The sequence below is a fragment of the Equus caballus genome, chromosome 5 (assembly GCF_041296265.1).
Source record: "Equus caballus isolate H_3958 breed thoroughbred chromosome 5, TB-T2T, whole genome shotgun sequence".
NCBI lineage: Eukaryota > Metazoa > Chordata > Mammalia > Perissodactyla > Equidae > Equus > Equus caballus.
This window is the reverse complement of record NC_091688.1, coordinates 74,118,223-74,262,401: the sequence shown is the minus strand read 5'-3', so window position 1 is coordinate 74,262,401 and position 144,179 is coordinate 74,118,223. Positions and strand designations below refer to the sequence as shown.

General features: G+C 35.7%; 1 protein-coding gene across 10 annotated transcripts; it reads left to right on the top strand.

The window, feature by feature from the left end:
* The first annotated feature begins 58,314 nt into the window (after positions 1-58,314).
* PTBP2 (polypyrimidine tract binding protein 2) lies at positions 58,315-142,595 on the top strand. Of its 10 annotated transcripts, none has more exons than XM_023641578.2 (14): positions 58,315-58,423; positions 60,061-60,091; positions 86,795-86,870; positions 101,754-101,926; positions 102,890-103,033; positions 111,760-111,924; positions 112,011-112,121; positions 116,097-116,292; positions 131,491-131,630; positions 133,076-133,109; positions 133,527-133,619; positions 140,429-140,645; positions 140,746-140,823; positions 141,019-142,595. In XM_023641578.2, exons 1-14 carry the CDS (start codon positions 58,416-58,418, stop codon positions 141,146-141,148), a joined length of 1,596 nt encoding a protein of 531 aa, XP_023497346.1. In that variant the 5' UTR covers positions 58,315-58,415; the 3' UTR covers positions 141,149-142,595. The 10 variants fall into 10 exon arrangements, with proteins under 10 accessions (XP_023497346.1, XP_023497345.1, XP_023497344.1 ...); XM_023641577.2 differs by having other exon boundaries at positions 141,016-142,595; XM_023641576.2 differs by having other exon boundaries at positions 131,476-131,630.
* Positions 142,596-144,179: the final 1,584 nt, after the last annotated feature.

Sequence of the window (144,179 nt, the reverse complement as noted above, 5' to 3'; positions counted from 1 at the left end):
AATGAGTATGCATTAGAGAATATATAAATCAACTGAATGACATTGTTTAATATGATACCTAATTTAACATATACTTTTAATAGACTCTTTAGATTCATTCAGTTTTCCAGATGTTTAAGATTATTTACTTTTAGAATCAATTCTATATCGCCACATCTACCTGAGCTTTGCATGTAATAATTTGCTGGCAGTTACATTCAATATTTGCACTTGGTTTGAAAATAAACAGTGAAGATTTCTTCACAAGAAGTGAATATCATATACTAGTTTTTTTGTTTGTTTTTGTTTTGTTTTTTTTTTGAGGAAGATTAGCCCTGAGCTAACTACCGCCAATCCTCCTCTTTTTGCTGAGGAACACTGGCCCTGAGCTAACATCCATGCCCATCTTCCTCTACTTTTTACGTGGGATGCCTGCCACAGCATGGCTTTTGCCAAGCGGTGCCATGTCCGCACCCAAGATCCAAACCAGCGACCCCTTGCCGCTGAGAATCGGAACATGCAAACTTAACCACTGCGCCACCAGGCCGCCCACTAGTTTTTAAATAAGTAGTGTGAACCTGAAGTGCTGAAAGAAGTCAATTAAATCTAGTCCCTATCTTTTAAACTTTTAAAAAATTTCTTAGGAAGAACAACACGGCCATTCAGTATAATAGTATATACATTGAATGTCTTTTTAAGCCTGTTTGTATGGTGAACAGACTTAGAAAAGATACAGTCTCCCTACAGGGCAGAGGGCAGGTTTGTTTACTGTCCAGTGTCATAAAGATAATGCCTCCCTCCAGGGTGAAGGTCTGTCAGGTTTGGTTTCGTTTTATTGGGAAAGATTCGGGTCCCCTGAGCTCAAGGTTCTTCATCTGTAACACAATCCCACCGTATGCACAGAATCTACCTGGGTCTTTCATATCACGAGTGGAACCAAGGCAAATGTAAACCTCACGTTAATTTCTGTGAGTAACAAAGTCCTTTGTCTCTGACCCAGGAGTCTTGTGTCTCTATCTATGAATCTGTAGGAGGCTCACTTGCAAGCAGGGTCTTGACAATCTATAGCTTGCTGTTTAAACAGGCATCACACAATCAAGGATCAGCTCTTGCTTCACTAAACTTTTCACTATTCCTCGGATGTCACCATTCTTCTATCTACTAGGAGCTTCTGCACATGCTTTTCTTTCCCCTAGAATGCCCTGCTCCATGCAGTTGGTCAGAAATATATATTGAGAGACTGCCAGGTGGCAGCTGGTGTGCTAAATGTGGAAAAGACAATTTCTACTCTCACGGAGAATATAATCTGGAGGATCATCTGGTTTAGCAAACTCTGCTTTGCCCTTCAAGACCTAGCTCAAATTTGATGTCTTTGGAGAAGCCTTTTCCTTCTTTTCTAGGTGTACTGGGTTGTTCTCTCCTCCATGCTTCCACATGATATTTGTCCCATACCACAGCTTGACTCTCTGTCACAAGGCAGGGACCTTGTCCCACTTATTTTTTATCCTTACTACCTATTACAGTGCCTGGCACATTGGTACTTAACAAATGTTTAAGGTAGAAAGGAAAAAGGGATGAACAAAAAAAGCATGTAGATGCTATACACTGTTTAGTCTGCTCTCACACTAAGGAAAAGATTAGGATGAGGCTTTGACTCATATTTTATTTCATTTGTTTTTACCCTGTGTCCTAAATGGGCCGGAGGCAAGGTTCCATCCCAGCACAAGTCCTTACTTTTTACCCGGAGAGTTACAGATAACCTTTGATTCAGAGATATGGCCTTGTCCAATGGAAAGGACATGTGCTTTAACAGACGCTGATTAAAGGCTGGGTTAGCTGTACAGGTGCCCTGGGACTCCAGAATAAGGGACACTAAGACATCAATAAAAATGTAAAGAGGTGGAGAAAATTGTTTTTCCCAGGATTCCTCTCTGGAAAAATACTATAAAAGGTTGGGAAGAATCCTTTCATGTGCTGAGGGGGTGCGGGAGTAGTAAAGCAGCTGATGACAATTACCAGCTTTCTCAGAAAATGGAACCTATAAACTGCAAGGCTCTGGTTTCCACAAGGGGGATGTAGATTTAAAGCCAAAAGAAGAAAAGCTGGATGCTGCTATTAGGGGTCTTTCTTATTCATTTCCCTTCCCACCCCCTGCCCCCCACCAATCTCAGCATCTCTGCTAAAAAAATGTCGAAGAAACAGTTAAAATTTTTGAGTTTGATGGTGTGAGTGGAGAGGAACAGAGTGGCCTTGTGCTTTGGAGTGACACAAACCTCAGTTCAAATCTTAATTTTGGCAAAGGGGCTTACCTTCTCCAGGCAGGATCACCTACATAATTTGCAGAGTCCAGAGCAAGATAAAAATATGGAGGCTGTTGTTCAAAAATTATTAAGAATTTCAAGACGGTAAGAGTAAAGCATTAAACCAAGCATGGGCCCTTCTAAGTGTGGGGCTCCATCCACTGCAGAGTTCTCACGCCCTGTCTGTAGGTTTCAAATGCCTTATGTATAGATTGTTGATAAAAATTACTCCTTCGCAGAGTTCTTGTAAGGGTTACGTGAGTTACCAGGTGAAAAGTGCGTGGCCTATTGTAAACATTTAGTAATTATGGGTCCTCTTCTTTCCCCTCTCTTCTCCTCCCCTCCTCCCTCTTTCCCCACACCCTTCATTATAATGGGATAATATGTTTAAATACACCTATGCTGTTGGTTAGATTAACTGTCAAAGAAACAAAATAATGTACATGTAGATAATGTTAGAGATAATTTTCTATAATAACAAAGATAGTACAGGAAGATTGAAATCCATGAATTATCTCAAATTACCTCCTAAGCCATAACGTAAAACTTCTCTCCATCAATTACTTTTTAATGAGAATTAATAGGAATCAATTTTTCTGGTGCCATATTTCACAATTACACACTGTAGTGCTGGAATTAGAATAAAGATCTTTCCTTAGTTCAATTCCATATACATTAGAGCACTCTGCTTTAGTTATCTTAAAATTCACTGCACATTCACAAAAGAATTGTATCTCTTGTGTGTATATTTTTAACAAAGCATAAATCAGAAGAATTAGTTTTATTTTGTTTATTTTTTTATAGTCAGTCTGGACAAGAGCAGAGATACACTGCATACCAAGTGTTCTGAATATAAAACTTAATTATTTTATATGAAATTCCCTCTTGAAAATATTGAGAAAATGCCAAAGCGTCTGTTATGTAAATTAAATATCAGCCTTGGGCAACTATGAGTTATGGGTCATTCACATTATACAGTAAAATGTTTTACTTTCTCTTAACTAGCACAAATTCCCTCTAGACCTAAAGTAAAAGTCACTCACAATCACATACTTAAATACAGAAAATGCAAATGACAGTGCTTCTCAAACCCAGTCATGACACCAAAGAATACATATTTTACAATCATTGAAAATTATATTTTCACATAAATTTTCTAATATGTTTGTTTGCATTGTCAAAAGAGTTGATACTTTTCTTTTAAAATGCTTATGCCTAGAAAAGTTAAGGGTAAAATGGAATGAAGTTTTAACAGAGAAGGAAAATATCCAATGTATCTTATAAGCATGTCCACCATTCAGCTTATAACATGGTTCATATACCTAAAGATTCACTCTTTTATCTTCATAAAACTTAACAGAAACATTATATACATGGAGAGAGAGACATATGTGTATCTATATGCATACGCATATATATATTTAAGTAATACATGTGTATCCAAGAAGCAGAGATCCTTGATCTTTCTCTATTGTTTATTGAAATTTAAATAGCCCCAAAAGACAGGTAATCTTTTGTTTCCCTCTGGTGTAATTATATAATAAAGCCTCCTTTGCTAACTTCACCACAAGCAGGAGTTAAGTGGTAAGAGCTTCCCCAAACCCTACGAATATAAAGCCCATCAGTCTGTGTAATTTACAATGAGGAGAATATTTCCTATTCTGCCCGTCTCTGAGGGCTGTGATGAGGATCAGTGGAGATAAACTGTAAGAAAGCTTTCTTCAAGCTCTAAAGCTTTTTATAAGTGTGTGAGAATACAGTCAAAGAGTGACTGTCATTTCTAAGTATTGTCAAACACCACTTATTAAATGCATGATTGCTTGTAACAGTGCGTTAGGTGGAAAGCGCTAAACTAAACCAACATTGTGTTTGCAAGTTATGATGATACAGTTTACTTCAGAAACTGTGAACTTCCTGTGGAATGTAACAGTCCTTTCCCCAAATACCCAAAGGAATGTTTGTTACTTATATTAATGGCCGAAAAACCTATTTACCTTGTTTTACTTATAATACAGAGCTGGTACTGTAGCTTTTGTCATGGACTAGTTAATTTAATATTTTTTTATTCAAAAAAATTCCTGCTATGTTGGGGCTGGCCTGGTGGAGTAGTGGTTGGGTTCATGCCCTCCACTTCGGTGGCCCAGGGTTTGCGGGTTCAGATCCCAGGTGTGGACCTACACACAGCTCATCAGGCCATGCTGTGACAGCATCCTACATACAAATTAGAGGAAGATTGGCACAGATGTTAGCTCAGTGACGTTCTTCCTCAAGCAAAAAGAGGAAGATTAGCAACAGATGTTCGCTCAGGGCCAATCTTCCTCACCAAAAAAGAAAATTTTCACTGCTATGCAACAAATAGCATAGCAATTTTTCCCAAATGTTTCTAAATGCCTATGTTGTCCTTTTAGAGAAACAATTTACAAATAAATTTTTATATACTTTGTATTTGGTTTTAAACTCTTGAACTAGAAAGCTTAGAAATTTAAAAATTCTTAACTATGTCCTAAGACTGCACCAAAGTTTTGTCATAAATGTTCAATGTTAAATACTGTAATGAAAGTGCTTTAAGAAATATATATATAGTCATTATCTTGCTACTTAAATGTACTTCCCACCTAATTTGTTTTATTACTTCAAACAGTGAAAACATTGCATTTTAGAATATTTTCAATTTTCTTCTCTACTAGACTGAGTGTCTTGTCATGTATGTGACTGAAGTGGTCTAAATGTAGAGAAAAATTGCAGCCATTTTTTTGCTACTTCTGACTGTCATATTTGCTTAGCATTTTTCCATGTAAATATGTATTGATCAGGAAGCACATTCTCAAAAACGTTCACCCATAAATAGGGATCTAACTCCATTAAGAAATTAGAAAGAATAGATACTTTACAGCAAAATTCACTGTGATATAATTTTATATACGTAGGTAATTATCTCTGAGTTTGGTAACAAATAAATTAGGATATTCAGGTAAATAAAACTACCTTCTGAAGTTCATGTATCTGAAACAGCAAAAAAAGACACTGAGAACTTCATCTCCTCCTGAGTTTTACTCTCTACTTTTCTAGAATGAGAAGATTTCTGAAGGACATTTCAGTCTTTAAAGTCCCTAATGGAATGACTCTACTTGGGCTTGGCCAGTGGATTTTGACAACTCAAACAGAAAATTCTGCTTTAGAAAATCACTCCTGGACTTCCTGCTTTAAAACCTCAAGTCTCTGGATTGGTCATCTGCTGACCACAATACTAATCACCATGAAACATGTTAATTTTTGAATGACAAGCAAATGATGTAGAGGAAGGAGAAATAGAAGAGGATTTAATGTGTGAGAAGTGTCTGCTATATACTAAGTATCATATTAAGTGACTTACATTGAGTATTTTATTTAAAGAGAATGAGCTCCCAAAATAATTGAGATAGAACACACACTACCAAGGATTTATTTCAAAGCTAAATATGAATACAGACATACGTGACAGTGCTACCTAGTGAGTTCTTACCCAAGAAATTATAAATAATAAAGAATTATGTCTACAGTAATCAAGACAACGTGGTATTGGAGGTAGAATAAACACATAGATCAATGGAACAGAATAGAGAATCCAGAAATAGAGGTGTATAAGCCTGGTCAACTGATTTTTGACAAAAGTACAAAAGCAGTTCAACGGAAAAAAGAATATCTTTTCAGTAAATGTTTTTGGAACAATTGGACATAAACAGGAAAAAAAAAAGAATCTTAACCTAACCCTCACTTTTTTTTTCAGCTTTTTCTTCCCTAATCCCCCCAGTACATAGTTGTATATTTTAGTTGTGGGTCCTTCTAGTTGAGGCATGTGAGATGCCACCTCAGCATAGCCCAACAAGTGGCAGCATGTCTGCGCCCAGGATCCAAACCAGCGAAACCCTGGTCCGCCAAAACTGAGCATGTGAACTCAACCACTCGGCACAGGGCCGGCCCCTAACCCTCACTTTTTATAAAACTATTAACTCAAAATGGGTCATAGATCTAAATGTAAAATGAAAAACTATAAAACTTCTAGCAGAAAACATAGGAGAAAATATTTATAACCTAGGGTTACACCAAGAGTTCTGAGACATGACACCAAAAGCAAGGAGAAAAATCAATAAACTAGACTCCTCAAAAATTTAAAACCTTTTCTCTGTGAAAGACCCTATTTAGAAGATGAAAAAACAAAGCACTGACTGGGGAAAAATGTTTGTAAATTACGTACCTGATAAAGGAGTTGTAAGCTGAATACATAAAGAACTCTCTAAACTCAACAGTAAAAAAACCAAACAATTCAATTAGGAAATGGGCAAAGGACTTGAACAGACAATTCACTGTAGAGGATATGCAGATAGAAAATAAACACCTGAAAAGATAATCAATATGACTAGCCATTAGGGAAACACAAATTGAAGCCACAATGAGCTACCATTACACACCTGTCAGAATGACTAAAATGAAAAATACTGACAATATCAAGTGCTAGCAAAGATGTAGAGCAACTAGATTTCTCATATATCACTGGAGGGAATGTAAAATGGTACAACTACTCTGGAAAACAGTTGGGCAGTTTCTTATAAAGTTAAACATTCACATACAACCCAGCAACTGCACTTTGGGTATTTATCCTAGAGAAACGAAAACTTAGGTCCACACAAGAACCTGTATGCAAATATTCATAGCAGCTTTATTTATAATAGCCAAACTGAAAACAACCCAACTGTCCTTCTACGGGTGAATAGATAAACTGTCCCTACAATGGAATAAAAAGGAACAAACTACTGATAAATGCAACAACATAGATGGATCTCAAGGGCATTATGCTGAGTGAAAAAAGCCAGTCTCAAAAGGTCACATACTGTAGGATTCCATTTATGTAACACTCAATGACAAAATGATAGTGATGAAGAACAGATGAGTGTTGGTCATAAGTTAAGACTGGGAAGAGGGTATGATGGTAAAGGGTTAGCATGAAGAATGTTCTTTGGGGTGACAGACAGTTGCGTGTCCTCGTTGTAGAGGTGGTTATATAAATCTATACATGTGATAAAATTTCATAGAACTATATACACACGCAAATGTAAAGAAAAGGGTGCATGTAAAAGCGGGTGAAATCTGAGCAAGTTCTGTAATTTAGTTTCTAGTATTACAGCAATGACACTTTTCTTGTTAGATAATTTACTACGGTTATTTAAGATGTTTTTGGAGAAAGCTGGGTAAAGGATGCACAGGAAATCTTTGACTATATTTGCAACTTCCTGTGAGTCTTAAATTATTTCAAAATAAAAAATTTTTAAAAAGTAATGTATGATGCAACTGGGATGCAAATTTACTTCCACTTGCAACTTCAAGTCTGTATGAATATCTATGCTGGTTTAAAAAAAAGGAGAAAACCCTTGACACATCTAAAATATTCCAATCCATACTATAGCAGACATGAAAAGAATGTAGATTTCTGAGAGATATCTCTAGTAATAAAGTCTTCTAGAAATAAGGTTTACAAAAATGGGGGAAAAAATCATGATTTATGGGCCTGGCAAGGGCTTTGGAAGTGAAAGAAGGACGGAATGGGGAGATTTGAAGGTAATACCAGAAGCTACCACTGGAGATAAATCCGGGGGAAACAGACACAAGAAAGTTAGAGATATCAGGAAAAATTCAGTGATGAGCTGGATTAAACACTGAGTTTCACTGAGTGAGCTTAAAGCCAAAGATCATAATTTGACTTCAAATTGCTATTTCTGTTATTTGCTGTCCAAGTCAATAATCGAACCACTTTGGAATTTAAAGCTCTGGTCTAAAAAAAAAAAAAAAAAGCATGGAAATTCTTCTCTTTTGCATAGAGTGACAAAGTTTTAAGTTATGCCATCATTCTTCTCTAAAATGTTCTCTCAAAATTCTAGGAGTCTTGGCAATTGGAAGTAGTCCGTGATTGTTGTCGTGTCTTCATTCATGTGAAGCTTTACAAACTGTCTCAGCATCTTGGAAATATAACTGGCCTTGGCTCGTGATTTCGAATGATTCTCCTATCTAAAAGGAGTAAACTTCTCCAAAAGTTACAATAGGGAAGAAGGTTACAATGTCTCTAGATAACTTTATTCTGAAGAAGATTTGCTAACATTTTACATCTTTCCTCTAAATTGAAGCAATCTAACTAAGGCAATGACATCAGAAAATTGGATATATGTGATATGGAAGACCCCGATCAGTTCTTGGCTGAATATTCAATGCACCAGATTACAGACATTGATGCAGCCACCATTGCAGCAAATGGACTGCAACTCCATATTTTGAATTATTGAAGCAGTGGCTTGAGACTATTCAGTAGATCAGATGTATTGCCTTCCTTCATAAGATTGATGAGAATTCAGCTCTGCTCGCCACACTTCAGTGCAGGGGACTGGAGGGCATTTAGCATGCTGAGAAAGGTCAAAGTAAGACTGTATCAATTTCTGAACCTAAAAATTCCAAACTCCTTGCTACCCATTAAAATGAATGAAGAAAAGCTATGTTTTGATGCGTAGCATCCCAAAGACTTGCTTGAGGCATAAAGGAGCAAAACTACCATGGCTTAAATCGCGAACTGCTCGTTGGCCATCTTCCAGAGGAGATATAAAACAGCACAGCGCTGTGTGCCGTCTTCTTCCTGAAACATTATTGTCTCAAAAGTTATACGCAGCTTAAACAATACAGATTCCAACATAGAAAATACGTTACTATATTTGGGGCTTCTTTTTGACAGATATTCCAGAAACAAAACAGCAAAGTAATTTAGCTACTCAAATTGGTGATGAAATGGATTTTCCATACAAAAGGGTGGAGTCAGATTTTACTCTAGACGAAAGTCTAAAAGTTGAGGAAAAGGACTAATTATGCAGACTATTAAGTTTTTGGGAAAACATTTGCACTAGTGACCAAGTATACTTAACTCTTGCATTTAACTCTTTGGTTAAACCACAACAGTTCCAAATTGTATGACATGGTGTAGTATGTGAGAAATACACTTGGTCAAGCATGTTAAATGACTGTTCTTCAAGCTGAAATAGTGGGAATTTAATAAGATGGAGATTTTTTCCTTGCTTATGTGCTTCTTATTAGCATGTCAGATTGGTCAGGACTAGAATTTTACCACTCTCTTTCCCGCAGTTTTTTTCCCTCCTCTGACTCCCTCTAGCATCAGAGATCACAAAGAGCTTGACACGTTTATTGAATAATTTGGCTTCTGGAAGAAGGAAATATGGTAAGTAATGTGCTTGTACACATGCATACACTCACACACATACACACACATTTTCTTCCCTTTGAGTTTCTGTCTGAAATTGTTTCTACTATCCTCAGCCAAGTTAAATAATAAGGCTCAAAATAAAATCTCCCTTTGAGACCTCATGATTGTCAATCTCCTGGAGAAAGGAAAAGCAGTATTTATTATCAGTAATTTAGAAGCCGTTTAATAAATGTTTAAGGAATAAAGAATTGAAGAGGCAAAGTGATGAGCAAGGAGGCCACAGAAATACCTACAGAGCAGAGAAAGTGACAGAAATGTGTGAAACTGGAGTAAGACAATGCTTAGTGGTGGGTCCTGTTGGAATGAGGGAACACATCCCCTGATTCGCAGGGCTGCCACCTTACATGCAAGTGGCGTTCCCTAGAGTCGTGCAACATGGCAGCCCTGTTTTAAGACACTTATATTCTTTTTTTAAAATATAATATGCTGGTCAAACAAATCTGCAAATGATTGGCATGGATAACTATTTTTGAATCCCTGGTTTATAGACTTCTCATCTAGGGATGTAGGAATTATATAATAAGTGACAAAAACAAAGCTAATATCTTTGTGTGCCTACTGCCTGGCATACGTCCTTCCGGAATGAGAAAAGAGGAAAGAGTTGTTGAAATACCTCACCCCTTTTCCTAAGAATCTAAAATTCGTACCTTCTCTCTTGTGACATAGTTTCCTGACATTGTCAACTTGCTTGAGGTGTTCCTCTTTGTCTCGGATATGCTTTGTGGAGTCAGTCCAGGCCAAAGGGCTTTGAACACTGAGATACCCTTCAAAACTGCAAGGCACGTACACATACAAAACAACGTAAGTTTGCCAGCTCCTCCAAAGCAGGGATATACTCGAGGTTCATTTCTACTTCTTTCATTCTTCCTGTCCTCTAGCCCTTTCCTAGTAGTTCCTATCTCTTTCTTTCTTTTTTTTTTTCCCAAAGCCCTACTCCCTAAAACAAAGATGTTCTGGGCAGTCCATCTCTAATTCTCTTTATTTACTTTTCCCCAGGAGCAATTAGAAGGAAACAATCATTTTGCTTGACTAACTAATATAGTTCAAGTTCTTGCTTTCTCTTCTACGTGTTATCTATCGCATTACTACAATGAAACCTTTCTCTTCCACCCCAATATTAGTTCAAGTAAGTAATGGTCTACATATGGAATTTAAAACATAGTTGAGCATATTTCAAAGGCCAAAATCCGCTGGAAAAATATTAGCTACATTCTACCAAATTCTGACTTGTCAAGTACATATTGAATTTGAGAAGTATTGGTCATTCTGGTTTCTTTGCAGACTTTTTAAAAACCTGATCTTATATACATTGCCCACCATTGCTGCTAGGTGATTATCCTAGGCTCATCTTCAGTCTGATCTAGTTCCCTTGCATGACTTAAGGATTTCATTCCATTTTGCCTTAGTAATCTCCACGGGGGATACCCTACCATATATTGCCTGGCAATTTCACGTAACATTCCTGGCAATTTTCTCTTCTCTTCACTATACTATGGCTGTCTGAAACACAGAACATGCATAGCCTGACCTGCGCATTTTGTAACACTCTTATGATCAGATTAATAAGAAAAGATAATTAGTACATAAATATTCTATGATAGATGACACATAAAAGTTGCAAAATTCCAACCTTTGGGACATGCTATGCTTCATTCATAATGGCTGAAGAAATGAAGAGTTCTGATGCAGCTTTTCCGCTTACCTCTCTTGCGTGCCTTCTGATGTAGTACTCCTGAGTCTTCGCTGTCTGGCTCCTTGTATGTGAGCATCACCTTCAGTCTTTCCAGAACCATAAGCAACCTTTCTGGTCTTTTATTCTCAGTTCTGTGCTTCTTGCTCTGGATTATTATGATATCCACAAGGAATAATTCCTCTAAGGAAGGGCTGAAGTAAAACTCATTTCCTTTCTAAGAACAAATGTGTCAGTGTCCTTTCTATTTTGTATTGCTATTATCCTGGCTGCTCACTGTGGTGGCATGCTTCAACAGGAAGAGCTCAGCTTCTAGGCTTTAGGCCCTCAGGAGACTCTCTCCTCCATTTGAGTGCAGCAGAGCAAAAAACCATCCACTGGCTGTTTAATTCTGGACCAAAACACATTCAGCTAAAATGAAAAGGAAATATTACCAACAGTGGCTTAAGCAAACAGGACATAACCATAAATTTAGAGGCAGAAAGTCTGCTGCAACTCTTCTACAATGCCATAAAAAACTAAGGCTCACTGAGGCTATCTTTCTGCTCTGTGTACTAAGCATGTAGTTTTTGTCCTCATATTTACAAAATGGCTACTGTACCTCCATACATCACATCTGTGTTCCGGGCAGGAAGAAAGCAGAGGGTTCATATACAGTCTTCTCACAGGGTTTCTCCTCTGGTCTTCCCTTCCTAAAAAGTCTGTGTTTATATTATCATTCACCACAACTGTGTCTTATGGCCAATCCAGCCTACAACCCTGGCTAGGCAATCAAGTGTTTTCACTTTCCAGCCCCTAGAGTAGAAGGCACGAATTTTACAAACTTACTACTCTTTCCGTTGAAGATTAAATCAGATAATTTTTCTTAAAGTTTAAAGAAATTGTATTCCTAAAATGTATATATTGCTATGTATATCTATTACATTTTATTACGGTTTTAGCTAGGGTGCTTAAGGCACTGCATAAGTAACTCTCAAATGATAAGCATTTTGCAAAATAATTTCCTACAGATTATACTGCAGGACCAAAGTGAAATAAATAGGGGAAGATGACAGGAAGGGGACAAAAGGAAAGCACATTAAGAAATGGAAGACAGAGGAGAGAAAGCTGAATTAAAAATGATGACAGTAAGTTAGCAACCATCCTAGGTGCTTGCTTCTCAAAATGAAAAGTCAACTTATACTCAATCTTATCCTCCCAGGGTGCTGATGAGGGTGCTGTAGGAGAGAAAATATCCAGATGCTTCAGCGCCTCCAAGAAACATTTATGTAATAATTTTCAAATATAGAAAAGTATTATTGATTTTCTTATGCTACATAAGAATATTAGACCACAGGCTAAAAAAAATGTTTTCTCTGAGGAATTCAAAACAACGAATAGACTTTAAAATGTACTCAGAAGAAATTTTCAAATAATATACCATATACAGAAATTAGAGTGAATCAAAGGTTCTTTGCTCATTCTCTCTTTTTGCCTCTATGTCCCTTTTTTATATTCTCTTTCCCTTGTTCTCCTTTTCCCTACGTACATACATAAACACACACATACAAATTAATCTGAATAATATTGTATTTCTCTATAGTGTTTTAACAAAATACATACACATTTTAATAACAAATGTGTGTATTTGTAAATAAAAGTAAAATATTAGTGAGGCTGGCCCAGTGGCATAGTGGTTAAGTTTGCGTGCTCCCACTTGGTGGCTTGGGATTTGTGGGTTTTGATCCGGAACACAGACCTACACACCACTCGTCAAGCCATGCTATGGTGGTGTCCCACATACAAAATAGAGGAAGATTGACACAGATGTTAGCTCAGGGCCAATCTTCCTCACCAAAAAAAAAGTAAGATATTAGAACATTAGAGCGTATGGTTTAATTTAAGGGAACAAATGTTTTCAAATTATACTCTTTAGTTCTTACTTTTTTTTTTCTTAAAGATTGGCATCTGAGGGGCTGGCCCCGTGGCCGAGCGGTTAAGTTCCCGCGCACTCCGCTGCAGGCGGCCCAGTGTTTCGTTAGTTCGAATCCTGGGCGCGGACATGGCACTGCTCATCAGACCACGCTGAGGCAGCGTCCCACATGCCACAACTAGAAGAACCCACAATGAAGAATACACAACTATGTACCAGGGGGCTTTGGGGAGAAAAAGGAAAAAAAAAAAAAGAAAAAAAAAGATTGGCATCTGAGCTAAAAGCTGTTACCAATCTTCTTTTTTTTTTTCCTGCTTTACGTCCCCAAACCTCCCCTGTACATAGTTGTATATTTTAGTTGCAGGTCCTTCTAGTTGTGGCACGTGGGACGCTGCCTCAACGTGGCCTGATGAGTGGTGCCATGTCCATGCCCAGAATCCAAACCAGTGAAACCCTGGGCCACCACAGCAGAGTACGTGAACTTAACCACTCAGCTACGGGCCAGCCCCAAGTTCTTACTTTTTTTTAAAATGAGACAAGGTAGGATGGCAATAACATGTTCCATTGCCTAGTCTTCTCCTTTACCCCAGCTTATACCCTGATGCATAGAAATGCAGGTACAATTTGCCACACACGTTACACAGCCTTTAAAAAATTGCAAAAATGTTACTTCCACTTAAGGTTTATGTCTCCAACATCTTAGTACTATAATAACAGTTTTCATTTTCAGTAATACTTCAAAATCCACTTCTAATATTTGTACACATACCATGATTCTACAATTGTGAATATGTTTGTCACGATATGTTGTAACATATTGTAATTAATACATTTAGTAGAAATCTCATGAATACTATCTAATGTTTTATCACAGTAAGGTAAATGGTCGCATTTTAAATTCATTAATTCACTTGATGTAATCTTTTGAGCACCTGTTACGTGCAGATATTATGATTGCCTCTTCTCTCCTCTGTAGCCTATGGTGCAAAAACTGGAGACTAAGCATGGGGTCTGTCTTATTCTCCGTTTAATTGCTAGAATCTAACTTCGTGTCTGGTACATAGTAAGTGTTGAATAAACATTTATTGAATGTATGAATTGAGGTTCATCTCAAAAGCCTGTTTCTGTTCTCTGGTCCACTTCTTAGTCATTGTGAATCTAAACCTTTCTTTCCAAAAGAGTAATCCTTTTCCTTGTGGCACAATTTCAGGCTTGAATGAAGGTTCCATTTGTTTTCCAGCTATCTACACGTGTGCCAAACCACTTGAGGCAGTCCTTGAATAAATTCTTAAGGCGTCTCTCTTGCTCTTCCCATTCACCATTCCCTGAATTCAGGTCACTAGCCAGAGACTTCTTGTGTATCTTCTCAGGGGCGTTCTGTTGTGAAAATCAAGCACTTTTAAATACAAGCATCATTGAATCACCCAAAAGACCGCTCAACCAAAATTATCCTCCCCACAGAAGGCAATACTTCAATGAGTGTCCTTTTATGAATGTCCTTTTTAGGCTCTTTTTATTAAAAAGTCTAAATACCACTGCTGAGTGCAACATTAAATTTTAATAATTTTAAAATAAATAAGTTTATCAAATTGATTTCCTCTCTCAGAGAAAATATCCAGGACATGTTGTGACTACTGGGAGTTTCCACATAGCTCTCAGGGATTCTAGATCCATCTTGCACATTTAACAGTAAGCCACAATATTTTATGTAAACTGTTTTGTAAGGTTAATGGCCATAGAAAATCAGGCTAGTGATTGTTTTCTTTCTAAGAAAAAAATTTTTGTGTATTAAAACACATTTACTGGATTATTAAGTTTACAATTATGACATATCAAGACTGTGTGAGTTTCTGCTGCATATTGTATATACTTTATTGTGACTTTGTGAATCATTTCAGAGAATTATCATGGAGTAAAATATTTCAAATGTATTACAAATGTCTAACTCCATATTTAGAACCAACTGCCAACCCACCATGACCTAGAGCCTCATTTTATGCCTAATTATGAAGCAGCTAGAGTATGAATTATCTGTCATCAAAAAACATTCCAGGTCAATGAACTTCTAAATAGTTCCTGGAGCTTCCTGCTTCCTCATGCAGTTTGTGGGAACCCATAGTTTTAAATACCTATAAATGTTCTCAGAAGCTATGAATTCTAATCCTGTTCTATCCCTAAATTGCTTTGTCATCCTATGGTGCTTTTCTTCCCCAAGTTTTCTTCCCATTATCAAATGAATATTAACATAATACTTTTTTCATAAGGACATTGTGAGATTTAATTAATTAATGTATGTAGAACATTCTAGGACACTCAGAGGAGAGAGATTGTCTAACTATAGAGTATAATACTAAAGTTTCTAAACTGACTTAATTAGACAACAATGTACATTTTCTATATGGATGTTTTGGCACTATATTCTCTGTGCCAATATTATAAGCTAAAATAATTATAGTGGCCTTACTTTTCAAAAAAAGACATCTTTTTCTTTAGAATAGCGAATGCCGCTGTTCTTTTAGCTATGGTTAAAATGATAGCCTTGAGTAATTTTCTATTAGGAACCAAAAGTCACATATAACAAATTCAATGAGAGTGAAGACAATGACTGCCACAGTTGGTGTGGGCTATGGATATTTATAATGACATGCTGACACTATTAGTGATGCATTAGTTCTGAGAGTGGGCTTACCATGGTTCTACATAGAGAGCCAAATCTGAATTTAAAGCAAAACTTGACGAAATTGTGTCTGTGTAGCAAAAGGAAACAATTTTAAGGGTTGGGGAAAACTCTAAATGTCACAATGACAACCCTAAATTTTCTTTAGTTTGTTCCACCGAATTGAAAGCAATAACAACCCATCATCCACCTATTATGCATTAAGTCCCATAACTTGTCAGCTGCTAAAATAATTGTCCAACCACTTAAATATTTCCAATATATGCCAGCAAGCGATGACAGTGTCAAATGCCCCCAAAGTATAGAATTTATCATCTTAGAATCCACTTCCTTTTCCTACTGAATCCCTTGTGCATATATATTTAAAACCCTACTTCTAATAAGAGAATTATTTAAACTCACAGTGCCTGTCATCTGTTATTCTCAAAGTACTTTACTAATAATCAATAACCTGTGAAATTTGTCTCTGCTCTGGTTATTACTACTTCTGTTTCAGCAGCATGTCCCTGACGTTGGTTGCCTCTGTTGCTGCCAAGATGTCTGACTGGAGGAATTAGAGGCGGAACTGGAGACCAGGGCCAGATTGCAAGGTAGGTGGCTGGTGGTTCTGCTGCTTTCTTGTGCTGTACATGTCAAAAAGCTTCCAGCTATGGTTCCACACAGGGATCAGTTTCAAAGTCTGACTCCCTAGCAAAACAGCAGCACAGTGAAGCCCAGCACAGCAGTGGCAGGCCCGGGACGAAAACATTGCCCTAATCCACACCTGTTCTTAAACCTGCACTTGACTCACTGCTCCTTGCTCCAGTGTTTACTGGTCTCCCAAGAAGCCAACAGAAGACCAGAATGACCACTCTCTTTTCCTGAGATGGAAATCATAATAATCTTCAAGCATTGGCATTAGGAGTACTATGTCTTGCTTGTCTGTTTTCTACTTTTTTTAGGATAACTCTGTGTAAAAATAAAGTTTAAAGGATAATAAATGTCTAAGGAGAAGCATGGGATGGTCAAATGATCCCTATAAAACAACTTAATAAAGATTTGTCATTTCAAATATTATATAATACACATCCTCTTGAGTTTTTCGTTGTTGTTAAACCTCTGATCCTGAGCACCTAAAAATTATGAGTTCATTATTACTATCTATTTATTAGTATTTGTGGATAATGTCTGAATAACACTATCGACACTAAATTTGTTTTAATTAATGTCTAAGCTGCTTGGGTGTTTCTTGCAGACTTTCATTAACCATTTGTGCAGAGAAGAAAATACGAATCTTGTATGGAGATGGAAATTCTTCAGATTTGTGAACATGTCAAGCATTATAAGCATATTCAGAGGCTCCAAAATTAACATTAGTCCTGGAGTGCAGTTGTTTTTTTTAATCAAAATGTGAAAGATCCTGGAGTAATTGATATTTTTCAAATTAGCAAATAAAGCTTCTGACCTCACATTTTTTATATCATTTCTTTCCCAAATTCCAAACATTTAAAGTAAAAAGATCCATATCAGCACTAAAAGTGGTTAAGAATGCTGTTTGCAGACTGGACATTTTGATAAATTTCAGGACAAAACATGGATGAGATCATATTCAGGGCACTGACCACATAGCACCTTTGTAAAAATTAGGAAAGGGTTCCTTCTGAGGAGATCGAGCCCTGAAAGATTCATATCTCTCTAAATGTTGAAGAGCCCCAAGATTCAGTTCTTAATCTCTCCTCCATCTACCCCTACTCTTTAGAAAGTTCTCCTGTCTTTAAATATCATCTTAACACTGATAAGCAAATTTATATTTTCACCTCCGTGTGCCTGCCTTAGCTCTTGATTCATGTATCTATTGTCCACTCAGCATATCTACCTCTATATATAATTGGTCTGTCACTGTTAACATGGTTAAAAAATATCTCTTGATTCCCCTATCCTCACCCAAGCCTGATCTTTCCTAAGTCTTTGCCATTTCAATTAATGGCACTACCCTTGACGCATATATTTAGCCCCAATTCTAGAAATCATCCTCAATTCTTTTCCCATCTTCTGCCGCACCCCTGAAGCATGTTCTGTTGGCTCTATATTTACAATAAATCCTAATTCAAACCAGTCTCACAACCTAACTGTGACTAACTAATACAAGCCACAGTCATCTCTCATCTTGACTCCTTCTGTGGCCCCCTAAAGCTTCTCTTGGCCTCTATTCTTGCTCCCTTTCCAGTCCATTCTTCACACAGCAGAGTGATCTTTTTACATTGCACAGTCCAGACACCTGCAACAGTTCCCCACCACAGTTGAAATAAAATCCAAATTTATCAGCATGGTAAACACTCCCCTACATGTCTGGCCACTCTCCGGTTCTCAGACCTCGTCTCAAACACTCTACCTCTCGTTCTCTGCCCTCCTAACATTGGTGTTTTGGTTCTTTCTCAAAAATGCCAGGCTTGTTTCCACCTTAGGGTCGTTACACTGCTCTGGTCATCCATGCACTCACGCTACGCATGTTTACTGAGCACCTGTCATGTGATTGTTGTTTTATGCAAAGGGGAAACAGTGGTGACTACAGAACCTGCTTTCAGGGAGTTTACATTCTAGTGCCTAAAAGAATGTCCTGTCATCTCTCATCAGGACCTGAAATAGCCTCTTAATCTTTCTCTCTGATTCTATTCTTGCTCCCTCTAAATTCCATTCTTCACACAGCACTCAGACTATGGCATGCTACATAGAGAGGCTTTTTCTGAAAATTCTTTATAAAATAGTGCTCCTCTCTCCACCCCGGGTACCTACCACTTAGCATTCTCCTTTATTTTCTTCTCGGCCCTTACAGCTATCTAAAGCGGTATAATGGACTTGTTTACTTACTTTTTTTCTTACCTGTCTCCCTCAATAGACCATAAGCTTCATAGTGGCAGAGATTTTGTTTTTAATCCCTGTATCCCCAACTTCTTCGACTGCACTTGACACATAGTATAGACACAATAAATACTTGTAAAGTGAATACACTAAGAAGGATGTCACAATGTACAACATACACAAGAGAGAGCTTAAACTGTGTGGAGGTCATTCCTCCTGGAAATGCATATAAAATGTTCCAAACTTGGAGTTATCAAGTATGTGGAGCAGAAGGAGCCATGGAAGGAAGCAAGGTTATTTACTAAAAAACTGTTTATAAAATACCGTACCTGGGACAGTGAACCCTCACCTTTTAAATGCCCCAAACAGAATGATTTGCATAGCATTTGTCCCAAAACTAAAATCAGAGTCATCCTGTAAAGAAAGTGAACACTTCTCTTAGAAATATCCAGAACTGTTAAGGTAGCTGTTAATACTGTACATAGACGAGAGCAGAGACTGGAGGAAATGTGGACCTTTAGGACAAAGAGGGAAAAGAGACAGGGAAGGCAACTCTGCCTGAGGAAGCTACCCCAAGGGAAACCGGCCTCTTCATTCCCGCACTCATGTCTCTAGACTGCCTGTTCCTCCGCCCCCATTCCACTAAATTGAAGCTTGTTCATCTGCAGGCCCTGATGGCTTACACAGAGGCAGAAATCACTGATTCAGTTCAAGAAAGAAAATGTTTGGATATAGAGCTGCACAATTGTAATTAGGTAACATGTGCCGGGCAGTGTTATACGTGCTTTAAATGTGTTAATTTATTTAATTCTTACAACTACTCCATGCAGTAGGTACAATTATTCTTCTTCCCATTTTACATATGATGTACGGAAATGATGAAGTGACCAGCTCAAGCCTTCACAGCTTTTAAGTAGTTTAATAGGAGCTCTAAACTGGAAAGTCTTGCTCCATGGTCAACATACTTAACCTTTACTGTCTTTATAGAAGAAACCCATGTCATTGCCCTGTGTTAATCAACTCAGTTCTCCATTCATTAATAGAAATGAAAACTAAGGAAAACAAGACACTTGAGGTAAATGTACAACACCAAAAAGAGGAACCAAAGGTACAAACAGAACAATTAACACTGTGGGAAGCAAAATTAATTCAGGATGCTAGTAAAATTCTAATAGTATCCTTAAAAAGACTCAAGGAGCTCTTGTATCTGTAAAATATGATCAGAATGTTCCAAAAGAAGAGCAATCAGAAAACAAGTTCTTGGAAATGTAAATATTGTTGCTGAAATTTTTTTTAAAAAAATAGTAGATCTGAAGAATAAAGTGAACACCATGTAAGACCAACCAATGATATAAAAGATAAAGGTAAAGAAATTTCAGGAAACATAATGCAAAAAGATAAGTATGTTAAAAATACGATAAAAGTAGTTTAAAAACACGAAAACTTGATCCAGGAGGTGCAACATCGAACTATTATGAGCTCAGGAAAGAAAATAAGAGAGCAAGAGTGAGAGTGACAGCAAGAGCAGGAGAGAGAGGGAAGAAAGGAGGAAGGAAGGGAGGGAGGAAAAAAAGGAAATGAAAGAAAGAATGAAGGAAAACAGAAGATATATTACTAATGGAAGAAATGGTATAATTAAGTAATAGTAGAATAAATAGAGGCATGAGTCTATATTGAAAGGACTTGAGTTTTAGTGGGAGAAATATTTTTGAAAGACATGTGGAGGAAAACTCATGAAATATAAAAACTGCAAAGATTAAGAGAAAATACTAAAATTTTGAAGACAGAAAAAGTAGGTGACCTACAAAGAAGTGGGAATCGGAATTACATCAGTAACTCTGAATATTAGAAGACAGTAGAGAAGGGCCTGACAAAGTCTAAAATGGGAAACCATAATTCTAAATCTAACCTAGGACTGGATGCATGTAAGAACTCAAAAAGTTTACCTGTCACATATCTTTTTATAAAACTATTGAAAAACATATTCCACAAAACAAAAAAGAAATCTTGTAAAGAGTTAGAAATGTGCTTTCAGGAGGTATGGAAGTAATACAGAATATAAAAGTAAGAAAATTATAAGATGACATGTAGGCAGTAAGACTAGAAACTACTGATGCAAATTAATACAGAAGTCAAGAGAACGCCATGCAGCATCACTTCAAGAAGATAGTAGGTTCCTTTCAACAAAAATACAACTACAAAACATGAATTTCTTCTGTCAATAAGGAAAAAAAAGGCAATTAGAAACTCAGGAAAACACAAAAAGCTGTACAAGAAAGCGATGGTTCTAGAAAGAGAATAAAAAATGTAGCATGATTTTCAGTAATTTATGTTCTGTAAGAAAAAAAACCCGTTTGACTTAATCTTAAAACATTCAGTTTTGAGCAGCACAATTTTAATTACCTATCATTATATTTTCTTCTCTACAGATAAATCACATAATTTGGATGTTAGTGAATGATGTTTTATCATAACTATAAATAATGTTTTTAGTTTATAATTTTTATATTCAACTTATTGTCAAAGATTACAAAAGCTTTGATTGTAGTTATAGAATGATTTAAGTTAAATAACCCCTTAGAAGGTGAAAGAAATTTTAAAAGTGGAAGAAATTAGAAGATGGCCTGAGGAGAGGTGGAGGGACATGTAAGGGAGCTAACTTCTCATGTTATATAAAGGAAACTCAACAGATTCTGCCTAAAGTTGTTAAATTAAGATATAGAACTTTAAATATTTAAAATTATAATAATAGCCTTTGGAGTAATTAAAATCATAAATGGAGTGATGGAGGAAGAAAGAGGGAGAATTAGAAGATAATATCACCGTGGTCACTTTCTACTTGCAACACTGATTCAGCCAATTCGGTCTAAATCAAAAAGTCCTGGCACATGCATATCCCTTAGAGATATAATGGAAACCTCTAGAAGAACCAATTTTTATCATTTTTTTTATAAGATGTAAATAGAAGAAAATTATGAAATTCAGGGTATCAAGGTGACACCCTGGCTAAAATATTGCCCAGAGAAGCTTATTAGTTTTCACATCATCTGGCTGAAAAATAATAAACTGTTATTGCAAAATAAAGGTGTATATTTTTAAAAGAATGAGATATGTGAGCTGTGTAAATTAATTTTCAATGTGAATTCTGATCATTCCTTAGTTCAACTAAAGGACAAGGAATTTAAGATAAACAAAGATAAATAAATAAAATGTATTATATATTTAAACAAACACATTAGTTTTTGCTGCTTAACAAACAACCAAAATATCTCAGTGGAATTCAACAATAAGCTTGTATTATTATTCTTATTATTATTATTATTGCTATTATTATTATTTTGCTTACCAGTCTGCAGGTCAGATAGGACAGCTTCTTCAGCTTTTAGATCTTGCTGCAGTGGTTCAGCTCCATAGTTCTATCCAGGGACCCAGGCTGACTGGGGCAGCAGCTTTCTGATGAATGCTTTTCTCATGGTAAAGCCTGGAAGTTTCCACAAGGGTGAATGAAAACACGTGCTGCCTCTTAAGGCCTAGGTTCAAATTTTACACACTCACGTCTACCTTCATTCCACTGGGCAAAGCATATCACACGCCCCATCTCAACATCCATGGGGCAGAGGATATACTTCCCATGGAGGTCTAAATATTTGCTGAACAATAATCTAAGCTCCCACATACACATACATGAAAGAATTTCTTTCCATTGAGTACTGCTGACTTTATTCAGAAATAGGTTTTAGGAAATTATTATTCCTACCACAGACTTTACCTATATTTGTTTCTCAAATATAAAAAGGCCAGTGAAACACTTACATGTCAAGCTGCCAATCACACTAAGATAATAGAGTAATATATAACCAAGCCATTATTTATCATCTCACTATAAGCAGACATTAAAGCAAACTGCATGGTAAATTATTCTCAAAAAGGGAACATCATTTGTTCATTGTCTCAGCATACACATTTATGTGTACATTATATTAATTCTAGAAACACAGCAGTCATCATTTGTGTGAGTGAGAATATTATAGCATTTGATAGGAAATGCTCAGTTGGCTCTGTTGAATACTGGTGTCATTTGGAATACTAGAAATAAATTAGCACATCGGACACAACATAGTCTGGTGAAGGTTGGCTAAGGGTCATAGCAGTTCTCAACACGAATTTCTTAGTTTGTGTTTGAAAGCTCTTTAAACAGAAGAAATACCACTTTGGGCCAAAAAAAAAAAATTTACCATACAACTTATCTTGTTTTCTCTGATCTCTACTAAAAGGAGAATAGTTAGTCTTTTAAGATAAACTTTGATTTGAATTTCACAAATCAAGCATGGCTAATCACTAAGATTTTTAAAATATTATTTAGACATTGCTAAAAAGAACACTGATTTGGGGACTTAGAGACATATGATACTATCTCTTGGATTTGGTTGATTGGCCATCACATCCAACAATCTGAATTCACTTTAGAAGCACTTCGATCAACTTAGCAAGTAGAACTCCAAGCAGAGACAACAGGCTAAATGGGAAGTAGACCATCTTTGTCTGGGTGTTTCTCTGTTTCTCCTTTTTACCTCTTTTCTCCATTTCCAGTCCAGGAAATAAAGTCCTCATGCAAAACTGGTTGAATAGCTATCGTGGTTTTGTTCTGCCTTCCTGGCCCTCCCAAGCCCCTTAAATTTCCAAACTGTTAAGTTGAGATCTATATGTATTTTAATGATTAATACTAGTATACATATCTGTATTGGATAGAACAATAGTCTTACAAAGGCTTGCACGATCCTCAAACTTTAGAGAATCTATTAAAGAAGAAGTCAAAAAATTTCAACTGAATTGAATAATTCAACAAAATCTTTTCCCTGGGGGGGTATATATATATTGCTTTAATATACATATATTTAATATATTTAATACATTTATATACATTAATATATAATATAATACATTAATATAACATTAATATATTTTAATACATATATTTTAATATATTTAATATATATTGCTTTAATACACATATATGTTATATTATATATATTATACTTTATTTATGTATATATACACACATATATACATATATATCCCAATAAATTTGTGCAGTACACTAATTTCAAGATGTTCCTATGTAAAAACATCTCACTAAACCCACGTTAAATACACCCCTGACTTATACTTTAACAACAAATCAGTAATTTGGAGCAGTAATGTCAGTAGCACAAAAAAAGATTGTCCAAGAAATATATCCAAGAGTGATTAACTTTATAAACTTGTTTTTGAAGGTGGGATTCAATAGAGACATCCACTCTCTCTTTCACTAAGTCATCTTTCCGGTGTTTTTGAGTTAAACTGTTGCCTGTAATGGTCTTTCAGGTCTCCACCAGTCAAATCTCTCATTCTTCTAATTGCAATCTTTTCAATGAGTAATTTGGACTCTTCACTGATCCAAATTGGCCCATGTCTTCCACAGCCAGGCCAAATTGGTGATATTTGGTCTATCAGTAGGGAAAGTGGAATGCTTAGAAAGAATGATGACACATAGTAGGTACTCACTAAATCTTTGTTGAATAATTCAATGAATGAATTACATAAACTAGGAACTGAAATACAAACGTGACTCATTTCTCTTTATTTCACAAAATTTCAACTCAAAAACATTGGAAAACTCGCTTTGTGAAAGAGAAAGTGGTATCTATATTCAACTCCTTCTGCCTGAATGCTCAAAAGATTTAAATACAGGTTTATCAGATGAATTTGTCCTTGGATATATTTCTCGAACAATCTTTTTTTTCCCCACTATCACCGCTGCCTTAAATTATTGATTTGTCCTTAAAGTATAAGTCAGGAATACATTTAAAGTAGGCTTAGTGAAAGACATTTGTGCAGGCACGCCATGAAACACTGTTTATGGTTATGTAAATGAATACATTTATTTTTGAAATAGTCTGTGAAGGAGTTTTGCTGATGTGGTCATGAAAATGTGCTGCTCAGGTCTCCTGCTACGGAGAGCAAAAATCACCGTGAAGGCTCCAGCTGTCAATGTCCCTCTAAATCTACCCCATCCCTGGACTGATCACACGGAGGCCATGCTTCCAGAGAAAGACAGAACATGGTGAAGGGGACAGGCTTAGTCTTGCAAGACACAGCATTCCTTCAGTGAGTGACTTTGGCTAAAGGACTTTCTGTTGGCCTGACCAAAACTTTCTTAGAACTGAGCTTTAGGCTAAGACCCTTCCTACTGATTCTTCCTTCCTTCCTCCTCTCTCTCGCGGGTGTCAAAACTACGTGGCAGTCTGAGGCTCTGTCCTCTTTATCTTTTACAGATATTTCCCCCAATAAATCTCCTGCACTTCCAATCCCACTGTACCAACTGTTTCTCAGACCACTGAAACAAACACAGCTGAATAATTCAATTTTGTCGAAATCTTACTGATTTTTTTTTTCTCTTTAAAATCTTCTCTAGGGTTTGAGAATCCTGCAGGCCTTTGTAGAACCCTTACTCTGTGCAGTACCAAAACGTGTACTGGAATTAACCATTAATATACATATAGGTCTCAAGAGTTTGGAGCTTTTGTTTACAATGGGAAGGGCAGCAGGGCAAGGCAAGCCCAAAATAGCTATTCAACTAAATTTGCATGAGTATTTTAGGCCCCCCCCCTGCTGGAAATGGAGGAAGGAGATAAAAAAGAGAAACATGGTCTACTTCTCATTAGGCCCCTTGTTGTCCCTGCTTAGAGTTTCACTTGCTAATTCCTTTGAAATGATTCCAAAGTAAATTCAGGTTGTTGAACACAATGGCCAATCAACCAAATCTAAGTGATATTGCCATTATGTCTCTGAGCCCACTGATTATTATTTTTTTAGCAGAGTTTAAAGTCATTTAGAAAAATCTTAACAGTTGGCCATGTTTGATTTGTTAAATTCAAAGCAAAGTTTAGCTCAAAAGATTTTATAAAGCTACTCTATTTTAGTAGAGGTCAAAGAAAATTAGACTAGTCAAGGTATGACTTTTTTTTTGGTCAAAGAAGTAGTATTGCTTATGTCTAAGGAGCTCTCAAATATATGCTAATATGTTATTTTAATTTAAAAAACTACAATTTTATTCAATATAAACTTCACTAGGTTGGCAGTAACACTTCGAATGCGCTTTGTCTATCCAATATAACAATTCATTTTTTTCAGGATTTACATTAAATTGTAATTTATGTAATTTAAAAACAATTCATTGAATTGTTTGATTGTCATTTTCTTATTATAAACATGAAAATAATCTTGAAAGAATGCCTGGAAGAGGAGACTAATAAGTTGTGCAACCTGTAAAAACATTAAAACCTAACACAAAAACTACAGTGTATAAATACTTGAATGGGTTGACAAAACAGACTGTCGACGAAAATAATCCATAACCAATCTATAAATGAAAATTTGGGTGAGTTTATTCTGAGCTTAAATTTTAGGATTATAACCCGGGAGAGTCTTTCCACAAAGGAACAGAGCACTGCAAAGAAGTGGGGGTACATAGGGTGGTTATATACTCTCAAACAGGGTGTTTCACATGATTGAAATGTCCCTCCCACAATAGTCACAAGATTGCCCTGTCGGCACAGCATTTGATGGACACAGCAGGTAGTGGGTCGGCTATCTTGGTGGGCGTAGCAGGAGGGAAGTCTATTGTCTCGAGCTGGGTGGTCACACGTGAGCGCAGCAATCAGTTTCTAGCCTAAGGAAAGATACTTAATCCTTAAGGAGACGCCAACGTTGGGGGGAGGGAAGTTGCACATTTATCTCAAGGGCCTTTTGCTCTTGCCATAGGGAATCTCTAAAGCAGATATACAATGCATGCTCAACGGCCTCGGTCAGGCCCTTTTGGAAAGACAAGGTCAGACCGAATTAGGTTTACACCAAAATGGCTTCCTCGTATATTCCAATATATCCTATTACTTGCCATTTTTATTTGACACAGACAAAACATTATTTGAAGTCATTGCAATTGTATACCGGCAAAAAAGCAAGACTATCAAAGAAAAGCTCTCTAGTATGAACTATCAAGGGACACTACTGAGACATCTGCATGACATTTAGAAAAAGAATAAAATGGTGCTAAGAATTTTGAAAGAAGATGTGACTAAATGGAGAGGCCACCTAGTGTTGCTTGGAGTGTGTGTGGGGTTTGCTGAACTGAGAAGGAAGCCACTACAAAGACCCTCCAAGTAACAAATTCCTAGGTCCCAGCCACATCGCAGTTTCTACTTCATAAGTACAAGGCTGGGTTCCCTTGTCCCAAAAGGAGTGTTCTTTGGGGGATAGGTAATCATGACAATATCATATCGTGCCCACCCAGTGCCTCTGCTTGGTCATGTATGAGTGGAGATGGGTCAAAATGGAACCATAGCAGGTGAGGGGGAATTATGCCACAGGCCAGGCACAGCCCCCTCCAAAGGCTACTGGCAAAGACAAACCCCAGGCCTGAATCAGAAGATCTATCATTTACTAATATATTTTCCTGATTATAAATTGGCACTCTCCCACAAAACCACTGCTGAGAAAATTTAAACTCCTCAGGGGTGGGTGTTTTGCAGATTTTGTTCACTGTGGTATCCCAAGCACCGAGAATAGTGCCTGGAGCAGAGTAGCCATTCAGAAAATAACCGTGCAGTGAAGGAATAGGTCTCCCTCCCCAGGAGACTGTAAAACCTGACAAATAAAAATGGCAAGTAATAGGATATATTGGAGTATATGAGGAAGCCATTCTGTGTAAACCTAATTTGGCCTGACCTTGTCTTTCCAAAAGGGCCTGACCGAGGCCGTTGAGCATGCATTGTAGATCTGCTTTAGAGATTCCCTATGGAAGAGCAAAGGCCCTTGAGATAAATGTGCAACTTCCCTCCCCCTCCCAACGTTGGCATTTCTTTAAGGATTAAGCATCTTTCCTTAGGCTAGAAACTGATTGCTGCGCTCACCTGTGACCACCCAGCTCGAGACAATAGACTTGCCTCCTGCTACACCCTCCGAGAGAACAGACCCACTACCTGCTGTCTCCATCAAGCGCTGTGCCGACAGGGCAATCTTGTGACTATTGTGGGAGGGAGATTTCAATCATATGTGAAATGTCCTGTATGGGGGTATGTAACCACTCTGTACACCTCACTTCTTTGGTGCCCTGTCTTCCTTCGGGAAGAAAGGCCCCTGGCCATGGTCCTCAGATTTCAGCTCAGAATAAACTCACCCAAATTTTCATTTATACATTGGTTATGGATTATTTTCGTCGACAGACCCTTGGAAGTAAGAACTGTGTTTAATTGGACTTTGTACATCCAGCATCCAGTTCACTAACTGCAACGTCTTTGGCATCAGTGAATCCTTGTTGAATTAATTAATTGATTATTTGGAAGAAGAACGAATAGAAAAAAATATTTTCCTGCCAATCCAGAGGTAGTACATTGAAAGCTATCTTTGGGCCACATGTGTATGTGACTTTTGTTTATCAGGTGTCCTGCAAACTCCTTTAGTCAGCTGTGAGGTTTAAGGACAAGAATGAGAATGGAACTCATTTTTCTATGGAATCCACAAAGAAGCTGAGGCATTTTCAGGACTGAGTGTGACCCAGGAGGGCATTTCCCAGACCTCAAGCATTCACCTGTCACTTTCTGAATCACTGCTCCCTCTGCACCTCAGCTGCACTGTATGTTTTTCAATTATTTATTATGAAAGAATTTTAGATCTACAGAAGAATTGTAAAGCTAGTACAGAGTTCCCATATACCCTTCACCCAGTTACCCCTAGTGTAGACCTCTTACATAACCATAGTACATTCGTTAACCACAAAATTAACATGAGCACAACAATATTAACTGGGCTACAGACTGTATTTGGATTTCACTGCTTTTTCCACTAATGTCCTTTTGCTATTCCAGGATCCAATCCAAAATATCATGCGGCATTTAACCAAAATGTCTCCTTAGTCCCCTCTAACCTGTGACAGTTTCTCAGTCTTTCCTTGTTTTTCATGATCTTGACTGACAGACGCTTTTGAAGATTTGTGGTCAGGTATCATATAGATCATCCCTTAATTTGGATATGTCTATTGTGTCATGATTAGACTAAAGCCATAGACTTTGGGGAAGAACATCACAGAGGCAAAGTGTATTTGTCCATTAATTTTTCATATTCCAAATGATATTGCTATCTTACAAGGCAATGTGAGCATTTTGCATCACATGCAACGCATATCAAAACTGACGCCAATTTTTGGTTGTTCTAAGCCTAGAAATCCTGGTAGATAGTTATTTTGTTTATCAGAACAATTTAATACATATTCTAGACATACAAAGGTAGGCTGGAAGCCTGGTCTGGAGTGTGGGTCAAGGCATAATTAAACAGTTGGGAAAACACCTGCTCCTGTTTTGGTCTGTCTAGTTACTAATCCCAGTAGCTGCTGAGAAGAGGAAACAAGAAAAAGACTATCTGGTGGGCTTATACCCAAGTTTCTCATATTGATGTCATGGGGGATGATACATGGTGTAATACTAATCACACAGTAACTTAATAAACATTTGTTGAATAAATAAATAAATGATTAAATGACCAGGCCACAAAAGCACATCTGATACCAATAACAGAATATTGGACTTTGGGGACAATGGATCTGACCCAATATGTCTGGTAATTTTTCTCTTCAGATGTCATAGTAACCTGCAAAATTACTTTATAACAGAGAGTTGAAGAGAAACTGCTGGTAAGATCTCATTAAGGTTTATATTAAGTATAAGAGCTAGAAATTAAGTGGAATCACACATAGTAAGTTTCTTGTTGCTTTTCTTTTGAAACAAAAGGAAGATTCTAGAAAAAAATGTTTTTGTTTCTTTTATTTTAATTAGATTTACGTCTCTAACAGCCTTAAGTCAAAACACTTACATTTTTTATAACATTAAAATGAAGTGTATCGTGGACTGTGCTGAGGTGAATTTTCTTTCTCTTACCAAATTTAACTGTAGTATATATTATTGGCAGTATTTTATTGTCATTATTTTTAAGCGTTTTATTTGGAGGAATCTGAAAATGCACATATCACTGAAAAGGAAATTTTTCTACTTCTGAAATAGTTCCTCCTTAAAGAATTTCCCTGGCTTAAAAAAAAATTGGACAAGGTTTTCTATTTGAAAAAACTCATACGATTGAAGAGATTTCACCTTCAAAGAGTTTTACTCCAGAGGGAGCCCCCTTTGAGAATTTTAAGCATTGCATGGGAAATGTATTCTTTGAAGATTTTCATGTTAAAAAACAGTTGTATGACTTGGGTATCCTCTTTGAAGTTTTTTTAAAAACAGTATTTAAAGGATTTCCCCCTTTGAATATTTTCATGTTACTGAGTACTGCTTTTCTGAAGAATGTTATTCCCTATTCAAGTGGTTTGCTTTTCTTTTCATTTCTCCCCATTATTAACATACCTTTAATTATTTTGTTCTAATAAGGGGGATTAAAGATGCTACTATACAAGGGCTCCTCCTACATACTATAAAACTGGGATTGGATTTCCCAGCCTTACTCTGCATCCAATCGGATTCAGAAGTACTATAAAAATTCCTGCTTCATATAAGTAACCAACATAGAAATGTGACCTAGCATAGGAGGTTTTATAAGAATTGGCAGTGTCTGGATTTGATTATCGATGATAGAGAATACCTCAATGAATGATTTCATCATCATATTCCTAAATCAGATACAGCTAAAGAAAAGACAAAGAAATCTTTTGGGGGGCCAGCCTGGTGGCATAGTGGTTAAGTTGGCATGGTCTGCTTCAGCAGCCCAGGGTTTGCAGGTTTGGATCCCGGGCATGGACCTACACACCACTCATCAAGCCATGCTGTGGCGGCGTCCCACATACAAAATAGAGGAAGATTGCCACAGATGTTAGCTCAGGACCAATCTTCCTCAAGCAAAAAGAAGAAGATTGGCAACAGATGTTAGCTCAGGGTCAATCTTCCTCACCACAAAGAAAAAAGAAATCTTTGGGGGTGGAATAGATGAGGCATATCATGACTAATTTCAGGTTCTTTCATTCAACTAACTCTAGTGAACTCTACTATGCTCTAGGAGTCAAGGAGGAGACAGAATAAGTAAGATATCAGTCAACTCTCAAGAAGTTTACAATCTTACAAGGACGCATAAAATGCACACAAATAGCTGTAACAGAACATTTTGTGTTAATAAGTGCATCAGTAGTATAAACTTCTTATCAGAGTTTAGAGAAAGGAAAGGCTGTTTCTGATTAGAGGGATAAAACTCTTGGAACAGAAGGGGCCATTTTAGATAAGTCTTAAAGCAATATTTTCAATTGGAGAATAGTAACCCACAATTGGGTCAAGAAATCAATTTGATGGGATGAGACTGGCATTTTCTCTCAATGAAACAGAATGCTAGAGAATAGAATACAATACAACAAAAAGGAAAATACGAATTTACATTATATAAAGTAAGGGAAATGTAGTTTTATGAAAATTTGGTCCCATTTTATTTTTATGTATATATATACGTGTGTGTTGGGTTGCAACGCAAAATACATTTCTTACAGTAGGTCTCAGTAAAACAAGACAAACAAAACAAAAACCATTTCAAAGCAACTACATTAAAAGAAAAAAGATTTCAAGGAGGAAAATGAGCTAGGAGAATGGACATATCTTTGGCAGGGGTCAAAAGACAGGAACATTCTGAAGGACAAAATAACCCACTATCTGGAGGACAGTTCACCAGAGGAGAAAGATAAGGCTGGAAAAGTAAAATGAGGTGAGGAAAGGAGTGAATTTCGGAGGACTTGAAATCCAAGCCAAAGACCTCAGGTATTATTCTAAACTAGAGGAGAGCCACTGAAAAATTTTGGACAAGAAATAAAAATATCAGAGTATGTACTAAGAAGATTAACCCATCCGTGATAGATTGCAGGAAGTAGAATTTATGAGTAGAGGAGAGATTAGTGGTACATTGCAATACTGACTGAACGAAGGTGGTGGTTATGACTTTAAAAATAAGATGTATATATACGTGCACACACACATGAAAAGTAAATTTTAAAATACTAACATAGGGTAGAGCATCATTACTATAGTCTCAGATAGAAATATGTTTTTCTCATAAAGAAGTAAGGTTAAAAAAACCTTTCTCTGTAATAGTGTTCTCTCAGATAAGGAGAATTAAAAAATTGGGAACCGGCCCAGTGGCGCTGTGGTTAAGTTCGCACGTTATGCTTCCCGGCGGCCCAGGGTTCGCCGGTTTGGATCCGGGGTACGGACATGGCACTGCTTGGCAAAAGCCATGCTGCGGTAGGCGTCCCACATATAAAAAATAGAGTAAGATGGGCATGGATGTTAGCTCAGGGCCAGGCTTCTTCAGCAAAAAGAGGAAGATTGGCAGTAGTTAGCTCAGGGCTAATCTTCCTCCAAAAAAAAAATTATACTGTAACGACACTATGCCAATAACACATACAAACATTAAAAAATTGGGAATGAATTCATAGGCCTTTTCCTGCTTTCTTATTATTTGCATTAGGTTTTCTTTTTCCTAATCATTTAAAAATTATAACTCAGAGACTTCTCTTGAAGTTATATCACTCAGTGTTTAGTGACTGAGACATAAAGGTAGAATTCATATTGCTAATACATCTAAGAATGATCATAACTTAAGAAAAACTCCCAAAGGCCAAAAACCATATCTTACACCTCATTGTATATCAGTCCCCAGCACAGTGTTAGATGCATAGTAGATAATTTTGCTATATTTGGCAACTAAAACTATAGGATTCCCAGTGAAATTTGAATTTCATATAAAGGATGAATAATTTTTTTCAGTATAAATATGACCCCTCTCAGGTAAACAACAAATAATTTTCTAGTATAAGTGTGCCCCAAATATTGCATGGTACATATTTACACTAAAAAAAATTATTCATTGTCTTTCTGAAATTCAAATTTCCCTGAGTGTTCTCAATTTTATCTGTCTACCCTATTGGTAGGTGTTACTAATCTACTGAAGGAGCTAAGTGAATGAGCGAAGGCTTATATGTGGGGTATTTTGATCGTGGTGAAATGTACATAACATAAGATTTATCATTTCAACTACTTTTAAGTGTGCAGTTCAGTGGCTTCTAGTACATTCACATTGTTGTGCAACCGTCTCCATGATCCACCTCCAGACTTTTCCATCATCCCCAACTGAAACTCTGTACCCGTTAAACTATAACTCCCCACGTCCCCTCTTCCCTCAGCTCCTGGTAATCACTGTTCTACTGTCTATCTCTGTGAATTTGTCTGTTCTAGATCTCTCATATAAGTGGAATCATAGTATTCGTCCTTCTGTGTCTGGCTTATTTCACTTAGCATAACGTTTTCAAGGTTCACCCACGTTGTATCATGTATCAGAATTTCCTTCCTTTTGAAGCCTGATTATATTTGTTCTTACTAGAGGTCTGATTAGAGTGCTGGCATAAAGACAACCGTGTAATCCTCATATAGCCTTTCAAGGCTTGCCCTAAGTCTGACACTTAGCAGGCCAGACTTGAGATTCTTCCTGTTGCCCATATACAGCCCAATAGCTTTCTATTCCTTGCAAGAAGCAGAACGGGGGGGTCAGAGGACAACCCCATCTGCAATAGAATCATTCAACAAACTCCTTCCCTTCTTCTGTCGCTGAGTGCCACTGCCTCCAGCAATCTCAGCTTTCCCATTTTCTGGGCGCTGGAGCTTATCAACCCAGTCCTCCCAGAGCCAGCCACCTGTGTTGTCTAGCTTGGCTGAATTTCCTGAACTCTGGCACATTGTCTGAAAGCCCTCTTCCCAACTGCTCCACGTGCTGGGGTGAGAGCCCCTGACACCTTGCTCCGTAAGCACTTACAGTAAATATTTCCTAGCATAAGTTGAATTCTTCTATATTATTTTGAAAAATTACCATCACTGACCATTTTGAAAGGATGTTTGGTGACTATACATTTAATTGCATGGTAAAACTTTTAAAAATCTTTTGAAATTGTTCATATGATAATATTTTGATTTAGCTGAGACTTTAATTTTCAGCTCTATTAAAGCACTTTTGTACCATTCTCCATGTATATGAGATGGTTGCTAAGGAACTATTCAGTGTAAATATCAAGCAATTCATGTTTGGGCTTCAAAGGGCAAAGAGCTAAATTTGAGGGATCAGAGGAAGATAATTGTGGTTTTCTCTCTTTCTTTTTTTTTCCACTTGAAAATGCAGAGAGATATTCTAAAGTCTCCATTTATTCCTGTGCAAGATGAATCAACCACGGCACCCCTTGCCTTGTCTATCAGGATACTTGTTGCATCTTGTGGTGATTATTTAACAGCCCTCCTCTGGGCTAGGCTATGTGCTACGTGAGGACTGCCTTAGATTCCCTCTTGTTCCCTTCTCAATTCTCTGGGCCTAATACAAATCTAGGCCTATTGTAGGCTCTCAATAAATATTTGTTGTTTAAGTGAATAAAGGGATAAACTGGCTAAACAAATGTAGTAGCTTCTTTGCTTTTTCTCAACTTTGCATGTATTTCTCTTCCTTCTATAAGCAACAACCAGGTGTACAGGCAATCTAATGCTGACCAATGGCTGTGACCCATCCTCCTGACCCTCCCCCTGACGGTGCTCAGCTCAAGAGAGGAAATATGATCCAAACTTGGCCAAATCATAATCAACTTTGGATTCTTGTTGGAACTTCTAGAAAAAGAGAAGCCCTCTTTCCTCTGGGGTTGCTAAGCTAAGAGATTGTAAGCCTAGAGCTTCAAGGGACCTCCCTATGAATAAAGATGACAAAGAGGAGAGCAGAACTGACAAAGAGAAAGGCTGATGCTTCCTGATATCCCTGAATCTAACTCTGCCTGAGCTTTTCCATCTCTGTATTTTTCAGTTTCATGAGTCAATGAATTTCCTTTCACTGTTTAAGAATTGAGTTTTCTGTCACTTGCAAATAAGAGTCTTGCCTGAAGTAGCAACTTTCAAAGTAGATGACCCATTTGAAAAACCATAATAATTATGAGCAGGATTTCTCATTGTTGAGGTAATTTTAACTAACTCTCAAATTTGCCTGTTTCTTTTTGCTAACTGTATAGTAGACATTGTTAGTTTCCTCTCCAGCAAATATTCCACAGCGTCACACTGTGAATTAGCCAAGCATTTTGAGTAGAATCCATGTCACTTCCTGCTCCTGTTAATCTAGCACATGCAATCCCCCAGCTCACAGTGATGAGTTTGAGGAAAGGCCTTAGTTGATTCAAACAGAGTAAAAACCAAAACTTTCATTCATTCATTGTGGACAGAAAACATCTCTCCTTTCTGAATGATGTGGTGTGCAGATATATGACTTGGAAAAATTGCTGTAGCCATTTTGCTACCAAGAGGAAACCCAGTCTGAGGACAGAGTTAACTCATGGAGGAGGATGAAGCTGTGAAAATCAGAAAGAAGAAGAGTCTTATCTCGAGTCAATTCTACTCTAACTTTGGGCTTTTTAGTTCATGAACCAGTATGTTCTCTTTCTTTTTGAAGCCAATTGAGTTAGGTTTTCCGCTACATGGGTTTAAAAGTATTCCATTACAATGTCTTAATTAATCAGTCAACTGATAAGAAAACTCACTGCAAAATGCTTTATTGTGCTAAAATACTTCTTAGGAGGAGCCAAAAGCAACACATGTGAAAGCAACTAGCATAGATCGTGGCATAGTGGGAGTACAAAAATGTTGATTAAATTGGTAAGAATTTTTTTTACAATAGCAATCACTTTAGTAAATTATGCTAGATTATGCTAAGGATTTAACATGTACTTTTTCATTTGTTTCTTATAGTTATAGTCTATTATTAATCCTGATTTTACAGAAGAGAAAACTAAGGATTCAAGAAGTAATTAGCCCAAGAGGTTCTGATTCCAGAGCACTTATATTTAATTTTTAAGCTGTTACATGCCATTTACCAAATGTTTTCATGTTCTGTGGCTTGGTTAAGTAACACTAACTCATATTTTAACTATGAGAGCTTTGAAGGCCAGAGAGGACACATTAATTGACCAGGGTCATACAGTATGTCTGACAAAAGGTCCAGATATTTTCACAAGCAGGTGTTCCTTCCACTTTCCCAAAGTCTTGAGATCACTGAGGAGAAGGAAGTAAAGGGGAGGAATGCACTGTCAAGAAGTCCCTGAGGAGGGTGGTAGGGGAATGTTACCAGTTTAGTCCATCTTGCTTTCTTGCTCCTCCCCGCTGAAAACCCTGGCAAATCATAAAGAAGTGGCTCTGGATGATTGAGGAAGAGGAAGAGAGAGCTGGAAAGTGGAGCGAAGAGGTGTATGAGTGTTAATAAGATAATAAATAATTAATAGGCCTTGATCCTAACGTACACTCGGGAACACCTTCAGTTAGCTCTCGAGGTTATGGTGTGCTTTCCGTCCACTTGGGTATAGTGGACATTGGTTTTTGCTCCCATTCTAATTTCGTCTAGCATTAGTTACTGATTGTCTTTTATGGTTTTACCCACATTGCTAACACTCATTCTGTTAGCTACAAAAGTGAATGTATTAAATATCACTGGAACACAGAAATGGATGTCCAAACTGTGGTAGACAAAATAATGTCCCCCACCCAAAGACGTCCACATCCTAATCCCTGAAACCTGTGAATATGTTACCTTACATGACAAAAAGGACTTTGCACATTTGATTATGTTCATGATCTTTAGATAAGAAGATTACCCTAGATTAAGAAGTTGGGCCCAATGTAGTCACAAAGGTCTATATAAGAGGAAGACAGGAAGATCAGAGAAATAAAGAGATGTGGATGGAAGTAGGGGTTGCAGTGATGTGATCCGAAGGTGGAGGAAGAAGGAAGACACCACAAGCCAAGAAAAGCAGGTAGCCTCTAGAAGCTGGAAATAGGAAGGAAATGGATTCTCCTCTGAAGGCTGCAGAAGGAACACAGCCCTGCCCACAATTTGATTTTAGCCCTACAAGACTCGTTTTGGACTTCCGACCTCCAGAACTGTAATATAATAAATTTGTGTTGTTTTAAGCCACTAAGTTTGTAGTAATTTGTGTAGCAGCAATAGAAAACTAATACACCAACTAATTATAACAGACATTGGCCATAAACAACTAGCACAGAAGTAACAGTATATACTGGCTGAATAAAGTCCTGTCTAGGGGACAACCATCCTGTTTTAGGAATGTGATTTAGGCCTCAGCCAAAGAATACATCAAATTCCACTGACCATAATGATTAGTTCAGGGATGGACACATAACCCAAACCATCCGATCCGAGGGAATCTCCAAACTTCTGTAGGACCTACTGAAAAAGAGACTTATCTTTTTCCATTGGACATGAAGTTGGAGGAATATAGGTCAGAATCATCTTTACACACTTAATGAAAGTCCTATCTGAGAATAGGACCAACATAGAAGAATCAGAGCTGAGAGTTAAAGAAAGAAAAAGCAGATCTTAATGTAGAGTTTAAAGTTCCTGTGCTCAAAGTTGTCAACTATGCTATATCAGTTATCTGCTGCTATGTAAAAACAACCCCAAAACTCAGTGGCTTGAAACAATAAGCATTTATTATTGCTCATGAGCCTATGGATCAGCTGGGTAGGTCTGCTGATCTGGTCAGACCAGTTGATTTTGACTAGGCTTACTTATATGTCTGCAATCACCCGTGGACTAACTGGTCTAGGATGACTTCATTTATACCTGGTGGTTAGTTTGCTGTAGGCTGGGGCACAGAGGACTACAAGTTGTCTTTCATTATCCAGCAGGCTACCCCACCCTTGTTCACGTGGCAATGACAGCATTTCAAAAGAGGCAGCAGAAGTGTACAAGGACCCTTTACTCTTGCATAAGGGCCATCACTTCTGCCAAATTTTATTAGCCAAAGCAAGTCACAAGGGAAGCCCAGATTCAAGTGGGAGGAAATAGACTGTGTCTTGATGGCAAGAGCTGCCAAGTCACCTTGGAAAGGGTGTAGACAAAAGGAAGGATGAAGAATTGGGGATAGTTTTTAAATCAGTCTAATACATGGGCTTAAACTGAGTTACTCTTAGATGTCTCAGTTATATGAAGTAATAAATTCACTTTTTAATCAAGCTTATTTAAGTCTAGTTTCTTATCTCTCCTATCTATCAGAGTTCTAACTGATACAATAATTGCCTGACCTTTGCAGCCAGATTTCAAGCTCCTAAAGGATAAGGGTCATATACACATTTATGTCCCTCAAAGTTATTCTTGCTAGGTGCTTGAAAATTTTACTGTTTTACCCCACTGTAACTGAGGAAGTATCATACTAAGACTGACCAATAGTAGCCATTAGTCTTATGTGTCTATTGAGCACTGAAATGTAGCTAATTTGTACAACAAATTGACTTTTAATAGTATTTCATTTTAATTAATTTATATTTAAATAGCCACATGTGTCTAGTGGGTAGTCTAACAGATAGCACTGCTCTAGAGGGATAACCTCATCTACGCCCCAGGCTAGCTGAATGACTGTGGGCAAGTCACGTGAGCCTTCTAGCCTCAGGTCCCTTATCTACTTAATGAGGTGATTAGACAAAATATTTTCTAAAAATCCTCTTAACTTTAATATTCTGTGATTCTACGTAATTCATAAATTTTTGTTGAAAGTATGAAAAGTTCTGTAGGCAGTTTAATATTTTGTGAGGATGTACAAATGATGTGAAAGACTTTTTTTCTTTTTTAAAGTAGCATTTATTGTTCTTTTTCCTGCATTAAAAGTAGTGTGTGAGCACTGGGGGAAATTGACAATACAGGAAAGAGGAAAATAAAAGTCACCTACAACTAGGATGACAACATAATTTATTGTTCAAACTGGGACACTTTTGAGAGTGAGCAGGGCACTAATGACAATGACAGTGGGACAATAGGTGGAATCCAGAACTGTCCCAGACACACTAGGGTATATGGTCACTGAACATAACCCACGATGTGCCTTAATATAAGCTGACAGTATCACTTGAGGCCAACGTAATGAAGCCCAGGCATATGTGGTTTCTGGTGTCTGTCATACTACAGGGATAGATTTTACAGTATATAAAGAAACAGAATGATGACATAGCTTTCAGTTAATTCTTCAAAAATAATTGTTTCCTCTGGCGGGAGCTTTGAAAGTTAGTGAATAACAATGAATTAAAGATCAGGACATCAGGAAAGCACCTCTACTGAATATTGCAGATTAAAAACAGATCCATGTGTTTTAACAGCCAGTCAAATAGAGGGTAGGATTTGCATCTTCTATTACTAGAAATAGCAGTCTCTTGTAAAAATATTTATTATCACTTTAATTCTAAGAAAACAGAAAAAAGTAATCTTTCATTTACATGAATGATAATTTGCTTACAAAATGAAAAATTAGTTGAAGTGTGACTTAATCATGGTGCTTTATACTTTTTCATTACAACATTGGAAAACAATCTTACTTTGAAAATAAAACAGACCTTAAAAAGATCAAGTATCATCATTTTTATGTAGCATTTCAACCAATATTAACAACTTTCTTTTCTTTTCCTTCTGAACTTACCTGTGTCTTTATATCTAAAGTGTTTTTTTAATGGTGGACTGTATATAGATGGTTCTGCTTTTTATCCAGACTGATAATATTTGCCTTTTAATTGGACTGTTTAGACCATTAATATTTGATGTAACTATTGATATAATTGGGTTTAAGTATACCACCTTAATTTTCGTTTCCTATTTTTCCCATCTGTTTCTTCATTTCCTTTTTCTTTTCTTGCCTTCTTTTGGATTAACTGAATATTTTTATGACACCATTATATAGTCACTACTTTTAGGCTGTAACTCTTTGTTATAACTTTATAGTGGTGGCTGTAGCTTTTACAATATGTATCTTTGACTAATCACAATCTGCCTTAAAATAATATTATGCCACTTCACATATAATATAAAACCCTTACATTATCCTTCTGTTTATCCCCTTCCATCTCACATGTTATTATTGTCATACATTTTCTTCTACATATGCTATTTATATTTTTTCGTTACCTTGGGAAACAATTTTGCTTTGAAAATAAAAAAGACCTGAAAAGATCAGGTTTTATAATTTTACATAGCATTTCAACCAATATTAACTACTTTCTTTTCTTTTAGCCCACAATAAATTAATAATATTTGTTTTAAGGTCAATTATCTTTTGAAGAAATTAAAAAATGAAAAAACATATTTAAATATACACACATATTTAGCTTTTCCAGAACTCTTCATTCCTTTTTTAAGATTCAATTTCCCATCTAGTATAATTTTTGTTTTGTCTGAAGAACATTTTTCCTATAGTATAGATCTGCTGATAAATTTTCTTAGCTTTTGTTTGTCTGAAAAAGAATTTCTTTTTCCCTAATTTTTGAAAGATGTTTTCTCTGGATATAGAATTCTACTTTGAGAGGAATTTTTTTTTTTTTTTTTTTTAAAGATTGGCACCTAGGCTAACAACTGTTGCCAATCTTCCTTTTTCTTTTTTAAGGATTGGCACCTGGGCTAACAACTGTTGCCAATCTTTTCTTTTTTTTTTCTGTTTTTTTTTTTTTATTTCCCAAACCCCCCATCCCCACCCCAGTACATAGTTGTATATCTTAGTTGCAGGTCTTTCTAGTTGTGGGATGTGGGACGCCGCCTCAACATGGCCTGACAAGCGGTGCCATGTCCGCACCCAGGATCTGAACCCTGGGCCGCCACAGTGGAGCGGGCGAATTTAACCACTCGGCCACGGAGCCAGCCCCAAGAGAGGAATGTTTTTTAACACTTAAAATATCTTGTTTCCTAGTTTCTGGATTGAAGGCTTTTCTGGTGAGAAGTCTGTGATTTTTCTTCATTTCTACTGGCTGCTTTTAAGATTTCCTCTATCACTGATTTTCAGCAACTTGATTATGATGTGGCTTCATGTGGTTTTCTTGTGTGTTTATCATGTTTGGTGTTTGTTGAATTCTTGGATCTGTGAGTTTATAGCTTTTACCAAATTTGGAAAAAATTTCCCTTATTTCTTTCAAGTATTTCCAGCCTTCTCCTCCAACTCCAGAATTTCAATTACATATGTTTTAGACTATTTAATATTGTACCATGGGTCATTGAGGCTTTGTTCATTTTCTTCAGCCTTTTTTTCTTCTTGTATATCAGTTTGGATAATTTCTCATGGTTTCTATGTCTTCAAGTCCATTGATCTTTTCTTCTACAGTGTCTAAAAGTTCTATTAAGTCCATCCACCAAGGTTTTCATTTCAAATACTGTCTTTTTCAGCTCCAGAAGTTCCATGTGATTTTTAAATTTCTTAGTTAAATGTATTATATAATAATAATTTTATATATAATATTTTTATGTTTTTTATTTCAGTCCTCATTATATTTGTTTTTCTTGAAATCTTTAAGCATATTTATAACAGCTGTTTTAAAGTATCTGCTAAAACCTATTATCTCTATAACTTCTGGGTATATTTCTATTGACCAATATCTCTCTTGAACATAAGTCTCATTTTTCTACCTGTTTGCATGTGTTGTAATTTTGTATTGAGTTCTGAACATTGCAAATTTTATGTTGTTGTGTGTCTATATTTTGTTGTCTTTTAAAAAGTGGTGAGGGGCCAGCCCAGTGGCGTAATGGTTAAGTTCACACACTCTGCCTTGGCAGCCCAGGGTTTGTGGGTTCTGATCCCAGGCATGGACCTACACAGCACTTGTCCAAGCCATGCTATGGTGGTGTCCCACATATAAAACAGAGGAAGATTGGGGATCGGCCATGTGGCTGAGTGGTTAAGTTCACACACTCTGTTTAGATGGCCCAAGATTTCACTGGTTCAGATCCTGGGTGTGGACCTAGCACTGCTCATGAAGCCATGCTGAGGTGGTATGCCACATAGCAGAACTAGAAGGACCTACAACTAGAATATACAACTATGTACGAGGGGGCTTTGGGGAGAAAAAGAACAAGAAAAAGAAAAGATTGGCAACAGATGTTAGCTCAGGGCCAATCTTAAAAAAAAATAGAGGAAGATTGGCACAGATGTTAGCTCAGTGGCAGTCTTCCTCATGCAAAAAGAGGAAGATTGGCAACAGTTGTTATTTCAGGGCCAATCTGAAATAACAATAAATAAATAAATAAATAAATAAATAAATAAATAAAAAGTGTTGAATTCTGTTTGGTAGGCATTTAAGTTACTTTTGATCAGTTTGACTCTTTCATGATTTGTTCTGTAGCTTGATCAGGGATGGTCAAGAGCAATCTTAACACGCAGGCTAGTTTAGCCCTACTGTTAAGGTGTGAACATTCTGGGATCTCTATTGAGCGTCTAGGGAGTTCAAGGAGGGCTCTCTACTTTGGCTCTGTATAAGCTCTGTATGAGCAATGGGCATTGCTCAGTTTACAGCTCCTCAATCATTCTTTGACCAGCCTGATGGAGTTTTACCCTATGCATGTGCAGCTCAGTATCACCAATAGACTCTAGGGTAACTGTTGCAGATTTCTGGAGCTCTTTCTCTGCTCTCTTTCCTCTCCAGTTCTCAGCACCTCAAATTTCAGGTGATTTAGCCTCTCCTAAATCTGATATCTGTCACCTCAACTTAGTAAGACTATCATATTCTCTGTTACTTAACTCTCGCCTTGGCATATTCCAGAAAGTGACTACAGGCACAAAGCTGGAGAGATCAGGGCTCATTCACCTCATTTTTCCCCTGTTTCTTGCACTGGTTGTTGTCCTATGTATGAAAATGTTTGTTTCTTTATATTTCTTCAAGTTTTCTACTATTTTTTATTTTCACAGAGGGCAAGTCATGTCCCAGTTACTCTTTAATGGCTAAAGACTCTAATAAGCCCAGCTCAGATCCTTATATGTGATTGATTTAGCTTGACTATTTGCTAGTGAAGTTTCTATTTTTCCCTGGATGCGTTGCTGCTGTATTAGCTGAGAGCCCTGATTTCACCATAGAGAAGTATGATCAGTTTGATTTACTCCTGAGAGCTGGAGACAGAACATAGCATCCTTAGAAGAAGGAAAAAAGAGATATCAGCCATATCCCTGTGGCCATTATTTCTGCTGTAGCTCAAGGACCTTGTCCCCGCTACAGCTCGGCCAGAGGCCCAGCCTGGTGAATGTTATTGCTACCAGCGACTCACTTAGGATCTCATTTCATTGACCATTATTTCTTAACCCAGGTGGTATTAATTTCATTAATATTCTTTAAAATGTTTATGAACATTTGTGTATTGTCTGTATGAAATATTTCACAATAAAAATTAAGAGTTTTGTTTACAGTAAGCTTAAGACTTTGGAATTATGAAATCCACATTTTGTATTTTAGCTATGGTGAGGTAAACATATTCTTGTGGATACATTTTACCAAAAACAAACAAGCAAGCAGACAAACAAACCAAGAAATAAAAACCCATTTGCCAATGAACCATCAATTCTAAAGTCAAGGCAGGAAGGCCCCCACTATAGATTTTCAAGGACAGGATTCAAACTGATCCTGCCTTGTCTCCCGCCTGCCTAGCATATGCCTCACACATAGGAAGCATTCAATACATAAACTCTATTCTGAGTCATCCCTCTCAAGGATGCATGTTACCTTTTATAAGAGGAACAGGAGAAAAAAAGAGTGACTGGATAGCTGACCTTTCACTGCCTTTGAATAAACAACTCAAAGCACAGCTCAGCACTGTCATTTTCATATAACAAGGGCGTGACATTTTCAAACATCAGAGTACTAGGATAGCACATGTAAATTTTCTAAGAGAGACTGGATAGCCAGAAACACATGTGCATTCAGTAACTATTGTAAATTCCTGTGGCTGGGCTACAAGTAAAGTCACATTATACCAACCCTGTACCAAAAACCATAGGCATCTGTTCTTAAAGATAAGTGCTGACTCTCAGTTCTCCTTTGGCTGGTTCAGGACATTGCCTGGAAAAAGCTTGTCAGGTTGGTCACTCTAGTGGCTAATGCTGGATTAATGAATAATCAGGCTAACTTTGTGCTCAGGATGCCAGCAAAGCTGCGACACCGCAGTTTGTTTTTCAATGAAAGGCTTCCAAATGGTTACTACAGAAAATATGTTGAGCAGGATTTAGTATTTTGGATTTTGGATTTTATTGGGAGCTGGAAAGATGGGTAGGAGAGGAAGAAAGTTTTCCTCCACCCTCTTGGGGTCTCTGGCTGGGTCTGAAAATTAAACTGACCAAGGCAGATTAACAGGAGAAAAGCATACAAATTTTACTGAATTTTTACATGTACGTGAGAGCCTTCACAAGAGAATAAAGACCTGAAGTAACCAGAACAGGAAGCTGTTACATCTTTTATACAAAGAAACAATAAATTTGTGAAGAATTGACAAGACAGAGGGGTTTGGGCTAGGGTCAGTAAGTGGTGAAGAAGTAACTAGGAAGATAAGGGTGAGTTTAACAAGGTTTGTTTGTACAGATTTCTTGACCCCCAGTTCCCCGTCTCTGGTGATAAGAATGTCGTCCTTCCTCCTGGTACAAGAAGAGCATATTTCACATGAGAGTTTTATGATCTGTTTCAGGAAAGAAGGGTGAGGGGGAGGGAGAGAGGTCGGCGTGAGCTCCTTGCTTCTGCTTTTTCTTAAAATCCTTCAATTGAAGATATTCAATATGCCAAGTTCTCATATTTTGGGGTAGCATGTTCTGAACCCCATAAGATGAAAACCATACTTTTGTTAGTAATTTTCTCTACAAAAATTGCTCTATGGCCTATGTAAGTGGATATTTTCGGCAGATGTAATGGTGTTGGATCCTAAAAAAAGAGGTACCGAACAAGTTGGGACAGTCTCTGAGGAAGGGGCAAATGCCCAAGTTTATTTGACAATGATAAAGGGCAGAAAATATTTCACAATTTCGCCTTACTCATTCAGCTATCAAGGCTTAAGCAACTCAAACTCTTACAGTTAACGATATGCTGACTAATAAAAATCCTGAGGGGACTGATTTAATGAATAGATAAGAATTATTCATAAATTAATCATAACTAGCATATCAATTGTATGCGAATTAACTACTTCTGAAGTACTCGAGGGTGTCGACGGTGCTTGGAAACAATTTATAGGCTGCTATTCTAAACATTCTGCTTATACTTACACAATTAAATAGTACTGTTTGGAAGCAAGAAAATCTTTGGCAAAAGATGAGCTTTATTCACGTCATGTCTAGCTCAACCTCAGAAGTTCTAAAGTATGCAAAATCTGAATATTGTGGAGTTTTTTAAAAGGTTTTATTGTGGCTTTTTTCTCTCTTTTTTCCCCTTTTTTAGCGATATTGGGAAGAAGATCTAGAGATGTGCATACACTTGACATGAGTAAAAAATGGTCCAAAGACATATTTTATAAGTTCATAAAACCTTATCTTAAATTATACTCTAATTAGTCACTTTCATTCCAAAGTACGCATAACATTGCAGTGACCAGGCTGGTGTCTTCTATTTAGCTATATCCACATGTCCAATGAGATGTAGGGAAGAGAAAATCTCTTCCTCTCCCTATTTTAGGTTCTCCAACTGAGGCCTGTAAATTAGACTGACAAAAGACAGATTAACAAGAGAAAAACAGGGGCTGGCCTGTGGCGGAGTGGTTAAGTTTGTGAGCTCTGCTTCAGTGTCCCGGGGTTTTGCAGGTTCAGATCCTGGGCACAGACATGACACCACTCATCAGGCCATGCTGAGGTGGCATCCCACATGCCACAACTAGAAGGACCCACAACTAAAAATACACAACTATGTACCAGGGGGCTTTGGGGAGAAAAAGGAAAAGTAAAAGCTTGAAAAAAAAACCCAAAAAATCGAACAGAAGTTTATTAACATGTATGTCTCACATATACATGGGAGAAACTCAGGGATTAGTAACTCAAAGGAATGGCTAGACACTGTATTTACATAGCATCTTAATAAAGGAATAAGAAGTAACAAGACAAATGAAAAGGACCTCGAGTTTCTAGGGCTCAAATTACAGAAAGGCAAATATCTGGGAAATTGATGGTAGATAAAGACTAGTTAGCAAAATTTGTTATGGAGATTCCTTTGGGACAGTCTCAAGGCTGATAAGGATCTAGAGTTGTCGCTAGTGATTCACTTTTGTCCTTCCTAGTAGAAAAAGGAAGAACATCTTTGCAAATTTGTGCCTTGCTTTTAGACAAATAGGGGAAGAGCAGAGAACTTTTCTTCTGCTTCTTCATAATTGTCTTCAGTGTAAAATCATCCTTATGCCAAAGTGACATATTTTGGGTGGCAAATTCTTCTACCCTTCAAGGACATGATTTTGCTTGTTGTGGCAAAACCTAACAAACTTGTGTGTATCCATAGAAAATATGAGAAAGGGATAGCTTTTGATGAGATATAAATAAGCTATGTTTCTTGTTAATATCAAAAGAAAGTATTAGTCCATTGCACTAACCCAGGTAAAATCAAGATAATTATTATCATGTTATTAGTATTAACATTACTGGGACAATATCCTATCAGCTTATTACAAAAGCTTCAAACCAAGGATAGTTTCTAGGCTATACTAAGTGTCCTGAAAGAACGACTAACAAATATCTTGGAGCTTAAATATCCTTTATGTTTCAATATTAAAGAAAAACTATAAATTCATTATATTCACTTTTTTTCCCCTCTTTGGAGATATCAGGAGTCTCAAGTGACCAACAGTTTTATGAAATAGTTTTGTGACTTCAAAAAAGTTAAAATTCCAAATGTCTACCTTGAATCTCTATCCAAATATCCTGTAGGGACCTCATGTCCTTCTGCTGCTTAAAACCTTCCAACCACTTCCTATTGCATGGCCTTTAGGATAAGGTTGAAACTCGTTAGCATGGTATATACAGACCTTTCAGGATCAGTTTTCCTCTTTACTCTCCATTCCTTACCCTAGAATCCTCAACACCATTGTTACCTCTCTGTATACAAGTTCGAGGCACTTCACTCTCTCTCTTGACTCCCTGTTTTGTACATGCTGTTCCTCTATCTGTAATGTCCCTCCCTGACTCATCTACTGGCAGCTTGACAGCTGAAGCTTCAAGCACTCAGGAAAATTGGTCATACACTGCCAACCCTTTCCAATTCAAATTCCAAAAAAACTGTGTAGGAGACCTCCTTTGTGCTTCCCCTGGTTATACTGGTGCTACACTGAATTACAATCATTGATTTTCTCCTCTTTTCTCTCTACCAGAAGTCCAATTACTTGAGATGAGGACAGTTGAAGGTTTTTGTTTTTGTTTTGTTTTCATCTTTATGACTCCAGTGCTTCACACAGAGACTGAGACATGATAGATTTTCAACAAATATATGTTAAATAACTTAACAGTCAAAAATTTTGAACAGCCACAGTCAATATACTTCCATATCTTTAACATCCTGGATTATTACATCTGTGGTCTCATATTGTTTTCTTTATCTTCCTTTAAATCTCTGCTTAAGTGTTACTTTATCAGAATGGCCTTCTCTCATCTCCCTATTGAAACATAACACTCAATTCTCACTCTATTACCCTCTTTCTACCCCACCTTGCTATTTTTCTATTTGGCAGTTATCACCTCTTGACATATATATATATATATTTTCCTGTCTCTCCCTCTGGAATATAAGTTCCTTGAGAGCACAGTCTTTGTTTTGTTCTCTACTGTATTCCTCTTCCCCAAAATAGTGTCTAAAATATAGAAGGTGTAAAATTCATTCACTTAAATATTTATTGAGTGCCAGGCACTGCTCTAAGTGCTTGGGATACATTGATGAACAAAGTAAGTTCTTTGTGAGTGGCCGAGGTGAGGAAGTGGTGAGGGAGGAAGAAAGACAATAAAAAATAAACACAATAAATAAAGAAATTATTTACTGTATTGGAAGATGTTCTGAAAAATGAAAGTAGAGTGAAGAGGATCAGGTGTGCTAAGGGGGCAATTTCCATGATTAAATAGGGTGGTCAAGTAAATATTTATGAATAAATAAATGTTTATTGAATTGTATTCACATAATACATATTTATTTAATGAAGGAATGAATATCTCCCATTCCATATAATCAGCTATTTTATATATTTTAAACTTAGATTTGTTAAATAACTTCAGCTCACTAACAACAACAGCATGAATGGAAATTTTTAGAATGGAAACTTATCTTTATTTGGACTGGATATTTCATCTAATGTACAAATGTTTTGGAAGTCTATATTCTTTTTTTTTTTTTTTTTGAGGAAGATTAGCCCTGAGCTAACTACTGCCAGTCCTCCACTTTTTGCTGAGGAAGCCTGGCCCTGAGCTAACATCCGTGCCCATCTTCCTCTACTTTATATGTGGGACGCCTACCACAGCATGGTGTGCCAAGTGGTGCCATGTCCACACCTGGGATCCGAACTGGCAAATCCCAGGCCTCCAAGAAGCAGAACGTGCGCACTTAACCACTGCGCCACTGGGCCGGCCCCTAGAAGTCTATATTCTTTAATAAGATAATCTGATCCTAGAATCTGTGAGTTGGAAGTAAATCTGTACACCTCCTAGTCATGTCATTTCATGTCCTTTTTTAGTGAAAAGAAGCTGTATGATGCATCCCACTCAGTTTAGGCAGCTGGAGGAAGAGCCAACCCTCCTGAACAACTGATCTGGTGCTCTTTCCATTCTATCAGACTGGTTCAAATCCAAACTTTTGTTTCTGAGTTGACCTACTAGCCTTATATAAACAAAACACATTTTTTTGTCTGTAGGTAAAGTCAATTTATTTTCCAGTATTTCAGTCTTCCAAGCTATAAAACAGAATAAGAAAGAAAAGATTTGCCATCTGCTATGCAGGCATATCACTAGAAATAATAATGTTCCTAAGTGAACTTTCTTCTAACTTTCCCATTTAGCTCATTTGTCTTAGATATCTAATTACTTATTCATATATTCAAACATTTTTATTGAGTGCCAATTCTGGTCCAGGCACTGTGCTAAGCACTTAGAATATAGAGATGATTACCACTTGATTTAATGAAGTCTATTCATTAATTAATTCTATAATTATTTATTGACTATTACTTTGTTCCAGGCATTGTTCTAGGTATTCAGAGGGCAGCAAAGAACAAAAATGCAAATTCATTGCTCCCCTGTAGCTTGCATTTTGAAACATGAGAAAAATAATAATCTACTAAACATATAGATATGTATAATGTTAGGCCATTTTATTCCTAAGAAGAAAAATAAAGTAAGGAAGAGAATAGAGTTACTATTTTAAATGGAACTGTCCGAGAAGGCCTCTCTGAGAGGATCATTTCTGAGTGAGACTTCAATGAAGTAAGGGAGAAAACCACACAAAGATGTGAGAGAAGAGCATTCAAGGCAGAAAGCCCAGACCTGAGGCGGCTAGTTCTAGAAATAGCAAGGTGGCCTATATCAGTGGTGTGCTGGAGCCAGCTTGTACTCACCCTTGGGAGCCAACTATGCTCACCTCTTCATAATCCCATGTTTAGTCATATTTGTAGCTTGAAATTGGCCATGTTGGGAGTATTTACGTCATGCAAATTAGCAAACACAACAAAACAGCTTTTCTCTGAGAGAGCAAGTTGTTAAATGTTTACCAGCACATCGCTGCCTCTGTTCCCATGCACTGAGGGAGGGGGGCCGTTTATGACTTGCAGGAGACCGGTTCTCATGGTGGAGACCTGGCCAAAAGGTTATGCTTGTTTCCTTATATATCCTTCCTCTCACCCCAACACTTGAAGTGGAGCTAGTAACCTTAGTAGTTACAACTCCTTATAATTAGCAAAGGCTGTCCATGAAAAAGCTTTTCTTCCCCACCTTTGCACTTATGTGCCACACCTGCTTTTTAAAAAATGTTTGGTCTGTAACACCTGTTTTATCGTGTTCACGGTATCACCAACAACTAAACCAGAAAGAAGAAAAAAGCTAAGTAGAGGACATGAACAGAAAATACTAATACCCCCAAAAGCGAGTAGGACGTAATAATGGCTTTAAAGTACCTAAATAGAAAAATATGGTACATTTGTGAAGTTCCGAAATACTAAACATTTTAAAACTGTTACCACAATTTTTTTAGAACTTTATGTCAAGTATTAATGTGATAGTGATGATGGTAAACCAACCAATGCATTGCAAGAAATGTCATATCACTCATTTTTTCAATTAATTGACAGTGTATGCCATTCCAATTAATGTGTAGAGAGAATTTTATTTTTTACTCTTTTTGTATAAAGGATAGGAGATTTTGTTCATTAACTCAGATCCTATAAATACAGATAAACAGTGGTTAAAAGTAAAATAAAATGTTTATTGATTGTGACTCTTTGGTTGCAAGCAGCTGAAATAACTTGACCAGTTTAAAGAAAAGGAAGAGAGAGGGATAGACTCGAGGGTAAGAATACCATTGGGCCTTCGGAAAGACTGGAACTAGGAGCTGAAAATCCTAATAGATGGCCAGGCAGTATAGTCTGTCTCACTTAGTTTTGCTCTCTCTTTGCATCAGCTCCATTCTTTTATTGCTTCTGCAGTCCAGTTATCTCCACTCCTTGGTTCACACAGTAGTATACGGTTGTCCATTACTTCTGAGCTAAGATGCTACCTTTCTAATCACGTAAGAAGACCAACTGAGAATCTTTTCTCCTATCTCTAAATTTCTAGATGGTAAGCTCTGCATTCCTGGTCTAATCAACTATGGCCAAAGGGACTGAGGTGTCACAATACAAATACGCCTGCTGAAAGCCCATCCATGTGAAGAGAGTCAAGGAATGAGGAAAGAGATAGTTCATAGAGAAAGAGGATTTGTTTATAGGCCAAGCAAATATCCTATAAGTGCCCACATCAAAATACTTCATACCAGATTCTAGAACAGAAAGGAACTCAAAAAATCACCAATTTCAATCCCCTGCCCAGTGCAGTTATCTCTCCTATCCTGTCTCTAATGGATGCATTCAGCCTTTGCTTGAACACTCACAATAATAGAGAGCTGACTAAAGCATGAGACAGCTCATTCCAGTGTAAGGCAGTTTTATTGTTAGAAGGTTCATTCTTATGCTGAGCTGAAATTTGCCTCTCTATAACTTTAATCCATTCTACTTTGTGGAACAATAAATAATATGCCTAATTCCTTTTTTTTATATGACAGCTCTTTATTTATTTGAAGATGACTAACATGTTCTTTACTGGTTTTTCCCCAGGGTAAACATCTCCAAATCTTTCAGAGATTCTTTCTCTAATATGGATCCCTCATCCTTCACTATTTTAATGATTAGTTTTCTCTCAATTGCCTAAAAAAGATATTTCTACTCCAAATGCATAGAGCAGTAAGGGAATCACCTTGGCTCACATCATTGGCAAGCCTAGAATCAGTCTTCAGAAAGTGGGTGATTCAGCAGCACAGTTACTCATTCATCCTTCAACAAATGCTCAGGGAACATCTATGATGTGCCAGGCATTCGTACTAGGCACTTGAGAGCTCAGGGGAAAGCAACTGCCATTCTGGAGCTTATGTTTCAATGGAGGGTAGACAAATGCAAAAAAATGAACAACTTATATGGTATGTTAGAAATATGGTAAGTGCTTTTAACAAAAAGAGTAGAACAAGAAAGGGGGATTGAGATTGATAGGGAAGGGCAGCAGGTGGCTGTATTTAATAGTGTGATCAGGGTACCTCTCATTGAGAAGGAGAGATTTCAATAAAGACTTAAAGATGAGGGAGTTATCTGGCAGAGACGGGAGAGCGGGGTGGGAGTTTGAGGGGACATGGGAGAAGGGCAGGGGATACTTGAGGGAAGAGCAGAAAAACAGCTTAAGTGAAGGCCCTAAGGTGAGACAGTGCCTAGAATGTTCTAGGAACAGCAAAGAAGGCCAGTACCTTGGCAAAGAATGAGTGAACGGGAGAATAGTCAGGGATGAGGACAGAGAGAGGACAGAGGACCAGATATGTAGGATTTGTCAGCCTTTGCAAGGACCTTGGCTTTTACTCAGAATGAAATCAGGTTCCATTTCAGGTTCTGAAGACTTTATGTCTTTCTATAGGCTTTATGTTTAGGTAGGCTCCCTTTGAGATTTTAGTGTGGCTGCCAGCATTGATAAGAGCTACATGCATCCACATTTGTGTCCATCAAGAGGGACATGCCAATTACTGCCATCAAATTTCATGCTGATTGACCCACCCCGAACCAACCCCTGGGTTCAAGGGAATGCCATGCTCTGACTGGCCTTAGGTCTGAATTACCTGAAACTATCACTGTGGAAGGGGGATGATTACTTTGATTGGCTTACCCCTGGAGCTAGGAAGGAGGGTCTAACTCCTCCAAATTGCATGGCTACTCCGCAAGGGGAAAATAGAATGGACCCTCGAGCTGCCAACTGTAATGCCCTCCATAATTATCCTGGTATAACCATTGTTTTTGTAACATTTATTCTACTCAGCCTAATCTGTGGGCAAAATTTGAGCAGAATACAATGGGACTATTACAGCCTTAATTGACTATTTTCATTTCATTAACACATCCTAAGATTGTAATTGCTTTGGGTCAACACTTCATTATTTCTTTATAGGGTCTATCATCAAACTACGTATCCCCTAATATGTAGAGTATGTATGCAGCTGATTTTTTTTAAACCTAAATAAGAGACTTTACATTTATATTCCTGTTGCATTTCTTTCAGTATCATTTTGAATGCTGATTCTATATTCTTAATATAAGTTATCTGTCATTTACAAATTTGGTAAACATACTTCATTGTAAATATTAAATAAGAACAAAATCATATTCCCTTTCCTTTTCTTAAAAGGATACTTTATTTCTATAATAGAAAATGGTTGCAAGGGGTGAGGGGATTATAGACTGAGGTTACAGTGCTCCACAGAGACATCCATTGCGAAATAATTAAGAGACTTAACCAAATCTGAACCATTTTCAGCTCTCATTTCTCCGTTTCTCATTGCCCATGTTAAGGCGTAAATGTATTCAAACTACTTCGACAACTTTAGGAATATTAAAAAACTTTTTAAGAGGCTGATGGTTTCCATTTGTTATTTGGTTCCTTTGTGAAGCTATCCAAGAAGAATTTTGTTTACAAGAGTTACTTATTCCAGGAATGAGCTTAAAACCTGTATTTTAATTTGGGAATCACTTGTCAGTTATTATTGATGTGGCTATTTGCATAAAGCCACATAAACTATGATGTGGATTTTATAATGTATTTATAATATTTCATAGTTTATAATATTATAAAGCAAAATGATTTTGTTTCCTTTGTATTTAGCATATTTTCATCTTTTACTTTTCTGTGTATTTTTCTTTACTTTTCTCATTCTCTCCCCTAGTTTAGTTCTTCACGCATAATCATTCTAAAAACTCGCTGATCCACTCAAACCATTGTGTTCTGTTCCAATAATAATCTTTATTATATTCACAATATAGGAAGGACAGCCAGCTATGCTGAGCTTTTTTCAGTGAACATGTAGATAAGCAGTCACTTTTGCTGAATACAAAAGAGGCAATGTTTGTGCTAAGACAGTCCTTTGCTCACTGCCATCTAATCCTTTCTTCCTTAAATGTAAAATTTATTTTTATCCAAGTAACACATGCACATAGCATAAAAAGCAAATAGTTCTGGAAGGTTTATCACAAAATAAACAAAACCCAAAACTATGCTCTTCTGTCTCACCCTGTTCTAATCCCCAAGTACCCTAGAAACAACCACTTTCAACTCTTCCCCCTGATTCTCCTGGTATTTACCTCCACGCTTCTGAATAATATGCTCATCTGCTATTTTCTCACCTATCAATTCTAGACATTAACTATTGACTTCAAACTTTGTAATATGAGAATTTATATTCCCACCACACACACACGTATGCACATGTCCATACTTCTCTTCCATCCTCCCATGAAATTGTTTCACAATCTTAATTTTATTATATTCAGTGCTTACATTATCATGAAGAGGTAACTATTTTTACAACTGATCCACAGAGCGTACTATGATTATGTTTCCTTACAACTTTTTATTTATCTTGGAGTTAATTTTTAAAAATTTTTCCATAACTCTTTCATTAATTGTTTGCCATAAGCTTGCCAACAGCACTATAAAACTCTGCTCAATATATTTAGTCTTTAAGTTCCATGAGTATCCCTGGAGCCCTCTGGTCTCACATTGCGTTGGAACCCAAGGACTGCTGTACAGCTGGATAGCTGTTGTATCGGGCCTTCTTTCATGAACATCTAATTTACTTCTCTTCTCATGTGCTGGAACTCTGGTTCCCTGAATCCCATTGGGATTTCCCTTATTGGGAAATACGTCTTCCAGAAGATTTCACAGAAAAAAATGCATGGGAAACAAACTTTTTGACATTTAGTGTATCTACAAGTATCTTTATTCTACATTCACACATTATTGATAGTTTGGAAAGGAATCCTTTTTCTCAGTACTCAGGAAGCTTTGTGTTATGTCTCCCCAGGGGGTGGGGGATGAGGTGGGCATTGACAGGTGAAAAAGAGAGTACAGTTTTACCCTGAATTTCTCTTATTATAAGTGTGGCTGAGCATATTTGTTTTTACTTTTTTTTTTTTTTTTTTAAAGATTTTATTTTTTCCTTTTTTCTCCCCGAAGCCCCCCGGTACATAGTTGTATATTCTTCGTTGTGGGTCCTTCTAGTTTTGACATGTGGGACGCTGCCTCAGCGTGGTTTGATGAGCAGTGCCATGTCCGCGCCCAGGATTCGAACCAACGAAACACTGGGTCGCTGGCAGTGGAGCGCGCGGACTAAACCACTCGGCCATGGGGCCAGCCCCTATTTGTTTTTACTTTTCTATAATGTTTGTTCATAATCTATTCATATGATTTATCCATTTTATCTATTTGGTTGCTGGCCTTTGACTTTTTGTTTGTAGGAACTCCTTATATATTAAAGAAATCAGCCCTTTTTTTTTATGATAGGAATTGCTAATATTTTCCCACAAGGACTCAAGGACCTGGAGGGCAATTTGATAGCATCTTTGAAGATTAAAAATGCATTTTACCCAGGAATTTAATTTGTTGTATTTATCCAGCAGATATATTCACACATGTGGAAAATGCCTTAGAAACAAAGATATTCACTGCAGATTTGTTTGTAAATAGCAAGATTGGAGGCAACCTAAAAGTCCATCAATGAGAGCTAGTTAAATAAATCATGATTTACTTATTTGGTGGAATATTATGCAGTCATAAAGAATGAGGCAGTTCTAAATGTACTGGTAAGGAAAAACCTCTGATATGTTTTTTAAGCAAAAAAATAAGTTGCAGAACAGTGTGTGCTATAGTAACTACTTTGAAAAAAGAAAACTATGTGTGCAATCAATTTATGCATTAGAACATATCTGGAAGGATACGCAATAAATTAGTAGGATAGGTTGCCTCTGGAAAATGGGACTCAGTAGCTGGGGAGCAGGAGTAGAAAGTATCTGCTTCTCCTGTTTGTGATAGTGTTATTGATATGTACTTTACATACTGTGAAATTCAGCAGTATTGTGCATAATTCAAGGAATTTTAATATATTTAGTATATTGTACAGCCATCACCACAATCTAGTTTTAAAACATTTCCATCATCCTAAAAAGAAACGTTGTGTCCCTTTACAGTTATTTTCCATTCTCACTCCCAGCCCTAGGCAACCACTAATCTACTTTGTGTCTCTATTTGTCCTTTTGGGCATTTTGTCTATGCTTTTATGCCTTTTGAATTTGTTTTCTTTATTTTGAATTTAAATCACCTGTCCTAAAATACCTACCAAAAAAACCCCTCTAATTGATCCTATTATGCTTCCCCCCTTTCATAAGAAGAAACTGCAGCATGAAAAAGTTAAACAAAGTCTTTAGTACTATCAGCAGATGAGAGGTGGGGCTAGGAATAAATCAGAACATTATGAACAAGATCTTATTTCCTATTTTTATTGCATCAATATTAAACCTCATTTGGGCTTAGCATACACTGAAATTTAGATTTAATCATTGTTCACATAATGTAAACCTCTGTAAAAGGTCAAACATTTGCCATTCAGAAAGGAAAGAACAAATCATTATACTGAAAAAAGATATGGGTATGAAAATAATACTGTACAGGCACTTCATTTTTTATTGCCTTATTTTGTTAGGAATCCATAAACACTAATATAATCTTGTCATATATTACAAAGGTTGGCCATCTGCTAACATTGAGATTAATAATCTACCCCATGATTACCCCATAAAATCATACAAATTTAGATTTGGATGGGGTTTTAGAAATTTATCTATGACATTTTCCCAGATTTATTCCACTAGATACCAGTCAATCTAATTACTTTAGTGACATGTTTAACCTTTGTGAAAATCTCAATATAGATTTATTTATATGAATATTGCTGGTTGCTAAAAATCCAAGAGCCAAATTTGTGACGTTTCTTTTCAAATGAATAATAATTAATAACAAAAATAATAAAGATGACAATAGCATCCTTTATTAAGTATTTATTGTAGCCTGTCACCGAGCTAGGGAGGTGCTGCACATACGTCACGGCATTTAGATCTCCTAATCATCTAGGATGAAGGCCCTATTTTAAATTCCATTTTCACTTTCAGTAAAGGAAATCCCATTATTTTCAGTAGAGGAAACTTTTTCCTTGAGAGGTTAATGAACATGCCTAATGTCACCCAGCCACTAAATGAAAGAGCTCAAACTTGAACCCAGTCTCCAATCATGTTTTTGTGATATACGTTGTTACACTAGCCTTTTTCCTGATTCCATGTTATATTTTGTCTTTTTGTTTTATTCTTTCTTATTTCACTTTATTTCTTTCATCTAGTACTTTATGTGTCTTGTAAACAATCTTAAATCTTTTCTAGAAAGTGATGGATTTAAATAAAACAAGCATACTGACTACTGTTTGTTTCTAATCTTGTACTTTATTAGGAGAAAAAAAATAAAGAAAACGTGTTTTTGTGAATACTATAATTTCTTTTGCCACCTAAGGACAGTTTTCCCTCACGGAACAGTTTGTCTTTGCCAAGATAAAGCAAGAGCCAATCAATCAATATTGATTGAGTCCATGCTGGGAATACAGAGAATTATGTTAGAGTTCCTGCCCTTTGGGAGCTTACATATTTAATTGTTGAGTGAAAATACATGTACAAACCCACAAATACTTGAAAAGTGATTATTAATGGCTCTGGTAATGGGTCCTTTATGTATCATAAGTCAATGGTTAAGCTGAAGGGAGGGTGTTGTAGGAAACGGATTTCTTTTTTTCAAGGGTTGCCAATCTCTGAGGCAAATCAAGAATGTTTAATGTTTGAGTGCTTTGAAAAGTTCTATAACAAAATATTTGGACCAGATGCTCTTTCAGTTTTTGTCCAACTACAAAAATTATATAATTTTATTAATTATACCGAAGGTACCAGTTAGTACACTGAAATTCCAATTAGTACAGGGGTAAGAGGTTTGCCTGAAGGAGATATAGGAAAACCCAGAGCCGGCATTGAGGGTAACAGGAGAGACAGAGGAAATTTTTCTCATTTCTCAGGATTAGAAGTGCATTTGTGTGTGTGTTGTGGTTGGGGGTGTTGGGTGGAGCAGAGGAAAAGTTGCTGGCAAAGCAGTCACTCCCTGAGCAAATTTTCCAAAAATGGGTGCCTTCTCAGACTTTGTTGAGCCTCTCATAAAAACGCTTTAAAGGAAATGTCCTATATGCTATTAAAATTATAATGGAGACCATGAGACATACAGAAAAGGGAGTCAATTTGTGTAGCCCATTTTAACGTTTCTTCCATCGCTAGCCACTGGGGAAGACTGAGCCACCACTTCCATCTCCACCTCCCCTTTCAAGCTCCCAAACCCTAGATCACAACTATCGGTGTTCTGTACCACCTCTTCAACACATCTCAACCTGTGTGCTTTCCCATCCAGCTACGGTGACTATTTCCTACAGGCGCTCACTGATCCTCAACTGAGGCGAGAATTTCCTCCACTTGGCATAGAACGACAAATATCTGGAAGCAAAAGCCTGTTTCAGTCTGATGACATCTACTTGCTTTGAAAAGTATTGTTTTTACTAAGTAGCGTTCTTCTTTAACGGGGTCAAGTTTTTTGATTTTTGTTTTAAAGGATGAAAAGGGTCGCAAATAACAGATGGCACAGGAGGAAAGCCATAAAGTAGTTTTTCCTTGGCCCCCATAGGTCGGGAGCAGCCAAGCAGGGACTCGGTTTGGAGGGAAAAGTGGAAGCTGCCTGGGGGCAGTCCTGCAGTCCCGGGGCGCCCCTCCTGAGATCCAAGGCACTGGCTGCGGAGGGTTGGGAGGAGTCCGACCACACCACTCCCGGAGGACAACGGGGACCACTTCTTCGAGGAGCATCCACGAGGAAGCCAGGGCGCCATGCTTCCCAGCGGCAGGCCCGGGCCCGGGCGCGGAGAGCGGAGGGCGGAGGGCGGAGGGCCCCGGGCGCGCGGCGGCGCGGAGGCGGAGGCGGCAGCGGCAGCGGCGGCGGCGCCCACTCCCCCTCGTCCCCGCGCCCGGCCGCTCGCCTCCCGCCGCCCGGCGCCGGCGCGCTCGGCTCTTTCCGCCGCCGCCGCGGCCGCGCGCTGCCCTGTGCGCTCCGGCACCTTCGGCAATTTCCGTCGGGCCCCGGCCGCCATTTTCTCGCCGCTTGTGTGTCTCGCTGGCTGCGTGGCTCGGTTCTTGTGAGCGAAGCTTTGTCCGGTTCGGCAATGGACGGGTAGGTCCTGGGCCCGGCGAGGAGGCGTGCGAGAGGGGAGCTGGAGCCTCCTTCGGCCCGGGCCGGGGTCGGGCAGGACCCCTCGGCGGCCCCTCCCGGGGCTGGGCTGCCGTTACCCAACCCCCGCCCCATCGCACACACCCCTCCCTCCGCTTCCCCTGGCGGGCGCTGGTCGGGAAGATGAGGAGAAAGCGGGCTCGGAGGCAGGGGAGGCCCGGGGGCGATGGCGGGGGCCGGGGAGGGACCCCCGAACGTCTGGCCCGGCCCTGCCTCCTCAAGGAGCCATTTCGCTCTGTAACCTGGGACCCGAACCCGGGGGGAGCGGCGCCTGGGGAGCGGGGGTAGGGACGAGAGGGAGGCCTGGGTGGGCCTCCCGGGGGAGAGCCGCGGCCCGGGGCCCCCGGCCGGGGAGTCGTCCTCGGCCTCGCGCGGCCCGCCGGGCGGGGGGATGCCGGTGGCGGGAGCCCCCGCGAGAGCTGAGTGGGAGCCGCGGGGAGGCGTGCGGCGGCGGCGGCGGGGAGGGCAGATGTCATACTCCTTTGTTTTCGCTGGAGTCTGGGAGTGGGGGCGGGAGGCGGAAAAAATGCCTTTTTGTGGGGCCTAAGAACATTGGAGGCTTGGCAAGAGGGCCCAGAAATTAAATCATCTCAGAAACGGAGTGTTTGTGGTCGGCATCAGTCACATGGGCAGAGGCCAACAGCCATGGCAGAGCCCAGAGCAGACAGTCAACACAAGGCCATCTTTTTAGCTACTTTGACCAGTTTCTGGAAAAACGAAAACAGCTACCCAAAACCAGAACCGTGTTGCATCCCTGAGAGCCCGAGTGGAAATAGAATGCTGAGTGAGGTGAGGCGAGGGCTTAGGAAAATGGTATGGTCCGGGGTCTCCCTCGTGCTCAACGCTCCACATCTGAAAGGACTAAATAATTTAACTCATTGTTAGGAAGGAGGCACCCTTTAGGCCGAAAGTGCAGCTGTATTAAGCCCATTTGGCAGGGGGCTATAAACACAGTATCATTTAAAAAGTACATGTATTAGAATCGGTGACAGTGTTTGAAGAGTCAAGTAAATGAGAGTTTATTTTGACTAAGCGTCTGAAGTTTGGTGTTTTTAAAAGACATTGAGTGAAGACCATGTAAAAGTTACCAGTAACAGAACTTAAATCATCCTAGTGCTTATCTAGAGTTTATTTTCTAGAAAACAGATCATAGATCTAGAGAAGTTCAGTATTCCCCAAATCAACATGAAAATTGATGGCAAAACTTGCACTGGAATTCATGTTCCGAGATTCTATCAAGGTGACTAAAGAGTTGATTCAAATTTTAAATTACTAATCTAAGTGTACCACTTTTGTAAAAGTGACATTGTAGTGTTTGGGGTTTTGTTCTTTTTGCTATTTAAAGTGTTAAAAAATACCATACCATAAGTTTAGTGAATTTCATCTCACGTTTGAAAATTTCAAGAAAACTAAGTTGATAATAGTGCAAAGAAGTGTCACTGACCATCTGTGTATTTGTTTTGCATCTGCATTGTGAGTGGAAGGTTTATGAATGATGAACGACTCTTAAAAAGTTGAGTCAAACAGTGACCATTAGAAGAATAACAAGGAGTTGAAACTAACTGTTTTTTTCTTTACAGAATTGTCACTGAGGTTGCAGTTGGCGTGAAGGTAGGACAAGATTGAAACTAATGAAAACTGGATTACTGCATCTGCTATTATCATTAATGGAAATTTTCACTTAGCGTTTGAAAACTATAATATAGCTAACAAAACCTAAATGTAAAGTGTTTTATTTAATTTTAAAAATTGGATTATAAAAATAGTTTCACTAGACAACCACCATAAGTTTTTCTGGAAAGGCAGTCTGTGAGAACATTTTAAACTTGGTATGAATGGTACTCAGGGAATTGGAAATGCTTTCAGACATGACTTCTTGTGAATATAAAATGATATCCCAGTTTTCTGAAGCGGAAATTATGGCCTTAAGTGGCCAGATAAAGTGATTTGACCTAAATTATGTAATTTTGTTAACCTAAGAATATTTTTTTCTCTTCTCTCTTAGGAGGACTAAAATATTTTTTTGTTAGTAATAAGCCACATTGGAAATAGTTACCTGACTCTTAAAAAGAAAAGATGTGTTTAGGCAATCAGCTTCAAAAGAGTCACAAGTTAAGAGCTGGCTTTTCTTGCTGTTAAAGGGAAACAGGCCTTATGGTAGAGGTTCTTTGGGATCTTTCCTCACAGACTTTTTGGTCAGGAAAACTACTCATTCTTTAAACCTTAGTTCTAATGCTTAGGCCTCTTGTGTCCTTTAATCCTTGCACATTTTAACATCATCATGTCTTATAATTTTTGTTTGCAAGCCTGTCTACCCTGTTAGGGCATGGTCCTTGTCTTACATCTTTTGAATTTTCCAAGTCTGCACAACATTTTCCAAAGCCTAGTACTCAGATACTTGGTGGATGCAATGACGTTTCCCCCCTTCAAGTGTGAGTAGTCATGAGAGGCTGTGTGCTTAGCTCAGTGATGCTGACTGGTCACAATACTTTTTGGAATTCTTGAAATTTTATCCTAAACAGTGTGAGATTCTTTAGAGTACTTTTGCGTTTTCTTGCTTATTTTCCGTTCTCTACCCTATAGTGAATTAGATACTTGTCCATGATTTAACATGTAGGCTTATTTGTTGAGTTCATGTTATGTAGATTGGGGGAGAAATAATGAGCTTTTTTTGGGGAAGGTATATTTCTTTCTATTTGGCACTGATAGTTTCTAAGTTGAGATAGTTGTAGGATTAGAAATCAGGAATAGGTCAAGAGTGCAAGATGTAGATATTGTAGTTACCATCCAAACAGATATCCTCTGGAAGCGAATTTTGTAAAAGAATAGGTGATAGAAGTCTGAGTTATGCTATTAGTGGATGGGGAGAGAAGAAACTCAGGTAAGACTGAGAATGAGTAGGCATAGAGAAATGAGGAGACTCGGAATCAGATGTCTAGATATGGTTTATTGATTACACTAGTTTTCTATGTTAGTACTAGTTTGAGGAGAAAGCATTAGGAAATGATATAAAAATAATTGCTAACTATTTTTTATCCCTTGTTTAATATAAAAGTTTGAGTAACTCAAGTTATGCTCTATATGATTTTCTAGGATACGATTAAGAGTTTTTATTTTGGTGTCAGACCTATGTACAAGTAATTAAGCTTTCATAAAATTTTTTCTTTTTGTAAAAGTAATACATGCACATGGTTAAAAAATTCAAAGTTGGAAGTATTTCTCCCTGATGCCCAGTCTTATTCCTTAGGTATATGTAGTTATGTTAAAATTTTTCTGGTGGGTTTTTTCCCTGAAATTATTAGTTTATATATTACCACACATATAAACATCCTTATTTATTTACACAAATGGATTCATACCATGTGTCCTGGCCCATATCTTGCCCTTTCTGGAAAGAAAAACTTTATTGAGATATAATTTGACATAAACTGCACGTATTTAAAGTATACAATGATTTGACATATGTATACACCTATGAAATCATCATCACAATCAAGGTAATGAACCTACATCACCTCCAAAAGTATTATTTTGCTCCTTTGTAGTCCTTCCCATCTGCCTTTCTTTGCCCGAGCAACTGCTATTTCTGCTTTCTGTCACTATAGATTAGTTTGCATTTTTTTTTAATTTTGAATAAATGGAATTAACGTGTACCCTTTTTTTTGGTCTGGCTTATTGCACTTGGCATAATTATTTTGAGGTTCACCCATGTTGTGTATCAGTAGTCTCTTCCTTTTTATTGCTTATTAATATTATATTGTGCAGATATATAGCAGTTTGTTTATCCATTCAACTCTTGATGGATATTTGGGTTATTTCCAGTTTTTGGCTATTATAAATCTGTTGTGAACATTCCTGTACAAGTCTTTGTATGAACATATGCTTTCATTTCTCTTGGGGGAATACCTATGATTGAAATGGCTGGCTCATATGGTAGGCATATGTTTAACTTTTTAAGAAACGGCCAACTATTTTCCGTAGTGGTTGTACTATTTTACGTTGCCACCAGCAGTGTATGAGATTTCCAGTCCTTCCACATCCTCTCCAATGCCTGTCGTCTGTCTTTGATTCTCGACATTCTCGTGGGTGTGAAGTGGTAATCTTCTGGTTTTAATTTGCATTTCTGTAATGTGTATGATGTTGAACATCCTTTCATGTGCTTTCTGCCAGCTGAATATCGTCTTTGGTGAAGTGTCTGTTTCAATCTCTTGCCTACTTTTTTAATTGGGTTATTTCTTTATTATTGACTTTTGAGAAGTCTTCATTCTGGTTACGAGTCTTTTATCAGATACATGGTTTACAAATATTATTTTCTGCCACTTAATATTTTCATTCTCTCAACAGTGTCTTGAAGAACAGCAGTTTTCAATTCTGACGAACTTCAGTTTACCAATTTTTATCTCGTATGGATCATGCTTTTAGTGTCGTATCTAAGCCATCTTTGTCTAACCCAAGGTCACAAAGATTTCTCCGTTGTTTTCTAATAGAAGTTTTATAGTTTAGGTTTTGCATTAAAGTCTTTTTGAGTTAATTTTTTGAATATGGTGCAAAGTCTGAATCAACGTTTTTTGGTGTTGAATATGGACATCCACTTTTTCCAACACCATTCGTTGAACAGGCTGTCCTTTCTCCCTTGAATTGGCTTTGCACCTTTGTCAAAAATCACTTATCTATGTATGTATGATTCTATCTGTACTGGAGTCGTTCCATTGGCTGTCTATTAGATGCCAAAAACATACTGTCTTAACTGCTGTGACTTTATGTGAAGTCTTAAAATCAAGTAGTCATGATCCTCCAACTTTGTGCTTTTTCAAAGTTGTTTTGACTCCGGGTCCTTTACGTTTTCATATGAGCCAGTTTCTACAAAAAATGCCTGCTGAGATTTTATTTTAATTAACTTGAGTCTATAAAACAATTTGGAAAAGATTGACATCTTAATAGTGTTGAGTTTTTCCATCCATGAACACAATTTATTTCTCCCTTAGATCATCTTTAATCTCTTTCAGCAGTGTTTTTCGTTTTCACTATACAGGTTTTGTACATTTTTTGGTCAGATTTATCTCTATTTCATGTTTTTTTGGATGCTATTTTAAAAAATTCAATTTCCAGTTGTTAGTGTATAGAAATACAAATGATTTTTGTATATTGCTCTTTTATTCTGCACTCTTGCCAAACTCACTTAATAGATCTAATAGCTGTTTTGTAGACGTCATCAGATTTTCTACATAGACCATTTATGTATCTTCTCTTCTATCTGGATACCGTTTTTTTCTTGTTCTTGCCTATGGCATCTAGTACAATGATGAATAGAAGTGATGAGAACAGGTGACTTTACTTTGTTCCTGGTAGTAGGGTAAACAACCTAAATGATATTCTTTCTTAAATGTTGGGTACAATTCACCAGTGAAGCTGTGTAGACTGGTGTGTTTTTGCTTTGTTTCATTTTATTTAATGGGTAGAACTATTTAGGTTTTGTTTCTTCCTGAGTGAGCTTTGGTAATTTGTGTCGTCCGTAGACTTAGTCCATTTTTCCAAATTATTGAATGTATTTACATGGAGTTGTAAATGATAATACCTTTTTATACTGTTATACTTTTGGTATTTGTAGAGTCTGCAGTGATTTCACCTCTCATTCCTGATGCTGGTAATTTGTTTCTTCTCTTTTTTTTCCTTGTCAGTCTGGCTGGAGGTTTATTGATTTTATTAATATTCTCCAAAACTCAGCTTTTAGTTTCATTGGATTTTCTCTGTTGTTTTCTGTTTCCTATTTTAATGATTTCTGCTGTTTTAATTTTCTTGTGCTTTGTATTTTGTTTACTCTTTTTCTCCTTTGTTACATTGAAGCTGATGTCATTGACACGATACCTTTTCTAATATACAAGTTTAGTGCTATATAGTTCCCTTTAAATACTGCTTTCATGGCATCTCTCAAATTTTGACATGTGTACTTTTCATTCTGTTCAAAATACATTCTAATAGTTTTATCTCTTTGACCCATGGGCTGTCGAGAAGCATGTTATTTAATTACCAAATAATTTAAGTTTTCTATATATCTTTCTGTTATTCTAATTTAATTCCATTGAAGCTAGAGAAAATAGTTTGTAAGACTTGAATCTTTGAAAATTTGTTGAGACTTATTTTATGGTCCAAATGTCATATATCCTCTTAGTTTTATGTGCGCTTGATAGGGGTGTGTATTCTGCTGCTGTTCGGTGGTATGTTCTGTAAATGTCAGGTCAAGTTTATTGATAATGTTCAAGTCATATCTGTCCTTCCTGATTTTCTGTCTATTGTTTTATCCCTTTTTGAGAGAAGAATATTGAAATCTCCTCCTATACTTGTGCATTTGTCTGTTTCTGCTTAAAGTTCTACCAGTTTTTGCTTTATGTTTTTTGAAGTATGATGAGCACATAAGTGTTTAGGATTACTGTGTCCTCTTGATTATTATGCAGTTACCATTTTTATCCCTGGTAATATTCTTTGCTTTAACATCTAGTTTTTCTAATAGTTATTAATACAGCCATCTCAGCTTTCTTTTGAATAGAGTTCACATTGTATATCTTTTTCCATTCTTTCAGTTTCAACCTGTTTGTGTCCTCAGATTTAAAATATGTTTCTTATAGACAGCATGCAGTTGGAACTTGATTTCTTTCTTTCTTTGAGGAAGAGTTGCCCTAAGCTAACATCTGCACCAGTCTTCCTCTACTTTGTGTGTGGGGTGCTCACAGCATGGCTGTTGAGTGGGGTATGTCCACACGTGGTATCTGAACCCGTGAACCCGGGCCACTGAAGCAGTGTCCAGAACTTTAACCACTAGGCCATGCGGCCAGCCCCTGAACTTAATTTTTAAATCCAAACGTACACCCTCTTTTGATTAACACCATGTACAGTTAATGTTATTACTAATGTGGTTAGTTTTACAACTACCACTTTGCTGTTTGTATATTCCTTGTGTTCTTCCCTCTTTTCTCTTCTTCTGCTTTCTTTTGGATTGTTTTTTTTTTTTTTTTCCATTTTATCTCTTGTTAGCTGATTAGCTTATAACTCGTTGTTTTGTTATGCTAGTGGCTGTCTTATGATTTATAGCATACATCTCTAATGTATCACAGTCTTCCCTCAAGGAGTATTTGCCACTTCACATATACTATGTGAATATTAGAAGGTTTCTCTTCCTTGGCGTTTGTACTATTGTTATCATACATTTTACTTCTACATATGTTATAAATTCTATTCTGCATTATTTTTGTTTGTTTAAGCAGCTAATTATCTTTTAAAAAGATTTAAATAACAACAAAACTAACTTCTGCATTACCTGTGACATTGTTAGGTGCATGCATTGAATACTAGGGTGGCGGAATTCACTGCGGATTTCCGAAGTTCTCTCTGTGCAACTCTCTTCTCTGGTACTCTGCCGTAGAAACTCTAGTTGCTTTGGTCTCCTTGGACCCTTGGCTTTCTCATCACAGAATGTTTTTGAAGTTCGGTGTGGTTTCCCCTTCTGAGCTGTGTCATGGCCTGAAATTTCTCTCAAAGGAGTAAGCTGGGGCAATCATGGACTCTCATTTGCTTTCTGAGTCTTAGTGATCATTGTCCATTGTTGTCTGATGTCCAGTGGTCTTGAAAGCAATATTTTATATATTTTGTGTGATTTGTTAGTTGTTTCAAGAGGGAATACTGGTCCATCTTAGATTATCTTGGCTGGAAGTAGAAATCCACCTTTTTTATTTTTTTAAAAATTGCATAGTAAGATCTCTGCAGTTACAGATCTCTCTCATTCTTTGTTGTATGAACGCACCACAGTGTAGTTCCTACATTGGTGGACATTTTGATTTGATTCCAGTTTGCAAGTAAAAAGTGTGGAAGTATTTAAAATATAAGTAAAAATGCTGTGTCAAATGAATTTTACAGTTAAAAAGTTTATGAAAACCACAGTGCCAAAAGGATTCCTCACAACTGTGTATGAGAGTGCCTGTTTTTCCACACCTTTAGAAATTCTGGGTTTTATAAAAATTTAGACTATTAGGTAATTTTAGGTTAAAAAAAGTTTTATAATTTTGAAATGGATGAGATTTTCAAAATTTGACTTTATATTTCTTTTCCTGTGGACTGCCTCTTTGTATCCGTGACCTATTTTAAGGATCTTTATCTTGTTTATTACGACTCTATAAAAATTGATTTCATATGCATCGTAAGTACTTTTTCTTACAGTTTATTATTCCTGATTTTCTTCGTATAGTTTTGGGCATAAAGATATATTTGAATTATTAAGTAGTATGCTCTTATTTATTTTTGTCTATTTGATACTTAAACGTTTTTAGTTTCAGTTTCTTGATCTTTAAAATTGGGATTATAATAGTTTTGAATAAAAAATGTGATTATGCATAAAAAGTATTTTCCGCAAACTAGGTCCTCAGTTAATGTTAACTGATTTATGCTACATATAGAATATCCAGATTTTATAGCTTTGGGATATGTTGACATTTCATTTTTCATTACCCTTATGAATTGCTGTGGTTATTCGGTTCTCATTGTTTTAGACTCCTTTATTTTTGGTTAGCTTAGTGAGATGATAAAACAAGAAAGGAAATTGGTGTATTTTTAATAAGAGGTGTGTTGTGTTTCTTTAGAATGGTTTCTATGTTCTTTGTAATTTGTAATTTCAAGGGCTTTATTTCTCTACTCTTAACCATTTGCCACTGCGAAATCTTTGCAACATAATGCAGCAATTCCTTGGAAAGACAGAAAGTATGCAATGGTCGCAGAATAATACAAGATGGTACTCGATATGGTAAAACGTTAACTTTTTGGATGCCTATTTTAAGTATGGTGAAATTTGTAGCAGTACTGTTTTTAGTAAGTTAACTAAATGAAGCCCTTATAACTGGACAATTAATAAAGGACCTGTTTGTTAACATAAGTTGTTGGCTTTTCCAAGTTGGATTTTACTGGTATTTTGAAAGCACTGTTTGTAAGTTGCTGAATGCACAGTTTGAGTTGTGTTGTGGTTATTGAATTCACCATCATTGGCTTTCTTAGATAATTGCAGTGAAATAATGCTGAACATTACTTTTTTTGTAATAGCTGAACATAACCGGTTGTTTATAATAGGTATGCTATTAAAAACTTTGGGTTTTTAGGTTTTGATTTTTCTTAAAATGCTACATATCCTTGTTAGGATATTTATATAAGAATTTCAAATTACAGATAGATTTATAGTGTATCTACTAAATGACAGTGCTCTGTTAGAAACTGGTGATTCAAAGGCACTGAGACAATATATGCTCCTTGAGGGCAGAGACCTTACTTGTTTTATTGCTCCTCCATCAGTAGTACATGTTAAACAGTATATACTCAGTAAATATTTAATCGTTCTTTAAGAGTCTCTGGCTTCAATACACTCAGAATCTCATGAGCCATTTACCAGTAAAAAGATAAACACCAGTTTTATTGTACCACATTCTCCCTTTTTGCTGGAGATCCAAAAGAGTTATGTCTTCTAGGACCTTGTCTAGTTGAAGAGATAAGTTAGAAGGTTTAAGCAAGTTCCACATGGCTACAGTAGGAGAGAGAAATTTGGGTTGGTAGCATCAGAGTAGATTTCATGAAATTAGTGGATTGTGACCTGTGCTTTGTAAATAGGTTGGGAGAGGAGATGAATACTATATGTTGAGGGAATGACGTGGCCAAAGTTGTGTTGATAGCTGGCACCAGTTCACAGCCATTGAAACAGTAAGCTGAATAATTTGGCTTTTATGGTGTATGGTTTGTATATGTGTATATTGGAAAGGATGCAGGTAGATTGTAGGAGGGCTCAAGTACAGGTTATGAAATTTGTGCTTCATCTGGTGGGCGCTATTCTATAAACCTGTAAATCTCCATGTATAAGTAGCTCATGTTTCTGCTGTCTTTAGAATATGGAGACTGAGTTCCAAAAAGATTGGGTTTGGGACTATGCGGAACACTATGAATTAGAAGCATGAGTCTCTATAATTAACTTTTTTAATCTCTTATTTCGTCTCGGTTGCTAAACTGTAATAGCTTTCTTAATTTAGTTTTAGACATACTGCATTAGGAGCTAAGGTGGTTAAGTAATATTTTTACTTTAGAAGTAATAAAGTATCACAGAAAGTTATGAAAGACGTGTTTTGAGCAGTGATTGTTTTTATAACTATGGTGGTGAATTTTGAACATAGAACAAAGACATTATTTTTATCATGAACCATTATTTGTCACTCAGTCCCAACAGTCATCAACACACAACCCATTGCTAAAACTTACAATATCCATACTCTGCTTTTCTTCTCCTGTGTTATTTTGAGACAAATTCCAGATGTATCATTTCATCTGTAAGTGTTTTGGTGTGTCTCTTGAAAAAATAAGGACTCTTGGGGTGGCCTTGTGGTGTAGTGGTTAAGTTTGCATGCTCTGCTTTGGCAGCCCAGGGTTTACATGTTCAGATCCCTGGTGCAGACCTACACACCACTCATCAAGCCATGCTGTGGCAGTGTCCCACATACAAAATAGAAGATTGGCACAGACGTTAGATCTTCCTCACCAAAAAAAAAAAAAACCAAAACAGAGAGAAAGATAAGGCTTCTCTTTCTCTCTTTTTTTTTTTAGCAAAAGAAACAAAACTATAACTGCAATATTATTAGGACACCAAAAAGCTAACAGTTGCTTAATGTTATCAAGTGCCAAATTTGCACTAAAATTTCTAATTGTCCTATAAAAGTCATAGTATTATTACAGGGCTTTTTTTAGTGGGGGATGGATCAGGATCAGATAGGATCAACACATTTGATTAATATGCCTTTTAAATTTCTTTTAATCTACCTACAAGTTATCCTTCCATCCCTGTGCTTGCACAAAATAATCTCTGAGCTTTTTTTTAACGAATTTTTAAATGGGCTTAATAATTAAGACCTATGTCAAGTTATTTTCAAGATAAGATTATATGTAAAAGAGTTAGCACAGAATGGCACATAAGTGCTCAAATGATGATGATTGTTATTGTAGTTTTAAATCTGTAAATCTGATTCGGAAGGAACACTTTAATCGAGGTAAAATATTACAAATTAATTTTTATGAGTGTGGAGTCAGGTTAAAAATAGCTAGTCAGATAGCACTAAAGGAGAATTTGTGAATAGTAAAATAAAATTTACTCAAATTTAACACAGAGCAACAAAGGGCTTAAGGGACATGGAGGAAAGGAGGTGAAATTCTAACAAACATCTGATTAGAGTTTCAGGAAGAGAAATTAAAGATTGTAGAGAAGCAAAATTTGAAAAGCTAAAAAGTGATAATTTTTCAAAATTGGTGAGCTACATGAATTCTTAGATGTAGGACACACAAGAAAACTTAGACATGTCAACATGAAAGAGCAGAACACCAAAGACTCAAAGAAGATCTTTAAAGCAGCCAGAGGAAAATCAGATTCCCTAAGAAGAACTAAGAAATAGAAAGACACAGTGTGCTTCTTCAGCAACATGGGAATCCAGAAGATAGTGGGAGAGTATCTGCAAAGTGTTGAGTGAAAATAACTATCCATTTATTATTGCATAATCAGCTAAATTATCACTTAAGGAGGAGAACAAAATAATGGCATTTTCAGAAACACTCCCTTTTTCCCCCAAAAAGGCAATTGAGGAAATTTATCAACAGACCCACTGAAGGAATTTCTAGAGGTTGTACTTCAAGAAGAAGGCCAGTGACTCCAGAAAGGAGGTCTGAGGTAGAAGTAACGTTAAGCAAGAAATTGGTAAGCCTGTGGGTAAATTTAATTACTGACTGTATAAGAAAATAATAGCAGTGATGGTTTGATTTGAGGTTTAATAAATAGAACTAAAAATATTAAATCATAACAACATGTGAGGGAGTAGTAGAGTAAATGAAGTTTAAGTTCTGATGACCTAGTATTGTTTTGAGGTCTCTTGTCCATTATGGAGCCACTAGTTGTATGTGGTTATTGAGCACTTGACACATGGCTAGTCTAAATTGATCTGTTCCAATTGTAAAATACACGTGGATTTCTAAGACTTCATGGAAAAAAAGAAGGTAATTTTTATTACATGTTGAAATGATAATATTTTCAGTTAAATAAAATATATCATTTGTATCACCTTTTCTTTTTACTTTTTAAAATATGGCTACTAGAGCTATTAGAAAATTTGTAGGATTGTGTGTGTTGCTCACATTCCATTTCTTTCGGACAGTGTCAGTCTTGAGGGTGGAAATTTAAAGTCCAAAGTGAATGAGATAAGTTTACATTTTAAATTGTAAGGGTGAGCACAGTAAAAATAGGGATAAAGTGTATAATTTCTAAAATAATTGGGGGTGGGAAGATGTATAATCCAAAAGAAGTCAGGAAAAAGAAAAGTAAAAGAGAATAGGAAACAAAATGAGCTCATTTTAATAGTATTAAGAGTAGCTCTATGGAGGATTCCTTTGAGCCTTTAAAAGTTAGAATTTTCGAGGGTAGGGAGTTGTGGCTCATTCTAACCCTATTTACCTCCCAAAGTCTGTATCTCCAAATACCATCATGTTGTGGTTCACCGTATGAATTTGAGGGCTCATAAACATTTAGTCCATAACACCCTGCATATACTTCTCCCACTTCCACCCCAGGTAACCACTATCCTGAATTTGGTGTTTGCCATTCCTATGAATTTCTTTATACCTTTGCTGCATGTATTGTTCGTATATTTTCTTCCCTAGACAATATATGTTTTGTTTTACATGTTTAAACTATATATATGTGCTGTCATGCTGTGTGTATTCTCTAGCTTGCTCTTTTTGTTCAATAATATTTTGGTTTTTTTAACCTAAGTTTATATGTGGCTCTAATTCATTTATTTTCATTGCCATATAGTATATGATTATATGAATATACCGTTACCCTGTTGACAAATATTGAGGTTGTTTCTAATTTTTTCCTGTTACAAATAGCTGCTCTGAGCATTCTTGTGCATATACCAATAGATGTGAATATTCGAGTTTCTCTAGAAGTGGAATTGCTAGATTATACGGTGTGTCTGTTTTCAAGTTGATTGGATATTGACTTGTTGCTTTCCTAAGTGGTTAGGCTAGTTTATACTCCATTAGCAGTGAATGAGAATATCTGTTTCTGCACATCCTTTCTAATAATTGGCATTGTTGAACCTTTTAATTGTTGTCATTCTTATGTACATGTGAATGGTACATTAGATTGTTTTAATTTGAATTCCATAAGTATTAGTATTTTCTTAGTTTATTGGCCATTCTTGTTTCTTGTCTGTTAAATGCTAGTTCATATAGTCTGTCCATTTTCTTTCTTTCTTTCTTTTTTTTTGCTGAGGAAGATTAGTCCTGAGCTAACATCTGTTGCCAATCTTCCGTCTTTTTTTTCTTGTGGAAGATTAGCCCTGAGCTAGCATTTGTGCCATTCTTCCTCCACTTTTTATATGTGGGTTATCACCACAGCATGGCTGAACGCTGGTGTAGGTCCATACCCAAGATCTGAACCTGCGAACCCGGGCTGCCAAAGTGGAATGTGCCGAACTTAACCTCTATGCCACAGGGCTGGCCCCTGTCCATTTTCTTTTTAATGTAGTTTTTATCTTTTTCTTAGCGATTCCTAGGAGTTTTTGTATATTATGGACACTAAAGCTTTGTTATATGTATTACAGATAACTCCTTCCTGTCTGTGGCTTCTTTTTTTTACATTGATGAATAGAAATTGGAAAGTTTTTTTATTTAAAGGTTGGCAACTGAGCAACAACTGTTGCCAGTCTTCTTTTTTTTCCCCTTCGTCTCCCCAAAGCCATCCAGTACATAGTTGTATATTCTAGATGTGAGTGCCTCTGGTTGTGCTATGTGGGATGCCGCCTCAACATGGCCTGATGAGTGGTGCTACTTCCGCACCCAGGATCCAAACCAGTGAAATCCTGGGCTGCCCAAGTGGAGTGTGCCAACTTAACCACTCAGCCACGCGGCCAGCCCAGAAGTTGGAAATTTTAACATCACATTTATGTTTTAGTCTGAAGAAATCTTTTTTTTAACTCAGGTTCTTACATACAACCTTTGGGATTTTAATTTGAAAGTTTAAAAATTTTGATTTTTCACGTTTAGGGCCTCAACCTACCTGGAATTTAATTTTTGTGTAGTGTATGGTAAAGATTTAATGATCGTTCCCTTATGGTTAATAAATTTAGTACCAACTCAGTTGAATAGCTCATGTGTTTTTCCACTGATGTGCAGTGTCAGCTGTCAGATTTCTGTTATATGCATGGAACTGTTTTGAGCTATCTCTTCTCTTTCATTATTTATCTATTCCTGTACCAGTACCACAGTGTCTTAATTTAGTGTAGCATTACAGTAAATCTTGGAATCTCGTAGAGTGAATTTCATAACTTTGTTCTTCAAAATTGTCTTGGCATTTTCTTTAACATAGGTATTTTAAGATCAGTTGGCTAAGTTCCATGAAAACTGTTTGGGTTTAAATTGCACTAAATTTGTCTGTTAATTGAGGAAGTGTTGTATTTGCATTATCAATAAATAAGATGACAATGCTTGAGCTCAAAGACAGAGAAGTATAACATTTCTTTGAAGAATTTTCCCCCTTCTTCCTCATGATGTTCTAATTATGAAAGACATGCTTAACATAGAAAACTTAATGCTTTAGGCAGAGGAAAATAAAATAAACCACCAGTAATTTTACCAAAGTTAATCAACATTGTATGTACTTCCTATCATTTTCCACTATGTTACAAGAATTTTAAGCAGCTTATGTGTAAGGAATAAGGAGAGGGGGATACTTCTTTGACAAATACTTCATTTTCTTCCAAAGTTATTGTTTATTCACTACTTTCCTAGAAAATTATCTGTTTACTGGGTTTCATATTTCTCAGCAGTTTTGAATTCTCTCCTTTGTTTCCTCCTGTACTAATATTAAACATCTGTATTTTCTTTCTCTTGTCAGAGACATTATTTTATTGGTCTTTTCAGAGAACCAACTTTTGTATTTTTTTGTTTTGTTTCGTAATTCACTAATTTCTATTTTTATCTTTCTGCTTCACGCTAGATTTGTTTTAGTGTTATTTTTTGTCCACTTTAAAGTAGATCCTGAACTTGTTTATTTTCCTGTTTAAAAATGCAGTCAAGATTAAGAAAGATCAGTTGATACTTTGGCATTAAGTTTTGACTTTTAGAGTTCTTTCTCTTTGTTGAGATATAATTGCTATATAAAATTGTAATGTTTCAGGTGTACAACATAATAATTTGATATATGTGTGTATTGTGAAACAATTACCAGAACAAGTTTAGTTAACATCCATCCCCGCACATAGCTACAATTTTTTTTGGACTTGTGATGAGAAGTTTTAAAATTTACTCTCTCAGCAACTTTCAGATATACAGTATTGTTAACTGTAGTCACCATTCTGTACATTACATCCCCAGGACTCAGATATTTTATAACTGCAAGTTTGTACCTTTTGATCACCTTCACCCATTTTGCCCATCCTCCACTCGCACCTTTGGCAACCATCAGTCTGTTCTCTGCATCTAAGAGTTCAGTTTTGTTTGCTTGTCTGTCTTTTGTGAGGAAGATTGGCCCTGAGCTAACATCTGTTGCCAATCTTCATCTTTTTGCTTGAGGAGGATTGTCACTGAGCTAACGTCTGTCCCAGTCTTCCCTTATTTTTACGTGGGATGCCACCACAGTGTGGCTTGGTGAGCAGTGCTAGGTCCGTGCCCAGGATTCAGACCTATGAACCCTGGGCTCCCAAAGCAGAGTCTGCAAACTTAACCACTATGCCACCAGACTGGTCTGGTTTTTTATTTTTTAGTTCAACATATAAGTGACATCTTACAGTATTTGTCTTTCTCTGTTTTATTTTGCATAGTATAATGCCCTCAAGACCCATCCATGTTGTCACAAATGACAAGATTTTCCTTTTTTATGGCTGAATAATATTCCACTATATGTATATACCACAATTTCTTGATCCATTCACCTACTGATGGACACTTATATTGTTTGCATGTCTTGGTTGTTGTAAATAATGCTGCACTGAACATGGAGGTGCAGATATCTTTTCAATACAGTGATGTTATTTCCTTCAGATAAATACCCAGAAGTGAGATTGCTGGATCATGTAATAGTACTTTTAAAAGTTTTTGAAGAACCTGTATACTATTTTCCATAGTGGCTACATCAGTTTGTATTCCCATCAACAGTGCCCAAGGGTTCCTTTTTCTATTTCCTTGCCAACATTTGTTACCTCTTGTCTTTTTGGTAATAGCCATTCTAACAGGTGTGAGGTGATACCTCATTGTGCTTTTGATTTGCATTACTCTGATGATTAGTGATGTTTGAGCATCTTTTCACATACCTGTTGGCCTTGTGTGTGTCTTTGGAAAGACATCTGTTCAGATCCTCTGCCCATTTTTTAATTGAATTCTTTTTTCTGAGTTGTATGTGTTCTTTATATGTTTTAGATATTAACCTCTTGTCAGATATATGGTTTGCAATTATTTTCTCCTGGTCTGTCATTTGCCTTCCTTTTAGTGTCGAATACAAAAAATGGTTGCCAAGACCAATGTCAGGGTGCTTTTTTCCTATGTCTTCTTGAAGAGTTTTATGGTTTCAGGTCTTATGTTCAATTTTGAGTTACTTTGTGTGTGTGGTGTAAGACAGTAGTCTAGTCTCATTCTTTTGCATGTGGCTGTCCATTTTTCCTAACAGCATTTATTGAAGAGAATATCTTTCCCCATTGTATATTCTTGGCTCCTTTGTCATAAATTAATTGACCAGATATACATGAGTTTATTTCTGGGCTCTCCATGCTATTCTCTTGACCTTTGTGGGTTTTTATGGCAGTACCGTATTGTTTTGATTACTGTAGTTTTGTGATACAACTTGAATCAGGAAGTGTGATGCCTCCAGCTTTGTTCTTCTTTCTCAAGATTGCTTTGGTTGTTCGGGGTCCTTGGGGTTCCATACAAATCTCAGCATTTTTTTTTCTATTTCTGTGAAAAATGCCATTGGAATTTTGATAGGGATTGCATGGAATCTACAGATTGCATTGGGAAGAATGAACATTTTGACAATATTAATTCTTCCAGCCCATAGGCATGGAATATCTTTCTGTTTATGTGTGTTGTCTTCAATTTCTTTCATCAGTGTCTTGCATCTTTTTATTTTTTTAAACTTCCTTATAAAAGTTTCAAGATACACAGAAGTAGTGTGAATGGTATAATACTCTTCTTTTTCCTTCCTGTTGGAGAATATTAAAGCACATCTCAAAGATCATTTCATATTACCAAATACTTGTGTGTGTTTCTAACATATACTCTCTTAAAGATGCCATTGATACAATTATTATACCTAATAAAATTTAAAATAATTTATTAATATCCTCTAATCTCCTAGTGGTAGTCAAAATTTTCTAGTTGCCTCAAAAATATCTTTCACGTTTCTTTTCCTTTCAAATCAAGAACCAAGGAAAGTCAGAATGTTGAATTGGTTGATACCTTTTATATCTGTAATCAGTTTATCTTCCCACTCACCTTTTTTTCTTTGTTAGAGAAACTGGGTCATCTATTCTGTACAATTTTCCAGTTTCTTGATTTGCTGATTATACCTCCATGTTGTTGTTTTATATGTACCTCATATCTTGTTTCCTGTAAACTTAACAGTTAGATGAAGCTTGATCAGATTCAGGTTTAATTTTTAGCAAGAATATTTTTTTAGATATTCTCTGTAATTCCTGTTGTATCACATCAGGAAGAACATGTTTAGTTACCTCTTTGTGATGTTAGCATTTATCAATAGGTTTAGTTGTTGTCAGCTTGACGCATCTGGTGTAGAGTTCTCCATCATCCTTGTAGCTAATGATTGCATAATTTCATTAAGTATTGCAAAAATGATGATATTCTCCCCTCTTCCCCGCTCCCCTCCATATGTTTGTTAGAATTCTTCTAAGAACTTTTTCCATCAAATAATTTGGTCATACTGAAATACCCTTTTTATAAGAAAAGCAGGATAAGATTTTGACTTAAAAAAAAAATTTCCCGTTGAGTTGGTACTCTAGCAAACTCCGGTGTAACCAGTGTCCCTCTTTATTCTTGTTAGTGTCTTTGTGAAGGCAGGGATTTTTACGTTTATTTTCCAGTCTTATTGCAATGGTTCTTCTTTTCAAAATTCTTGAATTGTTTTATCCTGGGCCAGCAGGAGCTCATGACACAAGTAGCTTTGATATTTACTTGCTTTGAAGAATCATTTCCTGCTTCAGACTTTTCATTAGCCATTTCTTTAAAAAGTGCTGGTTTCTTTGGGTGGGAAGTGGTCCTTAGAGACCACAATAATGTGGGTGCAAAGGTGCTAATTGTGTTCAGGTTGTCTTTGCTTCAAGGCCCTTTCAGTGGACAGAGCTAACAAATGTATAGAAATACATTGTAAGCCTGTGTATTTCCAATTCATATTTAATTATACAACTTATTTGTGTGTCTTGTACATTGAAAAAATCTTGCTTGCTAATGTTAACATTATTGCATGTATATACTAGGTTTTTAAAAAGTATTACACTAACATTGTAATTGTTGAATATAGTTTTAAGATTTCTTTGCGGTTATTTTTATCCTTAAAATGTATTCCACGAAGAGTTTATAGTATAGTTACAGAATTTTAAAGTTTATTGAGAGAATTCTATTTGTAGTTCTCCCACTAAGCTGATAGTTAGGTTTATTTAATTTTGGTTTGATTTTCACTTTTGGCTAAATTTTCCAAAGCCAAAACTGTAAAAAAAAAAAAAAAAAAAAAGCCACGTTGATAGAAGTATAGTTGTCTACTCTCCTTTGCTTTTTCTCTCCCCTTAGTGTTTTCACTAATTTTTGGTTTCTTCTTTTATTTAATGTAAGCAAATGTGAATTTCTTCCTACATCCTCCCTCCTACTACCTTAGAGAAAAAGTGGCACAGTATACACAGGGTTTTATATCTTGCCTTTTCTGCTTAATGATAAATATATCCTGGAGATCACTCCATTGCCATATATGGAAAATTTTCTCATTTCTTTGTCCTGCTGTATAGAAAGTACGAGTGTGCTTCTCTTCCCCATAGCCTGCCCAGCAGAGTATACTGTTAAATGATTGGGGCTTTGCCACTCTGATGGGTGAGATGGCATCTAAGTCTAGTATTAATTTGAATGTGTTTTTAATGTGAGCAAGATTAAACAGCTTTTCACTTGAAGGATAATTTCCATTTCATGTACTGAGAACTAATCTTTTGCCTGTTTTTTTAAAGAGTAACTTGTCTTTCTAAATTTTCATAATGGTCTGTATTTCAAGTTTAGATTCTCTTTTTGACCCAAGTCATTTAGGAACTATTTCAAAAGTTCTTCTAATGAAAGTAAAATAGTTGAGTTTCGGTCTGTTTTTTTATTTTCTCTCTTCTTTTCATTAAAATGTCTTACTGCGTCTGACCAAATATTATGGTCTATACAGTTTTTTCTTTATGGAATTTATTGAGGTATTCATTACATAGTATGTGATCTACTTTTGTGACTTGTAGATATTTAAACACAGTGGGTAAATTGTATATAACTGAAATATGCAAGTGCGGAATTTAAAAAACCATGGTACACCAATGTACTAGAATGCTATGAAGCTGTTGATAAATGAAGTAGATTAGTATGTACTGAATTAAAAAATCTTTAAACGTTGTTATTAAATGAAAAGGGGACAATGCTAAGCAGCACATAGAGCATGATCCTGTTTTGTATCAATATTAAAATCATGTAGATGTATGTAAATTTGGGAAAGACTATTAAATTTAAGGATAATAAATTTTGGACTGAGGGAGGTCTTTCTCTTTGCATTTTCTGTCTTTTTGGATTTGAGTTTTATAAATTAATATTTGGAATTGATAATTATTGTTGAACGTTACCAATACTGTTGCATATGTCTATACGTTCCTTTTTAACCCCCTCTTACTCTGCCATGAGTAGTGACTGCCATGAATTATTTATGTCTTATTCTTTCATATATATGATTTTGTCCTGTCAAGCTGCTCCATGAGGTTATTCACTGGGCCAAGTTTCTTTTATCTTGTTGCTTCATTATTCCCTAAGCTTTTGTTCTTCTCTGCCTGGTCTGATGATGTATAATTGTACTCTCTCCCCCTCCCCCCCAAATTATTCTCTCCTGAGATTTGTCTGTTTTGTTAAAAAAAAAATCAACTTTTGGTTTTCTTGGTCTTCTTCAGTTTATCATTGTTATCTGTAGTCTGTATTTTTATTGGTTGTATGAACTAGTGCTTTCACAGCTTCTTGTAGGTAGGTAGCATGCACTCCACCTGTTCAGCTTCTTGGCAACACCTCTTTGTTCAAGGAGACCAGAGTGAGTACCTTCCTTCCTCTCCAAGAATCTAGTTTTCCTCAGGAACTTCATATTTGCATCCTTGCCCCGTGACTTTTGTTATGGTTCCCTCTTCTCCATAGGAGAAAGTCTTTGTGCTGCTCTCAGTCCTGAAACCTAGCAGAGCCTGGGAGTGTTGTCACCCGCAGCCTTCAGTTTTTGCTTGCCGTCCTGGTAGTTCCAGCAGCTCTTCCATCTGGGGATGATAGGTGGTAGTTGGATGGGATTATGATGATAAACAGAATGTCCAATAACCAAGAGGAAAAAAAAAAGAAATTTATGTCACTGGAATGAATGCAAAATGTCGTTTAAACTGTACTTTTGTACTTATATTTGTCTGTGCTGATTTCTTTCTGTAATTGGTATGTAGATTGTATCTTCCTATATTAGCATTTTCCTAATTGTTTTTTGGGATGCTAGTTTCTCATGAAGTGGTCATTGTTACTATAGCAGAGGAAAAATGGTCTGTGGTCATATTTAACAAGGGGCATCGATGCTTATCTTGACACTCAGTTTCTTTCTTTGATTGAATATAAGATCAATTGACGTCTATCTTAGATGAATTAAATTTAAAAAACACTTATTCTTATAAGAGATTGTTATTCTGAGTTTAAGTACTACTAATGTGTTTCATCAGCCATTACTGTAGAATACCCTTCAATCACTATGCTGTTGAGTCATTCGATTTTATATCCCAAGTTAAGCAACTGTGCCAGGGTATTTCAAATAAAATGTTCTATGAGATAACATGGAAATGTTAACGTTATCAGTACTGTCGAAGCACTTCTTTTGCCTATAATAGTGGTTAAGCTTTGTACTCACTGGAAAAGCAAACATAGTTGCCTTTTTATTAAAAAAAGTGATACATTTATAAATATCTCAAAATTGCAAATAATTTGATATTAATTCTTCTGACTCAGTTATGAAAGCTGTTAAATTTTCTTAGCAGGTGTAAAATTATTTGAGGGAGAAGAAAGACCACAAGTACAAAATTTGAAAGAAACCAAAAACTAAAAATACTTTGTGATTCATGAAGATGCATTGCAGGAAGGAGAAAGAGCATGTCCTGTCACCACACATCAAAATTACAGGCTTTCTTTTTTACTTAATAGACTTAGGTTCCACACCCTTCATCTCCAGAATTACTTATGAATCCACTGGGTTGGAAGGATTTTGACTCACAAGTAAGCAAACATCTAAAGAGTAAACTGGTAATATGTATTTGAACAGAGGTCAAATATACTCTTGAAAACTAGAAGAAGGCAATGTTTTTTGAGAAGAAGGGTAGTTGTTAATAATCAGCATTCATTTATTTATTTATTCAACAATTATGTGTGGACCCTGTGCTTGGTTGACACTTGGAAATATTATAGTGGTATAGTGACTACTGATGTGGGCCAGATACTTTACCTGGTAAGCACTATCCATGTATTACCACATTTAATCTCAAGGACTGTGATGTGGACGTTATCCCTGTTGTATATATGAGGAAGTTAAGGCTTTGAATAGTTAATTTACCAGTTACATACCTAGTAGGTGGAAGCTGGACTATAGAGCCCTTTTGTTTCTTTTTAAAATTATTTTATTGAGGTCATATTGGCTTATAACATTGTGTAATTTTGGGTGTACATTATTATATATCAGTTTCTGTATGTACTCCATCGTGCTTACCACTAATAGTCTAGTTTTTATCCGTCACCATACATATGTGCCCCTTTACAACCCTTTCGCCCGCACTCCCACTCCCTTCTCTGGTAACCACTATCTGTTCTCTTTATCTATGTGTTTATCTTCCACATATGAGTGAAATCATGTGGTGGTTGTCTTTCTCTGTCTGGCTTATTTTGCTTGACATAATAACCCTCACAGTCCATCCATGTTGCTGCAAATGGGATGAGTGTCTTTTTTTTATGGCTTAGTCGTTGTCCGTTGTGTGTATACACTGTATCTTCTTTATGCATTTATCAGTTGATGGGCTCTTGGGTTGCTTCCATGTCTTCGCTGTTGTGAATGATGAACATATGGGTGCATAAATTTCCTTGTATTATTGATTTCATGTTCTTTGGAAAAATACCCAGTGATAGGGTAGCTGGATCATATAGTATTTTTATTTTTAATTTGTTGAGAAATCTCCATACTGTTTTCCATAGTGGTTGTACCAGTTTGCGGAACCACCAGCAGTGTACCAAGGATTCCCTCTTTGCATCTTCTCCAACATTTGTTGTTTTTTGTCCTGTTAATTGTAGCCATTCTGACAGGTGTAAGGTGATATAGCTCATTGTAGTTTTTATTTGCATTTCCCTAATAGTTAGTGATGTTGCACATCTTTTCATGTGCCTCTTGGCCATCTGTATATCTTTGGAAAAATGTTCATATCCTCAGTCCACTTTTTGACTGGGTTGTTTGTTTTTTTGTTGTTAAATTGTATGAGTTCTTTATATATTTTGGAAATTAACCCCGTGTCAGATACATGATTTGCAAATATTTTCTCCTAGTAGGTGGGTTGTCTTTTTGTTTTGTTCATGGTTTCATCTGCCATGCCGAAGCTTTTTAGTCTGATGTAGTCCCATTTGTGTATTTGTTTCTTTTGTTTCCTTTTCCTGAGTAGACATGGTATTCGAAAAGATGTACTGCCTGTATTTTCTTCTAGGAGTTTTGTGGTTTCAGGTCTTGAAGTCAAGTCTGTAATCCATTTTGAGTTAATTTTTGTGTTTGGTGTATGATAATGGTCTACTTTCATTCTTTTGCATGTTGCTGTCCAGTTTTCCCAACACCATTTATTGAAGAGACTTCCCTTTCTCCATTGTATGTTCTTGGCTCCGTTGTCGAAGATTTGCTGTCCCTAGATATGTGATTTTATTTCTGGGCTTTCAGTACTGTTCCATTGATATACGTGTCTGTTTTTGTGCCAGTACCATGCTGTTTTGATGACTGTAGCTTTGTAGTATATTTTGAAGTCAGGGATTGTTTTGCCTCCAGCTTTGTTGTTTTTTTCTTAAGTTTGCTTTGGCTATTAGGGGTCTTTTGTTGTTCCTTATAAATTTTAGGATTCTTTGTTCTATTTCTGTGAAGAATGTCATTGCGATTCTGATTGGGATTCCATTGAATCTGTAGATTGCTTTAGGTAATAGGGATGTTTTAACTATGTTTATTCTTCTAATTCTTGAACATGGAATATCTTTCTATTTGTTTATTTCTTTGATTTCTTTCAATAACGTGTTGTAGTTTTCATTGTGTAGGTGTTTCACCTCCTGGGTGAAATGTATTCCAAGATATTTTATTCTTTTTGTTGCAGTTCTCTTTTTCCTAGTTCATTATTAGTGTGTAGAAATGCAACGGATTTTTATGTTGATTTTGTACCCTGCAACTCTGTTGTAGTTGTTGATTATTTCTCATAGTTTTCTGGTAGATTCTTTAGGGTTTTTTATATATAGAATCATAGCTTCTGCCAACAGCAAGAGTTTTACTTTGTCCTTTCCAATTTGAATACCTTTAAATATTTCTTTTTCTTGCCTAATTGCTCTGCAGAGCACTTTTTCTTAATGCCATATTGCATACTTATCATAAAAACAGAGAAAACTTGGGCCAGCCCCAGTATAGCCTAGTGCTTAAGTTCAGCTTGCTCCACTTCAGTGGCCTGGGTTTGGTTCCCAGGCGCTGACCCACACTGCTCTGTTAGCGGCCATGCTGTACTGGCAACCCACACACTGAAAAATAGAGGAATATTGGCACAGATGTTAGCTCAGGGTGAATCTTCCTCAGCAAAAAACAAAAAACAAAAACAAAGAAAACTAGGTTAATTCATCACATGAACAGACTAGAAAAAAGGAAAAATCACATGATCATATCAGTAGATGCAGAAAAAGTATTTGACAGAATCCAACACCCATTCATGATAAAAACTTTCAGTAACCTAGGAGTAGAGGGGAACTTCTTCAACTTGATAAAGGGCATCTACAAAAAAACTATAGTACTGTCGTACTTAATGGTGAAAAACTCAATGCTTTCTCCCTAAGATCAGGTACAAGACAAGTATGTCCCCTCTCACCACCACTTTTCAACATTCTACTGGAATTCTTGCTAATGTGGTAAGGAAAGAAAAGAAAATAAAAAGATACACAGATTGTGAAAGAAGACATGAAATTCTCGTTGTTTGCAGATGACATGATAGTCTATGTTTGAAATTCAAAAGAATCAACAAAATCTCTTTGAACTAATAAGCAATTATTGCAGGATTGCAGGATACAAGGTTAATATACAAGTCAATTGCATTCCTGTATACAAATGAACAAGTGCAATTTGAAATTAAAAACACAATACCATTTACATTAGCCCCCCAAAAATGAAATACTTAGTATAAATCTAACAAAATATAAATAAGATCTATGTGAGGAAAATGACAAAACTCTGATGAACGAAACCAAAGGGCTAAATAAATAGAGTTGTTCCATGTTTGTGGATAGGAAGACTCAGTATTATCACGATGTTATTAATTCCCATCTCGATTTATAGATTCAGTGCAATCCTAATCACAATTCCAGCAAGTTATTTTATGGATATCAGCAAACATTCTGAAGTTTATATGGAGAGGCAAAAGACTCAGTATCCAACACAGTATTGAAAGAGAACAAAATTGGAGCACTGACACTACCCGACTTGGACTTACTATGAAGTTAGAGTTATCAAGACAATGTGGTTTTAGTGAAAGAATAGACAAATAGATCAATGGAATAGAATAGAAAGCCCAGAAATAGGGAGCCCGGAGTAGAGCTCCCCATAAGTGTAGTCAACTTATCTCTGACAAAGGAGCAAAGGCAATGCAATGGAGGAAAGATAGCCTCTTTAACAAATGCTGCTGGAACAACTGGACATCTACTGGAACAACTGGAATTGAGACACAGATGTTACACCCTTCACAAAAATTAACTCAAAATGTATCATAGACCTAAATGTAAAATGCAAAACTAGTAGACGATAACATAGGAGAAAACCTAGATGTCCTTGGATGTGATGATGCCTTTTTAGATACAACACCAAACATACAATCCATGAAAGAAATAATTGATAAACTGGACGTCATTAAAATTAAAATCTTCTACTCTGTGAAAGACTATCAAGAAAATCAGAAAGCAAGCCACAGACTGGTAAAAAATATTTGCAAAAGATACATCTGGGGGCTGGCCCAGTGGCACAACAGTTAAGTGCGCATGTTCTACTTTGGTGGCCTGGGGTTTGCCAGTTTGGATCCCCGGTGCGGACATGGCACTGCTTGTCAAGCCATGCTGTGGTAGGCATCCCACATATAAAATGGGGGAAGACGGGCACAGATATTAGCTCAGGGCCAGTCTTCCTCAGCAAAAAGAGGAGGATGGGCAGTGGATGTTAGCTCAGGGCTAATCTTCCTCAAAAAAAAAAAGAGATAAATCTGATAAAGGACTGTTACCCAAAATATGCAAAGAACTCTTAAAACTCAACAATAAGAAAAATCTGATTAAAAAAATGAACCAAAAACCTTAACAGACACCTAACCAAAGAAGATATACAGATGACAAATAAGCATATGAAAAGATGCTTCACATCATATGTCATCAAGGAAATACAGATTAAAACAACGAGATAACTACTATACACCTATCAGAATAGCCAAAATCTGGAACACTGACAACCATAAGTGCTGATGAGGATGTGGAGTAACAGAAACCCTCATACATTGCTGGTGGGAATACAAAATGGTATCGTCACTTTGGAAGACAATTTGGCAGTTCTTACAAAACTAAACATACGCTTAGCATACGATCCAGCAATCGCATTCCTTGGTATTTACCGAAATGGGTTGAAAACTTACGTTCACACAAAAACCTGCACACAGATGTTTATAGCAGCTTTTATTCATAATTGCCAAAACTTGGAAACAACCAAGAGGTCACAAGGTGAAGCTTTTTCAGTAGGTGAATGGATGATTAAACTGTAGTACACCCAGACAATGGAATATTTTTCAGCAGTAACTCAAAATGAGCTATTGAGCCATGAGAAAGGACCTTAAATCCATATTAAGTGAAAGAAGTCACTCTGAGAAGGCTACATACTGTATGATTCCAACTATATAATGTTCTGGAAAAGGCAAAACTGGACACAGTAAAAAGATCAGTGGTTGGTAGGAGTAGGTTGGAGGGAGGGATGAATAGGCAGAGCACAGAGGATGTATAGGGTAGTGAAAATACTCGATATATTATAATGATGGATATGTGTCATCGTACGTTTGTCTAAACCCACTGAATGTACAACATCAAGAGTGAACTTCTTAGGTAAACTGTGGATTTTGGGTGCTTATGATGTGTCAGTATAGGTTCATCCTTTGTAATAAATGTACCACTCTTTTGGGCAGTGTGGTAATGAGGAAGGCTATGCGTTTGTGGGGGTAGAGTGTATGAGAAATTCCTTTTCCTCCTCAATTTTATTGTAAACCTGTAACTGCTCTAAAAAAATAAAACTAGGAAACATTTTTATTGTTGATAGTAAACCAATGATGCATATCAGTGGTACTTAAACTTTAGCATGCATCAGAAGCACCTGGAGGGGTTGTTAAAACTCAGGTTGCTGGACTCTACCCTCAGGGTTTTATTCAGTAGATCTGAGTGGGTCTGAGAACATCTTTTGCTAACAAGTTTCCAAATCTAATGCTGGTCTAGGCACCACACTTTGAGAATCCCTAAAGTATCAAATCTGTTCGTCATGTCCTTTTAAAAGTATGCCATACTGAATCTTCCATGCCTTGATAACAGATTAGGTATGATGCAAGTATGGTATTAATGTGGCTCAATGCTATGTTTTTATTTTTCTCATGCTTGTATTTCTCTTGAGCATTTGATGCTAGTGAGTAGAAAGCTTTTAAAACAATTTGGGAGATGAGCTACAAATATTTGTTTACCTTTTTGATCTTTGTTATAATACAGCTTATTATAAATTTAACAACAAATTAGCATAAGGTTTATGGTTAATTTGGATTGTCTTGAACTTCCTGAGATGCTTTGATAAATTGTCTCCTTTATATTATACATTTTTTCATTTTGATGGTTGCATTCAACTTCTTTATTCTGATTGGTTTTTAAATCAACTACTGTTAATTTACCTATTTTAAATATTAATATCCATGTATGTAAATATACACATACTTAAAATAGGCAAAACAGTTGATTTAGCTATTTTCAATATTAGTCTATTCACACATTTTTGTAAACATACACTTTTTAAAAATAGGTAAAACAACACTGACTGGTTTGAACAATTGTGCAGTTCCCAGAACATATTAATTTATAACCCTTTCTCTGAGGGATTTAAAGACATGATTTAATCTCTTTTTATACTGGCAGGAAGAAATTTCTCATTCCATAGATTTTGCTTTTGCTTTCAGTGTTGTAGCCACTGAAGTATATACCTAATTGTTAATTTTAATGGTGATCATGAAGACTAGTTGTCCAATTCACCAGTATAAAGTTCTGATTTTCTGAAGTTTCTGATTTTCTCAGTTATCTGGATGATTAAAGGCTGTAGGATTGGAGGAGTCAGAGTATTTGTGAAAAAGTCCAGTGCTGTGGCATTAGTTTGTTTATGAAAAAATTGAGGTGGTTCTCCAAAGCTTTTTTTGATTATGGAACCTAATCATTTTTCCTATTTATTGTCTTCTAGACTTGGGTGAAAGGAAGGAAGGAAAAACTATTGGTTTTGCGGAATAGGGAGAGATTGATAGGAGAGTGGAGTTAATTTTTTATTTTAGGGATTAAATTTTTTAACTATTTCCAGTAGTGTAATACCTGACGTTTGTTTTTCGGTGAATATTTGAAAAGTTACAGATAAGTGACAGGCCTTCAGATTAATGTTTTTAAATTTAAAGTTGTCTTATGCTAATGTGTTTGTTTTTATAGAGAGGATCTGACGAACTGCTCTCTGGCAGTGTTCTCAGTAGTCCAAACTCGAATATGAGCAGCATGGTGGTTACAGGTAAGTGTTACTCTTATCAGGCTGTCACTCTTTGCCATTTTTTGGGGCAGAGTATTAAACTGTAGTCTGTTTTACCAAAATAACTTTTATTGTTAAATGCTTTCTGTTGAAACATTTTAGAGGAAATTTTACTAGAGTATGTATATGTCAAATGAAAAAACCTGAAGATGGTGACTTCTGTGGGCAAGTAACTAAGTCTGATTTTTTTTGTATCACTTAGTAGTATAACCCTTTTCTTTCATGTTGTAAGTCCCCTCATTCTTGCCACTTTTGTACTTTTGTTTTTAGTGTTTGTGTGTCTTAGAATAATTTTAGTATTCTCTATCCCACAAGTCTTAAAGCCCAAACTGTAAATAAAAACCAAAAGATTCAACTACATAGTTGTCTTTTTTGTGTACTTTCAATGTTTTTTCTCTGCCTTAACAGTATTTTAATTCTTTTAATTGAGTTCCTTTATTTACATACTTGGAAATTACTTCATCTACTTGGATGATTTATTTAATCTTCATAGTTAAGGTTTTTTTCTTACATTGTATGTCTGCAGTAACGTTGGTTGTTTGTAATGTCTGTTTGTAAATAAATATAGACTAATTTTTAGACCTTAGTTTTATGACTGATGGGCCAAAATTTTAATCTGATGATGATGATGATGATTGAAGTAGTTTGCGTAAGACCTTACATTTTACGTTGTTTACTTAAAATCAAAGTTCTTTTATCTAAACTGTCTCTGAATTACCTACTTGAGGAATTAATTGTATTGGGCAATAAAAGGATTGTAAAAGACTGGAAGCATTTTAATTTCCTTCATATAGCCATTGCTTGTGTATATGTACACTGTGGCACGCAGATGCACGTTTCTGACAGTTCAGTTAAGTAAAAACTAAAATGAAGTACTTACCTAGTATAGTCATAATGAGGTGAAAATGAATTTGTCCACACATCATTAGTACTGACTTTTGCATGTCATGATTACAAAGAAAATCACTAGGCCATGGTTTTGATAGTCAAAGTACCATGTACAAATAATTGAACAAATAGGCTCAAATGTCTGTAACTCTGCTCTGCTGGTTTAATTTTCTTAAAACTATACATAGTAGCAATTGATAATGGAAATGTTTTAAAAATTAATATGTAGGGCTATGACAGAGTAACTAGTAGCAACCTTTCCTTCTCTCCTCATGTTCACCCCCCCTGTATCAAACACTGTAAAACTGAGTAAAATATATGGGACACTTGTTGTCTGGAATTGATGAGCAGACACTACAAGATAACAATGATCCTTGAGAGAAGGGAATAAAATGAGGTGAGTCTTGTGGTCACTTTGGCTGTCTGCCTTGGGGTACCCTACTGTGGTAGCACAGGGAGGGTGGAGCCTAAGCAGAGCATGGAGGTCTGATTGAGTTGAAGAAACTGAGATTGGAACTTAGAGCTGCTTAGACATCTGAGATTTGTGGAGCTGCTTAGACATCTGGGATTTGTGGAGAAGGGTCCTGAAAAAAGTTGTCCAGGGCTTAGGGCAGGGGACAGAATTCGGTGTGGGGATTCACTTCATTTAGAATTTTGAATAATGCCTGGGCTGTATGTGTACAGGTTGGGACTCTGCATGGTCTATCAGAAATGACCTGCACTGGGGCTAAGAGCTAGAATGGTGATTCCAAAAGTTGTGCAGTGCTCTGAGACATTTGAGTTCTGGAAAGTCAGAATGCAGACATCTTGCAGAGTTCCTCAGACATTCAGTTTAAACTACGAAAAGCCTAGGCTTTAAGAGAAAGAATCACTCACTGTACTAAGTGCCAACAACCATAATACCAAGTTAAGAAACTGAGATAGTCTAGCCTGACAAGACATGAAGGCTTCATCAGTAGTTTGATTGCCTGCCTAAACAAAACAACATCCCCTAGGGAAGACCATGATTCAGTCTTCCTACAACTATCATCCATAATATCCTGCATACCATCAAAAATTATAAATCGTGTGAAGAAGCATGAAAAAATTCCATAAATCAGAGAAGCAGCATGCAATAGTAAGACCCCAAAATGACCTAGATATTGGATTAGCAGATAGAGATTATAAATATTTTTTAAAGCTATAAAGGAAAATCTTGAAATGATGAGTGAACGCTTGGAGGAATATGTTAAGAAAGAAAGAGAACTATAAAGAAAGCATATAGAAAATGTTGTAACTGAAAAATACAGTATGTGAAATGAAAATTTCACTGGTTGGGACTAACATCAGATTGGAGACAACTGAAGAAAGGTTAGTAAACTTGAGTACAGACGAACAGAAATTATTCAGTTTACCAGAGAGAACAAAATATATGTTTGGGACAATCAAGCAGTCCAACATATGTGTAATTGGAGTTCTAGAGTGGGAGTAAAGAGAATGGGGCCAAATATATTGTAATTGAGACAGAGATTGCTGAAAACTTAAAACATTTGAAGAAAAATATCAAGTAGGATAGATAAAAAGAAACACATTTAGGTAGTTAATAGTCAATATATTGAAAACTAATGATAAAGAACAAATCTTTAAAACAAGCAGGAAAAAGACATCTCACAGTAGACTGACACCTTGCACTAAAAGAAAGAAAAAAGCTGATTTGTTTAGGCTGAATGGAATGACACTAGAAAAAAGTTAAAAAGACTCCTCTTTTAATCCTTTGAATTTCTTTGAAAGACACTGTTTCTGTATAAAGAAAAAAACTTTGTATTTGGTTTATTATGTGTATAGATGTTTATATGACAGCAATTAGCACAAAGTAAAGATAAATGGAATTTTACAGTTGTAAGGTTCTTATATTTTACATGAAATGAAAGAATATTAACTCTAACACAAGTAGATTCTAGTAAGTTAAGGTTGCGTACTGAAATAATCTCTAAAAAATACAAAGGAATACAGTTAAAAGCAAAGAGAGGGGATGTGGAGGACTGACTCTGTTTTCCAAAGTTATTGTAAAGCTCCAGTAGTCACAATAATGTCACATTGGCATAAAGAAAGATAAATAGATCAGTGGAACAGAATAGACTTAAAATAAACCCACGCAATAATGGACAACTGGTTTTTGACGGATGCACAAAGGCAATTCAATGGAGAGAGAAGAGACTTTTCAGCCAAGGGTGCTGTAACAGTTGGGTTATCTATATGCAAAAACAAAAGACAAAAAACTTGGGTCTATACCTCATACGATATACAAAAATTAGCTCCAGATGGACCATGACGTAAATGTAGAACCTAAAATTATAAAACTTGTAGGAGAAAACATAGTAGAAAATCTTTGTGGCCTTGGGTTAAGCAAAAATTTGATATCTCAAAAGCACAGTCTGCAAAAGAATAAATAGGACTTCATCAGTTTAAAAAAGAACAAAAAGACAAGCCATGGAGAGGCAGAATGTCTTTACAAAGCATAAAGCTGTCTAGAATATATATAAATTCAGACTATATAGACTCCAAAACTGAACAGGTGAGGCAACAAAAACAACCCAACTTAGTAAATTGACAAAAATACTTGATAGTTCATCAAGAAAGATACACAAATGGTAAATAAGCATATGAAAAAGATGCTTACAGCATCATTAATCATTAGAGAAATGCAAATTAAAACTAAAGTGAGATAACATTACACACCTATTATAATGGCTAAAATTTAAAAGACTGCCTGTACCGTGTTGGAAAGGATATGGAGGAACTGTAACACTCATATATTGTTGATGGAAATGTAAAATTATAGAACTACGTTGGAAAACAATTTGGCAGTTTCTGAAGTTAAGTATGTACTGTATGATCCAGCTGTTTGTCTCCTGTGCAAGAGGAGAAAGAAAACCCAAGAAAAATGAAGGCATATATTCCTTAAAAAACTTGTATATGAATGTTCATAGTAGCTTTTTTTGTACCATTGAAGACCCAAAACTACCCAAATGTCCATCAACAGATGAATGGATAAAAGTGATTACTGTTTGGGCATTGTATTCTATTGCATACATTGAAATGCTAAGCCATACAGAGTGAGCTATTGATCTGTGCAACAGCAGGGATAAATCTCCAAATAATTATGCTGTGTGAAAGAAGCAAGGAAAAAAATACATTTTGTATGATTCCATTTATATGAAGCACTAGGAAATGCAAGCCAAAAGTACATTGGTGGTTGCTTGGAATTCAGAGGTGGGGAAGAGTAAGGAGGAGGTGTTGCCAAAGGCACAGAGAAATTTGGGGGTGGTGGGTATGTATACCTCTTATGGTGAAGGTTTCATAGATGAATACATGGGTCAAAATTTGTCACATTGTAGGCTTTAAATATATGCAGCTTATTGTATGTGAAGTATATATCAAAAAGGCTGTTTAAAAAGAAAAGCCCATAGAGGAATTAACATGGAATACTATTCAGATATTTTATTAATACTTTGCAAGAGAAGAATAACAACAAAACACCAGACAATTAGAAAATAAATAGCTAGATGTTAAACGTAAACCCATTGTAAGTCTGTAAATGTAAATTGGCAAAACTAATTTAGTTTAATGTGGTAACAGCTAGCCGTATGAGGCCATTGAGCACTTGGAATGTGACTACCCCTAATTAAGATGATTTGGGAGGACGTGTGTTTCAAAGATGTAGTATCAAAAAAGAAGAATCTCATTAAAAAATCTTATGTTGATACAGTAATATTTCAGATATATTGAGTTCAAATATTGAAATTAATTTCACTCCTTTTTACTTTTTGATATGGTTACTAGAATATTTAAAGTTGTGTCTTTCAGTCTTTTTTGGACACTACTGGTGTAGGAAATCCAATTAAAAGGCAAAGATTGTGAAACTGGATTAAAAAGCAAGGCTTAACTTTGCTGTCTGCTACTAGAGTCAGATTGAAGTAAAAAGACACAGATTGAAAGTAAAAGGGCTGGAAAATAATATTCCATGCAAATAGTAGACACAAGAAAGTTAATGTGATTGTATTAACATCAGATAGTAGAATTCAAGACAAGAAATATTACCAGATAGGAAAAAGCATATTGCATAGTGCTGAAAGGGTCAATATTTCAGAAAACATAATATTTCTTAATTTGTATGCTAGTAATAACAGAACTTCAGAGTACATTAAAAAAATGATAGAACTAAAGAGAGAAACAGAAATCTGCAATCATAGTTGGATATTTTAACATTCCTCACAATAATTGATAGGACAATTAGATCTTTAAAAAAAAGTACGTAGAAGATTTGAACAGTCCTGTCAATCAGCTTGGCTTAATTGACATTTATAAAACTTTACCTAATAACTGCAGAATAACTTTTCAAGTGTACATAGAATATTTACCATGAGACCATATACTAAGACATAAAATAACTCAATAAATCTCAAATGATTGAACTCTCATATAGCACCTGATTATAGTGAAATTTAATTAGAAATCCAAAACAGTATGAAATCTAGGAAATTACTAAATATTTAGAAATTGAGCTACACAATTCCTTTTTTTTTTGGTAAGATTTTATTTTTCCTCCTTCTCCCCAAAGCTCCCCAGTACATAGTTGTATATATTTTAGTTGTGAGTCCTTCTAGTTGTGGTACATGGGATGCTTCCCCAGCATGGCCCGGTCCGCGACCAGGATTTGAACCGCTGAAACCCTGGGCTGCTGAAGCAGAGCATGCGAACTTAACCACTCGGCCACGGGGCCGGCCCCTGAACTACACAATTCTGAACAACACATGAATCAAGATATAAGGGCATATTTCTGACTGAATGAAAATATATCAAAATTTGTTAATTGCAACCCAAGAAATGGAGAGAGAGAGAGAAAAATATGTCTATACCTATATTAGATACATTTATACCTATATTAGAAAGAAGGAAGGTTTAAAACTCCTATCAAGAAAAGAAAGGAAACGTAAATTACCAATATTGGGAGTGAATAGTAGAGATGCCACTTACAGATCCTACAGAATGTAATAGGAAAATAAGGCAATCTTACAGACAATGCTAATATTCTAAATTCAACAACTTAGATGCAGTAGACAAATTTACTTTCACAAACTTACAAAATCTATTATTCTATAATAGATACATATTAGCTGCGTATTTACTATAAAAATTGAACTCATGGGGCTGGCCCAGTGGCATAGTCGTTAAGTTTGCATGCTCTGCTTCAGCGGCCCAGGGTTCACAGGTTCTGATCCCGGGTGTAGACCTACATACCGCTCATCAAGCCATGCTGTGGTGGCGTCCTATGTACAAAGTAGAGGAAGATTGGCATGGATGTTAGCTCAGGGCCAGTCTTCCTCACACACATACAGAAAAATGAATTCATGATAAAAAATGTTTCCACTGATTACTTTGGGCATAGGTGGTTTCACTCAGGCATAAGTAATTTCACTCATAGATGGGTGGTTTCACTGTTAAATTTTATGAAACTTGAAAGTAAGAAATAATAATCTTCAGTATACATTTTTAGAAAATAGAGAAACGGGGTACTCCCTGGTTCACTTTGTGAAGCTATACTATAACTGACACCAAAACCTAACAAAGATAATATAAGAAATGAAGTTTTCAGACTTAATATTTTTCATTAATGTAAATGCAGACGTTTAACAAAATGCTGGCAAATCACATCCAATAGTATATAAAAGATAATTCATGATGACTGACTGAGAGTACCCCAGGATTGTTAAGTTTTAATATTTGAAAATGAATTCAAATTATAATTTATCACAATGAGAGACTAAAGGAGAAAAGAACCTTCTGTCAATAGAAGCAGGAAAAGCATTTGACAAATACAGCATGCATTCATGATCAAAATCTCTCAGAAAACTAGCAAGGGAAGGGAACTTCCACAAGGTTTCCCAGCTTTTTGCTTACCTTGAGGTAAGTAAAATATTACCTTAGGTAAATATTACTAAAGGTAAAGCATAAATATTGGAAAAGACTGTCTTATTCATAGTCAACATGATTTTTAAAACAGAAAACCCAAAGGAATCTACAAAGTGTTTGGTAGAACTAGTAAGTGAATTTCAAATGGTTACAAGATACAAGTTCAATATACAAAAATAAATTGTTTCCTGATATTGGTAGCAAATTATTGGAAAATGAAATTTTTAAACTCTTCACAAAAACGTAAGACAAAAAACAAGGAATAAGTTTAACAAAATATGTAAGACGTCTATACCGATAACTAGAAGACATGGCAAAGAGAAGTTAAAGACCTGAATAAATGAAGAGATACACTGTGTTCATGAATTAGAAGGCTCAATATGTGAAGATATAATTTTTCCCCAAATTGGAATGGAAATTGAATCTATAAATCAGTCAAGCCCAATAGGCTCTTTTTTTTTTTTTAAAGATTTTCTTTTTTATTTATTGTTTTTTTTCCCCCTCTTCTCCCAGTACGTAGTTGTATATTTTAGTTGTGGGTCCTTCTATTTGTGGCATGTGGGATGCCTCCTCAGCATGGCTTGATGAGCGCTGCTAGGTCTGTGCTCAGAATCCAAACCAGCAAAACCCTGGGTCGCTAAAGCAGAGCCCACGGACTTAACCACTCAGCCGTGGCACCAGCCCCCAAGCCCAATAGGCTTTTAAATTGAAATTGACAAGTCGATTCTAAAATTTATGTGGTAATAAAAAAGGACCTGGAATAAAACCATTTTGAAAAAGAAAAAGTTGGGACACTCACTGTCTGATTCAGGATTCACTGTAAACTTGAAGTAATCAAAACAGTTTAGTATTAGCATGATTAGTGTCTCAGAATAACGTTCAGAAATAGACTCCTACATTTAAGGTCAATTGATTATTTACAAAGGTGCCTTGGTCATTCAATGGGGAAAGAGAAGTTTTCTCAACAAATGGTGCTAGAACAGTTGGATACACGTATGAAAAAAGCTTTAAGAAAAAAAATCATAGACTGTATTCTCAACCTTAGCATAAATGAAGCTTTCTCACACAAGACAAAAAACACTGTAAAGGAATAATTTATAAACTAGACTCCATCTAAACTAGACTCATCCAAAAACATTAAGACAATGAAAAGGCAAGGCACAGACTGGGAGGAAAGAGCAGTATTCACATATCAATACGTATGTCTACAAAGGACTTGTATCCAGAGTATGTACAGAATGCTTCACATCAATAAATAGAAACAGCCTCATGTTTTTAATGAGTGAAAGAAGATATACAAATAGCTAATAAGCACAGGAAAACATACATTAGTCATCAGGAGAAAGCAAGTTATAACCACTGTGGGGTACCACTTCACGCCAACTAGAATCTAGGCTAAAGTTAAACAGATTGGCAATGCCAAATGTTGATGAGGATGCAGAGCACCTGGCACTTTTTTGCCATTGTTGGTGAGAGTGTAAAATAGTTTGGAAAACAGTTTGGCAGTTTCTTATAAAGTTAGACATAACCCTACCCTACAGCCTAGTACTTCTACTTCTAGGTTTTTACCCAGTGAAAACACGTTCCCTACAAGACTTGTGCAAATATGTGTATAAAAAACTTCATTCGTGATGGTCCCAAACTTGAAATAACGTCTGTCATCAGGAAAATGGATCAGTAAATTGTTGTGTAGTCATATAGTGGATTACTACTCAATAATAACAGAATGACTGTCTATACTTGGAACAAACTGAGTGGATATTGTTAAATGTTATATGAAACAAAGGAAGCTAGATACAAAACATTGCATACTGTGTGTGATTCCATTTCTATAAAGTTAGGAGCACATAATTTTTAGTATAGAAACCAAAATATTAGTTGCCTGTGGGTGTTGGGAATTAGCAGGAAGGGAATCTGGGCTGATGGGCATGTTCTCTATCAATTAACAAAGTTGTAAAGCAGATCCAAAATTTGTTTGAAACAGTAGGCTGCCTCTGGGAAGCATGAACTGCTTGTAGCTTTGTCTTGCTAGAATGTAAAATAGGAGAAGGGGAATGACTAAAGTTGAGTCACGATAGGCAGGGATCTGGATATGGGATTTGATTTGTTATACTGAGGAGCTAGGACTTTACTAGATTTACATTTTAGAAAGGATTTTTGTTCCATTTGTGTTTTGAGGGAAGCAGAGGAGAGTCACTACTGTACATCAGGAAGACAGCTAAAAACTTTACAAAGCTCTGCTCTGGAGATACTGAAGTCTTGAATTTTAGGGTCTTAAAAGTAGAATATGGAGGAAATGATGTATCAAGAAACTAGAAGAATTCTAAGTTATTTGGAAGTAGAGTGAGAGAAGTATTAGAGTTTTGGCTTAGAATCACTGGGTTGATGGATAATAGTCCCGTTAACAAAGGAAAAAAGTGGAAAATGAGATTTGGTTTTGATGGAAAGAATAATCTGTTACTGTCTTAAAGTATGCTTAGAAATGATGCTTAATGTACTTTATGACTAAAGGATGAATCGAATCTTTTTGTAGTGTTGAAATAAAATTACCTAAAGCCTTATTTTAGCGTAAGAAATTTGTGTACATTCAATTTATTTTACTCTAATGCACAGAGGAAACACTAAGTTTTAAGATTTTTCTGTTTTTTTCCTAACGTAGAATGAGAGTCTGTATATGTTCTAACAGACCCCAATTTGAATGCTGTTGCTTATAAGAGCAAATAGCGTAGAAGACCTTTAAAGACTAGTGATTATACTTGCCTAGGAAAATATGCTGTTCTCCAGATGTCTCAAAAAGGGACTTTTACAGACAGTATTACAAGGAAACTTTTGTAGTTATCAGATACAGCACAGGATTTCGTTCTTCTGTTCCGGCTTTATCCAAAATACTTCTTCTAATTGACCTTACTCTAGAATTTTGTTTCCTACAGAATCTGACTTAACAGGCTTTCCCTCCTCTGTCCAGACTTTGTGTACAGTACCTATTTTTGGGGTCAAAGAAAAAAATAATTTTAGAAGTGAGAAAAGTTAATGTTAGAAACTTTGTGTCAGGTAAATATTTAATAAACCAATGCATTAAGACTATATTGTAGTAGTTTCTTAAATAAAAGTGAAACATTTCAAAAACACAGCTAGCTTCAATTAGTATTAAAATTGAATTTTAATGAAAGGAATTTGTAAGTATTTGGCAGTGGGGAGAATACTTAACAGTTGTAAGATATGGTCTCTTTAGTTTTTGAGTTATTTCTTTACAGCTTTGGAAGTGGTATATCACTTTAAGTTAAGTATACATATTTCTGCCAGTGCTGCTAATTGTTATTCTGTAGTAGTAGGATTTATTAGTGCTAAAAGTGTGACTTTTTGCTTTATGTGAAAGAACTGAAATCATTCTATAGGTTCTGGTGTATGTTATTCAGAAGTTTTTGAGATTTTCATTTTAATATTTACTTGCAGACATTTTGTATATGATGTCATTTCATTTTGTTATAATGCTTTGGATAGTATTCCAACACATTGTTTCACAGTTTGAATGTTTATGAGGTTCTAACAACATGTCCTGTTGCAGATAGAGAGGTAATGAGAGCCGTCCTCCAGTTTAGCCTTCTATGTTTTTCCAACTCATGCATAAGGCACTTTTGGCAACTAGACTATGCAGCTACTCAGAAATGCAAAGAGTTATGGCCAGCTTTTACAGTCAGCCTAGTAAGATTTTTTTGTGTGGTGGCCGTTGGAGTTAGCGAAACGCCTATCAGGATAACAGAAGTACTATCTATCTGTCTATACCTGCGTTTCTGGTTAACTCTTCGTTGGAATTTCTGTTTTCCCAATTAGGAAAGCAAAAAGATATGAGCATTCATTTTTCTTAGCTCAGGTTCTTTTTATTTATTTATTTTTTATTTTCCTAAAGCTAGCAGCTTCTATAACACTGTGCTTTGTTCTGAAGTCTTAACTAAAAACTGCTTGGAATTAAAACTGCTTTGCCTCTCAGTCCTATATTTGATAAAGGAAGTTACCAATGCTTTTATAAATGCTTTCGTCTGAAAGACTTGGAGAATGAGAATGTGCTTATGTTTTGTTACATATATGTCTTCATAGACAGATGAAGTATAAAGTTTTGAAATGTGCTCAGGTTGGTATGCAGTTGAAAGTATAGAATTAGATTATTGATTAATGAGTGGGACTAAAATAATAGGTTTACAGATTAAATGACAAAGTGATTTTTGAAACCCAGGTGCTGGAGTGTTTATATGAGCAAGTAGAGATAGGAAGGACCTTGGGACCAAAACAGGTTGGGGATCTGGGAATGAATAAGTAGAGGGTTCAAAGCACAGGTATCAAATGAGTCAGGGAAGTAAGAAAACTAGACATGAATTGTTAGGGGTTCTGTGAGAACAGAGACATTCAGTAAGGCTGAGAGGGGTCACAGTTCTTCGGCTGCGGATGGGTTTAACAAATTACCTAGGGTCTTATAAGGTCACTTATGTGAAAGCTGCAGGCAGAAGCCAGTAGAGAACAAAGGTCAGTCAAGGAGAGAAGAGATGGACTGATAAAGGTGAAGATGCTCACTTTAGATTTGAAGTAGAAAACCACTTTTGAGATTGGAAGAGAAGTGTTCAAATAGAAACAGTTTTTACGTTTTCTAGTTTTGAATTTGTGAGTAGAAGAATATCTTTGCTAAGCAAAAGGCTTTAAGAAGACCAAATTATATATGGAAAATGGTGTAATTAATGATTTCTGTAATTTATATGTAACTTATGTGCATAAGTAAAAGCATTACTATGTTGCATACATTATATAAGAATTATTTTAATTATTACTGGTTTTACATAACCAAACCAAAAGTTTCTGGACTTACCTGGGGAGTGGAAGGGAAAGGACAGCAGAAAGAAGTCCAAATTATTGTATTTTGTCTTCTGAAAAATCATAGATCTGTAACCCAGAGAGACCCAGTCTTCCTTACTTCTCTGAGAGGGTGATAAATGGCCTAGATGTTTTATAAGCTGAGGACCACACGTTTTCTTATGCCTTTTTTCTTTTCCAGGCCTGGGGTGTTTTTATATATGAAATTAGGCTTAGTTGTGTGATTAAAGAAATCTTCATTTTCCAGTTTTGCATTCTCATAATGTCATTATTTTAAATGAAGATTTTCATCATATTTAGCTATATGTGAATATTTAGTAGCCACCCTCTCTGAAGCTCTTAACTGAGGGAGTATCAGAGTGTGAAGAGAGTGTAAATTTTGGTACTTACATGGTCTTTGAGAGGAAAGGACATGTCTTTGACAGGAAAGTGTATAATATGAATTTTGTTTTGGGATTCTCCTATAGTAAGTTAAGAGCACAGGCTGTGGAGTCATATACTTGCTGAGTTTTAATCCTTTTTCTGCCACTTCCCGTCTTCACCACTTAGTAACTGTCTGACCTTGGCAACTTCACTAGCTGTCATCATAAATGGGATTGATGGGTCATGATAATAGCATCTTAGAGGTGTAAAGTAGTTAACTTCCAGAGAATGTTAAATATCTATGCAAAAGAAAAGTAGCATCTTTTCTGTATTTCTCCAAAAAACCAGGTTGTCTTCTTTGACTGTTAAAACTATCCTACCTTCCTTGTTATTCTGCTTTTTTACTTCTGCTTTTACCACCCACTGTCCAGAAATTATCTAACACAAATCCTTAACAATAAACTATTCTATTCTCTTCATAATAGGTTTAGGGAGACTTTACCTTTTGGAAATCATATTCTAAAAGTCATTTGAAAAGAGAAGCCTTTTTTCACCCTATATATACAGTGATAGGTGGTATCTTTATTATGGTGCTTTTTTCTCGACCTTTTCCCAGAAGGAAAAGGACAGACTAAATTAGAAAAAACTGAAGTTTGCTGTTTTGAGTTTCCTGATACCAAAACCTATAACTTTAGGTTGAATTACGAAGTATTTGTTCTTGTTATTCAAACAAACGAATGAACAAGAACACAAAATGTCAGAATTCTCTATAGACTGCTTAGCCAAGAAGAGTCCTTGGTCTTACATAAGAAGAATATGCATTTGTATGCCGATTATGTGTTTTAAGGTATATTTGTATTTTTTTATTCCCTGCTTAACTTACATTTTCTGTCTTTTTTTAAAAAGATTTTATTTTTCCTTTTTCTCCCACAGCCCCCCGGGTACATAGTTGTGTCTTTTTAGTTGTGGGTCCTTCTAGTTGTGGCATGTGTGATGCAGCCTCAGCATGGCTTGATAAGCAGTGCCATGTCCGGGCCCAGGATTTGAACTGGCAAAATCCTGGGTGGCGGAAGCAGAGCGCGCGAACTTAACCACTCAGCCATGGGGCTGGCCTTCTTAACTTACATTTTCAATTAACAGACCCAGTGATGATTTTGTTAGATGAGATGCCACAAAATAGAAAATTCACTGTCTTTCTTCTTTCTGATAAGTTCAGATGCCTCTGCACACAAAAATCTTCCTTAGTTGTACAAGAGGAGATGTGGAGAGCTTCCTGTAGTTTTTTTGTATTTCTGGAGTGATGAAGAGCTAGTTAACAAGATTTTCATGGAAATATATTCAGAACCAGAGCTTACTACTCTTTTGTACAAAGCCAACCTAAGGGGATTTTTAAGTGCATCAGCTGGCCATTCATTCATGTATGTAAACTTGGGTGAAACTCTTAGAGTAAAACATGACTTAAGTATAACTTGACAAGTAAATTATCAAGTGAGTTCACATATTATCTTCTAGAGATACCTTCTCTGATTCATCCAATAAAGTCACTATCACACCACTCTCTTCTAGTCTTCTGCTAAGCCACCTTTAATCACATCACTCTGCTTTACTTTCTTCATAGCTCTTAATCACTGTAAGAAATTATCTGGTTCATGTACTGGTTACTCTGCCTCTCCCGCTAGCCCAGATCTTATTGATCTTGTTCACTGCTGTACCCTCAGAGCCTAAAACAGTGCCAGACACATTCTTGATTTTCAGTGGCTGTTTAAAGAATCAGTGTGTGAATGAGTTTTGAAGACACTTGGAGATCAAGATGATCTTAGAGTTTTATAGATATTGTTGAATATATATTTTATATATATAATATTGTTTATAGATAGTGTTGAATGTTTTGGGGCGCATACCATAAAGTACCCAAAAGTATCTACAAAATGGAGTGTACAGGTATATTTCTCAATGTATAAGCATTCTTCATTTTAATGAGAACCTCAGAAATTGCTTTGAGTCCTTAGAAGTTAACTACCAGTGTGGAATAGTGGATAGACTGTAAGTTCTTCAAATAGTTTTCCATAAAACATCACCTATTTTATTGCCTCTTTAGTAAGATTTTTATTTTTGGTGAAGCTTTGGAATAAAAGCAGGTAACTTTAATTTGTTAAATAAAATATATCAGTTTATTTTAAAGCTAAGAATAACAGAATACGTTAATCAAGTCCATGAATGATTTATAGTATATAGATGTTGATAGTGACAACATATTTAGATAGATTAGGTGGTAATTTTAACAAATTAGGAGAGGCTCATTGTAGGTAAGCCATAATGGTGGATTGACTGCATGATCATTTTTACAGCATTGCTTTCTTCGATCTCACTTTTGAGTAGAATATTTTAAATTGAACAATATATAATTTCTAAGGTAAAATTATAATGTCCCTACTTTTTGCTATGTCAGAATTTTCACTTTTATTGTGTTTTTGTTAGTCTGTAATAAGATGATTAATTGCAAAATAATTGTTCTTTAGCCATTGCACAGTTTCTTTATGAAATTACATTTTAATATTTTTGCTTATCTCTTGTTACTTGTTGCATATACTTCAGAAACTTACTTACCCAGTAATAGTCTTAATTAATTGATAATTTCATTTAATGATAATTGGTGGGTATGATTTTCTTTATTCCTTTGAAAGTCCAGTTTTTGAATTTTTAGGAATTATTCAAGTATACTCAGCTGTGTTTTTGTTTTGTGTTTTTTATGCAAATAAGGAAAAGTAATATAATAAAGACTTCTTTTTCAATGTCTTTCAGCCAATGGTAATGATAGTAAAAAATTTAAAGGAGAAGATAAAATGGATGGTGCTCCTTCTCGTGTACTTCATATTCGAAAATTACCTGGTGAAGTGACAGAAACTGAAGTTATTGCTTTAGGCTTACCTTTTGGTAAGGTGACCAACATCCTTATGCTGAAAGGAAAAAATCAGGTATACTTCTTTCAGGACTTATATAAAATGTTAAGCCCCAAACTACCCAGCAGGTGTAAATTAGCTATTGCCTAATACGAGGATAGAATATTGTAGGTTGTTTTCCTAAAAGAACATAACAGAAGTCTTATTCTGACTTTTCCTGCTAGCTGTATGTGGTAAACTAATCCTAGGGAGCCAAAATGAATCTCACCATCGTTTTCAAATTTTCCCTTTTGAATTCCCTTCAGGACTCTAATTGAACAATTATTATAATAAGATTGGAAAATATAAATGAAGTATTTCTTTTATTGTGGCTCTGCTCTTTATAATATCAGAAATCAGTAGGGGCACTAAATAGCATCTTTTCCTTTAAGCTTATCCCATGGAAATATTTCTGATAGCATTAGAAGAAAATAGTCATTAATCCTGTATATTTTTCATTGCATAGATGTACCTGTAGCAATAGGACCCAGGTATATTAGAAAGGAAGTTTTGTTTTAAAATTTCTAATGATGCTATTTAGAACAGTCTGTGAAATTTAAGATTATCTTAAATACAGTTAATATAACTCATAATGTGACATTTAATTTTTTTTCTTTGTTAAATTATACTGCTTTAAAAATGACTTTGAGATCTCTTATGTTCTCTAGGTTAGGATTGGTAAAATTCTGAAGCTAGAAAAAGTGTTTAGACTTAATTTTTTTAGCTTCTGTTGGAAGTACATTTGTGGTATATGGAAAATCAGAGATCGAAGGCAGAAGCACCATGTACTCAAAGAGCTTTTTTCTGAGGTTAGCTTTAGTTGTATACCTAAACTTGAATAAAGGATTTCTAATTTTATTTATTAGAGCATCTAGATGTAACTTGAAAAGTTATATTCTAGATACTGATTTTTCTAGTTAGTTGAATAGATTACACAGATATTGAAGTTTGTTTGAATTTAATGCACAGTATTAACCTTTTTGCTATTTAAATTTTCAGGCATTTTTGGAACTAGCAACAGAGGAAGCAGCTATTACTATGGTTAATTACTATTCTGCTGTGACACCTCATCTTCGTAACCAACCAATTTATATCCAGTACTCCAATCACAAAGAACTGAAAACAGATAATACGTTAAACCAAGTGAGTATATGTGGTACATAAATAAAATGTCCCAGACCATACTAAGAATCTCATGAACATATTAAAAGAAAATAAAATTTTTAATGTTTCAGAAGATGTCTCTGTGGGCATTTTCTTGTTATTTTTAAGACATTTTCTTGCAGCATTAAATATTATGTTAATTTACAAAAAGTATGTGTGGTCTGTTATTTTCATATTTTAAATTGGTACAGGATCAATTAAATAGTATTTTTTCAGTGCTTTTAAAGTCCTTGTCAGAATGTTGGTTTTTTTTGTTACAAGTTAAGATTTTTGTGTAGAAACCATTTATGACGTAGGAGTTTTTATTAGCATAAACTATATACAACTCTCCTGCTTATACTTTAAGGTATGAAGTTCAATGCCTTTGGTTACTTGACTTTTTATAGGTCTTAATTCCTTATGGAAAAATTCCTATTGAAGATATGTTAATGGTTTTCCTGTGGGGAAAATGTAAGAAGGGAGAATATATGAATGTATGGATCTTTTAAGCATGTGATGTAAAAGACATTAATTATTTAAAATTAATATATTAAAAAAATAGTATATGAATGGCTTTAGACCTAAATAGGTAGGGCTGCAATAATGATCTAAAAACTTTAGCTCTTTTAATATAGTTTTTAGCTAATTATATCTTTCTGTTTCAGTAAAATGTAAACTGTACCTGGCTCTGTCTCACTGAAAATTTAATGGAAAATTATTCCTTATAGATTTTAACTTTCGTAAAAAGTGACTTAAGACCATTTTGATAATTTATGAACTATAAGCTTTTAAAACTTTTTATCTAAAAGATAAGGCTAAAATTTTAGCTGTTTTTGTTTTTTGTTTAATTTGGCAATTTTCGTTCCTTTTGAACCAGAAGTTGTACTTTAAGAATTTATCGTGAAGAAATATGCCAAAAGAAAATAGCTATTCCATGTTCTTTTTATTTAGAATTTAAAATGGCATTTAATATCCCAATTTTATTTTATATATTAGTATTTTCAGTAAAGTAATTCATGAATATATTCTTTTTTTTATTGAGTTCATAATAGTTTATATCATTGTGAAAGTTCAGTTGTACATTATTTCTTGTCTGTCACCACATAATGCTCCTCTTTACCCCCTGTGTCCACCCCTCACCCCCCTTCCCTTGGTAACCACTGAACTGTTTTCTTTGTCCATGTGTTTGTTTATATTCCACATATGAGTGAAATCATATGGTGTTTGTCTTTCTCAGTCTGCCTTATTTTGCTTAGCATAATTCCCTCCAGTTCCATCCGTGTTGTGGCAAATGGGATGATTTTGTCTTTTTTTATGGCTGTTATTCCATTGTATATATATACACCACATCTTCTTTATCCAATCATTGGTCGTTGGGCACTTAGATTATTTCCATGTCTTGGCTATTGTGAATAGTGCTGCAGTGAACATAGGGCTGCATATGTTACTTTGGATTGTTGATTTCTAGTTGTTTGGGTAGATACCCAGTAGTGGGATAGCTGGGTCATATGGTAGTTCCATTTTTAGTTTTTTGGGGAATCTCCATACTGTGTTTCATAGTGGCTGCACCGGTTTGCATTCCCACTAGCAGTGTATGAGGGTTCCATTTTCTCCACACCCTCTCCAACATGTTATTTTTAGTCTTAGTGATTATAGCCATTTTAACAGGTGTAAGTGGTATCTTAGTGTAGTTTTGATTTACATTTCCCTGATGATTAGTGATACTGAAGATCTTTTCATGTGTTTATTGGCCATCTGTATATCTTCTTTGAAAAAATGTTCATATCCTCTGCCCATTTTTTGATCGGGCTGTTTGTATTTTTGTTGTTCAGTTGTATGAGTTCCTTATATATTATGGAGGTTAACCTCTTGTTGGATATATGATGTGCAAATGTTTTCCCCCAATTGGTGGGTTGTCTTTTTGTTTTGATCTTAGTTTCTTTTGCCTTGCAGAAGCTCTTTAGTCTAATGAAATCCCACTTGTTTATTTTTTCTTTTGTTTTCCTTGTCTGAGAAGACACCGTGTTTGAAAAGATCCTTTTAAGTTCGATGTCAAAGAATGTACTACGTATATTATCTTCCAGGAGTTTTATGGTTTCAGGACTTATCTTCAAGTCTTTGATCCATTTTGGGTTTATTTTTGTGTATGGCGTGAGATAATGGTCTGTTTTCATTCTTTTGCAAGTAGTTGTCAAGATTTCCCAACACTATTGAAGAGTCTGTCTTTTCTCCATTGTATGTTCTTGGCACCTTTGTTGAAGATTTGCTGTCTGTCGATGTGTGGTTTTACTTCTGGGCTTTCCATTCTGTTCCATTGATCTGTGTGCCTATTTTTGTACCAGTACCATGCTGTTTTGATTACTATGGCTTTGTAGTACATTTTGAAGTCAGGGATTGTGATGCTTCTAGCTTTGTTCTTTTCTCTCAGGATTGCTTTAGCAATTTGGGGTCTTTGGTTGCCCCATATGAATTTTAGGATTTTTTGTTCTATTTTCGTGAAGAATGTTGTTGGGATTTTGATTGAGATTGCATTGAATCTGTAGATTGCTTTGGGTACCATGGACATTTTAACTGTGTTTATTCTTCCAGTCCATGTGCATGGAATTTCTTTGCATCTCTTTGTGTCATCATCTATTTCTTTCAATAATGTCTTATAGTTTTCATTGTATAAGTCCTTCACCTCCTTGGTTAAATTTATTCCTAGATACTTTATTCTGTTTTTTGCTATTGTAAGTGGAATTGTGTTCTTGAGTTCTCTTTCTGGAAGTTTGTTATTAGAATATAGAAATGCAACTGATTTTTGTAAGTTGATTTTGTAACGTGCAACTTTACTGTAGTTGTTAATTATTTCTAATAGTTTTCCAGTGGATTCTTTAGGGTTTTCTATATGTAAGATCATGTCATCTGCAAACAGCAAGAGTTTCACTTCTTCATTCTCTATTTGGATTCCTTTTATTCCTTTCTCTTGCCTAATTGCTCTGGCCAAAACCTCTCCAGTACCACGTTGAATAAGAATGGTAATAGTGGGCATCCTTGTCTTGTTCCTGTTCTCAGAGGGATGACATTCAGTTTTTCCCCATTGAGTATGATGCTGGCTTTGGGTTTGTCATATATGGCCTTTATTTTGTTGAAGTTACATTCCCATTTTAAAAGATTCAAATGAGAGGGCCGTTCCTGTGGTGTAGCGGTTAAGTTTGGCGCACTCCACTGTAGCAACCTGGGTGCGGACCTACACCACTCATCAGCCATGCTGATGTGGCAGTGACCCACATATAAAATAGAGGAAGATTGGCATGGATGTTAGCTCAGGGCTAATCTTCCTCAGCAAAAAAATAAACAAGTAAATTGAAATGCAAGGAATGTATAAAGAATAAAGATACGGCATCTATAGATAGATGTAAGTGGCGGGGAGGGGGCCAGATTTGTAATTTTAAATAGGATAATGGTGAAAGCCCTAGCAAGAAGTGACATTTGAAGGGGCTGGCCTGGTGGTGCAGCGGTTAAGTTCGCATCTTGCGCTTCGGCAGCCTGGGGTTTGCCGGTTCAGATCCCAGGTGCCAGCCTATGCACTGCTTCTTAGGCCATACTGTGGCAGGCCTGTCACATATTAAGTAGAGGAAGATGGGCATAGATGTTAGCTTAGGGCCAGTCTTCCTCAGCAAAAAGAGGAGGATTGGCAGCAGACGTTAGCTCAGGGCTAATCTTCCTCAAAAAGTAAGAGAAAAAAAGAGAAAAAGAAGTGACATTTGAGTAACAAACTTCAAAGTAGTTATAGAATAAAGGCACTTTTTCCAGTCTGGGTTATTCCACTCACAGGGAACAAACTGCGGAGTTCCTTCTGTTGAAAAAAAGTTTTTTACACAACCATATTTTTAATTTTCAAAACCTTTTAATCTTCTTTGATCATCCTTTTTACATTGTAACTGGTCGTGTTTTATGACTTCACAATTTTTTAAGGATATTAATTAATGATATTTTACAAATATTTCACTATACTTAAATTATATCCTGTTTTCTTCAGTGTTAGCTGTTATGTTTATCTTGTTTTCTCTCTCCCCCTCTTCCCCTTTCCTCCCTTTCGTTGTCTGTCCATATTTCAGAACAGTTAGGTTTTATTGGACTTACGTGCTTTCCTGTAAAGTAATGGGGAATTGGATACTAAGCTAAGATTCCCCTCCAGATGCCGAAAAGGTCTTTGTTCTGGTCCATCAAACTTCCTGTAGAATTTCTGGTTCCTTTAAGGGAGGATTTTGTTAGTGTTTTTTAATTGTAAGCCAGGGAGATGTTCTGGGGAGGGGAGGAAGGGGAGTTTAGCTGTTTGTTTATGAGCCAGACTTTGCATTAACCCTTTTATTTTCACTCCTTCCTCCTGTGAACCTGACAATTTCTGGTCTGATTCATGTGGTTGTTATCAGTGCAAACTCTGTTTGCTGTGCATTCACTATGTCTTCTGTCCATTTGCTTCTGTTCGTTTTCTGTGTTTTAGGAGTTTGATAAATTTTTCTCGGCTACTGATGATTTCCTCTCTCTTCAGTGTTTGCATTTATTCTGTTTTGTATTTATTTATAGGTGTTTTATTGGGGTTTCACAGTAGAAGAGAGGCAAATGAATATTTGTGTTAACCATGAATTCTTCCATAACCCTTTATCAAATCATTAGGTCCTGTCAGTTCATTCTCCTTCATATCTGTCTAGTTTTAATCTTTCTTGCTACTTCTATAATTCAGACACAATCACCTCTTGCCTATATTACTATAATAGCTCTCTTGCTAATTTATTTTCTTTCCTTTCTCTCTTGAATTCTTTCTCCCTGGTACAGTCAAGTATATATCTTTCTAAAATGCACAAATCTGACTTAAGTTACTCCCCTGCAGCAGGTCCCCTTCATGCTCAGGATAAAGGCCCTTTCTGAGATGGCTACTGTTTCTCCTACCCTATTTGCCTGTGCGTCTATCCCAGAAGTAATTGTAGATCCTCAAACATGGCATGCTTTCTCTTGTTTTCAATCTTTTGAGGCCACTGTGTCTCTGTGATGTCACTTTTGCCTAGAATATTGTGGCTTGCTTGCTTTTGTGCCTCTTTTCTACCCTACACTTCACATGGCCAGTTGCTAGACATCTTCAGGTCTCCCCTTAGCTAGTTTCCTCCAGAAAGCCATCCTCTTATCCACCAAGAGCGGATTAGATTTGGGTTAAGAACCTTTAGTAGAAATTAAAATCACCGTGAGATACTACCATGTCCTACCAGATTGGCTAAAATTAAGAGGGGTAAATACCAAGTGTTGGTAATAATGTAGAGAAGCTTGAATTCTCATATATAAGTGATGGGAATGTAAATGATAGAATCATTTTTAAAAACTTGAAATATCTGTTAAAGCTGAGCATATACATTTTCTTTGACTTAGTAAATCTCCTTCTAGTTACATACCTGAGAAAATACATGCATATGTACGTCAAAAGATATGTATGGGAAAGTTCATGGCATACTATATGTAATAGCCCAAAGCTGGAAACAGTCCAAAGTCCAAATATGTTCAGCAGCAGAATATATTGTGGTATATTCATTCATTGAAATTCATTGGAATACACAAAGAGTGAATAAGCTCCTAGTACCTGCAATAATACATGGATGTACGTCTTAAAAATAACGTTTCTTGAAAGAAGCCAGACCAACGTAGAACACATACTATATGATTCCATTTATGTAACTGGGAAAAAGCATGGGTGTGGCTTCTGGCATGTTGGTAATATTCTTTTATCTAGATAATCATTTTACAGATATGTCCACTTTGTGATATTTTATTGAGCTGTATACACTTAGAATTTGTGTCCTTTTCTATATATGTGTAATGTTTCAATAAGAAGTTTAATTAAAATCTAGATTGGCAAGCCAGCTCTGCTTTATGAATTAAAAAATGTAAGCATTTATTTGTTAATGATAATGGAGAACATAATTGTTAAGCTAAAAAAGGAGGATGGAGAACAGTGAATAGTATGGGAGAAAACGTGGAGTAGAAATATACTTAAATGCTTGTTTGGAACAGATGTACACATGCATACTTGTATATGTAAATGGTTTCTCTGGAAGGATACCCAAGATAATGTTGGTGAGGAGTGGGTTGGGGAAAGCAGACAGGGTTGCAGAGGAACTTTTAATCTTTTGTACCATTTGGATAGTATACTGTGATCATAATTCTATTTTAAAAAGATATTTCATAGGGGCTGGCCCCGTGGCCGAGTGGTTGAGTTCGCGCGCTCCGCTGCAGGCGGCCCAGTGTTTCGTTGGTTCGAATCCTGGGCGCGGACATGGCACTGCTCATCGGACCACGCTGGGGCGGCGTCCCGCATGCCACAGCTGGGAGGACCCACAACGAAGAATATACAACTATGTACCGGGGGGCTTTGGGGACAAAAAGGAAAAAATAAAATCTTTAAAAAAAAAAAAAAGATATTCCATATTCCATGATTTGAAATTGCAGATGTTAGTGTTTATGAGAGTGTTTACTGTCATACATATCTTTTGACGTACACATGCATGTGTTTTCTCAGGTATGTAACTGGAAGTAGATTTACTAAGTCAAAGAAAATGTATATGCTCAGCTTTAACAGATATTTCAAGTTTTTAAAAATGATTCTATCAATTTACATTCCCATCACTTATATATGAGAATTCAAGCTTCTCTACATTATTACCAACACTTGGTATTTACCCCTCTTAATTTTAGCCAATCTGGTAGGACATGGTAGTATCTCATGGTGATTTTAATTTGTATTAAAGGTTCTTAATCCCAACCTAATCCCCTCTTAGGAGATGGGGATATTTCCATACTTGTAATAATAGACAGGTATAGTGTAAGGACCTGTTCACTAATGAAGAAATAATATTGCAGTGAACTGCTTAAAAAACTATTTAAATATGTATTAGGTTAAATATATTCAAACATTTAAATTAATAAACATTGCTCTAGAAATCTTTTTATCCTGCTTTATTTTCTGTATAACTGTATTCTCCATAGTAGTGTAACTGTGTTTATTGTATTAAATATTTATCAAATGTTTCCAAATATTGGGTTTGAATTAATGAGTCACTTTAGCTAACAAATTTATAGGTCAAATTATTATTATTTTTTTAATTATTATTTTTTTTTTTGAGGAAGATTAACCCTGAACTAACGTCTGCTGCCAATCCTCCTCTTTTTGCTGAGGAAGACTGGCCCTGAGCTAACGTCTGTGCCCATCTTTCTCTACTTTATATGTGGGACGCCTACCTCAGCATGGCTTGCCAAGCGGTGCCGTGTCCGCACTGGGGATCCAAACTGGCGAACCCTGGGCCACCAAAGCGGAACATGCGCACTTAACTGCTACACCTCAAATTATTTTTTATTTTATTTTATTATTGTTTGCCAGTCCCTCGAAGTGTTATTTAATTAGCATTTAAATGATGAGTTTTGACTAGATGAGTACCTGGTCTCTTTGAATCCAAGCTATATGATCCCTTGGTTATATGATATTTCAGTGAAATATTTATTTTTTTCCCCCAGCTCTTTTGAGATATAATTGACATATAATATTGTGTATTGTGTAAGTTTAAGGTGCACAACCTGTTGATTTGATACACTTATATATTGCAAAATGATTATCACCATAGCATGTGTGCTGCCGAAGAGTAAACAAGAATGGTTTATTCTCATAAGTGTCCTAATTCTTTTGCATTCTCCTTTCTTTTTATTCATCACTGTGCTCTGTTTATATTCATTTTCATCTACCAGTACAGTTTTTTCAAACTATAAAGCAATGTTGAGATCTTTGTCGCTGTTATATTTAACAATTATTTGGCTTTATATAGATTTTCTGACCCCAGGTAAGGTAGAAAGAAATTATTTCCTTATCAGTGAATCTGTCATAGTAATAATAGGAAAGGCGTAAGAATAATAAAGGCAGTCTTAAAAGGAACATTTAACATATGATTTAGTTGACGGATTTCCTGAAAATACTGTATTTCTTCAATTCTCTAGGTATTTTTTTTGCATTTTAAAATCTCAGAAATCAGGGTGTGTCTCACAGCAGTTCGTCTGTCGTGGTTTAATTAGCAGTATCTTCTTAGTCATACGTGAAAAATCATACTGCATTTTGCAATTTATGGTGTATTCCTGAAAATTTTGTGCCTTTGTACCAAAGTACAATAGATCAATTTCGGTTCTAAAGATTTTGGTGTCAGAAGTTACACTAGTATGAAAAAAAGACATGTATCCTGAATATTCCTCTATTAAGATCGTATTAGAAATAATAAGGTTTATGGGAGTTCTTTTGGATAATCTAGTAATCCGCTTGTTAAGATTTACCGTGTTTCTCTTTTATGGAGTGAATAATGTTACATTGAAGTTTTATTGTTCTCTGACAGTTTCTGTTTTCTGATTATATGGATCTACCAAACTGCATCTTGTTGTTTGAGAATAAATTACATTTCCTATCTTTGCTTGTTTAGCATTGGTTTAGGCGTTGGTCTCAAACTCTAGATAATAGTTTTGAAATAAACACTAGTAGAATAGTTGAATTATAAACAGACAATACCTGGCTTGTGGCAGGTGCTCAAAAGTATTTATTGAGTGGGTGTTAGATTTTATTTAATCTATATGTGTTCTAGAAAAGAACAAATAGTGTAACATGTAGCAAAGTAAAAGTGCACATACTGGATGTGTTTCTAAAGTGCTTATCTTTCGATTTTCAGCGTGCTCAAGCAGTTCTTCAAGCTGTGACAGCTGTGCAGACAGCAAACACTCCTCTCAGTGGCACCACAGTGAGTGAGAGCGCAGTGACTCCAGCCCAGAGTCCAGTGCTTAGAATAATTATTGACAACATGTACTACCCTGTAACACTTGATGTCCTTCACCAAGTAAGTTTACTTTAATTTGCACGTTTACCTATAAATTGGAGAAATAATACAGTAGATAAGTTGTTTTGATTTTGATGTTTTAACAGATATTTTCTAAGTTTGGTGCTGTGTTGAAGATAATCACATTTACAAAAAATAACCAGTTTCAAGCTCTCCTTCAGTATGGTGATCCAGTAAATGCTCAACAGGCAAAACTAGTAAGTCTAGACCTTTTTTTTATAAACAGATATTTTTCAATGGCGCATAGATGTCCACAAACTCATATATACACATGTAAATATAGCTAATGTTATTAATACTGCCATAACTTAGCAATATCATGTAGCATTATAGATGGCACAAAATGGTATCATTAAAATATTGGAAAAGCTTATTTGTGATAAAGAAATGTTTATTTTTAAGATTAGTCATATCTGCAGTTATCTATAATATAGGCTTATATTACTTTGCATTTTTGTTTGATTTAGGTCCAGAAGTTTTGTGCTCTTGAGGATATAGCAGGATTGTATTGTGCATGTACACCTGTATAAGATTTTAAGTGTTTTCCAGTAGGAGTTTCAAAGTAATTAATTTAGCTAGTGAGATAGTTTAGCTGAAATATGTTAATATACTTGTGCTCAAATGCTGTGATAGGCTCTTGGCTTATTTAAGACTGTATCCAATGTTCTCTTTAAAGATTTTTTTTGAAAGACAGGTTTTCTGAATAGGTTGCTTGTCTATTTTTTATTCACATCATTTACATTTGTTGTTGTTATAGAGGGAGGGTAAGAAAGTATTAAAAGAAGTAGAATCATCCCATGTCATGGCTACCATTGAAAACTGCATACCACATGCTTGCTTCTAAAAGCCATAATCTTCTGTTTGTCTGTCTTATTTAAATCTACCTTTCCTCTCTCTCTTTAACTTCTTTGCCGTGTTATTTCATTGTTGTTTTCATTCCATCATTATACCATTAAATATTCATTATTAAACCATTAATTCAATTGTCTTTACTTACCTTTGTCTTACCTCTTTTTCTTTATTTCACTCTCAGACTAATTATGGTATGTAATACATCAGTGCTTCCTCCAAGTCAAGATAGCTTGTATCGAACCCGGACCGGTTTTGATTTTTGGTTCATTGCATTTCCATCCTCAGAATCTCATTTGGGGAGCAAAAATAGCTTCAGGGAGCAGAAAGGCTATACTAATAATAAGAGCATAATTTTATGCTTTACCAAGTGTTATCTCACTTTTTATGACTACTGCTCTATGTTGTAAACAGAATAGGAATTTTTCCTGTATTACAGGGAGGTGCTAAGATTTAAAGATGTAAATTACTTATCCTAATGCACATTGTCTGTAAGGTAACTAGCCAGAAAATAGGAGTCATCCTTTATTCCTCTTCCTTTCAGCCTATCACCAAATCTCATTGATTCTAGATCCTAAATTTCTATTGAATCTATCCTTTTGTCTTCAACTCTCTTGCCACCACCCTAGTCTAAGCCAGTGTTACTCATAGTCCTGGTCTCTGATGCTACAACAAGCTTTTGCCAAAATACAGATCATCATAGTTCCAGCCACAGTATGTTTAGGGTTGGTGTTAACGTAAATTCTGACACAGACTCCTTACCTTAATGCAGAGTGACCTGGGCTGCTAGTCTATGAATCACAGTTTGAGTAGCACTGATCTAAGCCATCATCATCTCTTAAATCTCTGTTTCATTGGCCTTCTGACTAAACTCACCACTTTGACTTCTTCCTTCACACCTGTTGTTTTTCCACAGAGTACTAAGAATGATCTCAACTAAAAATCGTCTTTCTTCCATTTTCAGTGCCCTTCAGTGACTGAGTCTTGTCTTTAGTATAAAGTCCTCATTCCTTAACATGGTTTACAGAACTTTAAATCAATCCTCAGTTTGCCTCTCTGGTCTCATCTCCCATCTTTTAATTATATTGAACTTCTTTAAATACTTTGCATATACTGTATTTTTTCTCTGATCTCTCAGGTTTGCAACTTGCTAACCCATTTGCTGATATTGCTTTCTCTTCATCTCTTTATGCCCAGCTCCTCCTTGCCTTCCTCTTTCAAGTTTCAGTTTAGAAGTCTCTTATCAGAGAGGTCTTTTCATAACCTTTCAACTAGATTGGATCCTGTCCATTCTTAGTTCTCATCACCACACATCAAATTTATAATTATTTGTTACATGTGTATTTTCTTTTGGACTGTAAGTTATATACGAGTGAGTACCATGTCTGCTTTGTTCTCTGCTACTTTCCTAGAACCTAGCATAAGGTATGGCATATTGTAAATATTAGGGTTTTTTTCATCCCGTGTCATAGCTTTCCCAGCACCTGGTGTGCTGCAGATAGGTCTCTTCCCACCTTTCAACTAGCCATGAACATGTCAGTATATTATGGAATGAGTTGGTTCTAAACTTTGTAAATCAGTTCCTACGTTTTTATGCTTATTAAAATGGTCATGTAAAATTAAAGGCAAGGAATAAGAGTTTGAGAAGAGAATCTCAGGCCTACCTCTCCACTTACAGTGATAAGTGTTCAAATGAATGAAAAATTTAAAAAAAGTATCTAGGCACTGGGAATTCCTTTAGCAGGCAGTGTGCCTTCAAGTTTTGAGGAAGAAAATTTACGGTATTATTCAAAGTGTGGTCCTATGTTCTTGTTATATAGATTGCTTATACAAAATGGGAGTCTCAGACCATCCTGAATTAACTTAGCATAATTTTGGGGATTGGGAGCCCAATACTCTGTTGTTTTTTTTGTTTTTTGTTTTGAAGGTTGTGGGAACCACAGCTATATCAAAGCAGCTTGAGTGACAGAGCCAACCAAACTCTTTCCATATGCTAGTTGTGTTCTTTGGCAATTACTTCAGATAATTGGAGTTTCTTCCCCTTAGCATTTTGCTTTATAAGAAAAGAGCAACTCAGAAAAAAACAGATTAACATGGGAGACTTAGTGAGGTTTGGAGGGAAAAATACAACAATCTCTTGAATTTGCCCTGAGGTTGGTATATATTTCAGTCTAATCTCTTTAAAAACCTCGTCAAAAAACTATTGGTCTACCTTTAAAATAATATAGTTTTAGATGTACACACCTAATGAGTCTTGGTGTCTGTAAACATCAGGCTTGATCTATGCGTGTGTTGTTATCAGAAGAAGTGTTGTTTCATTTATACAGTAATTTATAGATCTAAACATGTTCATCATTTCTGATTGTTGTATACAGTAAGTCTTTATTCTTCTAATGAAAAATTAATACATTCCCCTGTTCTCTAGTTTGTTCCAGGCCTATATCCAGCTGGAGTAGAAATGATGATTATATAGAATCAGTGGGAAAAAACATAATAATCATAACAGCAGCATAGTCTTTTATAATTTATGATGTGCTTTCACATATGTGATCTTTTGGTTAATCCTCATAATAACCCTGTGAGGATTATGGCAGCCATTATCATCTCTGTTTTCCAGATTAAGAAAGATTTTGAGATTCAGAGAAGTTAAGTAACTTGCTCAACGTGACCTGACTGAGTGTAGGCTTACAAATCTTGAGCTTGCACTCTTCTATTCCAGAACTTTTCTGGGATGATGTTGGATTTGCTAACTCAGCAAGTTATTCTGATTCACGTTGAACCTCAGGTTAAGGAAGATGATAATTTTTGCCCCATTTCATGGGAATTGCTATTATGCATCATAGTGATATTTATTTGGCTTGCAGCACCTCATACAATGTGGCGTCAAACAGAAGTTACCTTATGAAACTAGACCAATTCTTATAAGTTATGCTATCCATCAAAAAATACATGTATGATAAAATTAAAGTATCGTGCAGGCTACTATGGTACTACTTTGGCAGGACTGACTATATTTGTGGCCCTTACTAATTTTTTTAAATTAAACTATTTGCAGGTTTTTTGAATTAAAAGTATTAGCACATTTGCTTAGCTGGTTTTATTTTAGGTGTATGTAGCACTTTCTATTTAAAGAAGATAATATTTGTGGAAACTAACACATGTACAGCTGGGATCACAAAGAACGATGTATATGAAATTTCTTTCATTCCTTTCCTGGTGGCTTTTATGTGTAGGTTTTCACTGTTGAGTTTTATTGTTAAAGTCATACCTTTTTCTGGTTTTTATTCCTTGAGATTGCTGATATACTTTATTCCCTTTTACAGGCCCTAGATGGTCAGAATATTTATAATGCTTGCTGTACCCTAAGGATTGATTTTTCTAAACTTGTGAATTTGAATGTAAAATACAACAATGATAAAAGTAGGGATTATACCCGACCTGATCTCCCATCTGGAGATGGACAACCTGCATTGGATCCTGCTATTGCTGCAGCATTTGCCAAGGAGACATCCCTCTTAGGTATGATTTCTGTTGTCTATACCACTTTTCTCCCATTTTACCAAATGGGAAAGAGCCTTTTAAACTCCAGTAAGTACAATGAATCCCCTGTTTTGGAATTTAAGAAATTGTATTAGGTTTTATTTTTCTCAGGTGAGAAGGCGTATGAATGCTGTTGGGAGAAAAACCTAAAGTGTTCTTCATAAGCGTAATTATGTCTGTTATATTCCTTTCACTACCTCACCTTTTCTCCTATTCTCCTAGTCTCCCAAAATAGAAGAAAAGCTCTACTGAAGAAATACTGTTGAGTTCTTAATAAAGTATTTAAACTTCAAACTTGATGTCACACTATCTAGGTCTAAGTCTAGGGCTCTTGTGCATATTCTTAGGGCTAATCTGATTGTTTTAATTTAGCACTGCATAGAAACAGTGAAAAGTTAACAGACAAAACATGTAGTGAGAGTAGGCATATGGGTTTTTTCAAAACATGTGATAGCCTCTCTTTTAAGAAAACAATTTAAGCTAGAAGGAATTTTCTATAAAATTTATTTTGTTATTTGCCTTTTTGTCCTAATCATTTATGTTTCATTTTATTCTACAATGGATTTGACCCACTTAATAAAAACACAATGCAAAAATCTGCAACTAGTAGTTGATAGAGTCAAGATGAAGAAAGAATAAGGGAAAATGTTATTTTGTAAGTAAAATGAGTGAAGTGATTTATAGCTTAAGATGAAATTTTAGTTTCCTTTTGTTTGATGTGTTTGGGAATTCTTGATTTCTGATGTTTGTAAGATTCTCTTTAAATCACAGTGTCTATCCATATGGAACCCAAGATTGTTGAGTTGCAAAGTAGCTCTTACAGTTTAGTTTATGTCTATCGATAAAAAAAGAAAAAGCATTATAATGAAGTAATTCTTGGAAATAGATAATTATTTACCGTGGATATGTAACAATTGTGCTGTCCATTCGTTAAATATGTTATAAGTGATAAACATCTATGTGGGACACCTGCCACACCACAGGTTGGCTTGATAAGCAGTGTGTATGTCTGCACCCGGGATCCAAACCAGTGAATCCTGGGTTGCCGAAGCAAGAGTGCATGAACTTTTAGCTGCTACACCACCATGCCAGCCTCTTTAATTTTTTACATAGTCTTCAAACACCCTGTATAGTGACATCCAGTATTGCTTTAGGGAGGTCATGCTGTCTGGAATGGTAACCAAATCTTTTCTATGTTTATTTGCCTCCAGTGATACGTAATAAGTCAGATGACTTCAAAGTATGACCAAACTAGTATTGATCCAATCCATTTTCTGCTAAGTCTTTCTCAAACAATACTTGTTCAAAATGAAATAATTGATGGATATCCCTTTATTTCAAAGATTCTGTAAGAACACAAGTACAAGTTGATAATTCTTTTCTGCTAAATATTTAGGGGGATTCACTTTGCCTTGTATAATTTTTATATCTAAGTACATGACTGAATTTAATTACTTTGGAATCAGTATTATAAATTTTAATTGATTTATTTTACACAGTAATTTTTTAAGCTTCTAATTTCTTTTAGTGCTAGGGATCACTGTGTCTCAGAAAATGTAATTTATTCCAGAAGGGAGACCGAGTGCTTTGTAATTAGTTAGAAATCTGACGTCTAAATACATAATCACAAACGTGGCAGACTATTAGTTATTCACATATTCTACTTCAAGGTGATCAGAAATCCTTGAGATTATAAATTGAGACATCATTATAATGATCATTTTATCATGTTTAAAAAGTGTAGTTAATTTATTAAGGGGTGGATCACTTTTAGAAAAATTGCTAGAAGTAATTTTTCATGATCATGTTGTCTACATTTAAAAAATTAGGGCAGATAATGTATAAAAAGAATACTTATTTTAGAACTTTCTAAGTATTTTGAGTTGAATAAAGTATTAGTCAGCCATTCTCAAAGGATCTTAGCAGAAAGGCAGAGCAGACTTTTTATAGGCAATTTCTTGGTGTTAAAATGTTTGATAATTGAGAACAGATATAACAAACATGTATTCATAAAGGTAAATATGTAGTCATTATAGAACACGTTTTCTCAAACTACTGTACATGGAAATCACCACAGAGGCCCTATCCTGGACTGGGAATCATTAGGAGCGGGTCCCAGACGTTCGTATTTTTTTAAGATCCCCTGATGGTTTTACCATGCAGTGGGAGTTGAGAACTACTGCTATAGAGAAAAGTTTGTAATTTTTTTAAGTTCTAAATTTTAGCTTTTAGCAAAGTTATTGGTGTTCTCGTAAAAACGTTATTTATAGCTATTGAGCAGTATTTTAATACTTTCTGTATTCATGCCATATGAACTTATCTTGGTACAGTTCTTCTGACAGAATACTGTATAGCTGTTAAATTGAGTTTACTTTGTTTTTCTTTTATATGTGTCTGTGGTAGTTAAAATCAACAAGTAAACTTTTTTAAAACTTATTTTAAAAAGAGTTCTGAAAACTTTTGTTTTTCTTTGTTACTTTTGAATGGATTATTCACATGGTAATTTTTTAAAACTTTTTATCATCAGAGATTTCAGTCATCATATGCTAGTATAATAAATCCACATATCCACATCTCAATTCAGTAGTTCCCACACTTGTTTTATCTGTTCATTTTTTCTGTTGTATTTTGAAGCAAGTTCTTGACATCATGTCATGTCAACTCAAGCATTACCATAATATCTTTAAAATAATGACATTTTCTTACCAAACCATAATGTGATTATCAACCTATCAAATTTTTCAATGATTTCTTAATGTCGTTGAATACCCAGTCCATCTTCAAATGTCCCCAGTTGTCTCAAGAAATGTTTTTTTAAGGGTTTATTTGTTCAAAATAGGATCCTCTCAAGGGCCACACATGTCATTTGGTTGTTACGCCTCCTAAATCTCTCTTAATCTATAACAGTCCTCCCTCCATCCTCACCTTCAGATAGATTGACTTACTGAAGAAACCAAGTTATTCTTTTAGAAACTTCCACAGTCTGGATTGTCTGGCTGTTTCCTTGTAGTGTCATCTTAACTTGTTCTTCCATCCACTGCGTTTTTTTAATGTAAACTAGAAGTTAGCTCCAAAAGCTTGATGAAGTTTAGGTTTTGTTATTTGTTTGCTTATATTTTTAAAGCAAGAATACTTTATAGCTGTTCCTTGTGCTTCATATTGTATCTTGGTTGGAAGCATAAAACGTCTGATTATCCCACTTTCAGTGATTTTAGTGATGTTTTAAGATTGATTGTCGTTTCGGGTAGTGACATTTTGTTCCTTCCATTATATTTTTCTAGTAATGGTTTTAGTATCCCCTAATGATCGCTGCCTTAATTTATTTCATTTGGGGGTTGCAAGTGTTCCTTTTTTCCCCCCTAATTCACACATTCCTTCTGTATTAATTAGTTGGGAATCTTTATAAAGTAGAATTTTCCTTCTTCAACTAGGGCTGTTTACCTTGTAATAGGTTTCTGCAGGACAGTTAGTTAAATTCTTGCATTTATTTGCTAGTTTTCAGTGGAAGAAGTTGATTCCCAGCTTTGGTTTTTACTAAACCAATTTATGAAAGGATCAAGCCTAAATTCTTCCCAGCTTCTGCTTGAAACTTTAGAAACTGTTGGTTGTTTCCAGGTTCTGATAGCCCCAGAGTGATTTGAGATAGTGACCTTAGCCTAGAGGTGATCAGTTTGATTTATGTGAATTTTGGGGGTTTTTTTGGACTTGCCCAATGGCCCAAAACAGGAACGGGCCTGGATAAAGGACTAAGTAGAGCTAATTAAAATTTAGATATGTTTTTCTCACAAAAGAATTTATCCTCCTAAGATAAAGAACAAGGAAGCATTAATATTTTCTCACTAAGTACCGGTAGACTATAAATCACTTCTTATAGCTAATTGTGAGAAAAAAATAACCTCCAGACATGAGTGTGAGTTATTTACTCAAAGGATTAACATCTCCCAGGTGTTCTTTTTCTTTACCTGTGTGTATGTGCAGTCTGTGCCTGTTTATTCTTTTTGAATATGATTCTATAACATATTCAATAGAAACATCTTTTGTGAAATAGGGCTATCTTATGTATGCAATTACACTAGACTGATGAGTGGGGAAAAAAACAAAGGCAGACTAATTGGAAATTAATTAGTATTGTAGTAGTGAGCTAATAGAGTGGTACTCTCTTTTCTTACAGTATATTTAATGATGCCTGTATGTTTGCTTTTGTGTGCATATTTCTTTTTAGAAAATAGATACATTTATTCACTGTTGTCTTTTAGATAGTATTTAATAAATTTAGGCTGTTGAAGGTTTCAGTATCCTCCAAAGGTGAATGTTATTTGGAAATTCTTGTATTTTGGGAGTTTTTTTACCCCCTGCTGAAACTATTCAGTTGCTCCAGAGCTCAGGAAGAACAAAATTATCACTTGGTATTTTCATGAGTTTGTAAGGCTGCTTTCAGTTAATTATTGCGATGTAGGCCATTAAACAGACTTTTCTACAAAGAAATGCTGATAAAAAAAGAGTCTTAAGATATGCATATACCAGTTTCTCAGAAGTGGGATCTTTCTGGATGATTGATATTGATAGAAGGGATTAGCTGTTTTTTCTACCACCATTTGCTCTCCCTATAAAAATTTGGCTTAACATCAAGATGCATAGATAGATCTCTCTGGGATAGTTCCTTTCATAGGAATAACTATTTAGAAATTTATTAATTTAAAAGTAGTTACTTAGATTACACCTCTGTTGCTTACAGTTCTTCATTTCACATATTTTGTGGCAAAAACATTTGAAATACTGCAGTTTAGAATGGAATTCTAAGGAACCAGTTCCAGGAACCAAAAGTTTGTCTGATGTATATGGATACTAATATAATAACTGACTGTTTATCGAGTATATATTATGTTCCAGGCGTTGTTCTTAGCCATTTGCTTGTGAGTTAACCTTCACATCATCCTTAAATGAAGTTACCCTTATTGCCCCCGTTTTACAGATTTAAAAACTGGGACACAAAGAGATTAGCAATTAGAGTGGCTGAGAGGGGTAGTCTGGCCCCAAAGTCCATGCTCCTAACTAATAAACAACAGAATAAAATGTACTATAGATTAGCTGGGCCTTTTGGCATGCCTTTTCCCCTGTGGAGTTAACAGGTCAATGTCATACATGTAGTAAATACGTAAGTCCTATTATTTTAATTTCCTCCTTTTTTTATATAATAAGATGTTTTCTGCTGCCATGACAGATTATTTTTTGTTGCCAAGTCCACTCACTGTTTAACCTGGTTATCATATGAGTACAAAACCAAAAGTGGGTATTGTTCATATATCCATTTAAAATTGGATCCAAATTAAGGATGTGTATATAGCATGCAAACCAAAATATAGTAAACTGAGATTATATTTTTATCTTTTCACAAAATATACATTAAAACTTAGATACCATATCTTAATTTTAGTAAAACACTAATGTATAATATTCCATTATAAGACTGATTATGGCAAAGGAAATTATGGCCATAAAAATCAAACCAAATAACTCATATACTGCAGACGCAGTTGAGAACTATCCTCCAAGAAAAGCCTAAATAATTATATACAAATACACAACATCCTAGGAATATTTCCCAGAAATATTAAACTACGTACATTTTTAAACCATATCACTTAATGTCATAACACCAAAACTTCCTTTAAAAAAATCATAACTAAAAAGGCAGTATTTTATCATGTTCAGCATAAATAAATCATAAATTTTTGGTCAGAAGTCACATGAAATTACCTGTACTAATTCATTGTCCCATAACTGGTTTCCTCATTCCATTTCTGTTTCAACGTTTTGGAATTAAGAAGCTATTGTTGAGCATGCCTACTTCTCCATGTGTGCATTTTTAGAAAATGATGTTGAGTTCTTTGAATTATTCAACTGCCTCTATTTTGCTTGGCTGAATTTTAAAAATACTAATTTTTTGTCTTTAAAATGTCTTTTAGAAAAGAAGTTGGAAGGGCTGAGGTAGAGTTGTTCATTTTAAAATTTGTCAGTAGATAAAATTTTAACATCTCAAATTAACCTGAAGCAATAACGTTTAGAAAGTTTATTTAAACTCTTTGTGTCTGTTTTAAATAATGTTTGAATGAATGTGTTTTATGTCTGGAATTATTTTTATCTTCTTAGGAAAGGAAATGTGTCTGGTGGTAGTTGTGTACTTTGGAGGTGTAATGGGCCACAGATATAAACATTAGGAGAAGTATGTTATTACATCAGTTTGTGTTTATCAGCATTTTTAAATGGAATAAGCTTGTTATGATAGGACTAAAATGCTATTCATAGGCCACCTTTTAACTATCCAGGGGCAAAAGTTTTATATAAAATTCTTAGTGGATGACGATGTAGTCTTTACTTAAACTGATCCATTATATTCACCCATTGTATTATTCTCAGCTATAGTTTTAAGAAATGTCTTCCTTTTGTTAATCCCATGTTTACCTTATCCTTTTCCATGACGGTCTGTCACTTACCTCTCTCGTGTTCATCCTAGTGTTCATATTTTTAAGGCTAAACAGCCTGACTTCAGTGGTAATCAACTCCAGCCTTCAGATACAGAAGGTAGATTTAAATTAAGATTTAAATTAGATCAGGCTGTAGATTTTACTTTGAAAATATTTTGTGTTTTTAAAAGTTGACAGTTATATATATGGTATGGTTAAAACAAAGAAAAGCCTTCTAAAGTATATTATTGCTGCTTCTGCAATTAGAAGAAGAAAAACTGTATATGTTTGACCATAGTATAAAATGTGCCTGTATCCAAAGGACGTAAAAATTACACAGAAGATTTTCACTAGCTCCTCTAAAGCTACATCAAGAAAGCAGTAGATTCATATAGGAAATTTTATTTAGATTTTTTTCTTGACCTTTTTTTTTCTGAGTTCTTGCTAACTTCATATCTATTCGTTTTTAGTTTTACATTTTCTTGTTTTCCTGTTGATCTTGATTCTAATTTAAAAGTGGTATCCTCTCTCTCAGAATCTGCCTCTCTATTTGCCCCACTTTCTAATATCCTTCTTAATTGCCATGAGCATTTCACATCCCTAGCAAGATTCTGCTTCACCCCAGTGGCACCCTGGTTTATTCATTCATTGTATTATTCAGCAGTCATTTTAGCACTGTGCTAGGTACTATAGGGACTCAGAAGAATTACAAGATTTCTGTTCTCATAATCTGGTGGAGGCAGCAAACATCTGAGTGGCTTTAATTCGAGGCAAATTGAAATACATAATATAGTTAGTGTAGTATCAGCACAATGAAATGAGTAATTCATCATCCAAAGGAAAAATTGGGAGGGTTTTATGGGACAAAGAGCATTTGATTTGGATAAGAATAAAAAGGATTAAAAAAACCACAGCATGGGGGCCAGCCACTGAGTGCTAAAAGTTCTGTGCCCCTCACTCTGCTTTGGTGGCCTAGGTGCGCAGGTTCAGATCCTGGCACAGACCTACTCCACTCATCAGCCATGCTGTGGAGGCATCCCACATAGAGGGTGGAGGAGGATTGACACAGATGTTAGCTCTTGGCTAATCTGCCTCAAGCCAAAAAAAGAGAAGCGGAACATTGGCAAGGGATGTTAGCTCAGGGTGAATCTTACTCACCAAAAAAAACAAAAAAAACACAGCATGAACAAATGTGATAAAGTATATATCATGTTTAGGGAGTGACAAGCATTCAGTTATGAATGAGGCATAGGGTAATTGGGAGTATATGAAAGGCAATGATGCCGGAAAGAACTAGTTCGGGACAAGATCTTAGAACAGATGCTATCCCAAGGAGTATACTGGGAACAATTAGTCTAAGTAATATATAATTGTGAATATAAATTAGGGACATGAAATGATAATGGAAAGAAACAAATAAGGGAAAAATTAAACATAAAAGTAAGAGAATTTAGCATCTAATTGATATGTTGCTTACTAAGAATTAACCTTGTAGATGAGTCCACTGGACAGTAGGAAATTCGGTCTAGGACTTGGGCAAGAGTTCGTGGGGTTGTGAATTTAGAGGCTAGAGATGTGATATTTAAAACTTTGGTTTAAGATTCCTCAGGTATAAAAAAGCAGGGCGGTTAAAGACTTGAAATTGAAACTTTAAGCGGTGCACATGTCTATTGTGGGAAAAATAAAGAAGCAAAAAACTGAGAGGTGAAATACATAGGATTAAAATTAGAAGTGCCTGTTCAGTTCAATAGTTACCATATGCTTATTCACAAGAGTGGGTATAAATCTACTTTTAATGGATCAATGTACTACTCTGAAGTGTGCTGTAGAAAGGAAGGAGAAATGGGATGGTAATTGAGAAGTAAAGCAAGACCCAAGGGGAAGTGTTTTCAGTACGGAAGTATGCATAATCATTAAGAGTATTGGCTCCAAATCTAGGTGTCCTGAGTTCAAAGTCTAGCTCAGCTTCACTGTCTGAGCTTCCAAATTTGTAATGGATGTAATGGCATTAATTCCTGTGTTCTAAGGCTCTTGCGAGGATTACATGTGTTAACGTGTAAAGAAATTTGCTGTGCTTGGCATATAATGAATGCTCATTTCATATTAGGTAGTGTTTGTTTTTAAGACTAGCTTAAGTCCTAGAGTTGATTGTAGTTTGTTGGATCAAGAGTGTAGTGGAAATGTTGGCATCTAGAAAATATAGAGATACTTTTTAGGACCATTGTGAGAACTAGAAGGGATTTTTATTAAGCTCACATAGAAATTTAGGGGCAGAGCTGGAGCCAGAACTGAAATCATTAGCTTTATCGTCCATATTCTTGTTCTCACCATCATGTATCTTTATGAAGAAAGACAGGAAGGGGAACAGAGGAAAAAAAGGAGGACTTTTGAAGTTGGTTGAAAATTGTAAGGGAATTCTGATCTCAATCTTACAAGATACTTGCGGAACATAACAAGATTGAGAGTAGGATACAGGGCTTGTCTAGTGGATTTTTAGGGAATTCTTGAAAAGAGACTAGGAAATTAGCTGATGTTGAACAACAAAATGTGGAATCAGTTTTGGGGCGCGTGTGTTTGTTTTCTCTCTAATACTTTACAAACCCAGATGAAAGCGTAGCCAAAATATAAAATTTAATTTATCCAAGTGTGGCATTGTAGAGCATTAAAAGATTAGTAGGAAGCGAGCCAAAACGCTTAGTCTACATTGTAAACTCAAGCCAAGGGAGAATAGAAAGGGAGGGCCATAAAGGCCAAAAGTGGGTTCAGTGGTTGTGGGAGTAGGAAGATCAAGAAGATGGAAGGATGATGTCAGGAAAGGGGATTGAAATGTTGGAAATGAATGGCAAAAAAAAGAAAAGAAAAATCAAAGAGGTAACAAGAAAAGTTGCTAAAAAGGATTGATGTAGTAAAAATTGTCACAAGTAGCTTTTAAGAAACTGTGAGGCTAGAGTGTTGGACAGATCACAGGGTGATGACGGGCTGAGAGAGATGGAAATAAAGGCACATGCCTAAGTCTTTAGGTAATGAGAGAGAATGTCCTGGTGACCTGATGGCTATTTTGATGAGAATTGATTACATGACATTGACATCAGAAGCTCTTCTAATTGATGGTGGTAGAACAGCAATCTGAAAGTAACATGGGGTAGGGTAGGGTGATGAATAATGTATCCTTTTCCTTCTCTTTGGGGAAGGGTTTAGGGAGATAAAAATGACTTTTTGAGAGTATTGTAAGAGAAGTTTCATTAGGACAAGAAAAGCTTTTAATTAAAAAGTTTCTCTAAGGAACATGTTGAAAAAAAATGCAATTGTTAATTATAGAAAAGAAAATGGATTCCAGAGGGCAAAATAGGAATTGAAGAGAAGGTTAGTGAAAGAGGAAGAATGAATTATTTCAGGAAAGATTAGCAGTTGTCATTCTTGTCAAAAGTGAAATTTCTTTTTTCAAATCAGGAAGTAAAATTTAGAAACTGCCCTCCCCACCCAGGACCCTATAATTTATGAATTAGAAGGGGCCTCTAAGACTCACCACCAGACCTCTGTTCAGTAGCGTGTGAGACTAATAACTGCCAGATGTCTTGAACAGAGAAAAGAAGTAAGACCAAAGGAAATCATGTGATTGACTTTGGATTGAAGTTTTAGAATGGGAAATGAAGGGATAAAACAAATTCTGCATCCTTAAAAATGATGGATAAAACTGTCATAGTCAAGAGGACCCTAAGGAGACATGACTAAATGTAGTATGGGGTCCTGGAACAAAAAAAGGACATCAGATGCAAACTAAAGAAATCTGAAGTATGGACTTTAGTTAATAATAATGTGTCAATATTGGCTGATGAATTGCAACAAGCTTACCATACTAAGGTGTTAATAATGGGGGGGGAAAGGGAATGCCTGGGTTATGTAGGAACTCTGTAGAACCTTCTATTTTTCTGTAAATCTAAAACTGTTCTAAAAAAGTAGTTTATTAAAAAGCATAGATAAAATTTGTAAATGATTTAAAGTAAGTTAACAAAAACGGTTTAATTCTTCAGTTGAAATGGGCAAGGTTAGGACTGCCTGTGCGCATCAGCAAAAATATGACTTGAAGAGGTGGTTGATACATAATTTATATCACTTCATCCTGCTGGTCTTTGAATCTTTATCAGATAAAGGCTGTGTATCCATCAGTTTTGGTGGAGGAAGGGTTAGTAATAATAATTTATCAAAACTAACAGAAATTTATAAAATTACTGAATCACTCAAAATGTCTGGGTGGCCTAGCTGATGAAGATCATTTCACGTGGAAAGGATCCCTGTGTTACTACCTTCCTTTTCTTTAGCATATGGTCGTTTATGAAGCTCTTTCATGATGTTTTATCCTTATACTGTCCTGGGAGCAGAACAGGCATTTTTATCCCCCATTATCAATACTCATAGTGTTTTCTCCAGCATACCTGCTGCCTTAGCTAAAGATTTAAATCGTTAAAATTAAAATAATTTCTACAGCTAGAAATAATCCATCGGAGCAAATGTATATATAACATGTTTCATATAATTTTTACAAAGGGAAGATGATAAACTTACTGTCTTCCATTGTAGCTTGGAGTTAACAGTAATATGAAAATAGAATACAGAATTTTCTTTTTCAGGATTTATCATTGTGATATAAATAATGCACCATGAAATATTTTGTAGCTTTGTATATTTTTATTGTAGCAGACACCATTAAGATTAAAGCTGAAAAACATTTTTACCTGATTTCTGAGAGTATACCGAGGGAAATTGTGGAATATGTTCTTAGAGGCTTTAAAAGTCCAGTAAAAACTCAGACTATTCTAGTGATTGAGAACTACATAAAGATGGCTTAAGTAGCTTTTCTAAGTTATCAGCCCTGAGGGACGAAATACATATTAGTGACATTAAGGACAGTGACTGCCTTCATCTCTTAAAGCACTCTTGCACTGTACTCCGGGCTGCCTAAAATGAAGAAGGATCATTTGACGGAAGACTAGATCACCTGACTTAGTAGTATAGTGGTCTGCTGTTATCACCACTCTGGTGATGATAGATGGAAAAGTTGGGAGACTATGAAATAGCATTTGGACAGTAGTAAGAACAGTGGGGACCTCCCCGCTTACATTTGTGCTAAACTTCCCATTACTTCCATAATAGAAGGAGGTAAATTGCATCTACTTTGAACCCAAAGTTTTCTCATTAGAAGATTAGCAGTCTCATTTCTTCTAAAACGCAATGTTGTTTATTAAAATATGACATTCTCTGGCATTTTTTTTTAAGGTCTCCGGTCTATCACACTGAAAAAGGACTTTAACCTAGACACTTAATTCTCAATTACCATTTTAAATTAATTTTAATTATTCTTTTAATTTTCAGTGATCGTTTTTCCATGATGTCCTGATGCTTTAAATAATATGGTGCCACCAAGTTGTCTCCATTATAAAACCCAGATTTCAAGAGGAAATGTATTTTTAAAACAATTATGTCTTGAATCTCTAAAGTTTCTTTGAACAAATGTTCCATCACCTTTGAATATTTTGGTAAAGTTTTCATTAGATTATTTAATTGTATATTGGCATGGTAGAGATATATTTTAGAAGAAACTTCTGCAGAGATGAAGTGTTAACCTTAGACTGTTGTGTTTAGATTGACATATCGAATTTAGGGAGATTGATATTTTATATTATTGTTTCGTGAATTAGTAACTTTTCTTGAATTGTCAAAAGGGAAAGAGGAGTAGTAGGTGACGTAGAACTGTAAGTTTTGGAAGTGTCAGTAGTGTGTAATATACCTGTCATATATTAGAGCATTTCTTTACCTTTCAAATAAATGCTTCTTTTAAATTTCTTAGTACTTTTTGAGCATCGTATGTGTACAAAGCATCATACCAAGTATACGTGTAGTGGTTCGCAAAATATTGTCTACAGATCTTTGAGAGCCCCTGAGACCCTCTCTAGAGGTCCACAAAATCAAAACTATTTTCATGATAATACTAAAATGTTGTTTGCCTTTTGACTCTCATTTTCTCAATAGAATACGTTGGAGTTTTCTACATCACTCTGCAAACTAACAGGATGTGTGATCTTGTGTTCCTGTGCTTTAAAGTTCTTGGTTTTAATTTCTGATATTTTAAACGTCAGTTGATAGAACCCAAGTAAACAAAAACTCTTTGCAGTCCTCAGTAAGTCTTAAGAGTGTAAAGGGGTCCTGAGACCAAAAAGTTTGAGAACTACTTCAATGTGGGATACAAAGTTTAAGAGAATTCTAATAGATAAGTAGGAGATAGAGGGTTTTTTAATAAACAGGAGATGGTGGTTGAGTCAAGAGCTATATAGAGAAAATGCTAGGAATTAGGAGACTTTTGAGATTATTTTAATTTTGGTAACTAATTATAGTTAGCTCAGTTAAGTTTTTCTAGTTTAGTGGGCCCTGAGAATCACTTGTTGCCTGTTAGAACTGAAAATGAAACCAGAAATTAAACTGATTTTATTTTTTATTGTGGAAAAGACGTGGTCAAATTTCTTTGATGGCTTTTTTTTTTTTTAGTCTTTTTTATTCTTAAAAGGCAATTTGAGGAATGATACTGAACTTTTTTCTTCTGCATGACATGAATTTGCAGATGGTGTTTATTTGCTTGTTTGTTTTGGGCCATCAACTGGATCCCATTAAGACGAAGGAACTTAACAGAATTTTAAGTTACTTTTTCTACTAAAAGGTAGCCAATTAAAGGCAGAAAGAAACAAGGGAATGATTTGATAATGTAAGGCCTACATCTGGAGTTTCCACCACTGTTAAATAATTGTGGTGTCAACTTTAGTTGAATGCTAGTTGCTTTCAGCCAAAGCTATTTGAAAATACTGAAGAACAATGTTTAAAGAAAGGAGAAGAGGTCGCTTTCTAAGAACAAAATTACTGTGAAAGCATGCCTAGGAGTTAAGACTGTATCTTTATATTTGACATTGGCAGCAAATTAAGATATCCACTGAGTGTTAAATGAAGCAACCTATAAAGCTTAATGAGAGCTATGGTATTTAACATGGAGAAGTTAGTAATGCCCTGGAATAGTCAGTTAAAAAGATCCACACTGGTGGATCCAAACAGACTGAAGACTACTATGCGTTAGTAAATACCAAACATGAAAGGTTTCTATTTTAAAATTAGATCCTTATTCGTGGGATTTACTTTAAAAATAAAATGGGTGAGTGGATGAAACAAGATTGGCCATTAGTTAATAGTTGTTAAACCAGTGTGATGGGTACATGGGGGTTCATTATTCAAGTCTCTTTACTTTTATGTATGTTGAAAGTTTTCCAAAACAAAAAGTAAAATCTAAAAAGTGGAGAAATAGGGAAAAAAGGGGGATACCCAAAAATGGTGTGGGCAAAACTGTAAAATAAGCTTGTTTAGAGCAAGATTGTAAAGGAGAAACATATCATTCCACTGAAGAATATTCAGAAAGGATAAAAGGAGATTGGAGGTAAAAATTTTCTAAGTCAAAAACTACAGAGGCTAAGAAAAGTGGCTCTTAAAGAACCATTCAGACTGCTAATGAAAGCCATTTATAGTTCCTATAAAGTAAAAAGATAAAAAACTTGGCTAAAAGAATAAGGTGTCTGAAACCAAAGGTAACAGCACATCTTTTTGACATACACAAGAAGGCTGGAAAGAGAAAAGAAGAAATAAACGTGAACTTATGGGACGACAGTGCTAAGGGTCAGTTCTACCCAGGTATGTCATGAATTAACTTCATTTAGATTGGATATTTGTTTCCTTTATCATGGGAAGGAGAAGAAGCACATGTAATTCATTTCTTTAGTGAACTAATATTGAGAAATAAGCTGGTATGTAAGAATTTAAGGAATGAAAGAATTCTGATTGCTTAATTGAAAAGTGAATAAAAATGTTGAGACAAAAGGAAATTCTTTGTAGAATAAGTGAAGTATCTCAAAGATGATAAAACAACAGCAAGACTGGAAAGTAGAATAGAAATAAGAAGGAAATGTTAAAGTTGGTAGGTTAGGTAAAGGGTAGAAAAATACTGAAAGAGAAAATGTGTGATACGGTGATGTTTTCTCATTCTTCCTGCTGGGAAAGTATCATGTTTGAGAAACTTGTGTTCATTATAACTACTTGAATGTGGAATTCAGGCAAACAAATTCTGGTAAGATTTTCTTTAGGTCATTTGAATGAATTAAATAATGATGTTCATGGTGATTCGTCTCTAGGAACTGAAGGACTTAACTATATTTGCTTCATAAGCTACTATTTATTTGATTTCAAGTGTGAGTTTATGAAGATAGCACTTGTGTAAAACAATGAGTTACTGTTATGTTGAAGATGATATTTTTTAGATTTGGCTTCTCACTGTAAACCATGTAAGTGAATTTTTCAAGTCTCTGACTTGGAAATATTATATTCTTTGTGTTTTGTTTGCTTTTCCTCAGGAAATGGAATGTTGTGTATTTAATTTTTTAACATAATACAGGTATGTACCTTAGTTCTAATAGTTAATGATTTCATTGAAACCAGTTTATTTTTCTCTAACTGCTACACATCAGCAAGTCATTTTTCTAAATGTTATAAAAATTAACTTTCAGGAACCATTTGGAGCGGTCAGCCCAAAACCATGTGGCTATCGTGCTTAAATTGGTTTTTGTAAACGACTTGTGTGTGTTTCGTAAAATATGCTTTATTTTAAAATTAGGGCTTCCTGTTGCAGCTGTTCCAGGAGCTCTGAGTCCTTTGGCTATTCCAAATGCTGCTGCAGCAGCTGCTGCAGCCGCTGCTGGCCGAGTGGGTATGCCTGGAGTCTCAGCTGGTGGCAATACAGTCCTGTTGGTTAGCAATTTAAATGAAGAGGTTAGTAAAATAATTTTGTAATGTTTATTCTTTAACTCCATTTCATTTGTGGAAGTTTTTCATGTTTATTTCATTTTGCACTTGCCTTTCTTTTTATGTACATTCATTAGTCAAAGTATTTTCTGTATGTTTCTACTTCTGAATAAAATCTATGTACTTGTTTAAGTAATATTTTATTTCTTTAGACAGTCATATCTCTTTATATATATATATATTTTTAACCTAATTACCTATTTTTCCTAAGAAAAATATGGTGAAGTACCATAGTTTGGCTTTTTATCGTTTTGTTACTCTCAAAGGCAGATATGATCTAATTTGCAGATTTAACTGTAAAACAATTTTGCTCGTTGCCTTTTCTAATTATTTGCTTGTTCATTTCATGCTTATGTGTCATTGCATTTTTTAAATATTATTTTATGTGAACTACTCTAATACATTTTTCTTTGAAGGTTCTTCCAAAGATCTTGACGAGGCACTCTTCCAGTCTTTCTTAGTAATTTTTTCTTTGCAGTTATTAGTCATTGTCTTCTAAAAATATTTTTCAACTTTATTCCCCCCCTTGTTAAATAAAATTTATTGCTGTTATTTTCTTTAGTTGTACATTTTATGTCTGGTATATTTTATTTTGATTGCTATGAAAGCTGGTATGAAATGTGGGAAGCTAAATGTATTAGTTTACAATGTCTAATTTGAGTATTTGTTTCATTTTTGATTGGCCTCTGTTAATATGAACATTAAGCTTATTTTATCATTTAATACTATTGTCATTCACAGTTCTGCATGCTAAAATGTTTGAATCAGAGTGCCTTTGTTTTTCTTTTAAGAATTTTGCCTGCATTTCATAACCAGCCATGCTTATGCAGTAAAGTTCAAAGTTTTAAAATTCCTATGCATGCTTTCCTTCCCTATGTTGAAATGAAATGCTGTAATTTACTCTTTGATATAGATGTACTTTACCCATATTTGTCTTGGATGACTACATTTTACTCAGTTTTTCTTGTACAGTACATAAACCAACCATTTTCTGACCAAATTCCTGCATTTCCTATGTACTGACCTATATTTTATTTTTTTTTTTGTTCCCCAATTCCTTATTTTTTTCTTCTGCATTGCTGTTTCCCTTCCCCATTTCATCCTTTTCCCTGTGTGTTCACCTTCCCTTTCCTTGTCTTTTCCCAAATGCCCATTCCCTTCCCTGTCTTATCCTTTATTTTCCTTGTCCGTGTCTTCATTCCCTGTCTCCATTCCCTATGTTCATGCTTCTGTGCTTGAACAAATGTTCCTCGGACCAACTTGCCCCAATTAACCGCCTTGAACCATGATCCATGACCACCTCACCATTCTGCGGGAACCACCCTTCGTTATGGATGATCTGTTCATCTCCGCTCTTCCTCGACTCTTCTCTCTTCTTGTCTTACGCTGCTTGCTCTTCTCTCCTTCTAAAGATGGTTACGCCCCAAAGTCTGTTTACCCTCTTCGGTATGTTATTGTTAGCACTATACTTTTATTATTGATTTGATTTTTGTTTCACCTTAATTCTTATTTGTAGCTAGCACTTTGGCTTAAAGTTGAATAGTAAATCTTTTGCTATTTTTCTTTGCTATTTAAAACTCTCCATAGACACAAAATTTGTTTTAATGCATGCTGATTTATTTTGCATGGTCTTTAATTTAATATCATTCACATAGCTTTGAGGGTTTATCAGAAATTATTCTTTTCAAAATTCACTGTTCAAAATCTTGATCTTCTTTATTCATTTGTGAGAATGATGAGTTTGAATGGGTGATCATGTTGATGTCTGAATGTTTCATTAATGTGTCAGAAAAATAATCTTTAGCTGACTTGCACATAAAATTAATTCCATTTTTGGATTACCTCTCTGTGGCTCCAAAAAAGGTGTTTATGGAGATGTGCAGCGTGTGAAGATTTTGTACAATAAGAAAGACAGTGCTCTAATACAGATGGCTGACGGAAACCAATCACAACTTGGTAAGATTAAACTGTGTGATATCTATATGTCTTTAAATCTGATTTCAAATATATAATGTAAATCTGTGAATAGTAAGAAACCATTTGTTTTCTTAATAGCCAGGGCTCAAAATATCATGTTAATTTTCATGTTGTCTTTTTGGAGGAAGATTAGCCCTGAGCTAACTACTGCCAATCTTCCTCTTTTTGCTGAGGAAGCCTGGCCCTGAGCTAACATCCATACCCATCTTCCTCTACTTTATATGTGGGATGCCTACCACAGCATGGCTTGACAAGTGATGCCATGTCCGCACCTGGGATCCGAACCGGCGAACCCTGGGTCACCAAAGCGGAACATGCAAACTTAACATCTGCGCCACTGGGCTGGCCCTTAATTTTCATGTTTTAATGTGAATAGTTGTACATGATGAACATATTTATATTTTTCTGCTATCCTTTTCCTGTTTCTTAGGTGCAGTCTGACGGAAAAAGGTTTCGGCTCCAGAATTGCAGTAACAATTGCACATAAAGAATTATGATGTTTAAATTAAACATCCTTAGTGTTTTTCATTCCTGGTTACTGCCTATAATATAAGTTAACTGTTTCTGTCGTCCATATAGTCCATGGAATCTTGATTAATGTCATGTTTTTTAATTCTTCTAAATCGTTTGTAAGGTTTAGGCTAAACTGTGTAATGGAAAGAGTCAAATGGAAAATGTGTTTTAGAGATACCACGTTCTTACGAAATGAAAAATTTACACCAAGTACACCATTGTTAATCCCATTTGGAATCTTAAAATGTACTTTAGTCAAGTTACACTTAAATTATTATTTAGATAAATGATTGATGATTTTAATTAATATTGCATTTGACTTCATACACAAAGTCAAATCACATAAATCTAGAATACAACTGCAAACTCACAATGTGATTGACTATCAGTGGGTTCTCAGCTTACAGTTCTCTTCATGGAGATTCAGAGATTATGGTGCCTCAGACTAGTGTTCACAGTGTTAATTTTGAAAGTTGCTATTTTTGATGTAAGGACTATTGTATTTTTGCTATTATATCCAATGAGACTCATAAATTAACAACATGAAATACTGGACCTTTTGGCCTTTGGAGTCAGAAGTAAGTTTTAAATTTCAGTGTAACCAGCTATTGTGGTAGCTTAGACAGTGTATAAAGCTTTATACGTCTGGCTATTTTTTAAAATACAGATATCTGTCTTTAGAAATGTAAAGTGCTATATGAAAGATATGTATGAAAGATATGTAAAGCGCTGACCATATCATAGATGCTTAGTAAATCTTTCTCTGCTTGTGTACACTTCTGTACTCTGCTGGGGGTAGTGATTGCCATTTTTTATATACATTGTAAGTAGCATTTTACAGTGCTTCATAGTTAACAAAGCATTTTCAAATATTTTTTTTTCCTCATCACCTTATGATCTGTGGGTAACATTTCCCTCATATAAATAAGGGATCATTATGGTTGAGAAGTACCTGAGGTTAGAATTTAAACAAATTCTTCTGGGTATTTTTTGGTTTTGGTTTATGTAAGGACTATTTTAAATAAGTGATATTTTAATTTTTATATACTTATGTTAGTCTGCTTGGGCTGCTGCAACAAAATAACCACAGACTGAGTGGCTTAAACAACAGAAATTTATTTTCTCACAGTTCTGAAGGCTAGTAGTCCCAGACAAGGTGCCAGTAGATTTGTTTCAGGTGAGAACTTTCTTCCTGGTTTGCAGGCAGCTTCCTTCTTTTAGTGTCTGCAAATGGCCTTTCCTCTGAGCTCTCTGGTATCTTTTCTCTTTTTATAAGGACACCAGTCTTACTGGATTAGAGCTCACCCTTATGACCTCATTTAACCTTAATTACTTCCTTGAAGGCCCTGTCTCCAAATAGTCATGTTGAAGGGTTAGAGATTTATCATCTGAATTTTGAGAGAATACAGTTCAGTGTGTAACAGTACGTACATTTGTAAATCTTATACCCCTACTTTTTAGTAAGATCTTTTCACTAAATCTTTGACTTACTAATGGCATGATTTATAGTTTTTGGACTGTATCTAGTGGCAGATAATGTATTATTTCTCCTTGTTGCTAGGGTAGATTTTGCTTTTCTTGAAGTATGTGACCATAAAAATATGTGCTTACACCATCTATGCCTTTCTCACACACACATGCACACTCAAATCTTACACAAAACTAGGATGTACTATTAGAAAGAATGACTTAAAAAATTTTAGTATGCTTTGTTTCTGGGCTCTGTTCTCTGATTTTCATGGAACTCTATTTGGAATTACTCATTGTTTTGTAATATAAGCAGATGTTTTTATGCTTAGGAAGTAGTATGGGAGAAATAAACAGCAAGGAAAACTAAGAGACAATAGTGTTTAAATGTGAATGGGATTGTTGCAGTCCTCTAAGAGAAGCCATGTTAAATGATTTCAGAGTTTCAAAGTTTGTAAATGTTAAGATGTTTCTTTAGTAAACTTTTTACCATAGCTTATTTAATTGATACAGTATTTTCTTAAATCAGATATTTTAGGAATAATATAATTTGTAAATTATCTTTAAAAATAGTATACTGGTCCTTGAAGACTTAGATTCTAGCAAAATGCCAAAGAGTAGTTCCTTCATGTTAAAAACAATTATCTGGCTTCTCCAATTAATATTTTTAAGCACTGTTTACAAAAATACTCCTGTTTTTATTTAATATATAGTTGCATCTCAGACATAAACTTATTGGTTCTTCGTAGCAGACCTTTACTTACTAAATTTATCAAAGTGTGCTGTAAAGTGAGTGGAAATCATATAACTCTGCTGTTAGATATTTGAGCAGTTTTTAAGTATACGTATATATTGGCTTTCACTTCTACTGTTATGAATAATGAAGAACTCTTAAGTTGTACTTTGAGGCTTTGCTGGTCTCACAAAAGAGAATTTCAAGAGGTCTTTCCTCTTAAAGGAAAGGAGGGGAAAATAGCAAATGAAATGATGAAAAATGGGGGAAAATATGAATTAAAATGAAGTCCAGATGCATTAATAATAGCAAATATAAAGGAGTAAGTTCATCAGTTAAAAGATTGTCAGATTTGATTTTTAAAATGCTATCTCTTTGCTATTTACAAGAGACATATAAAGTGCAAGGATGTGGAAAGGTTTATAGTAAAGGGATATAAAAAAGATACATTGGGCAAATAGTAAGTAAAGAAAAACATATGCCCATATTAATTGAAGGTAAAGATTATTGAGCACAGATTTAGTTCAAAAGTAAGTTCGAACAGTTTTTATGTATGTATGTGCCTCATGAAATAGCCTCAAAAGATATAAATCCTAAATGGATAGATCTACAGGGAAAATGGAGCAAATCCACCATCATAGTGGGGGATTTCAACCCCTTTCTGAATTATGTCAAGCAGAACAAAAAAAAAAATCAAGAAAGATACAACTGACAGAATACGATTACCTTAACACAGTTACATATGTACAGAATTGTGCATCTAACAGTTATATATCCAACACATTCTTTTTAAGTACACATGGAACGTTTATAGAACTGATCACATACTAAACTGTAAAGCAGGCTTCAGGAAATTTCAGAGTAAGCGTCATATAGACCAAATTATCTGACTATTGCACAATTAAGTTGAGTTAATAATAAAAAAAAGCATTTAAAATTTCCGTATATCTGGAAATTTAAAAATAAGTTCTGATGTCTCATGGATCAGAGAACTTATTTTAATGAGAATTGGAAAATATTTAAAACTAAAGGATAATGAAGGTACTATACAAATTTAGATATGTGTGGTACAGTGAAAGGTGTTTTGACAGAAGGTTTTAACTTTTTAAGAGTAACAGTATAAACCGGGGGAAAGGAGATGATAAAGACAAGACTAGAGATCAGTGGTATAGAGGACAGTTGAGAAAAAAATATGAAGCTAAAAGTTGGGTCTTTTGAAAAGACTAGTTAATTAGCAAGTGGATGTTGAGTTTCGTTTTTAAAAAATGGGAGAGTCGACACAATATTTTGAATTATGAAGGAGATAACTATTGATGTAGCTCCAGTTCCACACTATATAAACTCTTCCTGTATCTTTAAAGTTTTTACATTCAACTTTTCATTATTCATTAATATTTTCTTCAGAGATGGATTAAGGGAAAGGTAAATTATATTTAACCAAAAATGCCGTTTGACTTTTTCCTCCTTTATCATTGATTGCTTTTGTCCATTCATGCCGTATTTTTTGGAATAGATTTCAAGATATGAGTCCCTTTTTTTAACTTGATTCATTTTGAATTATTAATTCAAATACTCTCTTGCCTTGTTTTGTTTAATCATTGTATGTACTTAACTTTTTGACAGGCTTTCTTTTTTAACTTAAAAATCCTGGTATTCTAATTGCCCCTCCTCCCCCAACCCTCATCCACTTTAGATCTCTTTTGTCAGAAATCAGCTGACTAGAATCTCTCTCATAATCTGGCTATGTCTTGAGGTAGTTGTTTGATTATTTTGCTTTGTTTTAACCCCATTTCTGTATCATCTATCTCCTCTTTGTACAGTCACTATGCCTAAGAGTTACTGTTTTTTTTATTCCCGCCCTTCAGTATCTCAAAGTTCAGCTGTTTGCGCAGTCTTTCCCTAATTTTCCAAAGCTACCTAGGACAGCTTTCTTATGACAGCCTTAGTCTGCTTTATACCACTTCATCCCCAAGACGTATGCCTTAAAAAACATTTTGTGGGATGGGGCCGGCCCCGTGGCCGAGTGGTTAAGTTCGCGCGCTCCGCTGCAGGCGGCCCAGTGTTTCGTCAGTTCGAATCCTGGGCACAGACATGGCACTGCTCATCAAGCCACGCTGAGGTGGCATCCCACATGCCACAACTAAGAATATACAACTATGTACTGGGGGGCTTTGAGGAGAAAAAGGGGAAAAAAAAAAAAAAACATTTTGTGGGAGGTAATTGCACTTTATCGTAAGCAAAGTTCTATTCACTTGAAACAGTAGTTAATAGAACTTTGAAAATATTTTATAATTCAGATAAATTTTATTAAACAGTTTCTGTACCATCACTGTGAATAATTGAGCTGTTTTTATAAGTGTAAATTTGTAAGTATATGTGAAATGCAGTGTAAGAAAGTAGTGAGAAAAAATTCAGGCCTGAGAGAATTTTTTTCTGTTAGCCTCAGTTGAACATCTAAGGAAAAAGTATTAAAAATATATAGCACTGCACTAAAACAATTAGGAAAAGGAAGCTTTTTACAAATGAGGAAAGCTGTAAGTGAAAAATTTACGTTTGATTCTTTTCTGGATGGTACCTTATACTTCCACGGCATTTTCCTCTTGAGGCATGTTTTATATTTAACTAGTTTAGTCTATGCAAGTAAGTATGTCAAGATGCATGGTTTTAACAAATTCTGAGTATATCCTATGTCAGACTGTGTAGTGTGGTCTACTCATCAAATTAAAAAGATTCTGAGGGTAGGAACTCTTCTCATTCCCTGCCCTTTCACATTCCTTTACCTCTCTGCTCTTAATACTCTAATACTGTGATTTGAGCAGTCAAATCAGACCTTCTGTTTAGCTCAAGCATATGACTTATGAAATAGTCTTTTTTAGTTGTTGTGACTAATGAATAAAACATATAACATGTTAACCGTTCTTGAATCTCAGACAAGTCCATTTAGTTTAAAAATAACCCAACCAGTACCTCAAGAAGTAGCCACATAATGTTCTGTTTTTAGGCATTGTGCTGTGTGCTGGGGTAGAGACAGCGGTTCCTGCCCTCATGTAGTTTACAGAGTGCAGGAGGATAATTAAAATAAATTGTGATGAATTTAAAAAGAAGTAAAGGATCCTCCATGGGGAATACCTAATGAGGTTCTGAACCTTTCCAGAGAATAAAGGAAGGCCTTCCTGAGGAAGGAACGTCAAAGGCTGTGTAGACCAGGAGGGACAGTGAAGGAGACGAATTGTTACAAATAGACCAGCATGCACAGGGGACTAAAGGGAAGAAAAACTGGCACTTAAAGCAACCATGTTTTGTATAGCTGGAGTGTTTAAGTGCAAGGAATATAGTACTGAGATACCATAAGTTCCATGAGGGCTAGGATGGTTCTTGTCTTACCTCTTGATTCTCAGCACTAAAAAGTGGTTGGTATTGTACATCATCAGTAAATATCTGTTCAAAGAGGCTGGAGAGATAATTTAGGGTCAGACTGGGAAAGGTACAAGCCATGTTAAAGAATGAATTTAGACTTTGTCTCTAAGGGTTTTAAGCAGGTAATGACATGATCAGATTTGCAATTTACAGAGGTCATCCAGCTGCTGTGTTTAGAATGGATTGGAAGAAAGTAGAGGATAATCCAACAGGAGTAGAAATTAGGAGACTAAGTGAGTTATCCAGATCAAAAATAATGGCAGTGAAAAGTGGAGAGGGAGACAGTATGAATTTGAGAGATACTTATAGGAGGAATGGAGTCATAGGACTTGGCAATTGGGATATGAGGCAGAAAGAAGAAGTTACAGATGAGTACTAAGTTTCTTTCTTGGGCATCTAAGTATATGATTTATCAACAGGATTGTCAAAAAAGAGAGATATTTATAATCTGGATTTTCATTCTATGGGAGAAGCTGGCTTTTTTGCCAAAGTGCCTTGTCTAGTGCAAATTAAGTCTTGTCACCAAAGGCTATTGTGAACTCATGATTTATTTTAAAATCATAAGAGAATTCAGATTTTGAACTATTCTAAAATATGAATTACTTTTGCTTTGAACTTTGTTAATGTTGTTTTTAATAGGCATTCTTTCTTTTTATAGCCATGAACCATCTTAATGGACAGAAGATGTATGGAAAAATTATACGTGTTACTTTATCTAAACATCAGACTGTACAGCTACCTCGGGAGGGACTTGATGATCAAGGGCTAACAAAAGATTTCGGTAATTCCCCATTGCATCGTTTTAAGAAACCTGGATCCAAAAATTTTCAGAACATTTTTCCTCCTTCTGCAACCCTTCACCTATCCAATATCCCGTAAGTATTAAAGCTAGAGGTTATTGAGGATATGTGTTTTAAGGATAAAATGTAAAGTTTATTATTAATATTTACCTTTTTTTCCATCCAATTTTTCTAGTCCTTCAGTAGCAGAAGAGGATCTACGAACACTGTTTGCTAACACTGGGGGCACTGTGAAAGCATTTAAGTTTTTTCAGTAAGCAAGCTTTTCTTGTTTTTAAATTAGTAACTTGATAGAAGTAAAAATTTTCTTCAAGTAAATTTTTTTATTTTTTATTTTACTTTTTTATTTTTATTGAAGTTTTTGATTCTGCAATGGGGAAAAAATTCAAGTATTTAAGCCCTTTCTAACATTTATGAAGTATCTAATTTCATAATTTTGTTTCAGAAGAGATCACAAAATGGCTCTTCTTCAGATGGCAACTGTGGAAGAAGCTATCCAGGCCTTGATTGATCTTCATAATTATAACCTTGGTGAAAACCATCATCTGAGAGTGTCTTTCTCCAAGTCAACAATTTAAAAAGGGGGAGATGAAGATTGGGGGTGAATCACATTGTTTGGTGTCATCACCTATTGACTGTTCAGAAAAGTGGGGACCAGAGTTTGATTATTTTGTTGTTTCCTTTTTTTTTTTTCATGCTGTTATCATTCCTTGGTTATAAAATGAAATGGCATATGTAAAGGCAGAGTTATTAACTGCTATATTTCATCTGTTCTATAGGGAAGCCATTTTTATTGTCTGTTTAAAATTTAAGTTTAATTTTACTTTCCTTTTTCAACTTAGTTGACATACGTGCCTTAAAAAGGAAAACTAGTGTTGCTATTGTGCATTTACTAGAAAAAAGGAATTGGTTTTCTAGGGCACATTGTTATATGGGAATTATAATATGTTTAGGCAGGGGTGTGTAAAAAGGTTAAGTTTTTGTTTCTCCTGCTTGGAACTTATTTTGAATTATTGGCTTGTCACATTTCTTTCTATTTAGTCAAAGATACATGATATTGAAAGAATAAAGCAGCATTTTTTAGTTTTACTACCTTAGGCTTTATTGCTTTAAAAAAACATTGGCCTTTTGTATCTCACAATCTGGTCTAGATTCAGTTATGAATGTAGGCATTAGTTAAAATTAACAAGATGCAGAGTATTAATTTCTTAAGACAACAAAGTGATTTCTGTAAGTTTGAGCCCTATGTGGAAAGCATTGTGGAATCTTAACCTTTTTGTACACACTCTTGTGGGACGTATCATATAAATGTCAGCACTAAGTAATGTCTTGTTTGTGGCTGAATATTTTTCGTAGATGTTTTTGAAGTTGACATGACTTACGTGCATTTAAATATATATTGCCATCCTTAGTTTGTAATTAAGATTTGGAATATGGTTGTGGATTTCTGAGCATGTGCAGACTGGTCTAGCTAGTTCAGGAACTGGTGCATGTATTTTTCAAAGATAAAGAAAGTGTACTGCGAAAATTTGCAGGAAGATTAATTTTGTGGCAGTTTTCTAAAACTGACAACCAGGTGGGACCAAAGTTTATGTGCCTTTAGTCTTAATTTACCTTGCATTGTAATATTCAGTTTTAATAAATCTTCAAAATATTTTGTATTTAGGAATAGATCTGACTTTAATAAAAACATGGCTCAGAATCTACAGGTCAAATTAATTTGAACAGTTCTTGTCAATCTGAATTGTTGATTCTGTTTAAATGACCAATACTTTTTGAAATTGATGTACTTAGTTTCAAGATTCATAGATTCTGTTATCTATGTAGACAGAATGGTCATGTATATTTTCTATTAGTTGAGTTTTTACATCTTTAGAAATGTAAAATTCAGTATAGTTTGAAAGCGGCACAATTAAAAATTAATTTTCTAACAAAGTTGGGAGGTTTGATGGTTGTTTAATTTCCTTTTGTGTGTACTCTGCTTACCTCTGTAGCATGCTCAATAAACACTTCTGTAGCTCTGTATTCACCTTTTCTGTCTTTCTCTGCTGCCTTTTCTCTCTCTTCTTCTTTGTTTTCACTCCACTGTGCTTCTGAATTCATGTTTATTCTCTGCCAGGGTGGGAAAGGAGTAATAATGTTACAGTTCTATGGCTTTTTACCATAAATAAATCTAGATGCTGTGAAATATACCAGCTGGTTTTTTTTTTAATTTAAAAGATGGTAACTGCTTTTCAGGAGGACACATATTAAACATTTCCCACCCTGTTATAATCTACTGCTTTAAAGACATAACTTTTATTGTAGCTTGTTAATTCCTTCTATCTCTTTTGTTGTTGTTGTTGTTTTTTTTCCAGTAGATTTATGCACTAATAGATCTTTTGGATTTGCCATGCTCTCTTGCTGCAGTTTCATCTTTCATCTTTTGTGTCTGCTAAAGATTTCCTACTAATCTTAGACTACCTTGAGAATTTTAACAAAGGGGATTTGATGTTATTGGGAAGAAACAGTAACACATCATCTGTTTTTGCCTTGGGTGGGAAGGAAGGTGTACGTTCAGTTATTTAAAAACTTAAGGGTAATTTGTAATGTTACTGCTTTTCACTTTTTAAAGGATTCTGATTAGGGTGCTATTTGTATTACTCAAAATAATTTTGGTCACCTTTTTTAAACAGGTATATTGGTATCAGATAACTACAGTTATACGTGTTCCTTAGGCTCCTTCTGTTAGAAAATAACGGACAGTTATCACACATTAGGAGAATAAAAAAGAAATGAAGGTATATAATATACATTTAAATATGCTATATTAATACAATAATTCAGTCACCTCCAAGGAAAAAGAATATAATAAATAAAAATAATTGTTTACATTTGAGTTGACAACATGGGGGCAATTTGAAAGCTATAGGTGATCTTTCATATTTTTTCTTAAAATAGCGTTGTAGTACAGAGGCAATCCAGCAACAGCAGATGTGCCTAAAGTCTAAAAAACCAATACCATGGTTAATGAATAGTAAATGAAGAAAATTTCTTTGTTTACTTTTCCTCAGTGTTGGGTGGTGGTTGAAATACCTGAAAGTTGGTACCATCTCCTTTGCAAGTAGTTCCTTGTGGCTGGTATTGACCTGGAAGAAGAAACAAAAGTCCTAAGGTACGCGTAGGAACCTGGTTGCTCCAATTGCCAAGCTGGGGAGAGTTCCCAATATCTCCTGCAGGGGATGACCAGAAACCAAAGTTCTTCCTGCCTAGGGAGTGGCAGATTCTACCATCTCTTACAGTACACCCCATTGCAGCTGTCCTTCCAAAGCATCATGTCAGTGAAGTGGGAATTTTGACACTAGAGTATTTTAAATTTGGTACAGTAAATTAACACAGTCCTTGGCATATAGTAAACTGCTTAAGGGTTAGGTGAAAATAGCAATTTTGTCATCATCATTAGTACCACTGTATGCCTCAGAGTCTTACCTCGTACAGTGAACTTAGGGGCCTTAACTTGAATATTTCGCTTAGGAGAGAACTTGATTTTTTTTTCCTATAACAGAGAAAAACTGATTTTTTGACATTAAAGATGATTTTGGAAATGGGTTTCAAAGCACTTACTTCAGG

Excerpts from the sequence above, each read along its gene's own strand:
- PTBP2 (XM_023641575.2), top strand. Across the intron at positions 111,925-112,010 it reads CACTTGATGTCCTTCACCAA|ATATTTTCTAAGTTTGGTGC; the intron begins GTAAGTTTACTT and ends ATGTTTTAACAG. Across the intron at positions 133,620-140,428 it reads CGGAAACCAATCACAACTTG|CCATGAACCATCTTAATGGA; the intron begins GTAAGATTAAAC and ends TTCTTTTTATAG.